Source organism: Rhinolophus ferrumequinum, chromosome 21, assembly GCF_004115265.2.
Source record: "Rhinolophus ferrumequinum isolate MPI-CBG mRhiFer1 chromosome 21, mRhiFer1_v1.p, whole genome shotgun sequence".
NCBI lineage: Eukaryota > Metazoa > Chordata > Mammalia > Chiroptera > Rhinolophidae > Rhinolophus > Rhinolophus ferrumequinum.
Genome location: NC_046304.1, coordinates 28367760 through 28495742, shown reverse-complemented (window position 1 = coordinate 28495742; position 127983 = coordinate 28367760). Strand labels below are relative to the sequence as shown.

At 43.2% G+C, this 127983-nt stretch overlaps 3 protein-coding genes and 2 non-coding genes across 6 annotated transcripts; 1 reads left to right on the top strand and 4 right to left on the bottom strand.

Moving 5' to 3' along the window:
* Positions 1–10777: 10777 nt before the first annotated feature.
* On the bottom strand, positions 10778–31956 carry TRIM25 (tripartite motif containing 25). Its single transcript, XM_033089687.1, has 9 exons — positions 31273–31956; positions 27274–27369; positions 23893–24126; positions 21727–21898; positions 20036–20101; positions 17677–17703; positions 17253–17336; positions 17072–17170; positions 10778–16327 (listed from the first exon to the last, which is right to left on the bottom strand). Exons 1-9 carry the CDS (start codon positions 31864–31866, stop codon positions 15795–15797), a joined length of 1905 nt encoding a protein of 634 aa, XP_032945578.1. The 5' UTR covers positions 31867–31956; the 3' UTR covers positions 10778–15794.
* Positions 31957–34781: 2825 nt separating this feature from the next.
* Positions 34782–34888, bottom strand: LOC117014165 (U6 spliceosomal RNA). The gene has a single exon (XR_004421462.1). It is a non-coding gene; the product is annotated as a U6 spliceosomal RNA (small nuclear RNA).
* A 13657-nt stretch (positions 34889–48545) lies between these two features.
* On the bottom strand, positions 48546–65619 carry COIL (coilin). 2 transcript variants are annotated; one of them, XM_033091645.1, is made up of 7 exons: positions 65330–65619; positions 57627–58731; positions 57416–57502; positions 56963–57010; positions 54701–54770; positions 51707–51795; positions 48546–49968 (listed from the first exon to the last, which is right to left on the bottom strand). In XM_033091645.1, exons 1-7 carry the CDS (start codon positions 65605–65607, stop codon positions 49885–49887), a joined length of 1761 nt encoding a protein of 586 aa, XP_032947536.1. In that variant the 5' UTR covers positions 65608–65619; the 3' UTR covers positions 48546–49884. The 2 variants fall into 2 exon arrangements, with proteins under 2 accessions (XP_032947536.1, XP_032947537.1); XM_033091646.1 differs by having other exon boundaries at positions 65363–65619.
* Positions 65620–66794: 1175 nt separating this feature from the next.
* LOC117014142 (small nucleolar RNA U13) lies at positions 66795–66898 on the bottom strand. Its single transcript, XR_004421446.1, has one exon. It is a non-coding gene; the product is annotated as a small nucleolar RNA U13 (small nucleolar RNA).
* A 4838-nt stretch (positions 66899–71736) lies between these two features.
* SCPEP1 (serine carboxypeptidase 1) lies at positions 71737–100008 on the top strand. The gene is made up of 13 exons (XM_033091522.1): positions 71737–71873; positions 74225–74373; positions 77218–77307; positions 81707–81862; positions 82204–82278; positions 86494–86566; positions 90003–90040; positions 90555–90683; positions 91283–91376; positions 92327–92440; positions 94467–94604; positions 95629–95792; positions 99243–100008. The coding sequence occupies exons 1-13, from the start codon at positions 71801–71803 to the stop codon at positions 99303–99305; spliced, it is 1356 nt and encodes a 451-aa protein (XP_032947413.1). The 5' UTR covers positions 71737–71800; the 3' UTR covers positions 99306–100008.
* The last annotated feature ends 27975 nt before the right edge of the window (positions 100009–127983 follow it).

Sequence of the window (127983 nt, the reverse complement as noted above, 5' to 3'; positions counted from 1 at the left end):
GGGAGGAAGAATTTTTCCTCTAACCTTCTAGCTTCTTTCAGATGATCTAATAATCAAATTGACATGAGACAGCTTAACAAGAGAAAATAACCAAATTTAAATACATACGTTTTGGAAACCCACATACGTGAGAATCAGAAACCCCAATATACATGCCACGTTCAAAGACAGAAAGTTAAAATGAGGTATATACAGCATTCTAAGCTAAGGATGAATTAAGCCACCTTGGGGCTCCCGAAAAGAGGAAGGTCATCGCAGGTGATAAGAAGAATAGATGTTCAGTAATCAGATGTTTGCCCTGCCCTGTCATAAAAAGTTATCTCTAGTAATAATACTCATTATGGCAAGGCCCCCAATTTAAATTATTTTATTTTTTATTTTTCCAATTCAAATTCTTTAAGGGAGAGGTAAGAGTTTCTCATGAGCCTGTAGGGTCTAGATTGCCTTCAGCTCAAAATAATCCACATGCCAAAGTAGCACATCCTGGGGAGACCTGTACTGACCCCTTTCAATTCAAGTAAATGTAAATGGTGTAAACACAATAATTTAAAAAAGAGATCATCAGATTGCATAAAAAAGCAAGACCCAAATATACGTTGCTATAAGAAATGCATTTTAAATGTAATGGCAGGTTAAAGCCAAAGGATGGAACAAGAGATATGTCATGATAACATTAATCAAAAGAAAGCTAGTATGTCTATATTAATATCAGACAAAATAGTTTTCAGAGCAAACCAGAGATAAAAAGGGTCATTTCATGATAAAGAAGTCAGTTCACCAAGAGGACATAAATATCCTAAACATTTACACACTTAAAAAGAGGGCTGCACACCCCAATAAATTTAAATAAATAAAAAAAAAAGAGGGCTGCAAATTACATAAAACAAAGACTGACAAAACTTCAAAGAAAAATACGAGCAGATATATCTCAACAGTTTTTGTCAGTGATTTAAACACCCTTCTCACAAGAATTGATCCAAGTGGGTATAAATCAGTAACCATATAAAAGTCTTGAACAACACTATTAACCAACCAACTTGGCCAATTGATATTTATAGGACACTCCACCCCATAACAGCAGTATACCCACTCTTTTCAAGTGTACATGTAACATTTTCCAAGCTAGATCACATTCTGAGTCATAAAACAAAACTTAATAAATTTAAAACAATTCAAACCATGCAAAGTATATTCTCAGACCACAATGGAATTCAATTAAAAACCAATAACAGAAAGATATCTGGAAAGCCTCCCAAATACGTGAAAACTAAACAACACTTCTAAATAACTGATGGGTCAAAGAAGAAATAAGGGAAACTAAAATTATTTTGAATTGAATGAAAATGAAATCATGGATATCCAGTTTCCAGTTCCAGATATAAGAAGCTTGGAATTTGCCACTCCATCCTAACAAGTACAAAGCTGAACAGACTGAAAAATCAACAACTTTTCTTGAATTTGTAAGAGAAAAAGAGGACAAAGGGCAAACCACTGCTCCCAAGATTGGAGAAACAGTCAGGCAAATACAGGGAGTCATGGCTTCCCAGAGCAGAGACTCACCAGACTAGAGCTAAAACCACCCCTGGAACCAGGAACACCTGAAGTAATGGACGAATTGCTGAGGCTCAATGCAGACAACTCTGAGAGTTAATAATTCCAGGGCGACCCAGTGAAGGAGGGTCCCCACCATATTGTGAGGTTTACCTCTAAGAGGTCAACCAGGTTACTACAGTACATATCAGAGGGGAAAAACATCCTCTCAAGCTTCCGGCAGGAGGAGGGGAACAGGAACCAGAGCACTCTGCTTTTCCTAACAAGCTCTGCCCTCAAGAGAAACTAATTAGCCAGAGCCTAGCCTGCTGGGGTTTTATCAGAGCCTAACTAATTTGTCCCACTTGGGGGAGGGGAGGAAAAACTGAGAAACAGCTGTGAAGGTCACAATCCAGAAGGGTAGTTTCACTAAAAGGCAGAGACCTAATCACAGGACACTCCCTCTTCCCCCACACCTCATTACCAAAGGCCTATTTACAGCAGTTCCTCTTACCCAATACAGCATATCTGACCAGGAAGGAAAATTACAAGGTATGCCAAAAGGCAAAAAAAGCAATTCAAAGAGAAAGAGCAAGCATCAGAACCAGACATGTAGAAATGTTGGCATTATCAGACTGGGAATTCAAAACAACTATGATTAATATGCTAAGGGCTCTCATGGATAAAGTAGACAGCACGCAGGAGCACATGGGCAGTGTAGCCTAGAGATGGAAATCCTAAGAAAGAACCAAAAAGAAATGCTAGAGCCCAAACACACTGTAACAGAAATGAAGACTGCTTTTGATGGGCTTATTAGTAGACTGGACATGACTGAGGAAAAAAATCTCTAAGGTAATATATATATATATCAACAGAAACCTCAAAAACTGAAAAGCAAAGCAAAGAGAACAAAGACTGAAAAAAACAGAGCAGAATATCCAACTACAAAAGGTGTAACATACGCAGTATAATGGAAATAGCAGGAGAATAAAGAGAGAAAGGAACAGAAGAACTATCTGAAAGACTAATGATTGAGAATTTTCCCTATATTAGTATCAGACACCAAACTACAGATCCAGGAATCTCAGGGAACATCCAGTAGGATAAATTTCAAAAAAACTGCATCTAAGCCTATCATCTTCAAACTACTGAAAACAAAAGATAAATTAAAACTCCAGAAAGAAGCCAGAGTAAAATAACACCTTCCCTACAGAGGAACAAAGATAAGAATTACATCCAATTTCTCCTTGGAAACCATACAAGGAAGAAGAGGGAGAGTAAAATATTTAAAGTGTTGTGAGAAAGACACCCACCACCCTAGAGTTCTGTACCCTGTGAAATTATCCTTCAAAAGTGAAGGAAATTGTTCTCAAGTGAGTTACTGGTATTTTGTATCAGGAAAAACAAACAAACAAACAAACAAAAAAACCCTCAATTGTACAGATTGCAAACAAAAATAAAAGCTGTTTCTCTTTCTAAAAAAAAAAAAAAAAAAAGTGAAGGAAAAATAGGGACTTTCTCGGACCAAAAAATAATTGAGGGAATTCGTTGCCAATAGACCTGCCTTGCAAGAAATTTTTTTAAAGTTCTTTAGAGAAGGAAAATAACACAGGTCAGAAACTCAAATCTACATAAAGTAAGAAAGAACACCGAATAAAGAATAAATGAAAGTAAAAAACAAAAACTTTAATGTTTCTTATTCTTGATTGATATAACAGATAAGTTTGTTTGAAATAATACCAACAATGTATTTGATAATGCATGAATATATATATATATATATATATATATATATACACACACACACACACACACACACACATATATACATATATATATATGTGTATGCTTATATATAAATGAAATAAATGACAGAAATGTTACAAGTGACAGGAGGGGAAAATTAGGATTATTTTGTTATTATGAGGTACACTATCTGTGAAGTGGTACAGTGTTATTTGAAAAGTGGACTTGGATTAGCTGTAAACATATATTGCAAACTCTAGGGCAACAACTAATAAAGATTTTTTTGCTTTTACGTATACCCAATACTAAGAAATGACAGAAAATGGAATCATATAAAAGCTCAATTAAAGCCACAAAAAGCAGAAAAAGAGTGGAAGACAAAATTAGAAACAAAGAACAAGGGCAACAAATGCCATAGATATTAATCAAAATATATCTATAATCACTTTGAACATCAATAGTCTAAATGAACCCAATTAAAACACAGAGATTGTCAAAGTAAATCTAGAAACAAGACCCAACTATATATTCTTTACAAGGAACCCACTTTGTTTATTTTTTATTTTTTTGAAACCCACTTTAAATATAAAGATACAAATAGATTAAAAGTAAATGGATGGAGAAAAATATACCATGCTGCCATTAATCACAGAAAACAGGAGCAGCTATATTAATTTCTGACAAAACAGCCTTCAAAGAAAGGAATGGCATTACATAATGATCAAGGGGTTAATTCTCCAAGAAGACATAACAGTTCTTGATGTGTATGCTCCTAATAACAGAGTGTCAAATCTGTGATGAAAAAAATTATTAGAACTGTGAAAACAAATAGATGAGCCCACTCTCATTGTTGGAGACTTCAATACCTCTCTATTAGTTAGGACATATTTGAACTCTACAACACCGTCAATGGACTGGATATAATTGACACCTACAGACTATTTCATCGAGCAACAGCATAATATACATTCTTCCTAAACTCACACGAAACATTCAAGATAGCCCACATTCTGGGCCATAAAGCACACCTTAACAAATTTAAAGGAATAAAAATCATACAATGTCTGCTGTCAGACCACAGTGGAATTAAACTAGAAATCAGTAACAGAAAGATAACTGGAAAATCCCCCTCAAAATGTGGAGATTAGGTAGAAGGATCCAAGATAATCGAGTAGATAAACACTGTGTGTGCTTCCTTCCGTGAACACATAAAAATTACTACTAAATTATGGAACAATCAACCTGGAGAACCATCTGAAGTCTAGCCAAACATAAGTCCTATAACTAAAAATATGAAGAAGCAGCCACGCCAAGACTGGTAGGAGGGGCAGAGACACAGGACAGGCCCCAAACCTCCCTGTGGCGGTTGAGAAACAGGAGGGATATCTCAGCTTCGGAGGTTCCCCCTGTAGTAGTGAGGGGGAATCCACACACCAGGGTCCTCAGCCCAGAGTACTGGTGCCAGGAAGAGGAGCCCCCACAATATCTGACTGAAAAACAGTAGGTATTCCAACAGTTCAGATGGAATGGAAGGCTGTGGGAACCCAGAAGTCCTCTTAAAAGGCCTAGGCACAGACCCACTCAGTCACAGGCACTCACCTTGGACTCCAACAAAGGGACAGTGATTCAGGGGGGCCTCGGAGACATACGGGGGGCAGACTGAGGAGTGTGGCTTCAGGGGAAGGACTGGAGGACAGTCGGCATACTCCCAGTGAGGGGTCCGGCAGACGGGCACCATCTTTTCTATGTTGAGCCCACCCCACAGGCCAAATCTCAATCTGATTTGCCTGGTGAGCTCTCCTGCTCTGCACTGCTGACTCAGCTGGGACCCCACCCAACTCCTGCACCCCTGGGGGCACTTTCTCAGTGAGCAGCCAGCCCTTTCCTCATTGCACTCTTTCCTGGAAAACTATCAAGCTCCAAGGGCCCCAGGCAGGCAGCAACTGGCCTCAGTGTGCTCGGAGATTTTTGCTGAGTCACTCCAGGCTCAGCACTGGCACCAAAGCGGAGTCTACATTAACCTGATGACCACAACTCTTCCCACTCTAGTGACTCCCTGAGACCCTACCTCACCCAGCTCGAGTACTGCACAAGGCTTTATCAATGCTGAACTTTAAGGGAATCGGCAGGTGGCAGCAGGCCTCGGCGTGTACTGGCTTTTTGCAGAGTTCCCCTGAGCCCAATACTGGTGGCAGACATCCTCAGTTCACAGTGTGGGCTCTCCCACACACCTCCAGGTGTAGCACAGGTAGTGAACAACTGTGGATTACTTTGTACCTCTTACTAGGTAGCCCCCAGCCAGTCACAGGCAGTGGCTGACCTGGGCCTGCACCAAATCCACTCCCAAGAGGCTCCAGAACCAACATATTTGGAGGTTGGCTTCAGGCCACAGAAGAGCAACACCCAATTAGCCCCACAAGTGGCACACACAAAGGGTGTTCTCAACAGGCACCAAAGCCCACTGGGGTGCATCCTACTCAGTGGGGTAAGTCCCCTATACAGCAGCCCATAAGCTGTGGATGTAACCAAATCCCACAGCCAATCAGCCTAAGGGCCAACGACACCCACTGATGTGCCAAAAGCAATCCAGGCTCAACTATAACAGGAGGGCACACATAACCCACACAAGGGACACTCCTGGAGCACTCAGAGCAGGTGACCAGGGAGACTGTGCCAGGGCCCCACAGCACACCTACTACATAAGACAACTGGGCCAAGACTGGGAGATATAGAAAATCTACCTAATATATAGAAACAAAAACAGAGAAGCAGCCAAAATGAGGAAACAAAGAAATATGTGCCAAATGAAAGAACAGGAGAAAACTCCAGGAAAAGAACTAGACAAAATAGAGGCAAGCAACCTACCAAAGACAGAGTTCAAAACAATAATTATAAGGATGCTTAAGGAACTTAGTGAGAACTTCAACAAAGAGATAGCACACATAAAAAAAGACATAGAAACCATAAAAATGAACCAGTCAGAAGTGAAAAATAAAATAATTGAAATGAAGAATGCCCTATAAGGAATCATCAGCAGACTAGATGAAGGAGAGGATTGAATCACCGATTTGGAAGACAAGGTAGCACCAAATACCAAATTGGAACAGAAAAAAGAAAAAAGAATCCAAAAAAATGAGGACAGTTTAAGAGACCTCTGGGACAACATCAAGCATACCAACATCTACATCACAGGCGTACCAGGAGAAGAGAGAAGGCAAAGGATTGAGAACTTATTTGAAAAAATAATGACTGAAAACTTTCCTAACCTGGCAAAGGAAATAGACATACAAGTCCAGGAAGCACAGAGAGACCCAAACAAGATGAACCTAAACAGGCCCACACCAAGACACATTATAATTAAAATGGCAAAGTTTAAAGACAAAGAGAAATCCTAAAAGCAGCTAGAGAAAGTTAACTAGTAATTTAAAAGAGAGCCCCCATAAGATTGTCAGCTGATTTCTCAACAGAAACTTTGCAGGCCAGAAGGGATCGGCACAAAATATTCCACGTGACAAAAAGCAAGGATCTACAACCAATGGTACTCTATCCAGCAAGGCTATCATCTAAAATTGAAGAACAGATAAAAGAGCTTCCCAGACAAGAAAAAGCTAAAGGAGTTCATCACCACCAAACCAGTATTACAAGAAATGCTAGGGGGACTTCTTTAAGGTGGAAAATATGATTAAAAATATGAATTAAAAATGGCAATAACTACATATCTATCAACAATTACTTTCAATGTAAATGGTTAAATGCTCTAATCAAAAGACATAAAAAGGCTGAATGGATAAGAAAACAAAACCCTTACCTATGCTGCCTACAAGAGACTCACTTCAGATTGAAAGACACACACAGACAGGAAGTAAAGGGATAGGAAACATTATTTCATGAAAATGAAAACAAAAACAGGTGGAGTAGTAATACTTATACCAGACAAAATGGACTTTAAAACAAAGGCTATAACAAGAGACAAAGAACCCAGTAATCCCACTTCAGGGTATTTATCTGAAGAAACACAAAATGCTACTTCGAGGAGACATGTGCATCTATGTTTATTGCAGCATTGTTTACAATGGCCAAGATGTGGAGGCAGCCTGGCATCTGTTGATGGAAGAATGCATAGAGCAGGTGGTACATATATATAATGGAATATTGCTCAGCCATAGAAGGAAATGGGATCTTGCCATCTGTGGCTGCATGGATGGACCTGGAGGGTATTGTGCTGAGTGGAGTGTCAAAGACAGATGCAATGTGATTTTGCTTTTATGTGTAATCTAAACAACCAAAAAAAATTAAACAAACAAAACAGAAACAGAAACAAACTCATAGATACAGGAAATATTTTGATGGTTGCCAAATGGGAGGGGGTTGAGGATGAGGGTGAGAAAAGGGGAAGGGATTAAGAAGTACAAATTGGTTGTTAGAAATTAGTTATGGAGATGCAGTGTATTGTATAAGGAATATAGTCAATAATATTGTAATAACTATGTATGGTTTCCGATGGGTACTTGTTGGGGTGATAGATGGTAGAGGGTTGGAGACAGGGTGAAAAAGGTGAAGGGATTAAGAAGTACAAATAAACTGGTAGTTACAATAGTCATGGGGATATAAAGCATAGGGAATACAGTCAATGATACGGTAATAACTATGTACAGTGACAGGTGAGTACTAGACTAGTCAGGGGATCACATCTTAAATTATGTAAATGTCTAACCACTATGCTGTACACCTGAAATTAACATAAAATAATATTGAATGTCAACTGTAATTGAAAAATTTTAAAGTGGGGGAAAAGGTGAAGGGGAATAAGAGGTCCAAATTTCCAGGTATAAAACAAATAAGTCACGGAGATGTAATGCACAGCATAGGGAATATAGTCAATAATATTGTGATAGCATAATACAGTGTCAGATGGTTGCTGGACTTATCATGGTGATCACTTCTTTAGGTCTATAAATGTTGAATAATTATGGTGTACCCCTAAAACTAATATTGTATGTTAGCTATATTTTTAATAAAAATCTTTTTTTAATGTAGAGATTAAACAACACACTTCTAAATAATACATGGGTCAACGAAATCTGAAGATAAATTTTTAAATATTTTGAGCTAAATAAAAATAAAAACCCAACATTGAAATTTGTGGCATGCACTGAAAACAGCATTTAGAGGGAAATTTATAGCATTCAATGCATATATTGGAAAAAAAGAAAGATCTAAAATCAATCATCTAAGTTCCCACTTTACGAAATTAGTAAAAGGAGACAAATTAAATCCAAAGTAAGCAGAAGAAAAGAAACAAGAAGAATTAGAGCAGAACTCAGTGAAATTTTAAAAAGGAAACCAATAAAGAAAATCAATAACCAAAAGCTGATACTTTGAAAAAAATAAAAAGATCAATAAGCCTCTAGCTGAGCTAACAAAAAAGAGGACACAAATGACTAATATCAGAAATGCAAGAAGGGACATCACTGATCCTATAGACATTAAAACATAAATAAAAGAATCCTATGAAAAACTCCCTGCCCACACATTTGATAAACACTTAGCATTCCTAGTCTGAAGTGTTTACATTTGGATGATTCCATCAATGATCAGAGTTCATCCAGGTTCTCTGGCCCAAGACAAGGACAGTATCTGCCCAAAGAAAAATTCTGTGATTGTAATCTTAGCTGTCTTACACGTATTTCAGGTGATTTTAGAATAAGCCTTTGTCCCTGTTTCCAGCCATCAAGCATTCTGGAACACTGAGGTCCAGTCCCCAAGTGGGCCAATCCAGCCAGCAAGGACTGGATCCTGGCCATGAGCACTCAGCCATCAGACAGAAGAGCATTCTGAATCCTGGTCATCTGTTCACGGGGCTCCTAACCCCACAAGAGGGACTGGCCTCCGTTAAGACCTACCTGGAAGAACTGGTTGTTGAGGCTGAGTGAGAAGTTACCGCTTCTAATATAGATTAGCTTTTGTTTAGTGGGGTCGGCATCACTGGTGTAAGGGAGCTGCAAACCTTGTATGTGCTTTTCTGAAATAAACTATTTTCATAAGGCAAAGACCTGCTTTTTTAAACCCTGGAGACTTGACACTAGAGAGAAGAAATTTGGGAAGCTCCTTTTAAGAACAACAGTGTGTTGTATTCTGACAGGTTGGTCAAGAAGGGCTTATTTAAAGTTGGCAATTCCCACCACCTCTATTCTGACACCTCTGGTATATTGTAATGATGAGGGAGGGGAAAGCAGGGGGAACGCACGCTAGAGAGGGGCTAATTGATTTATTTAGTAATATCTAATCACTTTATTCAGCAATATGCAATAGCAAAAGGCAAAGGCAATTAATCAAATATGCTAATGACAGAAAGTAAAGGTGGTTAACATTAAACTATATACATTGATCACAATGTCATGTCAAAGGAGTACACGTACATGTAAGTTTAAGAGATACCAACATGTTTGCTATTGATCAAAAATCACTTGGCTAAATACACAAATAACATCAGTAAGGAGTATCCAAAAGCAGTAATAAGCTTTATAGAATAGTAACTATTACAGTAGATGCCAAAAGCTCACCAAACCGGGTGAGAACAGCACTGGAAAAGTCATAAATCAAAACCTTGCCAGGTCTGTAGGTGAGAGAAACTCAGGCGTCTCCCACACCGCTGCTTGCTAGTTCCCAAGAATGCTGCTGCTGTTGGCATTGTTGCTGAAAATCAAGGTGTCTTCTGATGCTGGAAGCTGCAAGCTGCACCTAAGTTTTTAAGATGCTAACAAGTTCTCAAGAATGTTGCTACTGTCGCAGTTGCTGTTGTGGTTGTTGTTGCTGGAAGTTAGGGTGTCTTCTAATGCTGCAAGCTGCAAGCTGCATACAAGCTTCTAAAATGCTAACAAGTTCTCAAGAAGGCTAACCGTGGGGAACAACACTGGAGAGGTCGAGAACCAGCCAGACCTCACCAGGTTCGCGGCTGGAAGCCAGGACATCTGGTGTTGTAAGCTGCATGTTGCTGGAAGTCTTCAAACGTTAGAATGATGAAAAATTACCAATGACAAATGACGAAATGACGAAAACTACACTGCCAACAGAGGTCTGTCTTATATATTTTCTCAGATGTACCTTAGAGCCAAGCTCCTTGTTCCTGCCTCCCCCTTCAGGAATGGCCAGTTCCAGGAGGGTCCGGCAGTTACTGATATGAATGCTGTCCATCTGGCCGAAGGGCCAATTCATCCGGATAAGCAACAAGGCCTGGCACGTCACCCTGATATAACTTGGCTACTTCTTCATCTGCTGATGCGGGCGCAACAGACAGAAAGCAAGATCACCCTATCTCTCTCCTGCTGGGAACAAGATGAGGGAGAAATTCTCTCAACCCCTAATCACAGCACAGACATAAAAGACAGAAAAGCAACCTCACCTCATATCTCCCCTGCTCAGTAAGAATGAGACCAAAGGGGGAGAGAAAAGGGACAGGGTGGAGGGGGGAACAAGTGGAGAGGGGAGAGGGAGAGGGGAGGGGAAAAAGAATTCTTTTAACCCTAAGCTAACCACCACCTCACATGCAGTAACAGATAAAAGCCAACAGACAAAAGTTAGTATCAGCCAATAAAGGCAAATTTTCCCCAGCATCTTCCCTACATATACTGGGATGCAATTCTGGAGCTAACCACCTGGAGTCAGTCAGGCTCCACAGACTGAAGGGCACAATCCCAAGACTGCCCTCACCAGACACCAGCCACACTTCAGCGGTCCCCAGGCCACCCACACTTCTGACTGAATGGCTACAAATCCAGAAGTTTCCCATGATGTCTTAGTCTGGGCTGCTATAACAAACACACCATAAACTGGGTAGCTTAAACAACAAACATTTATTTTTTCACAATTTGGGAGGCTGGAAGTCCAAGATCCAGGTGCTGAGAGATTCAGTGTCTGGTAAGAACTGCTTGCTGGTTCACAGACAGCTGTCTTCCTGCTGTCATGGCAGAAAGGGTGAGAGAATTCTGTGGGGTCTTTCATGAGAACACTAACCTCACTCATGAGGCTCCATCCTCATGATCTAATCACCTCCAATACCACCACATTGAGGGTTAGGTTTCAACATATGAATTTTGGGGCTACACACACATCCAGTCTATAGCACATGACCTTCTTCAAGGTCAATAATTCACTAGAACTCAGAGCTCAGAAAAGCACTATACTTTGAATACAGTTTTCTTGTAAAGGATACAAATCAAGACCAGCCAAATGAAGAGACGCATAGAGTGAAGTCTATGAAGGACCCAAGTGCAGAGCTTCTGTACCCCCTCCCTGTGGAATCAGGGTGCATCCCGCTCCGGCACATTACTGCGTTCAGCAGAGCTTCAGTGTCCAGAGTTTTTAGTGGGATTTCATTACAAAGGCATAACTGACTGAATCATTGGCCACCTGTTTTCAACTCCATCTGCAGCCCCTCTCCCCGTGGGGGTCAGGCTGGCTCCAAGTCCCAACCCTCTAATCTTATGGTTGGTCTTGCTGGCGACCAGCCCCCATCCTGGGTCATCTCAACTTCTAGCATAAACTCAGGTGTGATCCAAAGGGCTCAGGAATAACAAAGACACTCCTCTTGAGGGGAAATTCCAAGGATTTAGAATCTCCCCACCAGGGACCAGGGACAAGGGCCAAATTCCTTATGACAGTAGTCTCCCCTTATCCATGGTTTCACTTTCTGCAGTTTCAGTTACCCCTGGTCAACCATGGTCCGAAAATATTGTGAAAAATTCCAGAAATAAACAAGTCGTAAGTTTTAAATTGCACGTGGTTCGCAATAATGAGGAAATCTCGCATTGTCCCCCTCGATCCCACCTGGGAAGGTGAATCAGCCCTTTGTCCAGCGTATCCATGCTGTACGAGCACATGCTACCCACCTGTTAGTCACTTAGTAGCCCTCTCAGTCATCAGACCAGTTATTAGACATTTTGAGAGAAACCACATGCACGTAACTCTTACTGTAGTAAATTGTATAGCTTCTATTTTATTACTAGTTATTGTTAACCTCTTACTGTGCCTAATTTTATAAATTAAACTTTATCATTAGTATGCATGTATAGGAAAACACATAGTACCTATAGGGTTTGGTACTATCCTTGGTTTCAGGCATCCTCTAGGGGTCTTGGAACATATCCCCCCACAGATAAGGGGGGACAACCTTATACAACGACCTCAAACCCACACCTCCAGCAACTCCTGCCCCTCTGCAAACAAAGATAAAATCCGCCGAACAGAACCCATCACTGGCCTGGGCTGTGTATTGTTTTATTTTTTTAAACTTTTATTATGGAAAATTTCAAAATATACAACAGTATTAAAGAATATTACAATGAACCCTCATATTGCATTACTGTTTCGCTCATTTTCTGCTTGTGGCTCATCCTTTCACTTATACCCCCACCGCTTCTTCCTATATCCATCCTCGGATTATCCTGAAGCAAAGCCCAGAAGAACACCCTATCAGCTTGAGAATTCTTGATAAAGAATTCTTACCCTCGGCCAGCCTCCAATATGCTATAGGCCTGCTGAAATCTCAAGCCCTGGGGGCAGCTGGGTGGGGCCTGGGTAACCAGAGGCGCGTGGGCAGTTCATTTGATGACCCCAGCATGACAGGTAACATTGTCTACACACCCTGTGATGCAAGAAAGAATACCAAAAACTGCTTTACTACATTCTAAGCTTCTAAGGCATGTTGGCCAACTCTGGTCCTTGTATTTCTCCTAGGTTTCAAAAGATCCATGTCTACAGCTGATTATCTCCTGAAGAATCAACTCTAAAGAAGCAGCTAAGAAATAACAGCTCAAATACTCCTAAGTAATTAAAAATCAGTGGGCGGGGGCAGGATACGAGATAACATACCAGTACTAGTTATAAATCGCAAATCCACTCTGAGTTATTAACACAGGGGAAACCAGCCAACCAGGCTTGAATACAAAAACTTGACCCTGACCTTTGGCTTCTCATGCCAGAGTGACTAAGACAGTCCCTGATCCCTGGGTCTGAGACAGTATTTTTGTTTGTGTTGCTGGGAATGTCTGACACTTGCCCAAGGCACCAGGGGGCATGTAGGAGGAATCCCAGAGACATCTCCTCCACGATCGGTTGCCAAGAGCGGTGAGCAGAGTCATCCGTACCTCCCCATTTGACTTACTCGGCAAATTGAGAAGTCAGATGAATGCAAAGGTTCCTCCAACTCTAGTACTCTAGGGCTAGGGAGCGGCCCTACAAGGTGAGAGAATGTAAGGCTGGAGAGAGCAAGGGCATGCTCCTCGATTTACATCTCCAAAACACCTTGCACAGAGCTTGGGTTACCTACTTGCCTCTCTTATAAAACAGAGGGACTCAGGCTTCCCTATGCTGAGCTGTTGGATCGCCAGGGAAGAGCCCTCTCTGTTGCCCTCATTTCTGCAGAAGAGAGCCCCCGTAGGACCCCTGGGTTCATCTTTGGCATTCTCCTCTAAGCCCAGCTGTTTCCCAAGTATGACTGGGCTTCAGACGAGGCTTGTTTCAGAAGGTCAATGCTTTTGGCATTGATGCTTTTGGACATCTCCAAAGGCAGAGAAGAATCACCAAAGAACTATTCTTCCCCGTAGCAAAGGAAGAAAACATTTAAAAACCACATTTCAACTCTTGCAGGGACGGCTTCCCTTTAAAGATGATCTCTCTTCCAAGGAAGTGAAAGTCCCTGTCGGGAGATGACACAGATCAACACTTCTGCCAGGAGTACCGAGTGCTGTGGGCCTGACTAAGAGTGTCCTGGAATTTTAGCACAAGGCCAGAGCTGCGTTAAATTCTCAAATACCCATATGAACAGGTCTGGGGTCCTCACTTCCCCAATGGTGACCTTTTCCATACCACAAGGAGCCTGGCCTGAGTTTCTGTGCTGAGCAATCCCAGAGCAGGACTCATTTTACCATAAGAGGTGAAATTTCTTCCCCTTTTAGAAATTTCTTCTACTCTTCCACTTACGTCCTGACAACATCAGGATATAAGGAGCTCAGGAAATTCTAACAGTCCACTCACTCCTGCCCGAGTGGGCTGAGGTTATTTTCACTGCACAGCAACACTGCAGTAAAAATAGCCCCTTGTGCCAGAACCCTGTAGCTTGTTCCCTCGCTGGTCCTGAAAGTCTGCCTGACCCCTAGCCTGGTCAATTCCCTCATCTGGAATTGGCTCAAACAAGGAAGATAGCAGAAGAGGCCAGAGCCAGTGACAGGCCTCTGACGCAGTGGAGGGCCAGCACTGAGTCTGCAGCCTATGGCTGGGATGAACAGGAAGGCTGCTGTTTCCCATGGGATCTGCGAAGGTCCCCTTTGGCAGTACGTAGTCACCCCAGAGGGTGACCTAGTATGGGCCCTAAGGCAGCCATACATGGCCTGTCCCATGATACCGTAGCAGGCTTTGGAGCTTAGCTATCTGCTAGACTGTGCTGGCCACAATGGTATCTACACCAGCCAGGCCGCTATCCCACAATCCTGGGGAGGGGCAGCTATCACTGAGGAGAGTTACCAAGAAGGCAAGACACTCTGACAAGAGCAAACCCACCACACCTCTGTCAGTTCAGGTCAGGGTCCCTCTTGCCCAGTGGAGTTCCTTGCCCCAAAGCCTAGGATATGGAAAGAAGGCCTCCAGCAAGGCGCCATGACTACAGCCAAAGCATCTCTGCTGACGTGCCTTTCATAATGGGAGTCAGAGAGGTTTCCATCCACATGGCACCTGGGGCACCTTGACCTTGAATTACAAACTTACCATACGCTGATGCGTATTATGGTTTGACACCTTAGACGGAAAATGTTCCTGTTGGATTAAACATTTTAAAATTCTCGATTGGGTAATGAGGTGTGTAGGACAGGAAGGGAGGCAGGGCTAGTTTCCAGTGGGGGAAGAGGACACACTACTTCGGGAAATTTTGGTCTTGGTGGCGACCCGCTGTGGGGGGTTTCCCTCAAGCACAGAAAATAACCAGGAACTGAGCACTCACCCCAACCCCCACATGTGGGGACTGTGGGGGAGGGAGAGTAATTCGACAACTTAGACTTTTTTTTTAATTTGTAGAGTTGACTAACTCTATAGAGAGTAATCAAAACACCAACATCTGAAGATTATTCCGGAGCGCAAGGGGGCATACACCAAGTGGCCTAAGAAAAAACCTACATTGGTTAGAGATTTTCTCCAGGAGGAAAGGGGCATTAATGACTTCACTCCCAAAGCCCTGTCCAGCCACCCAGCTGCCTAGGAATCTACCAGAACACGGGGAGGGGATTATTCTGCCCTGATGGGCAACAGGAGGCAAAAACACTTCATTGTCCACAACGCAACCACCCCCTAACCCCTTTCCCTGGGCAAATCCCCCCCTTGTCCCATTTCCCTACCCTCTCACCTTCCGCCAACTCTCCTCCCATCCTGTCACCCCTGAGGATTCTCAGGGAAGTTCTCTGAGAGAGGTCCCCCGGCAGCATGTTCACTACAGCCTTGGGCACTCCACAGGCAGCCAGCCTGGGGCCTGCCTACTTGGAGGAGCAGATAGAGAGCGTGGCACCTGCGGAGAACATCCAGAAGGCTGGGTACAGAGCTTCGGTAAAGTCCTCCTTGAACTTATACATCAGGTGGACCTTGTCACCGGTGACAGCTAAGAAGATGACAAAGCCGTGGTCGCAATTGAGAAGCACCCCAACCCGCGTGGCCTTGGTGGAGGGCAGGGTTTTCTCCACATTGTTGTGCCAGGCGGAGATCTTGTTGTTGAACCATTCCACACACCAGGAGGCGCTGTTGCGGCCCAGCCGGCTCTCGGGACCCTGGCGATCCATGCTGCCATAGCAGACGCCCATCCCACAGAAGTTGTTCTTCTGCAGCTCCACCTCCCAGTAGTGGATCCCTTTCTTGTAGCAGTGCAGGCCTAGCACCTGAGAACAGTATGTGAACCTCTGGGGATGTGGCCGGTAATTCTGGTGTGTCTCAGCCACAGAAGCTACGGTGTAGTTCTCCGACAGCGCCACCTTGTTGTGGGCAGTATTGTAGTCTAGGATGACTTTAACGGCATCTGAAAGAACATCCCCCACGCAACCAATTACAAGGAGCCCACGGTGCTCTCACGTTTAAACCTTTCCTCAACTGGGAGTATTAAGTTTTATCCCGCTCTCCCTCCCTCCATCCATCCATCCATCCACCCACCCATATACCCACCCACCCATCTACACATCCGTCCATCCATCCATCCATTTACCCATGTATCCATCCATCCACCCATATAGCCACCCACCCATCTACACATCCATCCATCCATCCATCCACCCACCCACCCATCTACACATCTACCCGTCCATCCGTCCATCCATCCGTCCATCCATCCATTTACCCATGTATCCATCCATCCACCCATATAGCCACCCAGCCATCTACACATCCATCCAGCCATCCATCCATCCATATATCCACCCATCGATTCATCCATCCATAATTAAAGCCTAACCGAGAATGCAAAATCCCAGAGAGTCGGAGGTGTGGGATCCAGAGTCTGGCCGAGGAAGTGGCCTTGGGGAAGAAGACAGAGAAGGAAGAGTGAGGGTGTAGATTAAAGTGAGAGGACTGAGAGGATGAGAGAGTCCCCTTCTGGAGCACCTCTCTTCTCTGTAAAGCAGCAGAGGTTGGGTGGGACAGGGAAAAGACTGAAGTTATGGCAAGTGGGAGGGTTGTGGAACGGCAGGGGAGTTGACAGAAAACCGAGAGCGGGAGTGCTGGCAGTGGGATGTCTTGGGCACAGCCACCAGCTGCAGGTGCTACTCACAATCCAGGAGCTCGGGCCTGGACTTGGCTAAGAAGATCTCCAGCACCTTGGCCTTGAGAGACGCCGAGTTCGGCTGCAAGGTGGTGGCTTTGGCTGACGCTGGGAGAGGAAACAGAGAGCCATTTTCACAACAAACTCAGACTGGACACCCCACTGCCCCGTGCCCACCACCATAACTCACTCTCCGAGCCAGGTTGTTTTAAATCCGCCATCTGTTCCGGGGCTCCAAAGGTGGGAGTCTTGCTGGGTGAGGCAGCAGCAGCGGCTGGGAATGAGGGAGGAGAAGCATGAGTTGGGGACATGACACAGAGCGACCTGATGCCTCTACTCCCTTCCAAGCTGATTTTCAAGAGCCACTTCTACAAACACGCACCTGGACAGCCAGGGCAACACAGGTGAGTCCAGACAGGGCTACGCTCATCTTATTCACGTACACCTGTCCTCACCTCCCACCTCACGCCTGCCTGCTGTTACAGAACATAATCCTAGCTAGAACTGAGGCTCCATCACAGAACCTGACAAGACAGGTCCGCTTTCATGGCCAGCATTTAGTTCAGCACTCAGGCAGTCTCAAGAAACAAACAGAGCAGAAATGTATAACTTACGAGATTTCTTGGGTTTCTTTTCTTCTTCTGAAAAAGAAAATTTTCAGTATTAAGATATTTTAAAGCACAAGAGAATGACTTTCAAAGACCATTAATAACATTTATTTGCATGAATGTGACCCCGACAACGCTAGGATGTTTTAACTTATAAAAGGGTCAACAGGCAAATAATTCTATGGTGACAGAAATCTGCATCAGGGAAGATCTGACTAAAACGGAGCATGATAGAATTTTCTGGGGTAATGAAAATTCTTTTTAATCTGATTTGGGTAATGGTAACACAAATGTATGCATTTGTCAAATTTGATCTAACTACATTTAAGATCTGTGCATTTTACTGGAGATAAACTGCATCTCCATTAAAAAAAAAAAAGGCAAAAAAATAGAGCCAGCAAAAAAAAAAAAAAAAAGATGTGCTGGCCAAGTATCGCAATAGTCTAAGAACTATTTGGAGTGTATGCCTATGGGAACAGAATTAGCTAAAACAGTGGTTCTCAAAGCAGCAGCATTACCTGGGACTAGGGAGGAAATGCAAATTCTTGGGCCCCACGCCAGGCCTCCTTCAGGTCCACATGGCCCCGTAGTCCCCTCTTCCTCCCACTTCAGAGTTATGTTCGAGACTTGTTTTCACTCTCCGCCCCGTTCCCTCACTTTCCACTCTTTTACCGCCTCGTCCAATTGGATGAGCATCTTGGGAGGAACACAGGCTGTGATGCCGGCTTAGGTCAGAATTCTTAGGAGCTGCAACTACACTGTGACTAACCCACCCCTCCTTTCCTATTTCCCCATCCCAGTCTCATGGCCGGCATCCACATCTTGCTAAGAGAGGAGCTTGTGATCTGGGGCAGCGATAAGGAAACCTACAGGAGAACGACTTGAGAGGGATACGGGTTTATACTACTTTTTCACCTACTCCTTCACTTGCCTTTTCACACAAAGTGCCCTTCCACATTTTCCGGCGTAGTGGAGGGCTCCCTCCTCCACCTAGACCGAGCATCCCAACCCCTGACTACTCCATTCAGGAACTGATACCAAACATTTGTCTGCCAAAAACAATCTAAACACAAAAATGGACAAACAACCAACCAAGAAACCCAAAGTTCACTTACCCCCAACAACCCAGTGGTGTGGCTAGCACTCTACAGTTAATATTGACTTCAGAGAGGCAATATAGCCAACAGTTCAGGGGCATATTTATAGCCTTTAAAAAGCTTTGCTGGGCTGACCCAGTGGCTCAGGAGGTTGGAGTGCCATGCTCCTAACGCCAAGGTCGCTGGTTCGATTTCCACATGGGCCAGTGAGCTGTAGGTGCTGCTGCAGGCTGCTGAGTGCTGCTGTGGGCTACCGTGTGCTGCCATGAGTGGCCAGCAGCCAGCATGAGTGGCCGGCAGCTGGCGAGAGCTGCCGTGAGCTGCTGTGAGTCGCCCACCGACGACTGGTAACCGACTGCCTCAGCCAGGGAGAGCGCAAGGCTCATAATACCAGCATGGGCCAGGGAGCTGTGTCCTACACAACTAGACTGAGAAACAACGGCTTGAACCGGAGTGGGGGAGGGGGGCGGCAGAAGAAGGGGGAGGAAGCTTTGCCAATCCGTGTCCCATGTGAACCTCACTCATAATAATCCTGTGAGCTTGATATCATTATGGTCCAAATTTGACAGATGAGGAAACCGAGGACCATTTTTCTCCCCAGCCCTCAATGGAATGTGCCATCTCAATGAGAGTAGCCCCAAGGGACCAAAAACTGATTCTTGGGGGAAGGGGGAACAGTGAAAAAAATCTTACTCTTTTTATGTCTGAAAGCACAGCATATAAACATATATACCAGATACGTGTAATATTAAAATTTCATAGGCAGAGACGATCAGAAAAACAAAATTTCTTAAATGGCTGAGGCAAAGGGAGAGGAGGGCAATAATGAAAAAAAAAAGGTTGAGAATCGCTATGATAGTCGAGGCACACGACAACTCAGACTGAACAGCTCTGAACTACCAGCGAAGTTTAGCCTCTGCTCCTCTGAGACTCCCGCGAGTCTCCTCCAGGGTGTTCTGCCCAAGTGCCAGAATGTGGCAGTCGTAAATATTGCTCAAGACAAACCAGCTTTGGTAAGCTTGCTGTTCTAGGCAGCTTGAATATCTACTGCTGATGGGCCAGTCCTCGCAGGCGCCCCAGCGGAGCTCCTGCCACAGCTCCCTCAACTTCCACTCAGAGGGGTCGGAGCCACACTTGACTCCAGATGCGCTCGGGGTCCCGAGGTAACTTGGGATGGGCTGTGCCCATCTGGAAGGAGCAGTGACACCTGTAAGAGCCCTGGCCAGCCACAGCCATGCTGCCGCCACAGTAACATTGGGGATACTTACTCGTGACCTTCTTCACAGGGCGTGGGGGTTTGTATGTGGGTGCCGTGTCATGCTCTGTAGGGCCCCCTGTGCCAAAGAAGAAGGGGTTAGTTTACGTGGCTCCTCCAAACAAACCCCAGGAGCTAGCTTTGCCACAGACAGGCGGGTAGTGGGTTTCTAAAAACAGTCATTTCATGGACCTTCCCCCTCCCATCATTTGCAAGAGCTAGAAACCAGGTAACAGAAGGACCAGTTTGGGGTGTCCTCCCGTTTCTCTGGCTTCAAATGTGGCTGGGGTTGAGTCTTTTCTCCACTGGCACTCAGCAGCACCAGGACCTCTAAACCCTCTCTGAGCTTCAGTTTCTTCATGCACAAACACATGAGGCCCTTTCTCATACTGATGAGATAAAGATGTCTTACGTGTAGTGGTCGTTCCTTCCCTGTGGGTTTTCTCTCACGCCTCCTCCCCCAGACCAGAGATCACTGAGGTAGCAGGAAAACAAGTCTGCATGTCTAATTCATCAACGGCTCTACCCTCCACCATGACGCCAAGCCACACCTATTGCAGAGGGCCTTCTGCAAGGACTCGTGGCTTGCCAAGCTGAAACTCAAGACCAGTCCCCTGAATTACAAACTTCGCTGTAAGCCAGGCTCTGTGCTGGGCACTGGGGAGAGTAGTGGGTGGAAACCTGACCTAGCCCTGCCCTCCTCTGAGGGCAAATCACAATCTGGTGGGGAGACAGATGGGAATAGCAAGGCAGACAGATGTGCAAAGGGCCCCAAGGGATGATAAGGACCCCGGGATCTAGTCCGAGGACAGGGAGTGGTGGCTGGGAGGGGTGCTGAGAAATGTCATGTCTCGACTGATCTGCAAATAGTGAGAGGAGTTAACTGGGGAAGATGGTGGCATGTGATCCTTCCAGGCAGTGGGAAGAGCATATACAAAGGCCCAGGGGCAAGAAGCTTAGTGTATCTGAAGAACTGAACACAGTGACAGGAACACGCGAGGGGCGCTTTGGGGCTGGAGAGACAGGGCCTGACCAGGCAGGGGCTTGGAGGCCAGAGTCAAGAGTCTAGTCTATCATCTGAAAGCAATGGAAATCCCCTGAAGGGGATGAGGAGGAAAAGGGTCCAGCAGATGGATGTGCATCCTGAAAAGCTCTGACTGCAGCAGGAGTGGACGCAGAGGGACTATTGAGGAAGCTACCACGGCTGATGGCAACAGCGATGAGGCAGGTGGTGGCTGGTAGTGGAACAAGTGGACTGAGTCAGGAGACATTCGAGACGCAAAGTCTGGTGATGGATTGGATATGGGGGGAAGGCAAAGGGAGTAGGAAGAAGGAATTCCAGGTTTCTCTGACCCCAAAACTTGCCATTCCTCCACCAAATACACTGACAACCCAGAGTCTACTGAAAACCCACCTGAGCCAGCCTCAACGTCTCAGACAAAAAAGGCCCGTCCAGAAACTCCCATCATAACATCAAGCCCCCAAAAATGTTTTAGGAAGGACAGCTACCATCTCAGGAGGAAGTAAAGACACACCCCACCCCACCCCCTGTACCTCCTCAAAGGGCGACAGTTGTTTCAAGACCCCTGAAATTCAAGCCCCAACGCTCCAGATCAAGGCCCTGTCTGACACCCTAAACTGCTGAGGGGACCATCCTGATTCAGGGATCGCGGTGGGGGAGCGTCAGGAGTTGCTAATGGTTACCTGAGACAGTGGAATCTTCCAGCTTCTTATCCTGGAGCTGCCTGAGGCACCGCTTCAGCTCATTTTTGACATCTGTGGTGCTCTGGTAGACACTCTTTATCAGCTCCTGATTCAGCTCCACCTTGGGGACATAGACTGGCTTTGTTGAGATTCCTTGCAGTTTTGCCGCTTTCTGGAACAAGCCAGGAGGTTAGTGCAGGCAGCTCCAGGAAGCCAAGGTCCGAGCTCAGGCCTCAAGAACCCTGGGAGGAGCTTCCCTGTGAAATTCAACCAGTCTTCTCAAATTACGAGCCACAGGTCCCCAGGTGTTAAACTGCCACTTTAAGACCGTGATCTGGCGCTGAAAGGGCCCGCAGAGGTTGCTTACCTGACAGATGGAGAAACTGGAGTCTAGAAATGACAAGTGCCCTGCCTGGAACTCTGCCAATTAGTGGCAGGGACAAAGTTGGGACGCAGGTCTCGCGACCCCCATGGATGGAGAAGTATAGGAAACTCAGGACCATCTCCAACCCTCGAGAACCAGCTCTGAACACATGTTCTGAATATGGACAGGGAGGTCTCCAGGGTGCAGGATTCAGCCAGAGTACAGCCGACAAAAAGGAAAGGTCTTAGAGAAGGTCCCAAACTTTGAGACAAAAAAAGGTCACACAGTATCAAGAGGCTCAGACGTGGACTCAGAATCCTTCTCAGAGAGCTCGAGGCAATTACTCCCACACACAGGAATGAGCACGTGAGATGAAACTTAATGCCAGCCAGCCTAGGATGGACAGAAGTCCATGCAGGGACAGAAGGTTCCCAGCCACTCCTGTACCCTCCCCAGGACCTGACCAAGGAATCGGGGCCTTTGAGGGGTCGTAGCACGTCACCCGATCAGTGGGGCTCACCGGCACACACACTGCATGCCAGGCACTCTGCTAGGCGCTGGACGTGCCCGGAGGAAGAGGGTAATAAAGGATGAGACACACCCGGAAGGAGCTAACAGCCTAAAAAGACATGAAAACAAGCACACCGAAAACTACGTCATTGAGTGTTGTAGCAGGGGTGGTATAACATACTCTGGACCATCAGTGAAAGCAGAATAATGCGACCCAGGGAAGACAGGGGGAAACTGGAGTGACCCTGGGAAAAGGACAGGATTCACTAGGGAGAGAAGGTCAGCCACGGCATTCCCATCCAATGCCTGCTATGTCTGGGGAAACGGTGAGTGCTCTGCTGTGGTCAGAGCACGGAGCAGGGGCTGGGCGTGGGTGGCAAGAGATGAGGCTGCTGGCAAAGGCAGGGCCGGGTCATCAAGGGCCTTGTAGGTCATGCTAAGGAACGTGAAATCAGAAAGGGTAAGGGGGTCTGTACTTTGGAAAGACACTCCCAGGGGTTGTGTGGAGGAGGGATGGGGGAAGAGGGTGGAGGCATATGCAGTCGGCAACATTCTAAGATGACCCCCAAGTTCCCCCACCCGGGGTACACATCCTATATAATCCCCTCCCCTTGAGAATAAGCAGGATGGTGAATGTAATAAGATGTCACTCCGGTGATTAGGTTATGTTACACAGCAAAGCTGAAGAAATTTTGCAGATTAACATCCCAAATCTGTTGATTTTTGAGTTCATCAAAAAAATGAGTCTTCTGCATGGGCCAGACTCAATTAGGTAAAAGCCCTTAAAAGAGGGGCTGGGCCTTCCTGGAGGGGGAAGTTCCCCTGCTGCTTTGAAGAAGTAAGCTGCCAAGTCGGGAGAAGGCCACATAGCAAGACCTGCGGCAGCCTCTAGGAACTGAGAGTGCACAGCCAGCAAGAAAGCGGAGACCTTAGTCCTGCACTATAAGGGACTGGATTTTGCCAACAACCATGTGACCTTGGAAAACAACCCTAAGCTCCAAAAGGAATGCAGCCCCACCAACACTCAAGACTGCAGCCTGTGAGACCCTCAGAAGACAAGCCCCCAAGCCATGCCCAGACTCCTGAGCTACAGAAAGTGTGAGACAGGAAATGTATGTGCTAAGCCACTGCATTTGTGGTAAGTTGTCACGCAGCAGAGAAAACACAGTGTGTCTCAGGGGTGCTTCCAACGACCTCTCACAGCCCCCACTCCTTGCGGCCCAATTGACCCTAAACCAACACCACAATGCTCGACAGGAAGAGTGTTCAACAATGTCCTCATCACGACTCACCTCCAGAAACTCAAACTCATCCCCTTTAGTCAGGGCAAGTTCAATATCCTCCTTCACCGTCTGGATCTCACTCTTCTTCTTCAGGAGGATCTGGTAAATGCTGTCAAACTTGCTGCTGACCCTCTTCTCCTCTTCCTTTATCTTTCGTGTGCAGCTGGCCTCAGAAGCTTCAATGAGAGACTTCATTTCCAAGTATTCTTGTCTGAGCTGCTCCATCTTACTTTGTGCAGCCTCCTAGGAAGGTCAAGACAAGAGGGCATCAGACTGGCCAAAGGCTAAGCCTGCGGTACCAAGCGCTGGTGGGAGGTGGAACACCAGGAATGCTTACCTGCACTTTGTGGGAGTACAAAGGTGCACCATCGCTTTGGAGAGCAATTTGGCAATATCTAGTGAATTTAAAGGTGCTCATACCCTATGACCCGACAACGCAATCCAAGGGATATACTCGAGAAAAATTCTCAGACACCTGCCCCAGAGACGCACACAAGAACATTTATAAGTGGCATTGTTTGAATTAGCAAAACCCTGGAAACAGGAGACTGACTACATAGACTACGTATCATTCATAGGGTGGAATATTAAACAGTAATGAAAAATAATGAAATGGGGCAATGGATGGATAAATTTCCATGAGGGAAAAACAACGTATAGAAGACACACGGTACTGATACTCTTTATATAAAGCTGAGAAAGAAACAGAACGGTAGTATTTATTGCTAAAGGGATGCATGCATACATAACAGAAGTATAAAGAAATCCAAAGAAGTGAATGAATAAATTCAGGATAGCAGTTACTTCTGGAAGAGAGGAAGGGGGATATAAAAAGGGAGAAGCAGAGTCGGGGCTTCAGGGCATTGGTGATATTTTCTTTAAGCTGGGAAGCAGTTCATGGGTAATTTTCTTTTAAAAGAAAGGATATAAAGCTGCTCTAGAAAATTTCTAGAGAATATCATACTGCACTGTTCAATACCATAGCCACTTGCTGTAGCCATGTGGCTACAGAGCACTTGAAATGTGGCTAGTCCAAATTAAGATGTGCTCTAAGTGTGAGGTGGCCAGATGGCTCAGTTGGTTAGAGCGTGAGCTCTGAACAACAGGGTTGCTGGTTCGATTCCCATATGGGCCAGTGAGCTGCGCCCTCCACAACTAGACAGAAGACAACGAGCAGCCGCTGAGCGGCCGGAGAGGTGGCCGGATGGCTAAGTTGGTTAGAGCACAAGATCTCAACAAGGTTGCCGGTTCAATTTCCGCAGGGGATGGTGGGCTGTGCCCCCTGCAACTAAAGATTGAAAAAATGGTGACTGGACTTGGAGCTGAGCTGTGCCCTCCACAACTAGATTGAAGGACAACGACTTGGAGCTGATGGGCCCTGGAGAAACACACTGTTCCCCAATATCCCCCAATAAATTAAAAAAAAAAAAAAATTTTTAAAGGCTCTAAAAAAAAAAAAAAGATGTGTTCTAAGTATAAAATACACATTGGCTTTCAAAAACTTAGTACAAAAAAAGCACTATAAAATATCTCATTAATACTTTTTTTTATTATGTTGAAATGATAATTTTTGGATGTACTAACGTAAAATGTGTTACTGAAATTAATTTCACGTGTTATTCAGATTTATTTAAAGTTACAGATAAGGCTCATGTTATAGTACTATTGGACAGCACTACTCTAGATCAGAATCAAACATGACAAACAAAAACAAACATGAGAGGGGCAGTATACAGGGAGACTGAAATTCAGCTATTTCTTTACCCAACCCTTTACTCTGCGGCCTCCAATGTGCCTACCAAAGTCCCCCAGTGTTCATTCTCCTCCTTTTCCTCTAAGTAAGAGAATACCCCTAAAGTCTCAGATGGGCAACATGGCTGCCCAGCCACAGACTACGTTTCCCAGCCTCCCCTGCAGTTAGGCTTGATCAAGTGACTAAGCTGTTCCTCATGCAGCATGAGCAAGACTAATACATGCAATACTCTTCTTCCTTGTCTCATTTCTTGCAGGCTGCAACCAAGATGTAATGGTGCCGTAGCTTCGACCAAAGAGATGAGGAAACACCCTATGGAATAGGGAGGCAGTAAGAAGAAAAGGTTGCCGATTCCCTGAATGATCGCGTGGAGCAGAGCCATCCCACTAGTCTGGGTTGTTCATGTCCGGCCTTGAACTATCACAGCGAACAAAATAAACTTCTACCTTATTTTAGCCTCTGAATTTTGGGCATTTCTTTGTTTCAGCAGTTTAGCCTGGCCCCCAACCGATATAGGTATTTTCGTGTGCATCCTGTCATTTAAGCTTCAGTCACCTTCAAAAATAAGTTGTGATTCCATTGGGCGGACGGGAAGAGATCTACCAACATGACCAAAGCTAGTATGTAACACAGCTGGTATTCTAACCCAGATTTCTTCTTATTAAGCCACAGCTGCCACAACAAAACTGGATGCTGCGGCTCCAGGACAGGGTATTAAAAATCAAATCCTCTTTCAACATAAAAGCAATGCAGCCTTATAAAAATTATAAAAACTAGAGGAAAAAACCATCCCTAATTCTACCACTCCAACATGCACTACTATCTTTTTAATATACTTCCTTCCAGTCTTTGTTTTCCTAGAATTCCTGTAATGGGTTGAATAGGAGCCTCCACAAAGATATGTCCACATAGCTCTGTAAATGTGACCTTACTTAGAAAAAGTTTTTACAGATGTACTTAATGTTAAGATTCTTGAGATGAGATCATCCTGGATTACTCAGGTGGGCCTGAAATCCAATGACATGTCCCTGTCAGAGACAGAAGAGAAGACACAGAGGGAGGAGGAGGCTATGTAAAGACAGAGGCAAAGATTGGACAGATGCAGCCACAAGCCTGGAATGCCCGAGCCACCAGAAACTGGAAGAAGAAAGGAAGGATTCTTCCCTAGAGCTTTTGGAAGGAGTATGGCCCTGTTAACACATTGATTTGGGACTTCCAGCCTCCAGAACTATGAGAGAACACATTTATACTGTTGTAAGCCAAGTCTGTAGCAATTTGTTCGTGTAGCCCTCGAAAACAAATACACTTCCTTTTTATGAACAGACGCAACTCAGTAGGCATACACTTTTGCTTCCTGTTTTTCCCCTACTTCAATCATAACCACTGTCTATATTACTTCTTTTCAATCCTAGTTTTTAATGATTCCCCCGAGGTTGGCCTTGTAGGTGGTCTTTGGTTTGGGTTTGTGAAGGATCTCTCCTAGACACATAGCTTCCTGCATGTTTGACAAGGTTGATGTTGAATTCTGACACTGGGAATGCACACGAGCCTTGTGGAGGTCAGAGCCGAGCCCGTCCCGCCTGGAGGCCGAGGCAGGCCCCTGGGCCAGGGCTGGTGGTGGAGAGTCTGTCACTCACCCGTACATCCTGCTGCCTGGCTCTCACATCCTCTAGTGCTCTCGATGCACCATTGATCTGACTGTACATGATGGTCAGTTTATGCTTTAGCTTGGCCTGTGGAGAAAACAAACCAGGGTTAGAGAACACTTCACTCAGCCCATCCTCCCACCGGCACCCAACACCAAGGACCGCCCCCTGAATCTATCACACAGGTGTTTCCACCACCCCAGGTCTTGACTGCTTGGAGCTTTTTAAAGCATTCTCATATTTACTGCCTCCCCCATCCTCTTAGGGGGATGAGACTGCAAAGAAGTTATGAGTATAGGATTTGGAGCCAGACAGACCACGGTTTCAGTCCCAATTCCCAGCTCTCCAAGTGTCTCTCCTCTGTCTCCTTGGCCACCAAATAGATACAACTGTTCCCACCTCACAGGGCTAGTGGGAGGATTAACTGAAACAATGGAAGTCTTCTGCACAGTGCCTGGATCTTAGTGAGGACAAACTAAAGTCAGCTTGTATTATTATGAGCTTCTGCACCAGGACCTATTTTACAGGTGATGAAACTGAGGCAAGGAGGACAGCTAGGTGGCCAAGCTCACACACAGACAGAACAAGCTGGGACAGTTGCTTCAGTAATGGCAGATGAGGTCACTCAAACCAACCCTCCCGCTGCAAACAACCAAAAAAGCAGACAAAATATGAGGAGGTGGGGTGAGGGTAGAATCTGCTAAAAGGTAATAGAGAGCTAACAAAACAGGGAAGGATTACAGAGGCAAGATCCAGAAGAAAACCAAGAGATGAGCCTGACATCTGGGCTTGTTCTCCCAGAGCCATCTGCCAATTCCGGAAGACAGCTGTCAGAGAGCCTCTGTCAACCTCAGCGAGGCAGGGGGACAAAAATCAGAGTCCAAGGCTCACTTGGTAAGCCCTTGGTAGGGACCTGCAAGGGCCACACCCTAGGAATTAAGGATGAAGAAACAGCAGACCAGCCCGCTGTCAGCTCAATACCTTAAACTGAATTAAGGTGATTCAGAATTGCTAGGCCCCTAGCCACCATCAGAAACAAAGGTCAATTACTCATGAAGGAAGATCGTATCATCTGAGGCCTCTTAGTATTTGTATACATTTTCATAATATCTGATTCCCCTACCTCCCTGCTCAGGCGAAATGTTGGGACATAGAAACAAGAAGGAAAATAAACACCACCACCACTAGTAATAAAAGCAGCTGGTATTTATTATGTGCTTGCTACAAGCCAGGTGTTGTTCTAGTGCATTAAGTGTATTAACTTATTTAAAGCTAAAAACCAAACTATGAGGTAGGAGTTACCTGCCCTCTATAGACGAGGACATTGAAGCACAGAGTAATGAACTAGTTTGACCCAGGTTATGCAGCTATTAACTGGTGTTACAAAATCCTGGTGTTTAAAATTATAGACATGCATCGAAACTGACCACACTGGACATTTCTAGGAAAAGCATTGACTTCCCCTAACTAGCTGGCTCAACATACTCTGGCCCTCCCTTCCCCTTTCCTGCCTCTCCCACTTCAGTGGAGATATTCAGGGCTGAAATTGACCTTGAACCTAGATTTGAACAATCCAGTTGACAATCACATGTAAAGGGCAGAAACAGAGTCCAAGGCCACACTAAATCGACCCTGAAAGCCTAAGTCACTAATGATGTTTCAGATTCGACCTCTGTGACAATGCCCTTTGACGTGGCCTCTAATAGAGGCCAATATAAACTGGACCAAAGGCTGAAGGCCAGACCCAGGCAGGTCTGGCCTCGCAGATCTCAAGAGCTGGAAGAAACCTCAGAACACCAGGGGGCTGCCAAATGTTTCACCTCCGAGAGCCACTCTTAACCGTGAACTCCTAAATTCTGTATTTTAAAAGATTTTATTTACCATTAATCAAACATGTATGACAGTCCCCTGATGGAAGAAGGGGGTCCACGCAACTCCAGACAAAAGGAAAGTGGCCCAAGGACTTCGATAGCCACAACAATCCCCTAATCAAGGTTAGAGACCTTTTTGAAGTTCTGAGGATCCCTTCACAGACTGGGGACTTGGGTCCTCCACACGGGAGGCACTATTGATGGAGACCAGCCAGCCACCCAAGGCTGGGGCAATGCCCAGCTGGGGCTGGCTCTGCCACCAGGAGTAAGCAGCAGCAGGGCTGGAAAAGGAACATGGTGAAAGGACGCAGCCAGGACAATGGCGAAAGAGGGGAGGTGGAGGGGAAAGGCCTGTTACAAGGATTAAAAAGCCAAGTGTGTTCAGCACACAATCTGGGCGTAGAATCCAGCTCCAGGCCCTGGAGGCTGAGAGAACTGTGGCTCTGAGACAGGCTGACAAGGGGCCTCCTGCCTCTACTTGCCTTCTGCCTCCACCGGTAAGAACTTCTTAGAAAGGCCTTTCAGCAGGAGCCAGGCTGCCCTAGTCTTCATGGGCAGGCCCAGGCACCCTGAGGCAAAAAAGATCTGGGCAGCCTGACACTGCCCAGCGAGTTAAGGTCTCCCTCTCCCCTGGGAGGAGTAACAGCAATGAGCCTTCACCATAAAACGCAGTTTATAGGTTGCTCATTTAATCCTCCCAATCACCTTCGGAGATAGGTACTATTATTGTCCCCCTTTTCTGGATTTCCCAGCTAGGAAGCAGAGCCAGAATTCAAACCCAGGTCTCAACATCCAGCTCTGCCTGGAGCCTGTGTCAGCCAGCCACTCTGCCTGACACTGGGGCCAGCCTACAAAGCACGTCCCACATAGCTCCTCTCTCCGGAGCGTCCCTAAAATGGGAGCTGTACTAATCCCATTTTACAGATGAGGAAGCTGAGGCTCAGAACTGCAGTGACTGACCCTAAACCACAGCTGGTATGGGGCCAAGAAGGCCTCCTGGCTCCAAAGGCTAGGCAGGTTCTTTCCTATGACAGTCGGAGACCCAGATGGCCGGGCCTCAGATGGGCAATTCTCAGGCAGTGCCTGGAGGTCGGGCTTCTGAGACTCAGGGAAGAAGTCCAGAGGATCCCAGCTCAGACTGGGAGAAGCAGGCCCAGCCAGAGAGGGGCTGTGGCAGGATGGAAGCAAGGCCTGCACCCCAGTCCTGGATGCCACGGCAAACTTCCCCCAGGTCTCAGGTCTGCTTTGACAATATGAGGACAGCTGACAGTGCTGTGAGAATCAAAAGAAATCGGGGCGCGCTTTGGAGCTTAGACTGATAAAACAAAAGGTGATACCTTTTCAAGCCTCTGCCTTAACTCCACCGGGAGAAGTTATGATTCTCCAAAATGACCACAGACCTGTAAGGCCCTTTAGGAATCCACCAGGTCCCACCTCCTCACATTACTGACAAGGACTCAGGCCCAGGGGCCAAATCCTGTGCTCAAAGTCACACAGCCAGGATGGAGGGCACTATGGTGCAAGAGCACTGGCTCTTCCTGTGGGTCATATCCAAGAATTCCTGAGACACAACCCACCCGTAGGGATCCTCCCTACTCACTAGAACTCTCTGGCTCACCAACTGCTCTTGCTCACATGACCTCAATCCTCCAGGAATGTCTTATGCTCTGGACTCTGTAGACTTGGGTATGAAGCTGGTTCCTGGGGAGAAACGGCAAACTGTGTAGTCAAACCAGCTGGGTCCCAATGCCTACTTGGCCATCTACTGGGTTCCTCAGGCTAAGTAACCTCTCCCGAACTGCTTTCCCTAACTGAAAAATGGAACTAATGACACCCACCTCCTGGTGCTGCCAGGATTTAATGAGGGAACAGAGGTAACCTCCAGGGCTCATATTTGGCATTCTAAACCCTTTATTAACACCATCAGGCCAAGCCCTAGACTTAAAGTAAGCACCATCACCTGTGTCTTCTGTCCCGGATCTCAGGCCCAGCAAGGCCCAGCCCCATCCCCACCCCCATCCAAGTGATCCAGGGGAGACAGAGATGCGCACGGCGGCGTCCTCTGCACAACCCAGCAGGCCCAAGCTGCCCCTCTGCGCCCTCCGCCGCCACCCCCTACCTCCAGGTCAGCGCTGGCCTGACTCAGGGGTACAGGCGAGCAGGTCTTGTGCTCCACCAGGCAGATATGGCAAATGCACTCGCTGTGCTCAGGGCAGAAGAATTCCCGGAGCCGGTTGTGCTGAGGGCACTTGCGGTGTAACAGGTCGTGAACCGGCGGCTGCAGCAGGTGGTCCCGGAAGGCCGGGCTGTCGAGGTGTGGCCGCAGGTGCTCCTGGCAGAAAGAGGCCATGCACACAAGGCATGTCTTGACCGCGGCCTCCTTCAGGCAGTGGTCACAGGCCACCTGGTCGGTGGGGCTGGGGGCGGTGGCGCGAGCGGGTGGCGTCCAGCCGTCGGCGATCGCTTCGCGGGCCAGTTCGGCCTGCAGGAACTGATCCACCACGGTGCACAGCACAGTGTTCTTGCGGAGCTGCGGCCGCACCTGGTACGCGGCACGGCACTGAGGACACCTATACGGCGCGCCATGGTCGGCCCACGTCTGGTCCAGGCACGACCCGCAGAAGTTGTGGCCGCAAGGAGTGGTGACCGGCTCCCTGAAGGGCTCCAAGCAGATGGAGCACGTCAGCTCGTCGGCCAGGGACAGCTCCGCCATAGCGCTCCTTGGAGGACCGGACGGGACGCGCGGAAACGACGGCCGCGACTGTAGCACAAGAGCCCAAAGCCACCAAGAAAACGAAACTGAGCGGCGGGAGGGCGGTCTCTCGGCCTTTCAGGAAATCACGTGGGGGCCCGGGGAGACGGGCAGGGGGCGGAGCCGGCGCGCGGGGTTCCTTCTCTGGCGACCGGGTGGTGGCTGTAGTCCCAAGTCTCGGACTAGCAGTCTTCGGAGGTTCAAGTTATTCTCACAGCCACCGCGGGGTTCTTAGGGCCACCTGCGGAGGAGAAAACCGACGTGTCGGGTGGAGAACCCCAGATCCGGGGAGTCAGAGCCGAAATGCAGTCCGGCTTCTGCACAAACGCGCCTGCCCCGCATTCCTTCCTTAGGAGAACTCATCCAGACCCGAGGAGTCCCCTCCGCCCCGGCGGCAAGACTGTCTTATCAGGACTTTACTAGTAGGATTTGGAGACATCCCAGTTTCACAAAGGTTTTTCTCTCACACACGTACGCAGCCAAAAAAGTAATGTTGGAACCTAAACATTTTTCTCAAAATTGTTTATTTAGATTTATTTCCTTCCATTCTTTTACCTCTGTTTCTCCCGCTCTGGTCAGAGTGCAGGAAAAGTCAGTGTACAGGAGGTGAGAAGTGTTCAAGAGACGTGGTGGGGGGCAAAGAGAAAGATTGCGTTTGCGGAGGAGTTAGCTGGAGTTTGCACTGGGGAGAGGATGAGCCGCAAAAATGAGAAAAAGGTAAATAAATGACTTAGACTACTGCTAAAAGTAATAACTACCACTTATGGGACACCTACTGTGTGCTAGACAAGTCAGATATGTTCCCTCTTATAATCTTTATAATCGCTTCTAGTCCTTATAACTCCCACAAGACAGAAATCATACCCATTTTATAGATGAGGGTCATGTATTTTACACAATTTAGGACTGGGATTACAATTCCTGGTTCCCCTATTTCTATTCCTCCAGGCCCCTTGACCCCATTTGTTCTCTTTCATATTGCATTGTTGTTTGCATGAGGAGGAAGACAGAAGATGAGGTGGGTAGGAAATTAAGATTTAGGTATAGTATCTCATTTAATTCTCACAAATCTTTAAGGTAGGTATAATTACCTCATGTCACAGATGAGAAAACTGAAGCTTAGAGAAACTAAATAACTTGCCTAATACAATGGATATTGGCATCCAGGCTATCTGATTCCAGAAGGCAAACATTTTCTACTATAAAATGCTGCCTCTCAAGAGGAGCCATAGAGCAGCTTTCAGTAAATAAATACCGTAAAATCCCCTATGACCTACCTCTTGTGGGTGAGGTGGCCTGGTGACTCATGCCAGAATGTTTGTGGAATTCTCTTTCCTGGAGGAGAAGTTTAGAAAAAATGACCAGGAGGGGCATACTTTATGTTTTTCAAATTCTATGCAGTAGATATGTCGTAAGACATACTATGCTAAATTCATTCCATTATGATTAAAGCATATACTTTGTGTTATTTAAATCTTTTAAAATTTATGGAAACTTTTTTTATTACCTGAATATGGTCTATCTTGTTATTGGTTACTATTTGCCTGGCATCTCTTTTTTCCATCCTTTTACTTTCAACCTTTTTGTGTCTTTGAATCTAAAGTGTGGCTCTTACAGAGAGGATATAGTTGGATCATGTTTTCTATGCATTCTACCAATCTCTGCCTTTTAATTGGAACATTTAAGCCATTTACATTACATTACCAATAAGGTAGGACTTACATCTGCCATTTCCTTATATTTTTATGTCTTACATCTTTTCTGTTCTTCTATCTCTCCGTTCCTGCCTTCTTACTTTTGTATTCCTTTGTTCTTTCTTCAAATATTCTTTCTGCCTTCCCTCTCTCTCCTCTTCTTTAGGAACTCCCATTATTGGTATGCTTGTTGGTGTCCCACAGGTCTCTGAGGCTCTGTTCATTTTTCTTTCTTCCCTTTCTTTCTTCTTTTCCCTTTCTGTTTTATAGGCTACATCATCTCAGTAGATCATAAGCAGGTCCACCAGTTCTTTCTTCGCACTGCTCAAATCTGCTGCTGAGCCCCTCCAGTGAACTTTTTATTTTAGTCATTATACATTTCAACTCCAGAATTTTCATTTGGTTCTTTTTAAAAATAATACTACATTACCTCCTTACTGATATTCTCTATTTAGAGAGACATCATTCTCATACTCACCTTTATTTCTTCAGACATGGTTTCCTAAGGTTCTTTGAACATATTTAAATAGCTGATTTAAAGTTTTTGTCTGTAAGTCCAACATCTGTACTTCCTCAAGGATAAATTCTGTGTTTTTTTTTTCTCATATGGGCCATTCTTTCTTCTTTCTTTGTATATTTCATATTTTTTTTGTTCAAAACTGGATATTTAAAATTATACAATGTGGCACTGTGGATACCAGATTCCCCCCTCCCCACTGTTTGTTGTTGGGCTGTTCATTGTTGTTATTTGTTTAGTGACTTTTCTGACTTAATTCCCTGAAGTCTGTGTTTATTGTCATATGTTGCTACTAAAGTCTCTGCTCCATTAGCCTAGCGATCAGCTAACAACTGAATAGAGATTTCCTTGAATGCATAGAACCAATAAGTTTCCCGGTATTTTCTAAGGTCTCAGAGTTGTTTGCAGACTATTGGTTTTCAAGACTACCGGGAGCTGGAAGTGGAGTAATGGGAATGGGACAAGTTAAAACACCACAGTTTGCTGTTCCTACCAAGATTCAGCCACTCTTTCTTTCTTCCTTCCTTCCTTCCTTCCTTTTTTCCTTCCTTCCTTCTTTCCTCTTTCCCTCCCTCCCTCCCTCCCTCACTCTCTTGCTTCCTTCCTTCTTTTCTTCCTTTCTTTTTTATGCTTTATGCTTTATTGGTTTGGCGGGGAGGGGTCAGAAAAATATGGAATGCTTCACGAATTTGTGTGTCATCCTTGCACAGGGGCCATGCTAATCTTCTCTGTATCATTCCAATTTTAGTATCTGTACTGCGGAAGCGAGCACACAGCCACTTTTCTTGAATAAGCATTCCCTGAATTGTTGTAAGGTCTTCGCTAATTCCCACAGGTCTGAAAAAGTTGATCCTGACAATTTTTGTTAGTTTTCTTTTACGGAGGCAAAATTTTCAGAGGTCCTTACTCTACCATAATATTACTCTTTCCCCTGCTCCCCCCAGGATAGCCTTTTATCATATCATATTATTATATCTGTAAAAATAACAACTAAAAAAGACATTATCAATAAATTTCCTGGTGAAAATTGAAAATTCATCAACATGAGAGGTCTTTTTTTTCTTCCTGTAATCATTTTTGAATAATTTTTAATTACAATTTACATACAAAATTATATTAGTTTCAGGTGTACAACATAGTGATTAGATATTTATATACCTTACGGAGTGATAACCACGATAACTCTAGTAACCATCTGTCACCATACATATTTATTACAATATTGTTAACTATAGTCCCTTCTGTACGTTATTACATCCCTGTGACTAGTTTTATAACTGGCAGCTTGTACTTCTTAACCTCTGTCTTTTTCACGTATCTCCCATACCCCTCCCATCTGGCAACCATAAGTTTGTTTGCTCTATCTATGAGTCTGTTTCTGTTTTGTTTTGTTAGCTCATTTTATTGTTTTTTAGATTCCACATGTACGTGAAATCATATACCATGTTGTTCTTTTAATGTTAGTAGAATCTATAGTAACGCCTTTTTCATTCCTGATGTAAGTAACGTGTTTTCTTTCTTTTTTTCTTGATTAATCCATCTAATAGATTATTAATTTTATTAATTTTTTTCAAAGAACCAACTTTTGGCTTTAATTTTCTGTCATTTGTCTGCTCTTTTTCTTCATTAATTTCTTCTCTTAACTATTATTTCCTTCCATTTACTTTTGGTTTAATTTGCTCACGTTTTCAAGATTATTAAGTTGGATTATTAGATCATTATTGTTAAACTTCCTCCTTTTCTAATATAGGGGCTTAAAACTATAAATTTCCTTTTAAACACTGCTTTAGTTATATTCTACAAGTTTTAATTTGTGTGTTTTCATTACCATTTCATTCAAAATATTTTCTAATTTCTTCTTTGATACATTAGCTACTTGTAAGGATATGGCTTCATTTCCAAATATCTGGAGCTTTCCTGGGTATCTTATTGTTATTGATTTCTAATTCAACTCCATTTTAGTCAGCACTATTACGTAAGCTGTTTCTCTTTTGAAATATGTTGAGACTTATTTTATGACTTGTTTTATGATGGACATTTGGTCCATCTTAGAGAGCATTCCAAGTATACTTGAAAAAAAAAGTGTGTGTTAAATTGTTGAATGTATAAATGTCAATTATATCAAGGTTCAGAACTTCTGTATCCCTCCCAATTGTTTTGTCTAGTTGTTCTACCAATTTTTGCCGGAAGCTGTTAATAACTTCAATATACTAATTGTCTATTTCTCACTTTGTATTTGTCCGTTCTTTTCTTCATGTATTGTGAAGCTTTGTTCTTAGTTAGTATATGGGTTGAATTGTATTCCCCCCCAAAATATATGTTGATGTCCTAACCCCTGGTATCTGTGAATGTGATCTTACTTGGAAATAGAGCCTTTGCAGATGTAATCAATTAAGATGGGCTCATTAAGGTGGTACCTAATTCACTATGAATTAGGAAAATACCATGTGAAGACAAACACACATGAGGTGATAACACCATGGGATGATGGAGGCAGAGATTGAAGTGCTGGCGCTGTAAGCCAGCACCAAAGGTGGCTGGGAAAGCATCATAAGCTAGGAGGCAAGAAAGGAGTCCCTCCTACGGGTTCCAGAGGGAGCAGGGTACTACTGACACTTGACTTCAGACTTCTACCCTCTGGAACTCCGAGAGAATAAATTGTACTTGTTTTATGTCACCCGGTTTGTGGTACTTTGTTATGGCCGCCCTAGGAAACTAATACAGGTACATACAACACATTAAGGATTTTATATGTATTTTTTTATTATTCAACCCCTTTATGAAAAAAATCCCCCTTTATCTCTCATAATAATTTTTCTCTTGAAATCTACTTAGTCTGATAGCAATACAGTCACACTTATCTTACTGTTTGTGTGATATATCTTGCTATCCTGTTACTTTCAACTTCTTGTATCTTTATGAAAAAGTGTGTCTCTTGTAGGCTAAATATAGTTGGCTCTTGCTTTTTTTATTCAGTCTGACAATGGCAGCCTTTCAATTAGAGTGTTTAGTCCATTTGTATTAATCTACTCAGGGATTTGAACTCTACCAAATTGCTACTTGTTTTTTAGTTGTTTCATTGCTTTTTGTTCCTATGTCCCTCTTTTCCAGTCTTCTTTTGGATTAATCAAATACATTATACATTTCATTTTTATTTCCTTTTATTGGCCTTTTATCTATACTTCTTTTATTATAGTTCTAGTAGTTGTTCTAGGGATTATAATATGCATCCTTCATTTATCACAGTCTAGAGTTAATGTTACATTAATAATTCATATAAAATAGAATCTTATTACATAAAATAAATAAAATTTTGTTTACCACCTTTTTTGCTATTGATGTCATATATATTATATATATGTATATATATATATATACACACACACACATAATAAACCCCACACTATTGTGAGAGTCATTAAATAGGGAAGTCGGTAGACTGAGGTTGCTCTAATGCTTTGGGAGCCAACATAAGGAAGCCAAAATCTAAACCAGAGTCAATTCCTGTAAATGCTTTGGGGTTAGGAAAGCAAAACTTAAGAACAACCAATCATAAATGGCAAACTAGGCTTTCCCAAATAAGGCAACTGCTTAAGCTATAGCCAATTAAATAATAAAAGAGTTTCCCCTAGCTCCTGGGCCATTAGAGCACCCCTAACCACTTATAGTTTGGCACTGGCTGATTCAAATCAATGTCTGCTTAGATAAACTCTTCAAAAATGTAATGTGCCTCCATTTATCTTTTAACAGGATGACTGTATATTAATACATTTACTTTGAACAGTTACCTCTCAAGGAAAATAAAAGAAAAAGAACAGGTGGCTGTATGGCTCAGTTGGTTAGAGCGCGAGCTCTTAACAAGATTGCCGGTTCAATTCCCACATGGGATGGTGGGCTGCGCCCCCTTCAACTAAAGATTGAAAACAGCAACTGGACTTGGAGCTGAGCTGCGCCCTCCACAACTAGGTTGAAGGACGACTTGACTTGGAGCCAATGGGTCCTGGAAAAAACGCAGTTACCCAATAAAATTTTTAAAAAGAAAAACAAACATATTGAAAAAGAACAATTGAAAAAAAACATATAGTTATGTATAAAAAGATAGATATATTCTCCATATATATTACCATTCCCAGTACTCTTCCTTCCTTCCTATCGATACAAGTTTACTTCAGCATATCCTGTAGTGCAGGCCTTCTGGCAATGAATTCTTTCAACTTTTGTTTATCCAAAAATGTCTTCACTTCATCTTCATTTTTAATGGTTAATTTCACAGGCTATATGATTCTAGGTTGACTTCCTTTCAACCCTTTACAGATGGCATTCTATTGTCATCTGGCCTCCCTTATTTCTGATTGTCATTTGTATTGGTTTTCCCCGGTAGGTAATGTACAGTAGTTCCCTTTAACCACAGCTTTGCTTTCTGATGTTTCAGTTACCTGCAGTCAACTGAGGTCTGAAAATATTAAATGAAAAATTCCAGAAATAAACAATTCATAGGTTTTAAATTATGCACCATTCTGAGTAGCGTGATGAAATCATGCTCCATCCTGCCTGGGATATGAATCACACTTTTGTCTACCGTATCCACACTGTATATGCTCCCTGCCTATTAGTCATCTCAGTTATCAGATATTTTGAGAGAGGCGGGGAAAGAGAGAGAGAGAGAGAGAGAGAGAGAGAGAGAGAGAGAGAGAAAGAGAAAGAGAGATCGTATTCACATAACTTTTATTAGGGTATATTGTTATAATTGTTCTATTTTATTGTTAGCTATTGTTGTTAATCTCTCACTGTGCCTACTTTATAAACCAAACTTTATCATAGGTATGTATGTATGTATGTATAGGAAAAAACATTGTCTGTATAGAGTTTGGCACTATTTAAAGTTTCAGGCATATACTGGTGGGTCTTGGAATGAATTTCCCAGTGATAAGGGGGGCTACTGTACTTTACTCCTCTGGTGGGTTGTGAGATTATCTCTCTATGTTTTTCAGCATTTACCTGTGATGTTCCTAGGTGTCTTTTGTTGGTTTTGTTATCCTACTTGGGGTTGGCTAGGTTTTTCTTGGAAAAACTTGATGTTTTTCTCCAAATTTGGGCAAGTTTTTGATCTTTATTTCTTTAATGTTTTTGCCCCATTCTCTCTCCAATTATATATACGTTAGCTTGTTTGATATTGTCCCATAGGTCACTGAGGGGGTGGGGGAAAAATCTTTTTTCTTTCACTTTAGATAGGATCATTTCTGTTGATCTGATTTCAAGTTTATTCATCCTTTCCTTTATAGTCTCCAGTTTGCTGTGAATATCCTCGGTACATTTTAATTTCAGACATTTTTCTTTTCCATTCTAGGATTTCCACCTGATTCTTTTTAATGGCTTCCATTGCTTTGTTGAGATTTCCCATCCACCCACTCAATATGACTATATTTTCTTTTAAGTCCTTAAAATATTGATGATAGCTACTTTAACATCCTGGTCTGTTAGTTCCAACATTTGGGTCTGCTCTATTGATTATTTTTTTGTTTTTTGTTTTTCTTGATTAAGGGTCAAATCGTCCTGCTTTTTCACATTAATAATTTCTTTACTTATGCATGACATTGTGGATGATATGTTTTAAGAAGTCTAGATTATATTGTCTTTCTTTAAAGGGTATTGATTTCTGTTCTGGTAGGCAGTTAAATTACAGGCATATTATTTTGGCCCTGTCAGCCTTTGTTTTATTCTTTATTATAGTGCGTATATTTTAGTTTTTACTTTATTCTTAGGTCTTGCCCCTTAAGCTAAGACATATTCCTGACTCCTAAATCATGTCTATCCTAGAGCCTCACCTGAAAGTCCGAGGTGCTCACGGAAGTCTCTTCAGTCAGGCTAGGCCAGAAGAACAACATCTTCCAGAAATGCACAACCTCATTTATCACCATTCAGCTCTCAGCTCCACGACAGATCATCTCTGCTGGGCCTCAGAGCGCCTAACCCTGCACCTGCGCAGTCTAGCCCTCAGTCCGGGACCCGTAATGAATCCCCGTACAGACTCCTGGACTCCTCCTCCCTCCCCACTACAGCGTCTGCTTCTTCAGTTATCTGTCCCCCAATGTATAGCTGCTTCAGGAGCCCACTAATCCGATCTCTGCCCCTTCAGCTCAACAAGACACCTTTCCACTTGGGCTCTACATGCCTGTACCGCACCAGGAATCTAGGGTGATTGTGAGGCTTACCTCATGTGTTTGTCTTCACTCCAGAATCGTTGTCCTAGCTCCCCTTTTGCCCAATGCCTGAAAACAGTTGCATTATATATTTTGTTCCATTTTGTAGTTGTTCAGTGGGAGGGCGAGTCTTGTACCAATTACTCTGTTATAGCCAAAGGTAGATGTATTGTGTCTTTTTTCACATCAGATTCTTTCAAAACTTTCTGTCTCATGTTTTTGATGCTCCTTTCTATAGGTGCTCTGAGCTTAGGCCTAGACCACCGTTTGGATAATCCAGCACCACCCTGTCTTCTAGTCCACTTTTTTTTTCTTTTTTTTTTTCACTGTCTCTTAATTTTAAAAATGGATTAGGATCAAGGGAATAAGAAGACAAGCTAGAAAATGGGAGTAAATATTTGCCAAAGGCGTATCTAACAAAAGACTGCTATTCAAAATACATAAAGAACTCTTAAAATTCAAAATAAGAACATGAACAACCTGCGTAAGAGAATGGGCAGAAGATCTGAACAGACACCTCACCAAAGAAGATCTATAGATGGCAAATAAGCATATGAAAAAATGCTCCACATCAGATGTCATCAGGGAAATGCAAATTAAAACAAAGATGAGATGCACTACGTACCAGTTAGAGTGGCCGAAACCTGGCACACTGACAACAGCCGTGCTGAGAGGCTGTGCTGCAACAGGAACTCTCATGCACTGCTGGTGGGAATGCAAGATGGTCCGTTGGAAGACAGTGGGGTGTTTTTTTACAAAACTAAACATGCTCTTACCATGTGATTCAGCAACCATGCCCCCTGGTATTTCACCCAAATAAGTTGAAAAAACAAAAACTTGGCAGCTTTACTCGTAATTACCAAAACTTGGAGGCCACCAAGATGCCCTTTAGTAGGTAAATGGATAAATAAACTGTGGTACATTAAGACAACGCAATATTATTCAGTGCTGAAAGGAAATGTGCTGCCATGAAAAGATACGGAGGAAACTTAAGTTCATATGATTAATGAAAGAAGCCAATCTGAAAAGGCTACATATGGTATGATTCCAACTACATGACAGTCTGGCTAAGACAAAACATATGAAAACAGATTCAGTGGTTTCCAGGAGCTAGAAGATAGGGAGAGATTAAGAGGCAGAGCACAGAGGATTTTTAGGGCAGTGAAACTTCTGTATAATATTACAATGATGGACGCATCATTTTACATTTAGCAAAACCAATAGAATGTACAACATCAAGAGTGAACCCTAAGGTAAACTATGGACTTTGGGTGATGACGTGTCAGTGTAGGTGCATCAATTGTTACCATGGCACCACTCTAGTGTGGATTGTTGCTACAACAGTGGAGAATGGGGGAGGGGTATCACGGATACATGGGAAGTCGCTGTACTTTCTGCTCTATTGTGCTGTGAAAACTGCTCTAGAAATAAAGTCTATTTTTTTAATGGACTAGAAGTCACCAAACTTGGCTATCTCCAGAAATTAAATCTATGCTTAAAAGGTGAGAATTCAAAATAGTCGGTTAGCTCTATGTGGATTACTGTTATTACTATGATTATTTGACAAGGGTTCTCAACATTGTCCCCCAAAAGGAGGCCCAAAGAAGGGTGTCACGGTAGTAAAATTAACAGAATAAGTGTTTGGCATTCCAAGATTTTGTAAAACTGCATTTGTTTTTCAAAAATGGGAGGATGATGTGTACATGTAATTGTTAAAAACCTTAATGTGACCAGGCATGAAACAATGTACATTTGAATTGATAATGAAGGGGGGAGGAACTTTTAAAATATTACACTGGTCATTATCAAAAAGTAGTTTTTAAAAAATCCACCAAAACATGTTCATGCTGCACAGCCAGCCAGAGCAGCTGGTTCTAATCATCTGTCAATGAACCACAGCATATTCTTATACTCAGTTGTGTTTGGCTTGTTTCACTTAATGACTTTACAAGAATACATTCTTAAGGAATTCAGCTCCATACCTTTTACCCAGTTCCTAATGATGCAATTTTGTGTTTGTTTCCTCTCGCTCCGTTACTAACCAGGTGAAGAGACGGCAGGAACCTACCTGCATGCGTGGCCACACCCCGTCAGCCATGGAAGCAGATGAAATCTCAGTTGACAGGCAGGTTGGATGTCTGTGGAGGCCCCACGAATGAGGCAACTGCTGGCCCTAGGCTGCAACTCCCTGCGGCTCTTTACCCTTTTCATCTCCACAGAAGACATATGCTTTGGGAACCCTAGTGGATCTCTTATTCTTTCCCCCGTCCTCTTGAATAACTGGTGCCTCAGGAAGAGAGAAACATCAATGATGGCCAAGATCTGCTGTGTATTTCTTATTTCTTGCTGGAATTCCATCAGGCCCTGTATCACTAGCTATTTCTGCCTCCTCTTCTCACCCCACACCCCATGATCCTACTTCCTGTTGGATCTCCACTTCCTGTTGCCCAATGGTCCTATTTCCTGATATCTTCCTAAGTAACATTCCTACTGACACCATACCCCTTCTAAAACATACTACAAATTATAAAAGTATACTATGCGTGTGGTAAAACATTTACAGAGAATGACGTGAAAAAGTGAAAAGATCCCTCTCCATCAGTCCTTCTGCATAGAGGTGGCCACTGTTAAGTCTCACAGATGTCCTTCCACAACATTTTTATACATAACCCATTCAAGAGCCTTTTTTTAGATGCAAATGGGAAATATACTGTATAAATATGTAGTGTCCTACCATTTGCTTTTTCTTGTCTTCCTTAGAATCTTCTACTGTATGTTGGTTAAGAATATTGAATGTTATATATATATATATATATAGTCACGGGATGTGAAGTACAGCACAGGGAATATAGTCAACGGTATTGTAACAGCTATATACGATTTCAGAGGGGTAGTAGACTTGGGGGTGTTATCACTTTGTGAGGGGTGTAAATGTCTAATCATTATGTTGTTTTGTACACCCAAAACCAATATAATAAAAAAATATAAAATTAAAAAAAAAAAGAATACAGACTCTGAAGCAGACAACCTGGATTTGGACCCAGGCTGCCTTCATCCACTAGCTGTGTCATCACAGGCAAGGAACTTCACCTCTGTACCTCAGTTCCCCCTTCTGTAAAAGGGAGAGAGTGACAGTACATTATCTCATAAGGTTATTATGTAAATGAACTAATAAATGCAAAGTGCTTAGAAAAACAGCACATGACTATTGCTATCATTTCTATTCTCCAAAGCTTCCTTGTGATGAACTGGTCTCCAGCTGTGGGTCTCAGTCTGGTACCAGGATGGCAGTGATGGCTTCTCCTAGGCTATGAAGGTGACCTGACCAGCAGGGTGGTAGGGCTGCTCAGGGCGTGCTGAGCCCACTTCTGCTCCTAAACTAACTCCTGTGTCATGAAACTCTGGTGTGTTCAAATGGCTCACGTGACCTGTGTCCTAAGACTTTGATCCCCACAGCTGTGAGGCAGCCAGAACCCACGGTGGATGTTTTTTTTTTTTTATCACACATTACCTTATAGCTGCATTTCATATAGTAAAACCCTGCCAAAACCCTGTAAATGGTATCCCCAAATCGAGTCACTTAACACGTAGAGATGCATTACTGCAAAATCAACATGTCTGGGAAAGAGTCCTGCAGAGGACAAGAGCCAATCACCAATCTCATTATATCCCAAATGTGTTTTTTCTGGGGCTTCTTTGTATTTATTTTCCTATAATCCCTTACTCGTTCATTTCTGAATGACTTTTCTCTCCTGTTAACTGGAGAATAAAATAAAAAAAAGAACCTGAGTGATTGTCTTAATATAATTTTTGTGAAAGTGGGGATCATGGCTAGAGCCCTGGGGTAACAGCTATACTACTCATTAGGATATGAGTTTGCAGATTACGGTTGGATCCAGTCATTAGCAGAAAGCGCCAAGCCTTCTAGAATAAAAGCATCACTGATGAGAATTAGGTGACTGATATCCTCCCACCTAAAGATGTAATTAAAAAAAGTCTAAACATGACAGCTCTAATATGAAATATGGTTCAAGTCAGTTCTAGCAGACGAAAATAAATTAAGAGAATTCAAGTTCTGCCAAAAATTTGGAGCGGGACGTTAGGCAAGCATTATTTTGACTTTCCATTTTAAGTCTGGGGATGGGATAGGCGCATTCTACAAAAACACACTCACCCTGTATCTCCCAGCTCAGATAGGGACCCACCTCTGATTTCAAAATCTGTTTTCTTTCCACTATGTCAGCAGTTCTCTAAGTGTAGTCTGTGGACTCCTGCAGGTCGCCAAGACACTTTCAGGGGGTCTGTGAGGTCAAAACTACTGAGATGTTGTCTTTTCACTGTGTTGATGTTTGCAACAACGGTGCAAAAGCAATTAACTGCTGCACTCCAGCATGAATCTAGCCAGTGGTACTGCTGGCCTTTGCAATCACAGTAGGGAAAAAAAACAGATGCACTTAATATCCTTGATGGAACAGTGACAAGTACTATTAAATCGTGATGTGAACTATTAAAGGCACATGTGCATAGCAGCGTACAACGCTTGTCTCAAGGAAGACCACTTGTGCAGTTGGTTGCATTGTGAGCAGAACTGCCTGCGTTTTTCATGGAACCCCATTGTTCCTTGAAATCATTACTGACAGAAAACCTGTGATCAGTCAGACATGGGCATTTGCAGACATTTTTTTGACAATGAACAAAGTGAGCCTCTCGCTGCAAGAACAACTGACAGTGTTGGTTGGTCGGTGAAAAAGTTGGAGCTTTCAAGCAATCATTAGAATTTTGCAACGTTCATATCTGTTGACAGCTTCCCAATACTTTTCTGATAAAATCAGGTACTTGGCAATAGTAAACATTACTTTAAAATATCACATAATTAAATGGACAGCATTTGAAAGATGGCGGTTTCCAGCAAGTCCCGCCAGTGCGTCATCACACTGACTTCTCTGCCCTTCAGTGAGGTATGGCCATGACCTCCCAACAAGGTCTGATCACAGGGGAGTGCTCTGTCAGCCCCAGGGGTAGTGGCTGCTCCTCCTACCCGCTACTCCTATATTTTTGAAGACTTCTCTTGATTTCTTCCTAGCTAGTCCCTCAGTACTCCAATCCCTGTTAGACTTAGTAATTCTTCATATTAAACTTTTCCTGTTTGAATTACTGTGTGGTTTCCAATTGGATCCAGATTGATACATTAGGCCTTGCAAGCACCAGCTGAGAACTGAAAAACCAACCAGCCCGGTCATTACTGTGCAGGGAAGGGTGTTCCTACCAGGACTCCTCCTCTTTGTGAACAATAAGCGCTGTCTACTTGACGTGGAGGAGGAGGGTACGGGTTGAAGGAGAAAGTCTGGAACAGTTCCTTTTGGGTATAAATAAAGAAGAGGAAAATTAGAACCAAATAGTACCCATATTTTGAGGGGGCTAGTTCTTTCGCCGTGACAAGTTTTCATGACGTCCCCTCAGAGCAGTTAAAGGAGTAGGGAGTGAATGATCCAACCAACCCGGCTTTGGAAGGAGCTAAACAGAAGTTACCGTCACAGTGTCCAAGATAAAGACAGCAAAAGGAACGCCAGTCCTATCAGTGATGCGAAGGGAGGTGGAGAGCTTCAGGGTTTCACAAGAAGGGAAAAAAGATCCAGTGGGATACGGATTAAGTCAGGGTCAGTCTTTTTATCGAATTGAATGTCTTGAGAGCTAAAGCAGTTTAGAACTTAATGTTAGCCATAGGCATTGCAGTATTACTTACAATACCCAAGACGTGGAGACAGCTTAAATGTCCATCCACGGATGAATGAAATGGATACCAAAAAAAAAAAGTAGTATAATATTATTCAGCCATAAAAGAGAAAAAATCCTGCCACATTCAACATGGATGAACTAAAGGGCATTATGCTAAGGGAAATAAGCCAGTCAGAGGAACAAATACTGCATGATTCCACTTATAGAAGGTATCTAGAATAATCCAACTCATAGCAATAGAGAATGGTGGTTTCCAGAGACGAAGAGGGGAAAATGGGGAGTTGCTGTTCAACGGGTATAAAGTTTCAGTTATGCAAGATGAGTAAGTTCTAGAGATCTGCTGTACAACAGTGACAACACTGTCCTGTGCACATGAAAACATGTGTTCAGACAGGAGGTCTCCTGCTAAGTGTTCTTACCACAGAAACAAAACAGGGCACGAGGAAACTTCTGGGGGTGATGGATGTTTATTACCTTGATTGTGCTGACGGTTTCACGAGTATATGCACATGTCCAAACTCATCAAACTGAATACATTAAATATGTGCAGTTTTTGGCATATTGATTACACCTCAATAAAGCTGTTTAAAAAATGTTTTAATCCAAACAAAAAAATAATAACTTTTGATTAAGAAAAAACTTAGTGGTGAGTAGACAACCTGAAGATGGACAACACCAAGTCATGGGGGCAGAAAGGTAATCAGAAGGTTCATGTTTCCGAGGATAAAGGCAGCAGTGGGGAGGTGAGAAGCAAGGGCCCCACGGCTACTCCCACGCAGACCAGGACAAAGCCACTTTAGGGGTAGTCACCAAAACATCTCAGGGGAAGAATACTGCTCAGAAAGTACACTAGATTCTCCCTCTTCTAGTTGGGTGGTCTTTGGCAAGTTATTCCATACTGAGTTGAGAGAAGTTAGATGAGTTACTACTTTACGCCATAGCACAATCCTATAATAATCATAGCTGGCATCTGAGTACTTGCTGTTTCCCTCGACTATAACTGCTTCTGGACCAGCCCAGGGGCAGTGAGGCAAAGATTTAGGCCCTGGCATGTACCTTTTGCCTAGCACCTTTGTTTTCATCTCCCCTCTTCTCTCACTCCTGGAATAAATGGTATAGTTTAGAATTTCCACATCTGACAATTGTAGCTCTGATTTTAAGCAGTAAGAAATACATTTACATTTTACATACCATGTTTCCCCGAAAATAAGACCTATCTGGACAATCAGCTCTAATGTGTCTTTTGGAGCAAAAAGTAATATAAGACCCGGTATATTACATATTATATCATATTATATTATTAGACCCGGTCTTATAGTAAAATAAGACCGGGTCTTATATTAATTTTTGCTCCAAAAGACGCATTAGAGCTGAGTATCCGGCTAGGTCTTATTTTTGGAGAAACACGGTAGTGACCCAACACACTCATAGCTCTATGTAAATTGTTTCGTAAAGCAAACTTAAAATTTCCTGGATATGATGCACTATTTATTTTTCTCTTCTTTTGTATTTCATCTTTCAAAAAGCAGGCCATGACCCCCTAAATTGATATCATGACCATTCTAGTAGACTGCTATTTATAGTTTGAAAAACACCACTATTGAGGAAAAAGGTGTCATAAACTGGTTATAATCTGAGGAAAACACACCCTGAGTTCAACACTTCCCTTTGGCCGAATCAATGTTTATTTACTAGTTTTTTGGGTTTTTTTTTTTTTTTTAGGTATAATCAACATACAACATTGTATTAGCTTCAGCTGTACAACATAATGATTTGATATTTGTATACATTGTGAAGTGATCGCAATAGATGTTCCAGTTAACATCTGTCACCATGCATCGTTCCAAATTTTTTTTTCTTGTCATGAGAACTTTCAAGAGCTACTCCATGAGCAATGCTCAAATATGAAGTACTATTAACTATAGTCACCATGCTGTATGTTACATCCCCAGGACCTACTTAGTTTATAACTGGAAGTTGGTACCTTTGACCCCTTTCGCCCGTTTTGACCACCCATCACCAATTAGTCTCTGTATCTGAGTTCATTTTTTTGTTTTTGTTCTTTTAGAGTCCACATGTGAGACCTTATAGTATTTATCTTTCTCTAACTTATTTCACTTAGCAAATGCCCTCAAAGCCCACCCATAGTGTTGCAAATGGCAAGATTTCATTTTTTTTATGACTGAATAACTATACATATATATAACAAATTTCTATCCATTCATCTATCGATGGACACCCAGGTTGCTTCCATATCTTGGTTATTGTAAATAATGCTGAAATGAACATAGGGGTGCATATATCTTTTTGAATTTATGTTTCTGCTTTCTTCAAATAAATACCCAGAAGTGGAATTGCTGGATTACATAGTTCTATTTTTTAATATTTTGAGAAACCTCCACCGTTTTCCACAATGGCTACACCAACTTACATTCCCACCAACCGTGTACAAGGCTTCCCTTTTCTCTACATCCTCACCAATATTTGTTGCTTCTTGTGTTATTGATGATAGCCATTCTGACAGGTATTAGGTGATATCTCATTGTGGTTTAGATTTGCATTTCCCTGATGATTAGAGATGTTGAGCACCTTTCACGCACCTGTTGGCATTGACTAGTTATCTTGTTTTCCAAACCCTAAATAGAAAGTGTGCTATACAAGAACCCCAGTGCCAAGATCCCAACATTCATGTTAATCTTGCTCTTTCTGGAGTCATACTTCTCTTTACAAACATCCACATTTCAGTACATCCACGTTTTGATTCATATCAATGTCATGTCAGTTAAAACTGGACAGCATCTTCATTGGTCCAATAGCTCCTAGATCTAACAAACTCCATTTGACTAAACTGTGCAACACCAGACTCTTGTTCTGGCAAGGCTTCTTGTTCCAGAAAACTTTCATCTCTCACATTATTGCAAAATAAGACAGTGACTTGCAACACTCAACTAAATGTGATGACTCAACATGGAAGTTTAGTTCAATACAATTTTATTTAAAAATCTGCAAAGCTGAAGGAGGGATCTGATCTTTTGTTAGAAGAAAGTAATTTTCACAGTATATATTTAGCCATTTTAGCTTTGTGTTGAATAATAACAGAAGAAGTTTCTGTTCAAGATCCTCACTCCAGCACACTCAGCCAGGTGCTTGGGAGCTGATAGCAAGATAACACATTCCCTGGTCTGAATTCCTAGCAAATCCTCTCACCCAAGTGCAACACCTGTTCTCTCCCAGGCACACACACCACAGCTCTTATTTTCACTGCCCAATACAGAGCACAGAGAATCTTTTAGTTTAAAGTTGAGAAAAATGTTAAGGGATTTCTTAATACTCGTTATTCTTGACAATTAGAAGTATAAAATACTTGAAATTTGTAAGATGTTCCACATTCAATAGAACAACTCAAATGTAAAAAATTAGTTCAAGTAACATGCTTTTGTATTTTAAAATGGTACTTAATAAAACTTACAGAGACAAGATATGCAGCACTTTTTTTACTTGGTATTATAAACTCCTACTGACGATGGCTACCTGATGGTCAAAAAAAAAAGGAGAAGAGAGAGAGAGAAGAAACCATACATACTGGTATATAACAATGCCTGCAGGGAATGTCATGTTTTAAATTTTGTTACTAAAATTAAACCTGAAAAAAAAGGTCTAGAAAGGCAACACACCCATATTATTTTAAATGATGAGGTAGACTTTTTCCTACGCAGTAAAGTGAAGATAAAAAAATGCATACAACTTTCAAATCTTTTTTTTTTTTAAAGTTCAGGTTATAGTCACTTTCATAAACAAGACATTTATAAACTATGAGGTGGAGAGATCATACTCAGGCAAGCTCTGTACTTGATTTGTTACTCGGAGATTCAACAATCAGTCTTGGATCAATCAAATCTCTCCAAAACACAGTGATCTAAGGAAAAATACAACATTTTCAGTTTAGAGACTTCATTTTGAGGTCACATAGGTTTTAAACAGTTAAAAACCTCAGTCAAGTAAATTTCCATTTCTGCGGAATGATTGAAGACCTGGAATAATTTGAGTCCCAATAAACTGAGTTCAATTAAGCTATAAAAACTTGTTGACCTCGAATGCAGCTAAACTTTACAGTAAGCATAGTTCACCTTTTTCTCATTTAGAGCGGGGGTTGTGGAGTGTGGGGTAGCTGATTATAACCAGCCTCTGTGGACAGGCAGTTTGCAGACCGCTTAGGAGGCAGACGTGGCCCAGAAGGTTTAGCACTAGACTGTTGCTACCCTCTTGGGCAGCTCTGTAGTTCTTATCCTATGTGGCCTAAAAATAGGGGGTATTTTACACTTTACCAAGAGAAAGCAAACTCTTAACACTTGGTCGTATGGATGAATGATGAGGGCCAACTAGTGTCCAAAAGGTCCCTTACAGGCTCTGCTTCAGGCCTGTTTAAAAAGGCACAGCCTGGGAAGTCTGGTTAGCTCAGCTGGTTAGAGCAGCTGGTTAAAGCGTGGTGCTCTTAACAAGGTTGTTGGTTCGATCCCCACATGGGCCACTGTGAGCTGCGCCCTCCACAACTAGACTGAAACAACTACTTGACTTGGAGCTGATGGGTCCTGGTAAAGCACACTTAAAATAAATAAAAAAGTTAAAAAAATAAAAATGAAACTGAATTAAAAAAAAAGGCACAGCCTGCAAGGTTGGATTTTTGAACAATTTCCAAGAATACATTTCAACAAAAAAGTGGGGCTGAATATATTGCAAATAAAGGACAGGAGACTGCACCAAATCTGCTGATCCTCCACAAACCCTAAAAATGTGTTTTTAGAATAAATCCCTAAGAGTCTCATCTATCTTAGAGACAAAGAAAAACACAGCCTCGTTAAGGTTTCTACATTTTGGATACAAAATGTGAATTTGCGACACTGAAACTTAGAGGATAATCATATCCATAACATTTCAAATATAAACACCTTAAGAGAAAGCAGTTTTTAAAATACAAATTCTATTTACTTGAACGCTAGCAACAGCCCCATAGGCCAGCCATTGGCAGCAACTGTGGACGTCTGGCTGCCTAAAAAGCTCTGAGCACACAGTTCCTAAAATGTCAATTTAAGGGCTTATACAAAGTCAAAAGACAGAATCAACATTTTATGTCATTCTTCCACACTATCTATGCGGTTATAAGTCAGAATCGTGGTTAACGTCTGAGGGGTAGTAATGACTGCAAGAAGACATGATGGAAATTTCCGGAGGGGGCTGTTCATGGCCTTGATCTGGGTGCTGGTTACACGAGTATGTTCATTTCTGAAAAAATCATTCAAACTCCATACACTTATATGTACTTTCCTGAAATGCATACATCAATGAAAAGCTTTTAAAATAGGCTAGTCTTTGCTAATGAAACCTTTATATCACTATTTTATGCCCACTTTAGATTCTTAAAAAAGAGTGTGTTGTCTGTGTATCTTGTCATGTAGGCTCTTTGAGGTCCAAGGTGGCGCCCTAACTTGGTCCTCAGCACCGATACTGCACCCTGTAGGTAGATCCCCCCAGGCCCAGATCCTTTATGATTTTCACATAGGCAGTTCAGGAAGCTGCAGTGTCACCTTCCAGACCACCAGTAACCAATCAAGAGAGAATGGATGACCAAGCAACCCCAAGAAGAGAAGCATGCCTACCCTTTTCTCCTGTGTCACAGCATACTCCACTACCTCAGTTCCATTTTCGTTGTGATAAACCAAATCAAATTTCCCAGGTTCTTTCAAGGCTGAAATCAGACAGCAGGGAGGAGAGACAATAAGTCATTTCCCAGTAGTGAAAACGTCCCTCTACAGGGAATTTATATCATTAGAAAACCAACTACAAATTGTCCATTGATGTGAAGGTCGGGTACGCACATGAAAGCATAGAGTGCTCAGTGACAGAAGACCCTGAGGAAACCCTGCACCAGCAGACAGGAGCTTCTTGGCCATTTATCAGAGATGATCTTTCCTTCATCAAAAACAAATGAGCTTGATACACTACCACTAGCACATCCAGAAATGAATGTACAACCACAAGCTAATCCCAAAAGATAATTGATAGGTTTCAACAAGGGAAGGAAATCTGAATTCTGCAAAATTCTTATATCGTGCTCTGCCCTCAGAAATTATGCACTTACTACCTGCTAATGCAGCAGTCCTCACTTTATACAGTAGTGTGGGACCACAAAAATGACCATGCAGGCTGAAATCATATAAAAAACAATCTTAATAATCAATGGGAAAAACTATGATTGTTTCACAATATTTTAAAAAATGTGTCAAAACATTAAAACCTTTACTCTATAGGGAAATGGAAATGAAAAAAGTAAAATATTTATGTAGCATACTATAAAAAATTAGAAACACAGAATTAAAGTCTTCTACTTCTTTGTAAGAAATTTACCAAGGGTATTTTGAAAAAAATATGCCTTGTCAGGCAACAATGATACAGAGACTCTTTCCTATGCCCTGCAGAACTGTCATACTCAGTTCTAAGCTTGAAATAGCTTTGAGAGTTTGTTTCTTTTTCACAATTCTGGGAAATTTTTTGCTGATGTCATCTTCATTTTCCAAGACATCTTCGTTCTTTTCGTCACAGCCACTTTCCTCATTTATGTCAAGAAGTTCTCGTAAAGCTCAGTGTCAACATTCCCATAGTTAGCTACTAGTATTTCTTCTATAATTTCACTTAAACTTCATTTGGATGTCACTTTTTGCTTCTTTGTTGTGCTTTCATCTTTGTTGGCCGATTTCCTATTTCAATGATCCATTTTTGTAAAATGTCATGTAGGTTTATCACTGAAAGACCAGGAAGCAGGACAACTACACACTCTACTGTGTGTATGGGAACTGGGTTATAGAAGTACAGTGACCACGGGGCGGCCGGATGGCTGTTGGTTAGAGGGTGAGCTCTTAACAACAGAGTCGCCGGTTCGATTCCCACATGGGCCAGTGAGCTGTGCCCTCCACAAGTAGATTGAAGACAATGAGCTGTCGCTGAGCTGCAGGTGGGGCAGCCGGATGGCTCAGTAGGTTAGAGCGCAAGCTCTCAACAAGGTTGCCGGTTCAATTCCCACATGGGAATGCTGGGCTGCACCCCCTGCAACTAAGATTGAAAACAGCGACTGGACTTGGAGCTGAGCTGCACCCTTCACAACTAGATTGAAGGACAATGACTTGACTTGGAGCTGATCGGCCCTGGAAAAACACACTGTTCCCCAACATTCCCCAATAAAAAAATTAAAAAAAAAAAAAAAAAAGTACGGTGACCAATTACCAAGAGACTTGGAAAGAAGTGGCATGATTGGTCACTGTTCATGATGGGCATCTGTTAATATGTAATGATTTGTGGACTAAAGAGCTGGCAGTACTTACTGCCATTACTCATAGTTAACAGTTAACATACCCAATATCATTGGAGGACTGGTGTTACTTAACCAAACTGTGGTAACTGAAGTTCATGTATATCAGAACCATGCAAAGCAAGGACTACCTGCATTTCTATCAGAAAACAGATAAAGCCATTTCTTGATGCCCCAAAGAAAAGTTCTAATTACACGTCATCACTGTCAATCACCTGACCAGCAGTGCTGAGGCTATGGCCCCGGAATTTGACCACGGACAAGCTTCTCTGTCCACCATTCCTTCAAATGAAACCTAATCAGAATAAAGCTGGAAAACCAGTGTAGGTTACATGTCATCATTTACTTAGTAACATAAAGAGACTTTATTGAAAAACCCTTTTGGCTAACTTCTGTGTACTGAAGTTTTGATTCTTTTACTCACTACTTTATTTAAAGACAAACAGAAACTAATTAATTGCCTCAGGGTCTGCTAAAGAAAAAGGGATCTCCCCTGCTTTCTGCCCAGGGACCCCTACGACACAACCCAAGTTAAGCCACATACAGTAAAAGTCCTCTCTTCAGGATTTCAGGACCAGTAATGGGTGGAGTAAATCACGAATAAAGCAGAACGTGTGAGTATGCATACACACAAATACTTCCGACATTTTATTTTGATGGAACACACACATATGTTCATTTGTCAATCTTTTGAAATAGAGCAGAGTAGATCTTATGAGTCCACTGATTAGAGGTGTCTTTCTTTTATAAATCATATCCTTAATGTATGCCTACAATTTGCACAATTTCCAGTTTTGAGGTTTTTTTGTATTTGTTTTTTTTAAAGTTTTGCTAGAATGCACAAACTAGCCTGGCAATCTAAGTGCAAAATCCTCCCAGATTTTTTACCAAATTCCTCCCAATCTCTTACAGCTGACCCACTGACCCATAACTCAACAGCAACTTTTTTAGTAACACTCCTGAGTCAGCATTCAACTTGGGTTTCATAAAAATAATTCTTTTTGCAATCAGTTTTCATTGGTTTGTGTAATTTTTATGAAATTACGTAATTACAGTAATAAGAACAACTGGTCTAATAGCTTTGGAAACAAATTCAACAACTCTTAGCAGACACGCAACTGTGCTAATGGGAACACAGGCCCCTGCTGTGTGCTAGCACAGGTAGTGGAGAAGGCCGGCTAAGCATGGAGGCCAACGAACACAGCAGCTCCTGTGTATGCAAGCTATTTAGAAACCAATGCAGATATAAGAGTCTAAAAATTTTCAAATTCTTTTCTAGAACACTCACCAGGTAAAGATGAAAGAATTTCTATATCTACTTGCTGGGTCTCTGGATTGTGGCTTAATATTTTTCCTTCCTTTCAAAAATAAAAGTCCAAGTCAAAAATCAACATGTGAAACATTATGAATACACTAAAACCACTGAATTGCACACTTTAAAATGGTGAAAATGGTGAATTTTATGTTATGTGAATTTTATCTCAATAAAACATATTTTTAAACAAATCAGCATATAGGGGAAATGAAACTCCCACACACCAAGCCAGTATTTCCCAGGGTCTAACTTATCCAATGGTCAGGTACCACAAAACTAGGAACAGCCCCTATAGCCCAAAGCCTGCTCATTATTCAAACTAGCCTACCCTAAACTGTATGTATCCCCACCCTGCCATGCCTATCCTCAGGAGACCGCAATAAAGGCCCTGGCCTAGGCTTTCTCCTCATTCCTGCTTCTGTCTCCTGGCCACACCCACGTGCTTTCCCCGGCACCCCTCCTCTACGGAAATGTAAGTAATAAACTCCTCTTTCAATAGCATTGGCTTCTCTATGTCAGCACTCAGTCACCTCCATTAATTAATCACATGGGAACAAATACCACAGGGTCAGGAGATGAAGAGACTACATTCTTTGAAGAGAGCTCTGACAAGCTTAATGAACAAAGCCGGTGATCAAGCAGGGTAAACAGCACTTGCAGTCAAAGCAAAAAGGTGGGGCCTGTTTTCTCTCTCAAAATGGTTTTGAAAGCAATTTCAAAAAAGTTCTAAAACTGGGCCAGCCCGGTGGCTCAGGCGGTTAGAGCTCCATGCTCCTAACTCCGAAGGCTGCCGGTTCGATTCCCACATGGGCCAGTGGGCTCTCAACCACAAGGTTGCCAGTTCAATACCTCAAGTCCTGCAACTAGCAACAGCAACTGGACCTGGAGCTGAGCTGCGCCCTCCACAACTAAGACTGAAAGGACAACAACTTGACTTGGAAAAAAGGCCTGGAAGTACACACTGTTCCTCAATAATGTCCTGTACCCCTTCTCCAATAAAAAAAAAAAAAAAGTTCTAAAACTACCAGAATATAAAGTAAGCAAACAGCTTTCCAAGGTAATAACTATGATGACCAACATCCATTTAATGTGAATTTTTAAAAATTTATATCATTTAGAATCACCATTTGTAGAGGCTGTGGGACGTATCAATTCTATATTTATTTCCATTTCCTCATATATCACAAAATTTAATTCACGATTTACGGTAGAGTGACAAAACATCCTGGTTTGCCCAAGACAGGTCCATTTATATTTCCTTCCAGTATAATTATCAATATAATATTAATTCTTTTCACTCACAAGTATCTTGATTTAGTGATAAATTATATGGTCACCTATATTAAGGGGCTAAGAAGATGAAAAATAGGATAAAATACAAATTATCCAGAACTGACCCACCTCACCCATTCGTGAACTGATACTTCTTTGAGTCTGCTTTTAAGGAAAGATTCTTACCAAGATTATAAAAGTCTTCCAAGGTATCAGCTCAGATTAAATCAACTTTCCTTGTACTTTATATTTAACACTATATTAACATTACCAATTATTACCTTTAAAATGGACTTACAGTCTATATCTTATTACATCAAAATATGAAAGTATGCATTTTAGCAAGATTTTCAACAAAATTTTGAATGAGTGAAAAGGGAAGGAAACATGTGATTTTGTACTCCCATTGATTGAGGCAAGCTTTTACTAAACTGTGGTAAAGCTCAAATGCCAATGATGACCCATATAAATATTAAGTGAGTAAATACCAGAATGTTAGTGAATTATCTGTGGTTAACTGATAATGCAAAGGAAACCATATTAGACCATAATAACCAGCAGTAATTCAAAAATATATAAAATAGATTCTTATGATGAAAATTACCAAATTTTCAGGCTGAGAGCTATTCATTATTTTCTTTGAAAGTTTAGGATCATGGGGGAGGTGTACTCAAATAAGTTTGTGTCAAATATGTTTGTGTGTCAAATAAGTTTGTGTGTCTGATTACAAAAAAAAAATTTAATTCATCATTCTCATTCTCTAATCTTCCCAAGTGTAAGGAAAATCACACTGGGAAACTTCACAATAACGCTATTAACAGGTTTATATTTTGGTCATGTTTTCATTTTCTACTTTCTGGCATTATTTACTCAAAAAAATCTACATTATCCACAATAACAGTATTAAACATGACTTTAGCTTCTTTAATATACTGACAATTATTTTTAAATAAAAAACCTTACCTTGTAGTCAGAGACATCAGGAGAATAATCAGATGTTAGTTCCAGAAGCTAAAAAAGAAGAAAAAGTCCACAAATACACAAACCCTGTGACTCCTTTCCCCTACCTCTAAGAAAACATGAAGAGCCCGACCAAGAACCTGTGGCAATACAGGGGTTCCAGTGGAAAAGGTTTCTTTGTTTTTGTTTGTTTTTTTTAGAGGGGATGGGTGATACGTATAGTCTTCTTTTACTGTGCATTTACTATGTTCCAGACACCAGGCTAAGCCATTTTTATTCATTCAGAAAACAATGACTGGGCACCTACTACATGCTAGGCACAAAAACACAAAAGATTTAATCCAGAAAGTAAGTGTGTGTGTGTGTGTGTGTGTGTGTGTGTGTGTGTGTACTGTTAACGAGTAAGTTTATTTGGAAGGGGAATAATCTTTTTGTTGTAGTTGTTTTAAAATATACCTTAAATGCAATCCTTTCTCCAATTTGGGGGGCAGCTGCTAACAGCGGTAACAGGCTGTAGTCCTTCTTGTGTGCCTCTACTGGATTCTGAAAAACAGTTGTAAGTCATGTGACTTTGTTACTGGTGAGAAAATGTGAACTGATGACACCATGTCCAGACACGCTATGTGGGGAAAGGAGAAACGGTACACTCACAATAGAGACTACTTGCCTGGATGATAGTAGAGGAGTTTGTTACCATTTCATTTAAATGCTGCTGCTTCAGATATTCAGCGTTTCTGTTTAAAACATAGGGAACAGCAAGCCCTCCTCGACCTCGACCCCGCATGCCCCGACCCCTAGCTCCCTTCCAAGAAAGAAGGTCCTCTCCTCTACCGCAACCTCTTCCCAGACTGGTGGGGAGAGTCACGCTGGGAGGAGGACCAGGGGCCTGTCTGCCACCGTTGGAGTCAGAGTGCTTCCATCCAATAGCATTTAGAGTCTTTGGTGACGGTCCTGGACCTACACAACCTTTTCCTGCAAAGAGACCCACTGCCTTTAAGAAACCTGCAGGCCGCTCTGGTGTGCTCTTTGACATCATGCATTGGTCATCTAACTCCGAACTAGAGTCTGAACTAGAAGATGATGTTCTGGTTGTCTTGTCCTTGATGGGGGTGGCGTTAAAGCCAGTTTTTGTAGCCACTTTGTTTGCAATTGTGTTTTTTATAGCGGGTCCTTCCTTTGATAACGCAGCTGATATTTTCTCTGAGGAATTTCTGACCTCCAGGATGACATTGCTGAGACCATCGCTGGTTGACCCACGATAAGATTCAGACTCTGAGGAGGAACTGGGACTATCTTTTGCATGCATGTCCACACCACCTTTCCTTTTGGCTTTCACAAGGCTGTTTCTAGCCGGAGAACCTTTTGGAGGACCACACTTTTGGACGATCCATTCTTTCACTGGCTGTGCTTTAGAAGACTTGGAATTCTTTGTCTGTTTTTTATATTGACATTTCTTTTTCTTTGGTGATTTTCTTTTGGTCTGTTCGTCGTCATCATCTACACCACCACAGGCGGCTTTGTTTTTCCTCTTGTTTTTTTTCCTCACACTCTGATCTGTGACAGCTTTTGGTTCTCGAGCCAAGATAGTCTCACTGTGGTCGTTCTCTTGCCTCTTCAAATGCTTCTTTGAATTTCTGTAATCTAGTTCAGTTTCTTCATCCTCTTCTAACTTAAATGACCGCTTCTTTGCTTTTCTAGGTAAGAAATGAGCACCGTCACCATTACTCACTATTACAGGATTCTCAGCGCCTTCTCTCTCTTCTAATTTAACTCTATATCAAAAGAACGAGAGAAAAAACTAGAGTGAGTAACTATGTCTCCTGGTCACAGTAATATATACTGAGGTGACTGCAAGCAGCTGTCACTGCCATCAGTCAATGAAAAAAATGTCAAATCATTTAAGGACAAAAGATTCTTTTTTGACAAAATGGCTTACATGGCATCACTTACACTCAACTTTCAAATGACTGGTTTTATTTATTGAATATCTACTGCATCCCAAACATTTTCTATACATTTATCTAATCTAAACACCATCATGAAATAGGTATCTCTCATTTTAAAACAAATCACAAAATTACCATTCAGAAAAAAACTTGCCCGACATTCATAGCTAATAAGCAGCAGAAATGGGATTCAAACCTCAGTTTGTCTAACTTCACAGACTTTCCACTCCGTTATGTTGCCAACCCCAACGAGCAAAAATGCCAAGTGTCCATTTTTGTTTTTAAATGTGGGCTGTTTTTTTTAAAACCAGATTTTATTTTTATTTTGTTTAAATTTAGGAAAATAATGAACAATGTATGTTCTCTGGGGTAGTGACAGACATTGTAAACTTCCATATTTTGTGATTAATTTTATGTGTCAACTGGATTGGGCCACGGGGTGCCCAGATTTTTGGTTAAACATTGTTCTGGGTGTATCCATGATAGTATTTCTGGATGAGATTAACATCTGAATCAGCAGGCTGAGCAAAGCAGATCGCCTTTCCCAAAGTGAGAGGGCCTCACACAATCCATTGACGGCCTGAACAGAATAAAAGGCTGAGCAACGGAGAATTCGCTCTCTCTGCCTGACTAATCTTGGAGCTGGAACACGGGTCCTCTCCTGGCTGAGGTCTCAGACTAGGACTGGAACTTACGTTATCAACGCTCCTGGTTCTCAGGCCTTAGCACGTGGACCGGAACTATGTCATGAGATCTCTTAAGTCTCCAGCTTGGATCTTGGGACCTCTCAGCCTCCATCATCTCAGGAGCCAATTCCTTATGATAAATCTCGTATCTATATCTATATCTCCTATTGCCTTTGTTTCTCTGGACAACCCTAATACACACTTCATCCAAAATCATTTCACCGTAGAAAAGGAATTCTGGTCCTCCATAAACTGGCAACAGTGAATTCTAATACGTGCAGCCTGATGATGGAAAGCTGAGTGTTGCCAATGTCAAGCACATAGTGGATGCTCAAAAATGCCTGCTAAAAACACGATACTTCCAGCTGCATATTTCATCAAGTTTTTGTTGTTGTTGTTGTTGTTGTTTTGTGTGTGTGACAGGGAACGATGCAGACAATCGTATTTGAAAATAAAGTACAACTGGTGAATAAGAAGATATATTATAAGCGTTCTTTAAACTTTTTTAAGGTATAGTAATCCTGTGGATTTATCTTGATGTGGTAATTGAAAAAAATCCTCAATTATCCTTCAGGATACATGAATACACAGACACATACAAATCAAGGTGAAAGAAAAGCCACTGATACCGGGAATGGGACAAAGACACAAAACTCTGCAAGATCAGGGATTTAAATTATGAAAACACATTACCCTCTCTTCTGAGCTGTGGACATCAGCATCAGGCAGCAAGGAAGTATTCCTTAGATTGGCAAAAGTTAGCTCGGCATCCTGTGAATCGAACAACTGCTGGGGAACTTCTAACATGTCAGACCGTCCCTTGTTATTCTTGATCAATTTGTTTTCACTTATAGCAATGCTATGATTCAAGTTTCCATTCTGAGATGACTAACTAGGACCAAACTTTCCATCAACTTTGAAAATGGCTGCAAGACTTTCTGTTCAGTCACTGTGGTTTATTAAAATCACTGGAACACAGCGTGTGCTGCATCCACTATATGCAAGATCCCTGCCTTTCAGAGGAGCTTGCAATTCTGTCGTGCTTTCCAAAGCAGCCCTTGGCATCATTTCACCTGTTTTGAAGACAATGGATCTGCGCATGAAGGTATGGCCTGTGATTGCTGCAGTGTGTTCACTATCTGCTATTCCTAAAGAGAATAATTTCAGTTTGGAACATATTAAGATTGAGAGACAAAATGCCATCCAGAGAACAAGAAATGGTTCACCAGGATCTGCTCAGTTACCATTCCCTTCAGGGTGTACACTTTCCCTAGCAATAGTCTTCATTTCTCTACTTGGATCACAGACAACAAAGGTAGTTGTCCTTTTACAAAGAGAAGTGAATTACCTGCATAACTGGCAATGAAAGAGATGTGATTCCAAGAAATATTTAAAACAGACTCTCCACTGTTCATTCAAACTCTTTGCAGGGCAAACTGGGAGGTAGTAACAAAATGCAATGTATTCCCTTCAAATCTGCAATTTCACTTCTAGGATTCTGTCATACAGAAATACAGATATAGGGCTGGCCAGGTGGCTCAGGTGGTTGGAGCACTGTGCTCCTAACGCAGAGGTCGCCAGTTCGATTCCCACATGGGCCAGTGAGCTGCGCCCTCTACAGCTAACATTGTGAACAACAGCCAACGTGAGTGGCCATGAGATAGATAACTGGTGACGGACTGTCTCAGCCCAGGGGGAGTGCAAGACTCGTAATACCAGCATGGGTCAGAGAGCTGTGTCCTACACAACTAGACTGAGAAACAACAGCTTGAACCGGATTGGGGGGCAGACGGAAGGGGGAAAAAAAATTGTCCCTAAAGACACAGAGAAAGTTCAGGGAAAAAGGAAAAAAAAAGAAATACAGATATGCCCATCTGCCATGCCTGATACCGCCACCAACTGCCTGCTAAGGCCAAATTGGCTGTCTGGGTTCAAATTTGCCACTTTAATTAAATTTTTTAAATAACATGACCTCAACCTTTCTCATTGGTGATGTGGTAATAACTATAGTACATATGTTATGTACTATATGTATCTAGAATTACACATGTATCTAGAGCAGTGTGGGGCTCAGAGCAAGTGTCAGCTCTAATTTTTATTAATACAATGAATGTTGTTAGTCCTCAGGGCAGGAGTTGGTGGGTTTTTAATGTCATGTCCCATCAACTGAAGGTGAAATTTAGTAAGGAGGGTGAAAAGGATGGACGTACAACCTCTTTGAGTCCCATCTGTTCCCTGCAGCCTCCCTCCTGTCCGGCTGCGGCTGGCAGTGGCCTGCATTACCACTTTCAGAGAGGTAAAGTTACTTGACCAACGGCACACAATTAGAGTCGTAGAGCTAAGATTCGAACGCAGGGTTCTGACTCCAGACCCTGAGCTCTTAATCACTCTGCTCTATTACCTTTCATACAGTAGTGAACAGAAGTAACGCATATATTCTTGGCATAAATACAGACCCGTACAACTTTTCTGAAGACCAATTTGACCAAAGAGCACCTCCTCTAGGAATGTATCCTACTGAACCACGGCTTAAGTACACAAAAATATACGACAGGGGCCAGCCCGGTGGCTCAGGCGGTTGGAGCTCCGTGCTCCTAACTCCGAAGGCTACCAGTTCGATTCCCACATGGGCCAGTGGGCTCTCAAGCACAAGGTTGCCGGTTCAACTCCTCGAGTCCCACAAGGGATGGTGGGCTGCGCCCCCTGCAACTAAGACTGAACACGGCACCTTGAGCTGAGCTGCCACTGAGCTCCCGGATGGCTCAGTTGGTTGGAGCGCGGGCTCTCAACCACAAGGTTGCCGGCTGGATTCCAGCAGGGATGGTGGGCTGCGCTCCCTGCAACTAACAACGGCAACTGGACCTGGAGCTGAGCTGCGCCCTCCACAACTAAGACTGAAAGGACAACAACTTGAAGCTGAACGGCACCCTCCACAACAAAGGACAACAGCTTGACTTGGAAAAAAAAGTCCTGGAAGTACACACTGTTCCCCAATAAAGTCCTATTCCCCTTCCCCAATAAAATCTTAAAATACACACACACACACACACACACACACACACACACAAGAATATTCACCACAGCATGTTAACAGTGAAAACCAGAAAATAACTGCCATGGAATGTTTGTATCCGCCCAAAATCCGTCTGCTGAAATGCTAAGCCCCAATGTGATGGTATGAGGAGGTGGGGCCTCTGGGAGGTGCTCAGGGCACGAAGGTGAAGACCTCCTGAACGGGATTAGGACTCAGAAGAGACCCCACAGAGCTCCCTAATCCCCTTCGACCACCTGGGGACAGTGAGAAGGTGCCATCTATGAGCCAGAAAGCGAACCCTCACCACACCCCAAATCTGCTGGCCTCAACTGTAAGAAATAAATTTCTGTTGTTTAAGACACCCCATCTGTGGTATTATATCGGCTCCAAGCAAATGGGAGCACTTCCTCCTCCCAGGAGTTGGAGACCCTTCAGCGCTCACTGTCAGCACCGTGGCTGGGAGCGCAGAGTGGCCTGTGAGGAACGGGCCATGGCATACGAGCGTGGAAACGCCTCTCTGGCCTCTACGGTTATTTCCCACACTGGCTCCTGGCTCCACTTTTCCTCATGAGACTTCTCTCAGCACTCCCAGCAATCCCGACAGAATCTTTGCTACAGAATCTTTGCTGCTCAGACTCATCTCTTTATCAAGTCAGGCTAGTTTTTTTGTGTGTGCATGTGTTTTTTAATTTTTCATTGGGGAATATTGGGGAACAGTGTGTTTTTCCAGGACCCATGAGTCATTGTCCTTCACTCTAGTTGTGGAGGGCGCCACCGTTTTCAATCTTAGCACTCTAAACAACTGAGCCATCCAGCCACCCCACCGGCAGCTCAGAGGCAGCTCGTTGTCTTCAATCTAGTTGTGAAGGGTGCAGTTTACTGGCCCATATGGGAATCGAACAGGCAACCCTGCCATTAAAAGCTCGCGCTCTAACCAACTGAGCCATCCGGCCGTCCCAGTCAGGCCAGTTTTTGGCTCCACAACTGTCCTGAGCCATCTAACATTTCCAACCCCTCCTTTAAGGTACTGCTAAATTCCTAACCATTTGTATTCCATGACGAACTCTCCTTTCTCAACCACCTTCAGCACTTAACAGCATACCCTACTATAATTATCCAGTCTGACTGCCTGCATCACACAATATACAGGAGCACAAAACTAGTTATTTTGATCTACTTCAACAATACTAGGTAACTTTGAGAAAAGAGACTGTTTTCTTCTGTAGCTCTGAGGAAAAGTGAGTCTGTCAGGGGAAGCCAGAGAATGACTGGGGACATGAAACCACAAAAACATACAAAACTTTTACAAATTCAATTTTTCCCTAAGTTCAGCCCCATTTACCACTGAAGCCAGCTGCAGAGGTATTTCCTACCGTATGAAATTGTGCGTTTGAAGCATTTAGGAGGAATTCTACCCGCTGTTGTGCTGTATTTATTTCTTATAACAGCTTTCATCGTTTTTTATATTGTTACTGTCATTATAAAGAGTATAATTCCCAGATGACTCATTAATTGAAGTATAACTGCAGTTAGCTAGCAACAAGTTATTAATTCATTAGGCAGGAGATAGAAAGGAAACTTAACAAGAGAAGATGCAGTCCTTACAAGCGTAATACTATTTAAATAGTGCCTGAATTGGAGAGAATGGAGGCCTATTTCACAGTGAATAAAAAGGAAAAAAACCAACAACTCTTTGAAATCTGGACTAGTTCAAATTGTCATCAGAAACAGCTAAACATTAACAATGTTTATTAACAATCATAGTGTTTCTGATTTTAAGAGAAACACACACACACACACACACAAACACACACACACTCCAAGCTGGAGAAATTGTTCCAAATTAAATTCCCTGATATTCTGAAGAAATCTTATGAATCTGACACGCTCTGGGGAAAGGACAGCCAACCAAACGGCAAGCAAGAGCGAAGTAGCCTGGTTCACAACTAGAATTTTTCACTGCAACCGAAGCTTGAAAAAGAAACTCGGAATAAATCACTCCGAGGTATGAATCCAAATTGAAATGATCATGTCAACATTTTATTGAGACAAATCAACCACATGTAAGCGATTCATACCACAATTGCTCCTCGATACTCAGTATCATTTTTTTTTTAATTTCCAAAGACACACTTAAAACTATTTTGTTCCCCAATGGACAACCCCCAGCGGTCCCAAACACCTATTTAAGTGAACCACAAACCGCCCAGGTGAGACACAGAATGACCCCCATAAATCTCAGGGGATATCGCAGGAGCACTGAGGTTGGACAACCCGCACATCATGAAGGAAACGTGACTGTTCCTGTTTGGGGTCTCCCGCACCTGACCCTGCGAGCCGCCAGGGGAGGCCGGGTTTCAGGCACAGCTGCATCCAGCAGACGTAACACAGTGCCAAGCGAGGTGAGCGTTTGCTACATCAAGGCTGAAAGAAAACACTGGCCCTGCCCATCCACGTGATCCCGTATAGGGTTTTTCCAAGTTTGCTCCACTATCCACTCGCATCAGAAGCATCCGAGGAAGGATGCTCGTTACAATGCAGATTCCTGAGCCTCACACCTGACTACACTCCCTGGGAGGTGATGCATGAGCAGTTTGAGAGTCCCACCCATCCACACCCCCACTCGCCCCACACCCACTTGCGGTGCCCGGGAGACTGAGGCGCCCCCGGGCGTGCGCAGGCGCGTCCCCGGCCCGCCGCCTACCTCATCACCCCCGCACGCCCGCCCCGCGCGCACCTGAGGCAATCGTTGTCTCGTACTAGGCGCGCGCTCTCGCTGGGGGGCAAGAGCCCCTCCTCCAAGTAGAGGCCGAGGGGAGCCCCAGAACTGAAGCCGAAACGCTGGCGGATTAGACTAATGAGATCCGTGACTACTCGGCATCTGTTCAAGTCGACCAGAAGCCAGAAGGCCGTGCAGTGTGGGGTAGCTGGCGGCGGGTAATCAAATTGAAGCCGTAGCCTAACCGTCTCGGAGGCTGCCATCTTGCTCGGTGCTCAACGGAAGCCGAGAGAGCCCACAGTGCTACCCAGAGGCGTGCTCTGGCGGCCCGCCCCCTGGAGCCTTTTAGCGTGTGCCACCTATTGGTGGCAAGTGGCTACTACAGGATTCGTGATGGAAAGAACGCGGAGCGAGGTTGATTCGCTTCTGTTCACCACTGGGCTGGGGAAGAGGACATATAAATGAAATGCCTTTATTCCTTTCCTACTGAGCGCTGTGTAGGGTCCGAATTTAGGCAACTCGCTAGATAAACAAGCAGTTCGCAACAGTGGTATATAAGACATTAGCTTATATACGTAAAAGAATAAAAAAAAACTCCCAATACATTTAGTTGACAAAATTATTCCTCATAAGGAGTTGCAAAAGATGTCATTTCTAGTGTATTGTAAATATTGACATTTAAAAAATTAATCACTCTTAAATGTATTCAGTGTAATTTAAATACCTTAGCGGTCTAATACCTACCACCATCCACATTAAAATATGAAAATAAGCCATTTTATTAACCCCTAGGTAAGTAAATCAGAAATTCCAATTTCCATTCCATTCTCCCACATAATATATTAACTCCTTTAGTTTTCATGCCAAAGGTATGAATTACGAACCCTTATTATTCCCATTTTGAAGATTAAAAAACCCAAAGTTCAGAGAAGTTAAGTAACTTCCCCAAGGTCACTGAGCCAGTAAGTGGTTGATACCCTGAATACACATTGAAACTTTTTAAGTTTTATTTTCCTGTGACCCTAATACTCTAGGTCTTCCAACTGAGTTATCATTACTATTATTAGTGGTACACAATTGATCAAAATAGCATAAAACATTACATATTTTGGTGCATAATTATTACACAGGGAAATAAAGTGGACATGGAAACATTTATTAAGGAAATAAATGTAGCTGTGTGTTTGTGTTTTTTTAATTAATACAAGTCTCTGTGGATAAACATTGCTAAATAAGAGGGCTCCCCATCAATTCTGGACCCATTCTTTTTGTTGTTTCTATAGATGTAAGGTCCTGAGAAAACTTGTTCATTCATATAAGGAGAGAAAAACAGAGGATTTATATTATTGACAATGTCAGTCAATTTCCTTAAACTCCTTCCAAGCTAAGTGCTAAAATCATATAGAGATCTTTCTTTAAAAATTATTATTAGTTTTTCTTTTTTTTTTTACGTCAGACGGGTAATGTGCCGATGTCGTAACAAGGTTTGTGGGAGGTACATCTCACGCAAAAGCGTGAACACCCAATCATCACATTTATGAACTACAAAAGGATCTTAAAAATTATTTTCAATACTACATCAGCCAAAAATTCAGTTAGGTTTAATAATGTTAAAAACAAAGAATTGGGAATCACCTGACTTTCAAAAGGAGTATTTACCCACTCACTCGAGTTTTTCACTTTCTCAGTATCTGGGAGGGCTCTACTAAGACTTAAGCGATTATTATACCACTTACTCTTACATTTAGAGATGCCTGGTTGATGGAGCTAAAATTAGATGAAACTGGGGTAAGAAATGACAATTCCATAAAAGTGGGGATTGTGATCAAAGTCCTGAATATAAGTGAAAGATGGCTAGCGAGATGAACATTTGTGAACTGTTATATACAGATTTATTAGCAATTTAATCTGATAGTTGAAATCAATTACGTTTATTATTACACAATAGAATTGGAAGAGTAAGTATATCAACATCTAAGAAAGAAGAGTTAATTCCCTAAAATGCGGCTGTTTTCTCAATTTCAGAGTATTGCTAGATTTTGTATGTCAATGATTGCTGCTATGTGCCTTATTTACAGTAGAATCCACTATATTTTCCCTTAGAGTTAATTTAAATTTAATAATATCTGGTAGAAACAAATAAACCAGTGAGGTTGGTGCCAGGGAAGCTATGTAGATGAGGAGCAGGGGAGAAGAAGAGATGCATTTCTTTTTTGGAAAACAAAAACACACATTCTCAGGCAATCAGTTGTAGGAAAGACAAGTAAAAGAAAGAAATGTGGAACTCAATTCTCTTAAAACCATTCATTCCTGTCTACCCTTAGAAAGTGTTGGAGTACTCCTCAGGCTATATTTACTCCTAGTCTGAAGACTGCTACTCCAAAATATGGCAAGTTACCTAAGCAGTGGATGGCTTCTAAGTGTTTACCTATCTATTCTTGTTTCCTTCCTTAGAGAAGGGCCCTAGCGTAAGGACAAAAGATTACATCTAAACCACAAATCTAAGCGTCAGATCTCATGTAAAGTCTGATCTTAGATCTAATCTGATTAGGTCAAGTCTAATCTAAGAGTCAGAACCAAAGTGTTAATAGTATTTTAATTAGGCTGGGTGGTAGGTACACAATTCTGTGTGCTTATCTACTTTACAATATTCATGATTGCCAAAATTTCTAGAAAAGATCTATTCTTTGTCAAATGACCCGTTAGAAACCTCTAACGGGTCATTTGGCAACATTTGTCTAAATTATAAAAGCATGTACCCTTTGACCTAGCAATTCCACGCATAGGCCACGATGCTTTACCATCTCTTGATTACTGCCAGTATATTAATGTGCACGTATTTGTGTATTGTTTTGGGTAGATAAAGATTAATTGCTAATGGGAATCTCAGAAGAAAAAGCCACAAATACTGGTGGGGACCGGTAGAGCACCTCCCAAGCTCCGAGAAACCCAAAGACTTAGCTAACAGAAGTGGGATACTTTATATCCAAAGAATTGAGCTGGCCACCTTCCAGCGCACCTGCTTATTTTATGTATAACAACTATAGTCCCAGAAGTTGCAGATATCTATAGCAAAACAGCAAAGTTTTACTAAAAACAACCTAGAATTACAATGGCCATTACGGGGAATGTTCCAATTAGATAAGATCATTTAAGAAGTGCAGTTAAAAGCAAGAGATTGCAAATAAAATAAAATAAAACAGAATGGGATATCAATTTTTTGACCCCACACTAACTTTGAAATTTCCCCCAAGGATTTGTCTCTTGCTGTATGAAAAAAAGGAGATATTGAGCTAATTTGGGTTTATTTGATATGCTAAATTACATGGGAAACATTGTCAAATGAGAAGTAACATTGAGCCTTCTTTATGTAGTGTCTGCATAGGTATATGTTATAAGTGTTCCAGAAACTGAAATTCCTGGAACCTAACCTTCTTGGTGGTTATCATCCTTGGGACTCCGAATGATTCGATGGCTGGTGCACACCTGGGTATTGCCTCATGGGTTATCTAACTGTGCCCCTAATTGTTCTGGAAAGGAGGCATTCATAATTCCCTTTGACAGATCCCTACTTCCTCGGTTAGGAATGAGTACAAATGAGACAATAATCAGAAATCTCTTCTTACCTTTTAAAGATATTCCAAGAATCTGTTATTAAGGCAATAGCTGCCGCACAAAAATCCTTAGACTCTCTGGCCAAAGTTGTTCTTGATAAAAGAATAGCCTTTGACCATCTTTGGCTGAGCAAGGTGTCTGTACTGTGGCCAACACCACTTGCTGTTCCTGGATTAGCACTTCTGGGAAAGTCGAAACTTAAAATCAGTTACATAAAATCACTGATCAGGCTACTTGGCCTAAGAGGTGTTTCTGATCAGTTTGGGTCTTTGGGACTATGACTCTGAAATGTACTCCAAATAGTGGGAAGTATCCTGCTTAGAGTTATAACATATGTCTCCTTGGAGAGTGTTGCATTCTCTCAAAACTTTAACCCGTGTTTGCAGCAGCTAACTACTGTGTTTCCCCCGAATTAATACCTAGCCATACAATCAGCTCTAATGCATCTTTTGAGCAAAAATTAATATAAGACCCGGTCTTATTTTACTATAATATAAGACTGGGTCTTATATAATATAATATAATATAATATAAATATCGGGCCTTATATTAATTTTTGCTCCAAAAGACACATTAGATAGAGCTCATTGTCCGGTTAAGTCTTATTTTCAGGGACACATGGTGCCAAGTAAATGATCTCCGTAACACTGGACTGTTACTTAGAAAAGGAACAATGAAAAGGACCAATTTAAGGATTATGAAACTGAAGCTGTGGCCTGTGAATTGAAGCAAAACATCATCACCCGTGAAATCACACAGAGGATCAGAAAAAGCCACAAGAACTACAGAGCAGTAGCTGAGAGTGGCACTAATGCCTTACATTTTTTATCACATCCATCAGGCTGAGCGTTTGATCAAAAGGGGGAAATTGTTTAAAAAACAGAAGTAATGGGCTCAAAATGGAATCCTTTGCCCCCAGACAGCAAACCAAGACTGAAGTGCAATTTTCCGCCTATTCCATGCATGTGACCTTTAACCAGTCATTCTGAAATTTCCTGATTAGAAATGGTGAGGCAATCGGCATGATAAAACCCGTGTCCCTCTGTCTGAGCTACCCTTGCTCCTAAGAATGATTTCTAGTCCATTCTTTCTCCCACATTTTCCTGTCCTGCCTCAGTTTTGTCAAGCACATTTGCATCTTGCCTCCTCCTTGCCCCGGGCCTGACTGCTATCATCCTATTAGTTTGGGTCCAGTAATTAGTCGCCAAGGCAATTAGCTTTGAAAAAGAGGCAGGACACTTTCATTGTACCAAAGTAACAAAACTGAGGCACAGATCCGGTCATGTGACTGTCTGCCCAACCCTCTTCCCTGGATTCACATCACTTGCAATGAATCCTAAATTGCTAGCATGCCCGCAGTCGAGCTCAGGATCCTGCATTCTGGTCCAGATTGACCCAAGTCTCCTTATACTTTATCCTTCATCACTTCCCCCATTTCTTCTAGCTTCCCGAATTATGCTGGGGCCTCTCACGTCCTGCACTGCACGTAAAAGAACAACTTATCCCAAACTTGGAAAAAGGCAAAATGATTTGCTTGGCTTTCTGATACCATGGTGGAGCATTGTCCAACAAGCCTCCGTGGCTCTCATACGTTCTCAAACACGACTTTGTGGTCAGGGCAACCATTCCAGGACAGCCTGATCCTCAACTTCACAGAGTTCACAGTTAAGCAAGGAAGATAAAATTAGAATAACCACAGAGGTCATTATTTGAAAACAATTACGCTGAGCATCAGGAAGGAGAGGTACAGGACGCAATTAAGACCATTAAGAGGTCCCTGTCTTCACTGAGGCTGTACTGTTGGGAAAGACTTCCCTGGGACGGGACATGTAAACAGACAGGTTCAACAGTAACTAGCCAGGTGCAGAGGGCAGAAAAGGTGAGAGAGAACATTCCATGCAGGTGGAACAGCACGTGTGAGTGCACAGAGAAAGACACAGGGAAACTGGTGTGAAGACACAGGGAGAAGACCGCCCTGGAACATCAAGGATTGCTCCCAAGCTTCTACACTGGGAATTCTCTGGAAGCGCCTATAACGAGCCGCCAACCAATCTCCATCAGCTTCTCAAACCCTTCCTAAAATAAACAATTGAAAAAAATAATAAAGAATTTTTGCAAATACAGTTTGGAAACGAGTTCCCCAAATCTGTCTTCCAATCCTACTGCCTTCCCTAAAGCCCTATTATATTTTTTATCTACCCCCAAAAGGACAAGTTTGTATTACAGAAACGCAAACAAGTTCAAATTGAACCACAAGCATCACCTTTTAAGAAACGTTCTGTAGCCACTCTCTCATCAAATTCCCACTGGCTCTTCATCCTTGACTCTTTGGCTGGTCTTTCTCTCTACACAATCCTCATTCTTTTTCTCTATATTCGTTCCTCTCCTAGGAGCAAAACAAATTCTTCTCATAGTCCTGTGCAGCACAGTTTAGTAATTCTTTGTTACCTTAGCTGACGCCCTATGCTCAGCTCTCGTCTCCTGATCAAGGAACCAATAAGGTATTTTTCTTAAAGACCATTCCAATCCTTAAGAGGAACTTCGCCGTTAGGATAATAAGCTTTTCACCTTTGCTCCGTCCCCAAAATGACAAAGAACAACGTGGTGGGGCAGACGGAACACCTTGAGCACTGTTTCAGGGGTCCTGCTTGGCCCGCCCGGCAGAGGGCGCCCGGGACACTGCCAGTCACTTCGCCCGCCCAGCCCCCGCCCCCGCGCTGTCCCCAGACCTCTCAGGCCACGCCCCGGCCGCCCCTGGTCCCGCCCAGGCCCCGCCCACCACCGTCACGTGGTGGGGCTCTGGATCCAGCCTGTTGCTGATGCTGCAGCGCGGTATTCGTCATGGAGCTGGCGGCGCGAATCTCTCCGTTGCTGGCGCCGCTGCTGCTGCTGCTTTTTTTGGACCTGAGCACGGGTAGGTTCGGGCAAAAGGTGTATGTATCAGCGACCGGTACCTCCTTGTCTATCCGGGGATGTGAGTCTGTTAGTGTGTTTGTGCTTTTTAAAGCCAATCTCTTTTCCCCTGTGTCTACCTTGCGTAATTATATTGCTTTTGAACCTCACGGGGGTTTTGTTGTTTTTTAAATTAAAAGTGGTTTTAAAGTAAAAGTGCTTGCACTGGGAGGTCTGGTGCTCCTTTTTTCCCTAGGTAGCAGCAGTTGTGCAAAATGTATGATTTGGAGAAACTGCTGATCAACGAGGTTTCCACGATCTTAAGGCCACCTCCCTTTTCCTGCCGTCATTGGCTGCTAAGTGAGATTATGAGGTCTTTATATTTTGAGCTGAAACAGACGGCCCCAAAGAGCCTGAAAATCGTACCATAAATGGGATGTTCCATTGGGAGAAGGCCTTTTACCCTCTACTTGATGGGAAGATAATGTCTCCTCTTACCCAGGTCCTTTTTGTCGAGAACAAATTCGTGTTTAATAGGATGACTTGCAAATTGATTTTCAGTCTTTTATTTCTTTCATTTCCTGGTCTGAATCAAGAACTCAGAATTCCAAACTTGCTTTGTGATCTTAGGCAAGGTGCTTAACCGTTGTTTCCCCTTTCGTAAAATGAGGATCATCTGACACTTCAGTTTGTGTCTGGGAGGTGTTGTCAACTATGTTGCGCCCCAGATTTTAACAGTGATCACTACCAGGGAAGGGAAGAGTGACGGGTTAGGTCAAAGCCTTATGTGTCATTTTCAAGGAGACCACATTCTCGTGTTACTTGTATATGTATAGAGAATCTCATAACCACATCTATAACATTCTAGCTGTTCTGTTTTTCTCCTCAAACCACTTTTTGGTTTTCTTAATCTCCATCCTTATCAGTTACAAACAGCATTGTCTCCTCTCCTCATCCACTCCATTTTCTTCTTGAAACCAGTTTTATTTTACTAGAGGCAGTGGGTTGAAATTTATGAAAGTAGGAAGTAAAAGGCAAAAAGAAAACTCCAGTCACCAAGGGACATCCCTAAATAACCTTTTACCATCAGCCTTCTTTTCCCACAAAGTGGTATTAAAAAAAAAAAAAAGATACTGTAACTTGAATGTTGTTACTTTAGCAAAGGTGACAGAAAATGTATTTAACCTACTCTTTTCCGATACATATGTCACAGGTGCTAGAAAAGTTAACTAAGGAAATTGGAGTTGTGGGATTAAAGGAGACACACACACACACACACACACACACACACACACACACGGCTCTTAATATATTTTTTGCCAAATTGCCTCCCTAATAAGTCATGCCAGTACATGCTCTTACTGTCTTACCAACAGTGGTGAGGGCCAGTCTCCTGATTCCTGTGGATATTGAGCAAATGTCATCATTTTTTTGTCTATCAAACAAGCAAAAATTTTTTTAGTGACCTTATTATTGCTTTCATTTTCATGTCTTTGACTATTAGGGATGTCAACCATTCTTTCACATATTTTTCATAGACATTCATATCTCCCTTTTCATAAATTATTTCTTCATGGCCTTGATCCATTTAACTATTAGGATCTTCTATTTTTTAATTGCTCCACATGAGTAAAGAAAATTAACCATTTTCTTATTCGTAGCAGATCTTGCTTTGTTGTTTGCCTTATCTTTTTATTTTTGATGGACAGAGATTTTGTTTCTGTCCTCAACTCTGTTGATATTTTTCTTTATAGTCTCTCTTTTCCTTATAAATGATTTCTTTATAATTATTTCCCCATCCAGAGGTCAGAAAAACCTTCCACTGTATTTTCATGTTATTTTTAATATTTAAATTTTAAAATTGAAATTCTTGATCAACTTTAAATTTATTTTGGTTTATAGCATTGAGAGGACCTACATATCTATTTTTTTTCCCCTTCAAAAAAGTTAACAGGTGGCCCAGCATAATATAGTGAATAATCTTGGTCCCACTGTTTGTGATGCCTCTTTAATCATATGTTAAATAAGACATAAAAACTAGCATGCTGCATTTTGAGGTTTTTCTCTTTCCCAAAAATGTAAATCTCTTTTTAAAACAGAATTATAAAAGTGTTTCATGCTTATTGTTAAAAATCCAACATACAGAGCATGTAGAGGAAAAAGTGGAAGTCTCCAGCCTCCTATTAAGTTTGGTTTTTTCATAACAGGTTCCCGCCCCGCCCCTGCCTTATTTTCACAATATATTGGAGTCAGTAAATTGCCTAAAATATAAACTACATCATCTCCAGTCTAGCATGGCCATCTCTACTGGGTTTGGAATTTACCTAGAAGTTACATATTTTTCAGGTAAATCAAATTGTGCTTCTGTTTCAGGAGCCATCATCGACCGGCCCACAGAAGAGGGCAAGGAAGTATGGGATTATGTGACTGTCCGGAAGGATGCCCACATGTTCTGGTGGCTCTATTATGCTACCAACCCCTGCAAGAACTTCTCAGCACTGCCCCTGGTGATGTGGCTTCAGGTAAAAGTGGCTTCGCTGCCTGGCCACGTTTGAGGCCAAGTTTCCCCCACTTAACATTTTGCTTGCTTCTAAGGGCTCATAGCTCAGCAGTGGTGAAGGACTGATTGGTCCAGTAGTCAGCCGGGGGTCTCTAGGCCTGGGGTTCGGCATTCTTCTAGGCAGGCAAAGGCAGTGATATACCAAGGAGGCCAAATCAGAAAGGGAGGGGTTCCAGCCTTTTGCCCATTTTTTAATTATTATTGAGTGCAGGCAGTGCCAGGAACTTTTACCAGATGCTCCTGAAGACATATTTGACTATATGCTGACAGAAAATGTTCTGGAAGCTTCCAAAGCAAAGACTGAAGTGCGCTGACCATACCTTCCTCTTTTCCTTGCTCAGTTCTTTCCTAGACCCTAACTTCTTGCCCCGAGGAAGAACTAATCTTTCAAAAGGAGTCAGCCTCTTGTTTCTTAGTATTAAATGTTGGACCCTGTCCTTTTCCCTAGATGTGTTTGCATTTTGACCTTGAGCTCTGCTTGTAGAATGGAAGGCATGGAACTGGTTAAGAGGTATTTGGGGGCAGGCAGAGGATCCTTTCTTGCATTCCTAAAATATCTGCACAGAGATGGCCCACTCTCTAGGGAGGGTTTGAGTTAGGATGGTCTTCCTTCAGCCTCTGGAAACTATGCCTGGCCCAGCTGGGGCTCCAGGTTGCTCACCAGTAAATAGAACCCCCTGGTACTCACTTGCATGGGATGCAGATGTCACTTCCTGCAAAAATGTCAGTATTCATAAGCAGCCTCCCAGAACCCTGGGCTTTGCCTCCCCTGCCAGTCCATGCGGACTTTCTGGTGAGGGAGAGAGAAGGAGGCCTTTTTCTCTCTTAGGATTATCAGAGCAGCTTCTTTGATAAGTTGGAGGTGAAACTCAGCCGGGGGTGCAGATAGGAAAATGCTGCAGAAGAAGAACCCATAAATACTGCCCAGGGAACTTCTGTCCCCCCCGGGCCTGTCAGGGAGAGCCCTGCAGAAGATAAGCCCAGACCGGCCAGTTGGGGACCTGGGTCCTCGAGGCCTTCCTGCCACCTAGAGCCATGGCAGATACTTTTCTTTGCTGGACTTTGGCTTTCTAGGCTAGGGGATTTTGTCATAATGTTCCGTTAAGTAGCAGCACTCTGCCACCCCCAAGTGAAAGCTTACAGACAGAGCCAAGGCTGAAGAGAGCAGAAGTGCTGAGAGGGGAGTGCAGAGTCCCACCCATTCAGCCTCCTCTCCTTGGTCACAGGCTGCCCTCAGGCGCTTTCTGAGCTTTCGGGAATACAATCTGAAAACCACTGGATTTTAGAAGTTGCAAACCTTCCTTTGGGTTGATTGCAGAGCTGGATGGTGGTTTTATTTGAGTAAGTTGCCAACATTTGAAAATCAAGACATTGCTTTCCTCTTTGTCAAAAATCAGGAGATGTAGCAACTTAGTGCCTGAATTCACTACCCCAAAGCTGAGAGGTGGCGGTCCCCTTTCAGACTGGGCAGGAGCTCCTGGGGGAGGGGCGTCCTCGGCCAGCACCTAAGCTCTCTGGATGGTTCACAGTCTAGTTTGTGACCTTCGGTTAGGTTAACCCTTTGATCTGAAATGCTGTTTGAAGGTTTTCAGCTGGCTAACTAACCTGCTGTTCATTTCTTCAGAGGCCCAAGGTAGAAGAAAAAGGATTATGATTAAGGAAGAAATAATTACGAATTTAGATGAAAAGGAGATCTATTTGAGCAGCCTACTGAGGAAATGTGTACTGACTTCTCTGGGTGGTGAGAATCCAGGTCACGTTGTCTGAGTGGAATAGTGAGCTATTTTAGGCACACTTTCAAGCCATTTCAGCATGTCATTTGGCTCACTGACACATTTACCGTATTTCAGCGTCACCGGCTTGCCCCCAGCCATGACAGCACCCCATCCCAAAGTTCAAGACAAAAAAAGATTTTGTAGGAGGATGCTCTCAAATAGAACAGAAGTATCCTCCAGCCAGCTGCTCGTTGCCCTAGGCTGGGGTGGGGTGGCCATCTGCTGCTGCCAAAAGGGCTTGTCAAAAAGCAGAGCGGGCGAAATGGGCAGAATGGGCAGTACCCTTTTATTTGAGGCCCTTGGCCTGTCCCCTCACCTCAGCTGATAATTCTCTCCTCATAGCCTGCTGGGCTCCGCTGGCCCACTAGGTTTTGTCCAGAAAAACCTCTGACACCCTTTCCCCCGACCATCTCCTAAAGGGCCTCCTCCCCTCTCTTAACCCTCAAAACCCATAGAATCTGCCTCTCACAGTCTGGGACCCCCGCCGCTGAGCTTCGATTCAGAATCCTGCCTGTCCCTTGTCCCTGGATGTCACATTACCGAGTGCTCCCTGCCCTGGGGCTTCTGCATTTGCTACATAGTATCCAGGGATCCACTTGATCAAACTATCCCTCAGTCTGGGTCAGTCCTTGTCAGTCTTCAAGGACACTGAGGAGAGGGTGATGTGGTGGAGTGTCACAAGTCCCCAGGTCCAGTCCTGGTAGAACCCGATTGCCACGTCCCCTCCCTGGGCCTTATTGCTTATCTTTGAGGGAGGAGTTGGATAAGGTGACTTAAGGTCAGTGAGCCCCATGTCAGGCCAGTGTTCAAGTTAGAGGAATTAGAGGCAGGAAAGTTTCCTTTCCCTTTAGAAAGACTTCAGCAGTTACCAAGGGCCTCAGTTAGTGCAGAAGTCCCTGGTTCACCGGATGAATTGTGACACAGCCATCACGGAATCATAAATCATTTATCGTGAATGTGGCCATCGAGGTAATGATTAGATTTAACTAACATTTTCTTTGCTTCATTTTTGTTTCTTTTCTCTTCCACAGGGTGGTCCAGGTGGTTCCAGCACTGGATTTGGAAACTTTGAGGAAATCGGGCCCCTTGACAGTGATCTCAGACCACGAAGAACTACCTGGGTATGGTGAGAATGGCCCCAACTGAAACTACCAAGTGGCCTCTCCAAGGCTGAGCCCCACCTGGCCTACCCCATTCTGGGCGCGGTCACAAGTTTAGCAGTGCTGCCCCCCCAACCCCGTCCTTTCCCCCACGGTCTCTCTTGCCTTTAGTGACCTTTCTCTCCACTTGTCTGCAGAAACCTACTCTAGCGGGCATCGTGGACCTTGTTGTTGCCCACGTTTTGGCTGTCTCTGCAATCTGATCCAGGGTCCCACCCTCCGGCCACAATTGTCTGTCCTTTCCCCTCTCTCCCTGCTTCTTGAGTTCTTCAAGATTTCCAGCCCTTTGTCCTCCATCTTTGTCAGGTCTCTGGTCTCTGTCTCCACCCCCGTTCGTCAGTCCTGGCTGCACTCCCTCCCCGAGCCCCTCTCTGGTCAGCCTCCTTACCCCTCAACCCCTGGCTCCCTTACCCTTCTCCTTCTGCAACCTCGCCACACCCAACCTTGAGTCAGTGTCACTGTCCCCCTGCCTGGCCCCTACCCCCAGGCAGCCAAGGACTGGAGGGCAAAACCACACTGTCAGGAAGGTGAGGCTGTTGCCCCTGTGTGGGCTTTGCTCCGGGCCCGTGGCCACACTCTGCTCTGTGCTTCTGCTCTGCTCCTGCCGACAGCACCTTCCTCCCTCACTGGGAGTTAACCCGTCTCACTTCCTCACCGAGAGAACAGAAGCCCTCACACGTAACCAGCTATTTCCTGGCCTCACCAATCAATGTATTTATCTTTCTGCTCCTCTTAACATCCTCCTGCCCATCTCAAAACAAGTGAGGCCCCTCCCTGCTGAGGTCACTTCCCTCAAGACGCCACTTCCCAGGTTATTATCTTTCTATATTTTTATATTCTCTCAAGTCTGCCTCTTCCGCGGGGGTGGGGGAAGGCCGTGCAAACATACACAGGTCTTTCCCAACTGAAAAACAAATTATCCCTTGACTATACAAGTCCCTCCAGCTACTACCCTTTCATATAAAAATTGTTTGTGTTTGCTGTTGCCAGTCTTTACCCAGAGCTTATCCTGAGTGCTGCAATATTGATTCTGAGAGCTGGGGGTCGCAGACGGGAGGTAGTGGGTGCATTAACTCTAGAATGCATTGAATGTGTTATTTCCTCTGTGGTCATGACAAAGTTGGGAAGCATGGCCCAAATCCACGGTAGTCTGTCCCCATCACTCACTAGAGCTGTTGTCCCCACGGGTATACAGGCTTCCCAATTCCAAGTCTCCATTAGGTCCTTCTTGGCATCCATCTTTGTTGGACTTCTTTGTAGCACTGTTGGCCATGTCTTACATGTTGCTATTTCCGAGCACTCTGTCCTTGGTAACTCTCTCTTCTATGTGTTCTTCGGGCAGCCCCATCCTGCCAAACTGCTCTCATGACACGTAGAAGGTGATGACTCCCAAGTCAGTATCTCTAGCTGAGAACTTTCTCTATTGCCCCAGAACTATTTTGCCACTTACCTCTTGGATATTTCCACGTGGATGTCCTTCATACATATTTGACCTATCCCAAATTATGGTCATTACTCTGTCTCCTATACCAGACCCTCTGTCCACCCACAAAACCAGCCAACTTCCTACGTCCCTTATGGTAAATAGTACCTCCATCCACTCAGGTGCCTGAGCCAGAAACCAGAGAGCCATCCTCACCTTCCCCTGCCTCCCTTCCCCCTCATCCAATCACTTTGACCTAAAAAGGAATTCTTAAAAACAACTTTATTGAAATATAATTTGTATACTATCCAATAGAGCTATTTAATGTATACAATTCAATGGCTTTTAGTACATTTAGAGTTTTACAACCATTATTACAATCCATTTCAGAACATTTTCATTACCCTCCCACCCCGAAAAAACCTTATATCCCTTAGTTGTCATCCTTCAATCCCTCCTCAGGCAACCACCTTTGCCTATTTTGGACATCTTATAACAATGGAATCATACAAATATGTGGCTTTTGGTGTGCGGTTTCTATCACTTAGCATAATGTTTACAAGGTTCATTCAGGTAGCATTTCATTCTTTTTTTTTTTTTTTTTTAAATTTATTGGGGTGACAATTGTTAGTAAAATTACATAGATTTCAGGTGTGCAATTCTGTATCACATCATCCATAAATCACACTGTGTGTTCACCACCCAGAGTCAGCTCCCCTTCCATCACCATACATTTGATCCCCCTCACCCTCATCCCCCACCCCCCAACCCCTTTACCTTCTGGTAACCACCAAATTATGTTCCCCAGATTAATTTTCGAACCCGTGGCCATCCTATGGTCACCGACTGCCCTCCAATCCCCTCACCCTCCCCCCACCCCCCACCCCTCCCGCCCATCTAGCAACCCTCAGTTTTTCCTCATTGTCTCCAAAACTGTTTCTGATTAGTTCATTCACTTATTCTTTTCTTTAGAATCCGCAAATAAGTGAGATCATATGGTACTTATCTTTCTCTGTCTGACTTATTTCACTTAACATAATGTTCTCTAGATCCATCCATGTTGTTGCAAATGGTAAGATTTCTTTCTTCTTTATGGCTGCGTAATACTCCATTGTATAAATGTACCACAGTTTCTTAATCCAGTCATCTACCGATGGGCATTTTGGTTGTTTCCATGTCTTAGCTATTGTGTATAGTGCTGCAATAAACATAGGAGTGCATAAAGATTTTTGAATTGGAGTTTGGGATTTCTCCGGATAGATACCTAGGAGTGGAATTACTGGATCATAGGGTAGTTTCATTTTCAGAGTTTTGAGATAACCTCCATACTGTTTTCCATAGTGGCTGCACCAATCTGCAATCCCACCAACAGTGCACAAGCGTTCCCTTTTCTCCACATCCGCGCCAGCACTTGTTGTTTGTTGATTTATTGATGATAGCCATTTTGACTGGGGTGAGGTGGTATCTCTCATTCTTTTTGAAGGCTGGATAATCCTCCATTGTATGCATACACCATTTTGTGCATCCATTAGTCTGTTGATGGACACGTGTGTTGTTTCCCCTTTAGGCTATTGAGAATAGTGCAGGGAACATTGGTGTACAAATGTTGGTGCTCCTGTATTCAGTTTTTGGGTGTATATGCCTCAGAGTGGGATTGCTGGCTCATATGGTAGTGCTATGTTTAATAACCAAATTTTGTTAATATTCATCCATCCCTTTTCATGCCCACTGGTGGCTGCTTTCAAAGTACCAGCCCCCTCAAGGCACTTTGGACATGCTGCTTGAGTGAAACGCTCCAATGCAAATCATTCCATTCCTTCGTTTAACATCTTTCAGTTCCCTCAAAAGATCAGATCCAGGTTCCTGGGTGTAAGCTGGCTTCTGCTTACCTCCAGCCACGTTTCCCGTCATCTGTCCCCGCGCACTCTACCTTCAGGCCTTTGCCTTCAGGGCAATTCTCTCGGACTTCATTCCTTTGGCCACCCATTCATACTTAGCTCACCACATTCACATCTACTATTCTTTAAGACTTAATGCCGGGTCATCTGTTCCTTAAGGTCCCCTCGGAGTCCTTTGGTTCTCTTGTCTGTCTCCACACTGCTCTTCCTTAAGTGCATTTTAGTTACTCTTGCCTTAGGGTCTTTGCACAGACTGTTCAGCCTGGAACATTCCTGTACTCACTGCCAACTGAAATATCACTTCCACTTGCAGTAGCAGAGTACTCCCACTGGCTTGTCCCCCAAGTCTCCCAGAACTAAGAGGAAGAGGGTAATATGACCGGGGCAGGGAGCCTGACTGAGGAGTGAGGAGACCTATCTTAGTCCTGATGCTGCCATTATCTGTCTAACTTTGTGACTTTGGACAAATCCTGGACTTTTTCTGAGCTTTCATTTTCTGATCAGTAAAGCACATGGCTGGACTGTGTCATCACTCAGGATCCTTCTATGTAGATGTAAAATTGTATAACTCAAGCTGCTTTGGAGAAGGTATTAGAATAAGTTCTGTGCTTGTAGGGTACGGGGAAGCCAGGCCCTTGTGGAAATTGGATTCATCTTGAAGACAACTGACATGTGGTATTCAGACCTTTGACGTACTGTCACTGCTTCCAGCTATTGACACTGCGTGGTTCTACCTGCTCTCGTGTGTTACATTTAGGACATTTGTATCGGGGGGGAAAAGTGACAGCTTCCGTGCCCTTGATCCCTATATATATGTTAATCTTTCCTTCTTGCCTTTCTGTTTGTTTTTTTTCTTTTACTGAAGTAAGTAGTCTATGTTCCTGTCCTTTGTTTTTTTGAAATCCCTTTTAGCAACAGGATCATAAGCGCACTGATACCCTCACATGTGTAGTTTTGTTGCGCTCATTCAAGATGATCAGAAGATAATGGGTGACTGACGGACTGACTGTGACATTGCATTTCCCTCCGTGGCACGCAGCTCCAGTCTGCCAGTCTCCTGTTTGTCGATAACCCTGTGGGCACTGGGTTCAGTTATGTGGAGAAGGATAACGCTTATGCCAAAGACCTTGCCATGGTGGCCTCAGACATGATGGTTCTCCTGACGACCTTCTTCAGTTGCCACAAAGAATTCCAGGTAAGCAAAGACTCAGGAACAGCTAAGCAAGGGGCTAGCAGCAGTAACACCGTATCCACCAGGATAAATTTTCCCCAAGCGTTCGATGCCCAGCTGATTTCAGAGAAACCTTTTGATGCCTAAGATTTTTATATCACCTCTTATATCAAGGTGGTTTTTAGCTTGAAAGAATGACCCTGGAGTCAGGGTCATTCTAATCTGACATAATAAACAGATAAGGGGAGGGACAAAGAAAAGGAGATTTGTCCGGCCATCCCATGCAGTAGAAATTTGAAATTAATCCGTGTGAATTAAAAGGCATTCAGGATGTTTAGTTTTTTATATATTCCTTTTCTTGCTAGACGATTCCATTCTACATTTTCTCAGAGTCCTACGGAGGAAAAATGGCTGCTGGCATCGCTCTAGAACTTCATAAGGTAACAAGGAAGATGACTGTTGTTTGGGTTTCAGACAGAAACTGATTGTGTTACTTTTTACATTCATCTGTTATTGAATATACTTTGAACAGGACTTTGTACATACAGAGTAAGGGCAAGTTTGTAATAATAAGCATGAAAAGCTTCAAAAGGCCACCACCCTACCAGGTATCAAACATACTATAAAGCTACGATGAGTAAAACAATGTGGTACTGGCATAGCAGGAAACAAATAGGTTAAATGCAACAGGATAAAGAATCTAGAACAGATTTAATATATACTTGTATGCATGCATATATGTATGTATATGTAGCTATGTGTATGTATATAATACATACACATATATATGTATCACACTTTCGTATGGTCATATGTAAATAAGATAGCATTTCAAATCATAGGGGAACAGATAGAATATTCAATTAATGGTATAGAGACAAATGGCTATCACTTTGGAAAATAATAAAATTGAATTCTTGCTTTGCATAAAATATCAATTCTAGAGAGATTAAAAATCTAAACATAAAAATCAAAATTATAAAAGAACCTGAAAATATAGGAGAAAAGTTTTATAATCTTGGGTAGGAAAGCTTTCCTTCGTAAGATGAAACACCCAAAATCTAAAAAGAGTAAGTTTGACATATTTAAACCACATACAAATTTAAAACTTCTTTCATAAACGATTTAAAAAGATATATATGTACACACATATATATGTATCTTTTGAAATTATATGTATACACACAAATATATAACACATAGTATTCACATCAATAAATCCATAAAAATAGGACAATATCCTAGTAGAAAATTGGCAATATATATGTACAAGCAATTTAAAAAGATATATATGTAGATATCAATAGTCTGTGGACATTTTTCATATGTCCACAGACTATTTGTACTTTTTCTACATGTACATATATTCCACAGACTACTTGTACTTTTTCGTACATTGTACGAAAGTACATATGAAAAATGCTCAATTTTTATTAGTAACTCAAATCTGAGATTTGAAAATATTTAAAAGATTGGTAACATGCAGTTTTGGTAAGAAGTAGGAAGGCAAGTGCTCTCATACACTTTTGGTAGAAATGGAAATTGGTAAATCATTTTAAAATGGCAATTTGGCAGTATTTATCAACTTTTAAAATGTATATGACCTTTGACCCAATAATTTCACTTCCAGGAATCTGTCCTATGGGATACTTATACACATGGGAGTATCAGCTGATGTTTAGTACACCATTACTTCATAAATTGTTCATAAATTGAAAACAAGCTCAATGGCTATCTATAGGATTACTTACATAAAATAGGTGTATCTTTCCATGTTGGAACACTTCGCAGCTATCATAAAGAACGGATAGGTCTATACATATACATGTGTATGCATGTGGTTGCGAAAACAAAGAAAGGTGTTAGAAGGATGCTCGTAACATGTTAACTGTGGTTAACTAGTGAGTGTGAGCGTGCGAGTGGGGCACAGGTGAGAGAGTTTTCCACATTTTCTCCTGTCTCTGTGTGTAAATTTTTTACACTGAGCTTGTATGAGTTTCATTTTTTTAATATTTATTTATTCTTTTTTAAAAGATGAACCTTTAATAAGAAGCTGTATATGTGCATAACAGAAAATTAGAAAATACAGCAAGCACAAATTAAAATTTCCCCTTCTCACCAGATAGAGATCACCACTGTTAACACGTTTGTGTATAACCTTTAAATCTTTTTCTGTACCTTTATAATAATTGTTAGCTAATAAGAGACCGTATTATACATGATTCCTACAGACTGTTTTCTTCAATTGCTAGTCCTCATCTTCCCATTTCAGTAAACTTTCAAATATTCAGTCTTTTTTGATGATCCCTGGATGTCCTTTGTAACTGATTTGTTTAATGCCTAATCCAGATCCATGAATACTGTCTGGCTGTGGTATCCCTAAAGTCTGTTTTCATCTAGCACAGTCCCTTTTTTTTTTTTAAGGAGGGCGCAGCTCACAGTGGCCTATGCGGGGATCGAACCAGCAACCTTGGTGCTACCAGCACCGTGCTCTAACCAACTGAGCTAACCGGCCACCCCACAGTCCCTTTTTTATGACCATAATTGTGTAAAGAAACCAGACTACATACCTTGCAGAATGTCCCATTTTCTGGATTTGTCTGGTAACATCGTCAGGGTATTATTTAGTCCATTCCTCTCTTTACTGTGTTTCCTACAAAACTGGAAGTTATATCTAAAGGCCTTATGCATTTAAGGTGAAAGTTTTGGATGGAATATATACATATATTTCATAATCAGGTTTCAAGAAACTATGGCTCATAAGTCGAATTCAGCCCACCACCTGTTTGTACACGACCCATGAGCTAAGAATGGTTTTTACATTTTCAAGTAGTGGTATGGGGCAGGGGATGCAGATTAAAAGAAGAATAATGTTTCATGACACATAAAAACTACAGAAAACTGACATCTTAATGTCTACAAATAAAGTTTTATTAGAACTCTCATTTATTTATATATTGCCTGTGGCTGCTTTAGCAATAATACGAAGTCAGAGTTGAGTAATTACAACATAGACTTATTTGGTCTAAAACTTAAAATATTTATTATCTGGCCCTTTATAGAAAAAATTGTCCATCTCTGATATAGTGGTGTTGTGCAGATGATTTTGCTTCAAATCAGAAGGCACATAATGTCCAGATCTAGCCTGATCCTTCCATTGAACTCTTACACTCTCCCCCTGGACAGAAAGTTATTTGAGTGGTGTTATTTTCAGACTATATGGAGGTCCAGTTCTTAATCCATCTTTCACCTAATGGCTTGAACATCAATTTTTTGTTCTCACATTAAGTCAGTAATTTCATTAAGAGTTTCAAAACAATGTTTTTCTCCTGTCATTTTGTTCACATCTCTTAGCTGGTATAACGTGAAACTTTCCCTCATCATCTGGGACTGTTTAGGTAACTTGAAATAAGTTCCTTCTGGAAAAGCCAGATAAATGCATAATTCTTTCTCTTTAATTACCAATGTTCAGTCAGGATATTCATTGTTTTCTTATTTAAGATCTCTGAATAGCTTCTCTGAATAGCTTGTGCATCCACATAATTCAAAATTCAAAAAATATAAAAGGTATACTCTAACAATTCTCCCTCTTGCCTCTGTCCATCTCTCCTAAGGCAACCTGTGTTATTAGTGTCTTCTGTATCTTTCCACAGGTATTTCATGCCAATAAAAGCTAATTCACAAATATGATCTTTTCCCATTTTTATATAAATGAAAGTACACACTACACACTATTCTATAGGTCTCATTTTAAAATTAACAGTATATCTTGGAGATCTTTTCATATAAATCCGTAAAGAACCTTCTCATTGGTTTTTTTTTGTTGTTTTTACATTTTTTTACTGGGAAATATTGGGGAACAGTGTGTTTTCCCAGGACCCATCAGTCGTTGTCCTTCAATCTAGTTGTGGAGGGTGCAGCTCAGCTCCAAGTCCAGTCGCCATTTTCAATCTTTAGTTGCAGGGGGCGCAGCCCACCATCCCATGTGGGAATTGAACCGGCAACCTTGTTGTTAAGAGCTCGTGCTCTAACCAACTGAGCCATCTGGCCGCCCCTCTCATTGTTTTTTTAAGTTTCATTATGTGCTGGTGTGGAAATAACCATAACTCATTTAGCCCCTCATATAATATTCAGATTGTTTCCAATTTTCTGCTACTATGTTACTGTTAAATGAAAAAAAGAGTAGAGGGGCATGAGCGCCTAGTCCTAAGGCCTTACCCCACCCCTGAGGACCTCCTGCGGAGTCCTCCCAGCCCTTTCGTGACTGCAGCATGGGCAGTGAGGGTTGTATCCAAGGAGCCCACTGAGCACCTTGTGAGAAATCCGACCTCGGGGGGAGGGTTGGCAGTGTTTCTCCTGAAGAAGATAGGGTCTGCATCAGACCCCACGCATGTCCTGCCAATACCCTGGTGAAAAGAGTAGAGAGAAACTTAGTAGTTCCTACTCATTTTGCAAATGGCGGCAGAAAAAGGTACTTTTGCTCTCTCGTGGATATCTGAGGTCTTTGGAGACCTGGGGAATCTTGGAAAGGGTGGGCAGAAGTATTCCTTGGTCAGCAAAGGCTATGTATGAAGGGTAGGCTCCTTTCTGTTGAGGAAGGGATGGAGGCCCCTGGATCCCCTTGACAGGATGTGTCTTGGTTCCTCGTCTTTCAGGCCATTCAGCAAGGGACCATCAAGTGCAACTTTGCCGGGGTTGCTTTGGGTGACTCCTGGATCTCCCCTGTCGGTAAGTACAGAATTTTCAGATATTTTTTTTACTTCCTTTCTCATCCGTCTCTGGGACTCTGGGTTGTGTCATCCACTTCAAAGAACAAAGCAATGGAATTTTTTGGGTCCTTGGAAAAGTTCACACTGAAAGTGTTTGCCCTGGGTCCATCTCAGAATGGGGATGAGAGCCCACTATCACAGCACCTACCACGGACTGCCACGGGCTGAACCGAATTCTTTTATTCGAGTCTCATAAGAAGAGAATCAAATTTTCCAGTCGAAGACATTCTAAAGACGCAGAGAGGTGATGGAATTTGCCCTCTGACGTACAGAGTGAGTGGGTTGGTCAGGATTCAATCCCAGGTCAGTCGTCTTGTGCCCTCCGTCACCCTGCTGCTAGCATGAGCATCTGGGGTAAAATTCCCATTTGCTGCTCATGTTGATGATGAGACAAGGTTACCATCAGGTCCTGCGACTCAGAATTTCATAACTTGAGCATCCTCGTTGGGAGTACAGATAGAAATTGTTTATGTTGCAGACATCTGGGGCGTGGCTTCAGGCATTGGAAATAGTCACGTTGGTGGGGTTGACTTGAAGGCAGTATTCTAAACCTCAGCACTTTGGACAGTTTGAGTCCTCTAAGTCTTTGTTGTGGGGACTGTCCTGCGCGTCACAGAATGTCAGCAGCCTCTCTGCCCTTTAGATGCCAGCATTTACCCCAGTGTGACAACCAACAGTATCTCCAGACATTCCCAAATGCCCTCAAGGGGACACAATCACCCCCAGTTGAGAACTACTGCTCTGACCTAACAAAAGGTGACTTTTCAGGCAAAACCTAACTAGACAGAAATCAGAAGTGAAGGTGTCGATGGAGGATGGAGGGGGATACGCGGGAATGGGCCAGGAGGGAACTTTTTAGGCTCTCTGTCTTCATTGCGGTGGTCAGTACATGCGTGTATATGCATTTATTGAAACTCTCCGAAATGCACCTTTGTGACTCATGATGTGTGATTATGCCTCAGTTTTTACAAATAATAATTTATAAAAGGTAGCATTTTCCCCCTAAAAGATAGGGATTCGGCTTGTGACAGAGCCAGGTCCCTAATGGACTTGGGATATGCTGCTGCTACTTGGAACGGTTATTTCTTGCCCTCCTTCTCGGCATCTCCAACATAGGATGGAAATGGCATAACTGAGAGCTCTGAGCCATTGAGAGAAGGGCCGCTGCTTGTTTGTCCTTCCTGGGTGAACCTCCTAGGACGTCACGAAGCTGCAGGTGCCTTGTTCAGAGAGGCATGAGAGTCCAGCAGGCCTCTTGCCAGATGCCTCACTCAGAATTACAGTACTGGCCCTCCAACTTCCTGCTGGGGTCTCCTCACAGTTTCATAACAACACTTAAGCACTTGGCATGTGTTAATTTACTCCTTACAACAGCTCCATGAGATGGATGCTGTTATTATCCTGATTTTGGAGATGATGAAACAGACCCAGGGAGGTTAAGTAATTTTTTGTTTAGAGTCGCACAGCTAAAGCCAGGCTTCAAATCCAGGTACCAGGTACTGGAATCCATGATCCTACCCATTACACTACACTCTCCAGAAGACCAGTAAGTTTCACCTCATCATGGCTTTGCAAGTGTTATTCATCCTGTCCAAAATCTTTTTCACCTTGCCATGACCCACTTCCCCTCATGAATCTTTTTTTACCCAGGTCTGACTCCCTCCTTCCAGATCCACTTTAAGTATCACCCGTCCATCCCAGAAGGACTCTCTTTTTGAGAAGGAGAAGTACTGTTACTTTTCATGAACAGGTTTTAATGGCTTGCTAGGTAGTAGGCATCGTGTTAGGTGTGAGGAAATACATACAGACATGTCTTATAGGAGATCTGCACATTTCAATGTGGTAGCCATAGCCACATGTGACTATTTAAATTAATTAAAATACAATAAAATTTTCAATCTTTTAATTGTACTATGCAGATTTCAAGTGCCCAGTAGTCACATGTGGCTACTGACTCTTGTTTTGGACTACCCAGATATAGAGCATTTCCATCAGTGCAGAACGTTTTACTGGACATCTCAGGTTTACATCATCGGTCAGCAGACCATGGCCTACAAGTCAAGTGTGTCTTGTTATCTGCTTAGGTAAATAAGTTTTTTATTGGGACAGAGTCACGCCCATTTATTTACATGTTATTTGGAGGCTGCAACAACAAAGTGGAGTAGTAGAGCAGCTGGCCTGAAAAGCCAAGAATATTTACTATTTATCCCTTTACAGAAAAAGTTTGCAGTCCCTGGTCTAAATCAAGCAGGGAATGGGGTGCACTGGAGAATTACAGACAATTCTGTATTTCAAGAAACTAAGGCACTGGCTTAAAGGTTAACTGGACAGGGAAATGGGTAGCTAGGTCTAGGAGGACCTGGTATACCTGCACCTTTCAGGGTGTCCTCCAGAATACCAGTCCCCACAAAGGGCTCCGTGGTCAGATAAGGTTTGGAGGTGCTAAACACCGGCTCCGCCTCCTCAAGATTTCGCAGGCACGTCAGAGGCTCTGAGAAGTCCCGCAGTAAAGAAATGTGTTATATTTTGCTTAACCCCAACGATATTTCATCAAAGAATTATTTTTTCTTTTAATGCCCACATTAAAATCCCGCAAAACTGAGGTTATTTGAAACATACTTTGAGATGCGTGGCCCAAGGGTACCACGGAAGGCTTTTAAGCAAAGGAGCAGGTATATTCAAATGTACTTTGTAACTTGTGATCCTCGACACTCTGTTGGCTGGCACAGGTCGCAATGGCACTGGCCTAACCTGGTGTCATGGTAGTTGTGAACTTGTCTAAACCAAGCCCAGCTATTCTCTTTGAGGGCAGACATATTTATATCTTATAAACCTCCTTACTGGCTTCAGGCCCTTAGGAAATTCTCAATATATTTGTGGAATGGAAATGACTTGATTGGCAGTATAGCCACAGACACGTGAATTATGAAATCATTAGTCTTCTTCCTTAATTAGCTCCTTGGCAGAAGCTAGTGTCCCCAAATTGGAGGAGTAAGCAGGAAGCAGAGCAGAAATGTGAAGGCGGAGAAATATTCTAAGCTGTCAAAAAGCCTCGAAGTCTGCCGATAAGAGACTCCACTGCACAAACACAGCCTGCCTGTGGAGATGCCATCACTGGCTGTGACTCACTCACTGGACCAGTATCAGGCCAAATTAACGTGCCATTAGCCCTGAGTCAACAGATACGCCCACACACCTTTGCCCCACCTCCCAGCCACCAAAGACATTCGCTTGTTATCCACCTGGGCACTGGTGAATGAAGGAGCCTGCTGATCCAAAGCCACCAGGTTTCTTGCTTCTGTCTCTTTCTGCTTTGGGAGGGAGGCTAGTTAGGTTTTTCTTTGGGAGGACAGAGTCATGACAGACTTATTTTGTATATATGTGGTTTCCTTTAGATTCGGTGCTCTCCTGGGGACCTTACCTGTACAGTATGGTAAGTAGGCGGGGCCTCACCTCTGCACTCTCCGTGGTCAGCAGCCCAGCTGACCTCTTCTGGCTCTGACCTCAGGAAGGACAAAGCTAGCCGAGTGTGCCCATGTGGTTGGCCGTGCTCCTCAGGAACGCTTAGTCCACTGCCAAATTGGAGACCATAAGCAACAGTTGGCCTTGGGGCCAATTTAAAGAAACATCAGCCCAGTTATCCCATTTCTCTAGGTCCAAGGAACAATTTTTTAAATCCCCCAACATTCTGTTATAGAAGTTTTCAAATATGTAGCAAAGTTGAAAGATCACCGTGAACACCTGTACACCCACCATCTAGACTCAGTTAACATTTTGCGGTCTTGCTTTCATAATAAATACGTGACATGTACATAAGATGTTTTCGTATGCAAATTCCCCTTTCTACTTTTCATTCTTTCTGTTACCCATCCCTGACTGTAGCCATCAATGCGAGATAATGTGTTTCTAAACCAAAGAGGCCTTTTTGTTCTCGGTTTGCATTCCAGTCTCTTCTGGATGACCAAGGTCTGACCGAGGTGTCTCAGGTTGCAGAGCAAGTCCTGGATGCCGTTAATAAGGGACTCTACACGACGGCCACCCAGCTGTGGGGGAAAGCGGAAATGATCATTGAGCAGGTAACAGGACAGGCTTGGAGGCCAGCCCAGTTGGCTTTCTCTCTTGGATGAAGGGCCCCTGGGTGGTGGTGTCAGGATTGGGGTCTATCCCGAGACTCTCCCAAAACCATGCTAAATGATAAATCTGACGGGTCTAAGCACTGACGGGGTCAGAAGGCTACCCAGCCCTGCAAGACTTGCTGGTCCCGTGACTGACTGTATGGATTCCATAAGCAACAATATGCCTTGCCAAGGTGAGTGTTTGGATTCTTGGCAAGCAGTATTCTGATGCCAGTGAGCCAGGGGAAAGAATGCATGGGCTGAGGATGCCGTGTGTGGGACCCTCTGTAGCTCTGTTCTCCCTGTCAATTAACACACAAACCCGTGGTTTTCTCCTGCGGCATCTGAGCTCCACTCATACGGTCTGCTTGCTAACCCCAGGAGCCTGGGCTGACACAGCTGGTCTCTGAACCTGCAGAGAGGCATTTCTTTCTGGTCCAAGCGGATTTACAAAGATAAAGCTGCCCTTGGATAAGATGCAGGGCCAAGTGCCTTTCCATTTTGCAACTTTGATAATGGACAAATGAAACAAACAGCCAAAATATACTTCTGTATTTCAGAACACAGATGGGGTGAACTTCTACAACATCTTAACTAAAATTTCTCCCAAGTCTGCAATGAAGTCGAGCCTGGAATTCACCCAGAGCCACCTAGGTGAGTGAGCCTTGAAGATGCCAGACTGTATTGTGGCCTCCGTGCAACACGAAACCAATTTTTTTAAAAATCTTACGTTATTTATTTTTTCAAAACTATAGTTGACATACAGTGTCAGCTTCAGGTGTACAACCCAGTGATTCAACATTTGTATACCTTACAAAGTGATCCTTACAATAAGTCTAGGAACCGTCTGTCACTGGACTAAAAAAGCTTTATTGATGTGTAATTTATGTACCATAAAGTTCATCCATTTTAAGTGTATAATTCAATGGTAGGTAGTACATTCACAGAGTTATGCAATCCTCACCACAACCCAGTTCTAGAACATTTCCACCCCCCCAGAAAGATGCCCGCATGTCTGTTTGCTGTTGATTCCCATCCCCACTCCCAGCCCCAGGCAGCCACTAATCTGCTTTCTGCGTCTCCAGACTTGCCTTTTTCAGAGCCTTTCATAGAAATGGCATCGTGCAATAGGTAGCCTTTTGAACATCTGGCTTCTTTTACTTAGGCTCGTGTGTTTGAAGTTCAGGAACCAGCTTCTGCAAGCTGGAGTACAAAGCCAGCCCTCCTGCAGGCTGGACTGGGTTATCTTTCAGCTGACCCAGCTTCACTGCAGGGGCAAAATGCTGACATGCTCCCTCCAGAAGAGGCATAGAAAGGGTGCAGGAGTCCTCTAGATCCCACATCTCAGCTGATTTCCTTTGGCCGTGCTCAATAATCTCAGTGGCCCCACAGTACCTAAATTGCAGCAATCAAAGCTAATAAATCCTTTCCACCTTCAACCTGTTTCTGACTTGCTTCCTCCCTCTGGGATCAATCCAGGTGACATTTTCCATTTTCCCGCTGAAAGCCCCCTTCTTAGGCACAGCTTCGCCAGCAGTGTGGAAAAGATGTCCTCTTGGTCTTATTTCCACTCCTTGGACTCACCCTGTACCAGTTTCTTTTAGTTCATCTTTCCCAACGCCACTTGAGACACCTACATCAGGACTCCTTAAATCAGCTCATGAATGGTCCCATCAGAAAGAAGCTCGGAATTATTCCTGAGGATTGCTCCTGGGGAGGTAATTTACGGGACCTAATTCAGTGCCATGTGTAGAGTTGGGGGGGGGGGGTGGCGAAGAAAGGTGCAAATTCAAAGGCTTTAATTTGTAGAATGGGTTTTGGCGGTGGTGATAGTACATTGCTGGTACAACAGTGTTACCCACATTTTATAGATGAGCAAACAAATCCAGTTATTGAATAACATGCCAAATTTGGTTCAGAATAAGGGGTTGATTGGGAGAGAACTGAAACGGTTGGTTACGAGTGGGTAACTGTGGAAGCCAGTTGTGGGTACGTGAGGGGCGTCATAATCTTCTCTTTACTTTTGTATGCGGTTGAAGTTTTCCATAATAACAAATTGAGATTTCAAAAAGCCATGCCCAAGGCCAATTGGTTGCAGGTGTGACTTCTAGACAAAGGTCCTCGGGGACAGGTTTGACCAGTTCTCTCTGGCCAGCCTCCCCAGGCCTTCTGATTCTGGATGTGGCGCAGGTGTCTACTATATTCTGGCCTGAGGGCCATAGTGAGGACGTACTGGATTCCTCAAAGACCAAGGTCAGGTACAAATCTTACGTAAGTCCCTGTTTAGTCCTATGGAGAGGCCTTGAGCAAGTGGAATGCCCACTCTCCTGGAGGGGGAACACTCCAAGCTGAGGAGGGTTTCGTTTGTGTCCAAAATACCCGAAAGTTGTGATCTGGAGGCTTTTGTAGGGTGGCCCCTTGACGGATGCTGAGAAGCTAAGACTCGGTGGCTTTGGCTTCCTCAGGGAACACGGGCTGTGCTCCCAACCTGTATTCCCCAGAGGACCCATCCTAGACCTCGTGTGTTCATTTCCCCGTCATCCCTTAGAGTTTTCTAGAAATGAAAGGAAAAAGTTAATTAGATCAAATAAAAAGAATGTGGTGTCAGAGCTATAAGGGATGGGACCAACTGTGGGGATCTGTCGTGACACTGAGAACAGGGGGTGATCATCGCGGGAGGAAAGTCCAGCTCAAACTCCTGAGAGCACATGTTTTCAGCCCAACTCCCTCATGTTGTCTTTATGATAGTGTTTTCCCACGCCAGCTTCTCTGGTGATAGCGACCCTTCCTCCCTGCCCAGTGTGGCTGGATGGGCCGGGTGACGACATGTTTGCAGATGGTGACTAACAGAGAAAATTGTCTTTGGCTCCACGTGTGTCTGTATGATCTGGGTGTCCTTGGCCGGTACCCCCAGTGTCATGAGTTCCAATTTGTGGTTAAGCCTACATACTTCGGAGTCAGCCAGGCATGCGTTCAAACCCTAGGCGTGTTTCTCATCTTCTCTGAGCCTCATTTTCTTTAACCCGTTGCGCAAGTTAAGACTCCTTACCTCCCCCAGGGTACTGCTGAGGACAAAATAGGTTGTTGCTTATAAAGTGCTTACTTAGCACGGCGACTAGCAAATAAAAATAAATGGTAGCCACGATTGACCTTGTCACGGCTCAGTATTGATGGTGGTCAGGAATCCCGCGGGAAGGCGTAGTAACCGGCTCATCTCTTGCCGGGGGCTAGTCCTCCCCACAGGGCTTCACTGAGGGCTGGCTCTGACTGAGTCTGCGGCTGACGTGGTGCATCGCTAGGGTAGCCCCACTTGTTCAGCACTTCAAACTTGACCCTGGTATAACTCAGGAAAGGAGGAAGACTAACACTGGCCAGGAAGTACAGGTTGTTCCCTGAGAGGACCAGCCTAATGAGTATTTTCCAAGCCTCCCCGTTTCCTCGGGCCCTGGCTTTCTCCAGGTTTTAGTTCCTCATCACAGACAGATGCCATTGCTGTCATCGATAGCCCTTGAGTGAATCGGGCACGTGTGCTGTTTATGCTTCCTTTCTGCATGACCAGCGCTGGCACAGACAGACACCCAGGCGGCTGGTGCTTGTTGGCGAAGCATCTGTGCGTTCGGTCTTCGTTAGGTGATACACAGGGGTTTTGTCAGGGTCGCAGAGCCCAGGATGCTTTGGGCTGAAAGGGGCCTCTTGTTCTGGCAGATGCCAAGCTGCTGCTGCTTTCTCCTTCCTCCTGTGTAGGCCAGGCTAACAACGTCTTCCTGAACATGGAGGAGGACTTCATGAAGCCGGTCGTCAGCATTGTGGACGAGTTGCTGGACGCCGGGGTCAACGTGACCGTGTACAATGGACAGCTTGATCTCATTGTGGACACCATGGGTAGGAAGCCACTCCGAGGGGCGCATGGAGGCCGTGTTGTGAGTTGAGCCAGAAGGGAACTGGCCTCGGACACGTCAGTCTTGGGTCTGTGACATTGAAATGCCGCGAGGAAAGCCGTATCCGGTTAACATCCATCCACCCCTGACCTTGACTTTTTGAAGAGGGTGGAGCTGCCTGAAGCTGTGACCACACCCCCCACCCCCACCCCCAGAGAAGCCTGGGCCCATCCAGCTTTTGAGGCCCTTACGTGTATAATTAAAGAAAAGAACAGTACCCACCCCCACTGCAAAATATAAAAGGAGACATTTTCTTGACCATTGGGCAAATGGATTATTTGATTGAGGGAAAACCTTGTTTTTGAGCAGTGTCGCAGTAGATGGTAAGCACTGCAAAGTGAATTAAGACTAAACCCTAATGGCTCTGCAAACCTGAAGACCCAGGGGAAATGGTCTTTTTGGAGTTCCTGTCATACTGCCTGTCACCATGTGCCCACTTCTGGTTTCAGTAGAGCCAGGTAGAGGCGCAGAGGCAGGTTCTTGGAACACACAGGCAATGAAGGCACATGGTCTGCTGGGTGTGATGTGTTTCTCAAAGTCAACAGGATTGAATATTTTTTTGTGACACGTCAGCCAATGGTACTAAAGACAACATGAAAAGTTTGTGTTTCTTCCAGAAACTGCTGCTGGGTGATTCCCGTTTCCTAACCCTGAGACTTCTCAGTCCTCCTGACAAGAGCTCCCCGATTTCTTTCCTACAGAGCATATGGCCATGGGAGAGTCAGAGGCAGAGTAGTCAGGCTTCACAGCTGTTAGGTTTCTCCTGGGTATCACTGGGGGCTTGCTAGAAACGCAGAATCTCAGCCCCCACCCCACTCCCACAGACCGACTGAATCAGAATTTGCATTTTTATAAGGGAGAGTTTTATGCACGTTACACTTTGAGAAACACCAAGTTATAGGACCTAGATTTTTGTTTCTACTCTACTTAGGAGTTAATGCTAGGCCCTTCTTTGTCCCTCTTACCAGGTCAGGAGGCCTGGGTGCGGAAACTGAAGTGGACAGAACTGCCCAAATTCAATCAGCTGAAGTGGAAGCCCCTGTACGGTGACCCTGAATCTTCTGAAACGTCTGCTTTTGTCAAGTCCCATAAGAACCTAGCTTTCTACTGGATTCTCAGAGCCGGACACATGGTGAGAGTCAACTTTGGTCCCAGACTTTCAGTTCTGAGCGGGAAGCCACAGGGAGTTGATGTGTGGGTGCACTGCCTGGTTTGGTCTTTGCTTTGGGCCTTGGAGTGTTTCGAGGTCTCTAACAAAATTCTGCCATTACTTGCAAAGCGAGCTCACTATTTTCCCTCAGGTTGTATGTTGGTTGAGTGGCTTTCTGTGGGTCGATGGAGATGGTGGAGGGCTGAATCTATTACGTACACCCATGCCCCTGCCAAGTTGCCAAAGGGAGGAATACCAGGAGGCAGAAGGGCCCAGGTGCTTCCCTCATGGTTACACTTTGGTCTGGCCACTTAAACACACGGTCTCTCTTCTTCACGGGATTATGGTTTCTTGTCAGGTATTAGTTCGGAGGGACACTAAGGCGTCCTCTGGCCTGCCCGCCCCCCGTGGCTCCCATGTGCCCAGGACAAAATCTCCATAGAGAAGGGACTGAGGGACAACCATCTGGCAGGACAGTGGGCCTAAGGCGACTGGTCTTAAAGCTCTGTTGACACAGGAAGCACGAAGTGTGTTTACTTGGATGACTGAGGAGGTGTTGAAAGATTTGGGGGAGGGGCCAAGTCTCCCACCCACAAGCCATTCCTTAGGGTCATTAGTGGTTCTCCGCGGGGGTCAATTTTGTCCTCAGGAGACTCTGGCAATCTCTGGAGACATTTTTGGTTGGCATAGCTTGGGGAAGGGTACTACTGGTATCTAGTGGGTAGAGGCCAGGGATCCTGATAAATATTCCACCATACACAGGACAGCACCCCCAACAAGGAACTGTCCAGCCCCAAATGTCAGTAGTATCAAGGTTGAGATACCCTGATAACAAGGAAGGGGAGTTGAGCTATCTGGTAGACCCGGTTTCATAATATTTATTAGTTGTCTAACCACAGGCAATGCAGTCTTAACCTCTCTGACCTTTAGTTTCCCCTTACGAACATCCCTGAGGTGAAGATACTGAACACTTTAAGAGAAACCAGAGTTTTCCTTTGGCATCCTTTATTTGTTGAACAAACATTTGAGTGTCTTGGGACTGCTAGTCACCGTGCCAGGTACTAGGAGGACACAGATGGATGGTGCACCTTCTCTGTCCTCAAGCTCACAGGCCAGAGGGGCAGACAGGCAAAGAGACTCTAATGACATGGGGTGAGAAATGCTAAGATGGGGATTGACCCAGGGAAGGGGGCCCAACTCAGGCTTGGGGGTCTGGAAGACTAGGCACTGGAAGATGGGCTGGAGTTACCTAGGTGAAGACGAGAAGGTATGCAAACAAGGACAGTGTGCAGGTGCAGAGGAGCCTTCAGACAACTGAGGCCTCGGGGGGCCCTGGGGAGATGAGACTGGGAAGGGAGACTTGGCACATCCCCTTAAGGACCTCCGATGGGGTTACCGTTGAAGGGTTTTAAGCAACGGAGTACAATTTCTAGATTGTCTAAGAAATAACATTCTAGCAGGGACAAGACTGGGGCAGAGCCAATTTAAGAGGCTTTTTATGATAATCCAGAAAGGGGAGAGGTAGAGGGATTTGATAAGTTTTAGAAGGGAGAATGGGCAGGACCTAGTGACTGTTTGCCTGGAGAAGAGCAAGTGGGTTGTCCATAGGCAACTGGACACCTGAACTCTGTATATGTGAGTCCGGAGTCAAATGTTTGTCCTTGGAGACAGAGATTTGGGAGTCAAATATGGAAAAGGCCGGGGGGACAGGGCACCGGGTACACTAGTACTTAAGAGATAGGAGGCAAAAGAAGGACCCCCCCAGATGAGACCTGAGAAAGAAGCCGCCAGAAAAGCAGGAAGGAACCCAGGGACATATGGCATTCTCAAGCAGAGAGGGGTCAGTGACGTTAAATGCTGCTGACAACCCAGATAAAGGACTGAAATGTAAGTGATGATTTGGGTACACTTGATACCGTCGGTGACTGTGGCAAGCATTTTCAGTGAATGGCAGGCTCCAAAGCCAGCATGGAAAGGTGGGGGCAAATGAATGAGCAATGAGGGAGAGAAGACAACAACTTCCTTTAAGAAACTGGAAGGAAGAAGTAGCCCACTTCCTTTTAAGAAACAAAAACTAATGGACACAAACAACAGTTTAGTGGTTACCAAAGGGTAAGAAGGGAGGGTCGATGGTAGAAGATAAAAGGGAGTCAAATATATGCCGATGGAAGGAGAACTGACTCTGGGTGGTGAGCACACAATGTGATACATCGATGATGTATTATAGAATTGTGCACTTGAAACCCGTGTAATTTTACTAACCATTGTCACCCCAATAAATTTAATTTAAACACACACACACACACAAAACACGTGATCTGAAGGGAGAATGAGCAAGGCAGCAGGACACAGGGTTACAAGGGCATTTTGTTCCATCTGAGTGTCTGAGACCCGTCAATGTTGGGCACACATTGTCTGGTAGAGCACAAGACTGTGTATTACTAGAGAGGGGTCGTTGCGGAGGCAGGTAGGAGGCAAAGGAGGAAGCTGTTCATCCCATGCTTGCTTGCTCGCTGGTGAGCTGGAGTTCAGGCCCATTTCCCCCTGGTTTGTGGCCGAAAGAAAGAGAGAGCAGTTGGGGGCAGCCTTAAAATAGCTCTTGGAGACGGTATTTAAATCATCCCCCAACCACTTCCCCTCCAGTTCATTAAATGTCCTTTTGGTAAACCCCTGCTTCTCAGGACAGTCAGGGACAGGGGTGTGCCACAGAGAACCTGGAGCCATTTACTCTCTACCCCAGTCTGTGCAGAGGAGAAACCCAGGCCTCTGTCCCTGCCTTTTCATGGTGTGTGGGAAGGAGATTTTTTTTTTTTTTTATAGGAATTATTCAAAAACTCTTAAGGGAGAAACAAAACAAAGTAGAATAACAGTACAAAAACAATGCCACCCAAACAAAGGGTCTTGTTGCCTTGTTTGTATTTGTTTACAGCTTTGCTGTTAGCTTCCCTCTCCAGCCATTTTTCTACTCCATTCCCAGTCTGGAATGTTGCCTACACAGAGAATTCCATAAAATGTTTAGAATTGTCCCTCTTCCTTGAATAGGCTGGGTCCTAGTACCATAATGAGTACAGAGAGCCCGTATAAAGAAATCAATGTATCAAATGTATGGTGATGGAAGGAGAACTGACTCTGGGTGGTGAACACACAATGGGATTTATAGATGATGTATTACAGAATTGTACACCTGAAATCTATGTAATTTTACTAACAGTTGTCACCCCAATAAATTAAAAAAAAAAATCAATGTATCATCCCTAAATTTAGGAGAAGGTTCTTTTCCTAACCCCCAACTTCTCCCAGAAGAGCTTTTGTCCTCCCAGGCTCCTGTCACAGAGCGGGCACTCTTCCTGGGAGTGAGGTTTCAGGATATCCCCCCGGAACTCAGCGCCAGGAACAGCCAGGAGCACTAACGCAGCTACTGCTTGGTTCTAGGTTCCTTCTGACCAAGGGGACATGGCTCTGAAGATGATGAAACTGGTGACTGCGCAAGAGTAGGACGGACTGGGCTGGAGGTGAGCTGCGCGGCCTCGGGGCACGGACCTGAAGGGAGCACCTGGAGCTGTAGGAAAAACCATTCTCCCCTGGACTCTCACGTGGGCTGTGATCGGGAAGGTTTCTGCCAGCTTCCACAGAGAACAAACTCTGCCTCTGTGGCAACTTGGAAATCACTTCTGCTTTTGAAAACAAAATGAGATTTTTTTTTTTAATGGATTTGTTTTAGTCAGAATGAAGGTGTTCACTACATTAACTTTTTCTTATTACAAAAGCAAATTATGTGATTTTTGGGGTGGGGAGGGAAACAGAAAAAAATAAACACCCATATATTCCCTCCCTGGGGATATACACGGCTACCCCTCGTGTGTATATCCTTGGCAGTCTTTTTTTGCTATATATACATATATTTTTTTTTACACAAATGGAATCATTACTATGTAATTTTACTGTCTACTTTGTTCACATATCAGTATGTCCACAACACCTTTTCATGTCAATAAATGTTCTTCTGTAACATTTTTAATGGCTGCGGGGATTCCATTTCATGGATGTACTATAATTTATGTACCAAATGCCCAATTGTGTCCTGCATGCAATTTCTAGTTTATCGCCATTATGAACAGTGCTCTGGTGATTCACCCCGAGTGTTATATTTTTATGTACATCCTTACTATTTTCTTAAAATAAATTCCTAAAAGCATAATTGTTTAGTCAAAAGATTACAACATTTCTTTAAAATTGAAATGATGAGTTTGAGACTTTGAAATTTTAATTCGTGGCTCAGAGTCTGCATAAGGAATCTGACAACTTCTATGATGGCTCTGAAAGAAACACTACCGCTTCGAGTGTGGGGCTGAGATTCTGAAAACCAATCAAAGTCTGTTCCTGCAGAATGTGGGGAGTTAATAGCAGGTTATACGTTCATGACCAGCCCCTTCTGGCCTAAGACTAAAATAGGCTTCCTCGGGCAGAGGCACTGCACACTGTCCCTGTGGTTCAGCGTGGGAGACAGCATCCTGTGTGCCCTTGGACAATAACATGAAAGGCCTGGATTGGATTCCCCTGGACTCCCTCAGTGCTGCTTCTGCTTGGGTATCCTTTGCTGGAAATAGTTTAGCTGTGAGTATAACTAGTCACTGAGTCTTGTGAGTCCTTTGGGCATTGGTTTACAACACAAACTGAGTTCCCAACCTCACAGGGTCTCTTTTGTTAGAAGTCAGGGCATCGGTTGGAACAGAATGCAAGTGTGAAGATTAGGATGGGTCGTATGGGCAGATTCCAAAGAAGTGAGGGATCTCAAACCATTTTTGCCCCTAGAGGCAGCCCTCCCACCCCTGCCTGAGGAGGTGAATCGCTTGCCCTAAGATCCTGGAACCAATTTCCAGACTTGCCCAGGGCCCCTCTTCCTTTTACGTTACATTCTCTCAACCCACACCCTTGCCTTCGTGGGGAATTCCCTGTGATCGTTGACGGAGGAAGAACAGTCTCAGGCTTGATTTACAGATAGTTCTGTATGATGTGCATGCATCGCCTGAAAGTGGAGAGCGACAGCACTACAGCCCCTCTCTGAGAGCCCTGAAAGGTGGTGGTGAAGAGAAATCCTCCCAGTGGACAAACCTTGGAGCAGCGCACACGTTTGTTCATTCTGCCTGGAAGGAGAGACGGCCAGAAGGAAAGGGGAGGGTGGCATGCCCTGAGAGGGCATGGAAGCTCCAAGCTTCTCCCGAAGCTTGCCTTATACATCTCTTCCTTCCATTTAACTGGTCCTGAGTTGTGTGCTTTATAATTGTTAAAAAAAAAAAAAAAAAAAAAAAAAATTCTGAGTAAATTTGAAGATCTAATTGGCTTTATTAAGTGATTCATGAATCAGGCTGCTTCCCATCTAGCAAAAGAAAAGAAGGGATTGTTTCAGTCTGGGACATCTTTTTGGGTTAAGGGAACTGCAGGGGTTTATTATGCAGATTACTAGCTAATCAGGAGGTTTCAGATGTACTGTTTAAAGGACATATTCTTGGGAGAGGTTGAATACTGCAATTAAGTGTTGGTTTGCTGTTGTTGGGACAAAATGACTCCATTCAGGTCTGTTATTTATTTTTTTTTAACATAGTAAAGCAGTAATAGTAAGTAAAGCACTTTTCCTGAGTGAGTTGCTGTACTTAATTATCGATTCTTGGAGGGGTTGGAGTAGCAACCCCAGAATTTGTAGCCAAGTTGGACAGAAGTGTGGGTACCCCAGCCACCCCATTTGGGATTAGTGTCTGAAGGGAGGGCAGTCTTGTGGATTGAGCCCTTAAACCTGTGGAGTCTGATGCTAACTCTGAGTAGTTACAATCAGAATGTAATTGAATTGTAAGACACCTAGTTGGTCTTAGAGTCACAGAATTGGTTGTTGGTGTGGAAAATCCACACATATTTGGTATTAGAAGTACTATGAGTATTAACAGCTCTTTTGGTGTCAGAAAATGTGGGGTTTGCTCATGGCCCTTGTCCACTGAAACGTGGTTTGGGAAGATTAAGAATGAAAGGGTGGGACATAAGGAACCTTTGATTCCCGGGTGGCCACGTGGTCACCCAGGGTCTGGAGGAGAAGCTGTGCAAGCTAAGTTGTTAACGGTAAAAATTAGCAACTCCCAGGGAGTTGGTTTACTGAATGCATATGAAATGCAAATGGTAAGAAAGACACAAAATACACAATGCCTCGGTTATTGTTATCTGTAATAGCTAAAATGAAACTAAAAGAGTTCTGGGTCAGATTTTGATGCTGAACCAAGCTCAGATTTCCATCAGTCTGAGCTTCACCCATTGGCCTCAAAGCTGTCCCCAAGAGGAAGGATTATGCGGGGACAGCAGCGAGTAACTCTTATACCTCTGGTCACCAAGAAGGTGGTCCACGTTTGGGAAGGGCAAAACCAAGAAACTTGAAACCAGGGGGTACAGTGTGAAGGGTCTGTCTCATTTTGTGGATTGGTATCATCAGTTTCCTGAAGAACCTTGACTAAAACGGACTGTGAACGGGACTAATGTAGGGGCAGTGTCTTTGGTTTTGAATGCTGCAGAGCAGAAAAGCGTGTTTGGGTTGATGTAGGACCCACAACTCACTATGGAACAATCACAGGTGACTACTGTTCAAGAGAGAACCACAGGCCCCAAATGGAGTCACTTGTGCTAAAGCCCCTGACACTGAACGTAGACTTAACACCTGACCTAATTGCAGTTTCAACCTTCTTCAGGAATGTCATCTTTGTCATTCTGTAATTTTCTCGTCAATACCAATGAGGTCATCTGTCAAGGAGGCCGTCTCCTCCACGCAAAGGAAGCTAAGGTAATCTGCCTGATAAGACACACCCCCTTCCCTAAGGGAAGGTAGCCTTGGCTGAAACAATCTTTTCTTTTTTTCTTTTTTTTCTTTTTTTTAATTTATTGGGGTGACAATTGTTAATAAAATTACATAGATTTCAGGTGTACAATTCTGCATTACATCATCTATAAATCCCATTGTGTGTTCACCACCCGGAGTCAGTTCTCCTTCCATCACCATATATTTGATGAAACAATCTTTTCTTTTGCTAATAATTTTCTTGTCCTGCCCAGTTTCTGCCTATAAAAGCCTTCCATATTGTACAGCTTTTCTGGAGCACCTCTCTACTTGCTAAATGGGATGCTGCTTGATTCATGAATCACTCAAGAAAGACAATGAGATCTTCAAAATTACTTGGTTGAATTATTTCTTTAATAGCTGTACAAGGTCCAGACACCTAGCCGGTTATTCCCAAGCAAACAGCCAGCCTGATGGATTAAATGGAAGCCACTGTAAGGTCTGTTTATCTGAGAAGGGGGACTGTCTGACTCCCTATAAGTACCAAGTGAACACCCCGCATGAAGCAGCCGATAGGCCCCATATGCAAGTCGTGTAGGACTGGCTTTGTGGTAACCGGGATAGTCATCCACTGAATATGCCTGTTACCCAGGTCATGACAAATGCTGTGATTGGGGGTGTGTGGGGCTCTTCCATGGGTACCCTATGTAAACGAGTACTGCTGCAAAACCAGCAGGAATCCCAGAAGCCTTAATTGACTTTGCTGTCTCAGCTTCCCCTCGTGGGTTTTATAGATGCTGATAAAAAACATGAGATTAATTATAACAGGAGAATGAGGAAAGGCAGGATGGAGTAGGTCAAGGCACTCATCTTAGCAGGATGGAAACCTTTAGAAATGAGATCAATCAGAAATCTGCCCTACAATAACTTGGGGCAATAGCTGGGCAGTGCACCAAGATAAAGAGAGTTCAAGTAACCAGACCAGCCCCAAGTTGGAGTCACTCGTGCTAAACCCCATGTCAGCAAACCAAAACTTACACTAAGTTTCTAGGCTGGGTTCTCCCAGAAAAGAAAGGCCTGGGTCAATCAGTGCTTCTCTGCTCAGTCTAAGTGATCTTACCGAGCTCGAAGACTTACCTTTGCTCAATATAAGGAAAGGAACGCTACCTTAACCAATCAGCAGATGCCCAGAATAACTTCCTTGTTCCTGCTCCCTTCTGCCTATAAAATCTCTGTGGAGCTCCTATATATCTGCTAGATTGGATGCTCCCCAATCCATGGATCTCTGAATAAAGCCAATAAAATCTTTAAAATTTGCTCAGTTGAATTTTGTTCTTCAACAGGACTGACAAAACAGCCAGGGTGTCTAGGTTCATCCCCTTGCTGAGGACCCAACATCTTATGTACTTGAATGGGTAAAATGATCAGGGAGTGAAAAAGAGTTTCTGGGACTCCTTGACATGGAGTCCCATGCGCTGTGGTTCCGTGTTTCCCTGAAAATAACACCTAGCCGGACCATCAGCTCTAACGCATCTTTTGGAGCAAAAATTAATATAAGACCCATTTTATTTTACTATAAGACCCAGTCTTATAGTATAATATAATATAATATAATATAATATAATATAATATAATATAATATAATATATAATACTGGGTATAATTTAATAAACATAATATAAGACCGGGTCTTACATTAATTTTTGCTCCAAAAGACGCATTAGAGCTAATTGTCCAGCTAGGTCTTTTTGCGGGGAAACATAGTATTACAGTATGATTACTACAGCAGTATTGCTAACAATAAAAATTACACTTCTATCGCCTCACCTAATTATCTTTTTTTTTTGTGATGAGAACAACTAAGATCTAGTCTCTTAGCAACTTTGAAGTTTGTAACGCAGTACTGTTGACTATATTTACGGTGCTGTGCACTGGATTTCCAGAACTTATTTATCTACTGGTTGCAAGTTCGTATCCTAAAACAACATCTCTCCAACCCCAGCTCCTGGTAACCACCATTCTACTGTTTTTATTTGAGTTCAGCTTTTTCAGGTTCCACATATAAGTGATATCATACAGTACTTGTCTTTCTCTGTCTGACTTATCTCATGTAGCTTGATGCCTTCAAGGTCAATCCATGTTGTTGCAAATGGCTAGATTTCCTTTTTTCTCACAGCTGAATAATATTCCACTGTGTGTGTGTGTGTGTGTGTGTGTGTGTGTCTGTGTGTGTGTGTAAATTTTCTTTCTATTGGGTTCTTAAATTTGTCCAGGGTGCAATGTACCCAGTTAAAGATTCTTCCCTGACTGCTTGCTAGGAACAGCCATCTCTGACCAATGAGAGGTAAGGAAAAATAGCTGAACAGGAGTTTGAAGAAACTTTATACAAAGGGATAGATTAGACATGTGTGCATTTTTATCGTTCCCCCATCTTCCTGCTTTGACCATGAACTTGAGACTAGAGGCAGAGCATCTATCTTGTTACATAAGGCAAGAAGAGTATGAGAATGAAAGCTGTATGTGAGGATGGTGGAGGGTCCCTAGGACCTTGATGACATCATAGAGCTGTTGTGCCAGCCCCAGATCATGTATTTTTAGTCTTACTAGAAAAATAAGCCCCCATTTGGTCACGCTAGTACAGTTACTATTTCCATTATATGTAGTCAAATGCAATCATGATAGCGGTGGCTGAACCCAAGGGCTTTAATGAAATTACCGAGAGAGAGTCCAGACTGTGAGAAGACAGAAGGACCTAGGAAGAATCCTATAGGAACTTGTAACAAGTAATGGCCAGGTAGAGGAGGCCGACTGCAAGGGACTTGGAGAAGAAGGAAGAAATCTGAAACCAGTGTTTAGCAAGGATTACTTGGAAGTATCTCCAAGACCAGGAAGCAGAAGGGTTCCTGGATTCTATCCTGGCTCAGGTAGCCTTTGGCAAGTGGCTTCACTTACCTGTGCCTCAACTTCCTTGTCTGTAAAATGGGGGTAATAATAGGGTTGTGATGATTAAATGTGAAGCAATACAGTAAGCCTTCAGCCGGCATTATCTGCTATTATTGTTAATCGTTCTGCAGAAAAAGGAAGTTTTGTTTTGTTTGTAAAGGCTACTCCCTTGGGAAACCTGAAAATAGTGTTGTCCTCCAGGGGATTAGCAGACATTAGTCCTCAGACAGGCCTAATGAAAGACAATTCTCTCGGGTGTCTCAGGTCTCAGGGTTCCTCCTCCAAGCCGACCTGGCTGGTCCTGTAGTTGTGCACTGGCAAAAAGTTTTCCATTCTAAGAAGCATTTAGACGTGTTTGTTGAATCCTCTCCATGTGTAAGAACTATGTTGGGTGATGGTGATATACAAAGATGCATGCAATGTAGGGTGTGCACATTTGTGTGTGTGTGAGAGAGAGAGAAAAGGAGAGAGAGAGAGACAGACAGAGAGAGAGAGACAGAGAGACAGAGACAGAGACAGAGAGACAGAGAGAGAGAGAGAGACAGAGAGAGAGTTAGTTAGTTCTCTGGGCACCAACAGCAACTGCTACCCTCTTGTTTCTGCTGGGCTTGAACCAGGGCAGATGTAGACCTGAGGAGGCCTGCGAATGAAGCTAACTTGGCAAAAGGCAGAGCCAAATGATGGAGAGAAACGGAGCCCCAGTGCAATGACATGTTTGAGCTCTGGGTCAAATAATATCTGAAGGAAGAAGTATTCTCCAACTTTACATTTCCAGCATCCAATAAATTGCTTAAACCAGTTTGAGTTAGATTTTCCTTCACATGTTGCTGAGACAGCCCCAAATGATGTACGTGATAACTAAGAAACCAGCGTCCTTGAGCATTTTGAAGAGTGGAGCCACCATTCCACTTTTCCACCATTTGAAGATAAAGTTTGATCTTAAGCCACCTGTGCTGTGGATTTTCTACCATGTATAGCCACACCTAATTCTAACTACAGTGTGGCTTTAGAAACTAAGAATGGCATTGTTACACAAACCTGGAGAAACTGAGAATTACTGCCATGGGGAAGCGTTTCAAATGTACTTTGAGACCGTGTCATTAGGTTTGGCTTCTTAATTATTCCTGATCCTAACACAAAATACAACTTTAGTGTCAGGAGCAGGAAATTCCAAGTAAAACTCTAGGATTCATGACATCCAACTTCCGGTTTAGTTGCCTCCAGTGTAAAGGAAAGGAAGGGAGTTGGGGCAGGGTCAAGTTCTCCCAGTTTATCTTGTTTCCACAGTTTACCATCCCTACTGCAAGGACTATTAAAAGGCTCTCTTGAGACAACTGCAAAGAAAATAAAGTGGCATTTGGCATCTCTCTGGGAACACATTTAACTCTGCTCTTAGAAGAATAACCTGTTTTAAATTGCTGAAGCTCCAGTCAAGCCCTGAGAAAGAAACCACTGAGAAAATATTGTAAAATAAAAATGCCAATCTAAAAAGGAGAAACAAAATGCCAAGTCAAAAGAAAGTAGTGTTAGAATATACTTTGGTTACAATAAATCAAATCTGGGGAAAACACAGATGTTTTGGGGCTCAGATCTACAATACGTTAGCATTGGGGACTCATTTTGTTGTTGTTGTTCCTCAGAAACAGTGGTCATTTCAGAGGGGCAGTGAAGGGAATGCAATATTTTGCTGTGATGTTTACAAGCAATGCTGGCACTTGATCTTTCCTGCCATTAGAATTTATCAGGAGTCAAAATCTGGGTCAAACTTAAAAGCAGACTTTCTCCAGAATTAAATAGCATCATCAATGATGTAGCTTAATTTGAAGACCTTTGATGTACAGAACTCCCCCTGGACCAGATCTCTCCTCTCACCACCTTCTCTGCCAAACTGTGTGTGACGGCTCTGATCAGTTTCTCCAGCATTCCCCATTGCCCCTTAACTCACCTGGTTTAAAGCTTCAGGTGCTTGCATAGTCATCTTCAAGGGAGCTGAAGAGTGGCCATCCAATTGGTGATGACACGTGGCAAGATGTTAATCCAGGCCAGCTTCGTCTTGCCAGTCTGCACACCTCTGGACTACTCTAATTGATGTTCACCTGGGCAGAGCAAACAAAGGTGAGTGTTGTTTTAGGCAAAGCCTAACAGAGGTAGCAAATCAGTTTCAAAAATAATAACATTATCATAGGGCCGGCCTGCTGGCTCAGGTGGTTGGGGCGCCGTGCCCCTAATGCCGAGGTTGCTGGTTCGATTCCCACATGAGCCAGGGAGCTGCGCCCTCTACAGCTAAAATTGTGAACAACAGCTCTTCCTGGAGCTGGGCTGCCGTGATCAGCCAGAGGTCGGCGCGGGCTGCTGTGTGCTGCTGTGCGCTACCGTGTGCTGCCTTGAGTGGCCGGCAGCCAGCATGAGTGGCCGGCAGCCGGCGAGAGCTGCCGTGAGCTGCTGTGAGAGGCCGACTGACGACCGGCTCCCGACTACCTCAGCCTGGGGACGGCAAGACTCATAATAGCAGCCTGAGTCAGGGAGCTGGGTCCTACACAGCTAGACTGAGAAACAATGGCTTGAACCGGAGTTGGGGGAGGGGGAGGGGGGAGGCGAAAGAAGGGGGGGAAATCAGAGTGCATCCCACAGCCAATGTAATTAAAAAGAAACTTGCAATCATCCCTCAGCCATTCTATTATATAAAAAACAATGAACCGTCAGCAGATCACATTATCCATTTTCATATGGATTTTTAGGAGGTTTCTGATGTTTTTCAGAATAACTATTTCACCTTTAGGGTAAAGGAGATGATCGTAGAACTCAGCAATGAAATCTATATTATACACTCATGGGGGAGAAAAAGTCCTGTGTCTAACTTTAATCGGTGACAGGTTTTAACATTATATTCTAGTAACAGCTCATTATTACCTTGTGCTTTTCCTTTTAAAAGCCTGCTGCCACAGCACCCAGAAGGTTGCCTTTGTTCTTGGCTCACTTTCCCTTTAAGGGTTGTTAGGGTTTCAGCTGGTAAAGTTCCAAGTGCCCTCTGGACTAATTGGCACGAAGTCAGAATTTTCCAATTTGGAAGAGAAAGAGGCTGTTCTCCAGGGAAGGCTCTTCAAGGTAATTGCTTTCTCAGAGATTCCAGCCACCACCTTTGGCAGCTTTTACCAGAGATAAATCCCTCTTGCTGTTAGGAGGAGCTAGAAACCCACATATGGAAAAATAGGAGCTCAGGATAGACTTGCTGAGACCTTTGAAACCAGTGACCTTTCGAAAGGGAGGCAGTGGGGGAAAGACCAGTACAGGCAAAGGCAGCTAAACCTTACTCCCTACCCCCCCTCCTGCCCCCCACAGGCACAGCAGCTCTGGCGACACATTTCCATGATCTTCCTTTTTCTAAAGAGCTTCAGCAAAGGGAGGCATTGGTAGAGGAAGCTAATATATTAACCAGGATTCCAAGCAGGAGGAGAATAACACTTGAGTATTTGGAACAAATACTTAAACCACCTGAGCTGGAGGGAGGCACCCAAGGACGTGCTGGAGAAGAAAACATATCTAACCTGGGCAAGGCTCCAAGAGGAGTTTGTGTGTCCAGGGAGTGAGTGGGGGACAGTGAGAGGAAAGACTCAGAGAAGAAGGAAGTTCCCTTTGGGTCACCACCTGCCAAAGGTGGCGGTGGTGGTGACAGACAGATGGGTGGCTGACTAGAAAGAAGCATTGAAGAATCAAACGGAAATGTGTTCTGTGAGCACAGCTCTGCTTTGAGATCTTCTCTACGGTGGTGAGTGTGGGCGAGTGCATTCTCTCTGGGGAAACTGAGGAGGTGCTGAGTTCTGTGGTCTGTTGTCACTGATGGAAGAAAAAGAGGGAGCAGTGCTTGGACACAAGACATAGGAAAGCCCCAGCGGGGTTGTGGCACTTTCCTTCCTCTGTGTGCTCACATCACAATCCTGGAAAATGGCAGAAAGGAGATGACAGCCAAAGTTGTTTTGGGGATGAAGAGGTGGAGGCTGGAAGCACTCAAGGTGAGGTCACCAGGTTAGGTGTGAATTTAGTACCGCCTGACTCCAGAGCTCATGCCTGAATTATCAGGATAGTCGTGTCCCTCTGCCTGCCCCTGGACAAGGCTTTAGAACTGTTGTAATTAGTGACTAAGAGCGGCTGGCCCCCGTTCTAGGTAGGAGGGGCATAGCATGGGACATAAATGCATGGGTTTTGGAGTCAGACTCTCTGAGTTTGAATCCTGGCTTGGCCACGTACTGGTTGTGTGACCTTGGACAAGACATTCAGAGTCTCTTACCTCAGTCTCCTCATCTGCAAAAGCAAGACAATGATAGCACCTTCTTTATAAGGTTATTAGGGGGAGTAAATGAGGTTATGCATACCAGAATTTTAGCACAATGCAATAAATGTTAGTTGTTAGTTTCATTATTTTCTAACAACAATACAGGACCATGCCATGAATGGCCCTGAAGTTCAGCAGTGCTGATGCTATCCTTCTATCTGTCTATCCTTCTACATGTCTCTCTCATCCACAGGAAGACTTCAGGCTCTGGAGCCAAACATCCTCGTTCCAATCCCAGCTCTGCCCCTTCTGGCTGTGTCCCTCTGGGTAACTTACTTAACCTCCCTGTTGAAAGAGGTGAAAAACACCTCACCTGTGGTGCGGGGTTGTTGGGAGGTGAACTAAAATGAAAATTACCTAACCTAGTCCCGTCCATCTGGTTTGATCAGGAAATAGTCCAGTGGCTCCCCTGCCGTACTCTGCTTTACTACACACATATTAAACAGCTCTGGGGTCTTCTAGGACATCAAACTTTACCCATATTCAGTTAAGTTTAGCTGGACTTAAACTCACCTGGTGGGAATGGTTCCCTCTGTGTCGTCTGGAAACACAGGTGGCCTTACTGTTACCGGAGAGTGAGTCCTTCTTGGTGCAATGTCCAGGTTCTTGGCGTCTCGAGCAAAGAATTGAACGAGACACAGAGTAAAGTGGTGAAAGAGTAGTTTATTAGAAGAGATAGTACACTTCAAGGAAATACGGACCTGAGCAGAAGAGAATGGATCAGGGCCCCGACTAATGAGGCCTTGGTGGTTTTTATCTTTTTCTCTCAAATGGGCTGTTCCTTTTCCAGCGTTGGACCAACTGATTGACACCTGTGATTGACAAGAGGCTATACCTCATCTTTTTAAAACTGCGCAGGTGTGAGTGGCTGGTTTGATCTAGTTGGATATCTTGTGTCCATTTGTTTACAATGGAAAGGGGAAGGTTTGGACAGAGAGGGGAGGTCTTCTGGGCGGTAATGTAGAGACCCGATGTCTGTCTCTAACTGCCTGCCTTGTTTTTCCCTGGAGAGGCAGGATCCTCATAAAATCTCTATGGGACATTGAGGGACAGGAGGTCTGTTCTTCTGTGTCTGCTTCCCGCTGGGCAGGGGCATAGAGCTGTCCCTATCTATTGGGGGATTCACGGAACTCTCGCCCTATCTGATCTCAGATGAGAGGACAGGGTCTCGGGACTCACCTGGAAGACGGTATTGGCTTCTTTGGTTGGGACTGGCAATCTTTCTGAGGTATGCTCTGCATCCCCAAGGCCCCTGAATGAGGAAAAATAGATTTTAATAAATCTGTTGGCTCTAGAGCCTGTGGACATTCAACCAGTCATTTAAGTGGCTTCAATTGCCCCAGAGCTGGGCCCAGAATGGGTTGGAAAGAACAGTAGGCTTCAGAGATTACAATCAACAAGTATACTGGCCTGGGGAATGTTAAATCCTATTTGATTTCTGGGATGGCCAAGAGCTAGGCCCGGAATGGCTTGGGGGATGTTGGGAAGTCCCAGGCTTTTAGGTAGTCATTTGAGGCAGGGGTGAGAAACATCCTGTGAGTCAGGCTAGGAGCAATCTTTAGTCTAGTACTCAGAACTGATTAGAAGAGTAACCAAAGCCCGGGGCTAAGGAGCTAAGAAACTAGGGAAAAGGTGACTTAAAATTTCTATAGTGAGGGAGGCTTAAAACTTTTGCAGTGAGGGAGCTCTCCCATGTCATTACCTTAGCATCTTGCTGGGCAGGTTGGCTGAAATATGACTGGGTCGTTTATTTCAGCGATACAGGTTGTTTTGAGAATTACTGGGAAAGCTAAATTGACTAAGATGGAATAAACTAAGTCAAACACATTTATTATGAGCCAAACATTCCCCCTTTCCTTCCAGCTTTGGGCAGGTCTCCATGTTCGCTGCCCTTCCCCTGCTCCTGGGGACCTCCCTGAAGACCTTGTCATTGAATGCCACTGTTTGCCACTGTTTACTCCTCCTAGGATGCCAGGGCCCATTATAGCTCCTTCAGGAAACTTGATTTCCCTTGGTGTGTTGCTGGGGGACCAAGATGTTTTGTTTGGCTGATGAAAGAAAGAGTGACCACAGAAAGTTAAAGGACTTAGGAGCATATGTGGCGAGAGATGCATTGAAAATACCCTAGAAGAATATATCTAAAGGCTAATGGTGGCTTTCAAACTGTGGGGTAGCATAGTTGTTGTTTTTTTAATCTGTGCTTTCTCATCTTTTCTACAACAACAAGGTATAGATGGCTTTTGTAATAGGGGGAAAATAATCGTTGGAGATAAAAGTGACACTCTTAGCTAGAAAATTCACCTAGCACATAATAGTTACCAAGCCTGTACTGTAGCCAACACTGGGCTTGGCACTGGATGTACAAAAGGGATAAGACCCCTGCACTCAAACAGCAATGAAGTGAGGGAAACTTTCACGAAACAAATAACTATGTCATGACAAACGGGGATGCGTGCAACAAAAGAAATGACCTGGGTGCTGTGGTTGAGAGTAATAAGAAGAGGCTGTGAGTGATGAAACATAATTTAGAAGGCAGTTAGCTGGTGCTGTTTCTGCCCAACCCTGAAGGAAGAGAAGGAACCTGTCTGGGAACCCAGCTGGCCTTGCAAAGAGTGGACAAGGAGAGTTCTAGACATAGGAAGTGCCTGAGGGATGGTCCTAAAATAAGAGCATGCTTGACACATGGCAGAGAGTATTGGGGAGTGGAGGGGAGATTATAGAAGAGGCAGGGGCCAGCTCATATAGAGCCACTAAGCCTTGATAAAGAGTTCGGTCTTTATGCTAAATGCAAGAGGAAGCCACTTAGGAGGCTCTTGAAAGAGAAGAGGCTGGGTGCTAGTGGAGATGGAAAGACGTGGGTGGATTTAGGGCACTTTCTGAAGGGAGAACAAATAGAAAAAAAACGTAATGGATTGGAGGTGGGGAATGAGAGAGAAGTGCCATGGATGGCTTCCAGTTTTCTGGTGTGGAATTATCAAAGTGAGGTAGACTGTGGGAGGAACAGGTTTGGACATGTTAAATTTCAGATGTCTGGGTTTATTAAAAGGATGGCATTCAGAGATGATTGAGCCCTCTGATGTGATAAAGTCCAAAGCAAACAAGAAGCAACTCACCAAGTTGCTTTGGCATAATTTAACAGCTTTATAAAGTTTTTGTTCTTTATTTATAGAACTGTTAAGGATCTACAAGAGTCATGTAGAATTTTGAGTTGTATTTTATTTTATTTTTTGGATGATAGTATGTGCTATGGTGGCATTTGGTTGTTTGGGGTTTCATAAATATAATCAGTATAGTGCTCATGAATGTCAGAAGTCTACTATAGATATAATAGACAATGTATTGAACTAATTTCCAATAAAACTTTATGAAAATGTAAAGTGGCTAGTTGGTATGTAGTCAGTGGAAACATAATAGTTATCCTTTACCTAGGACTTACAATGTACTTTGCAGTCTGTTATACATTCTTTAAATATCTCATTTTGAGCCCTTTTTTATTATCCATTTTACATATAAGGGGGGGGCAAGGCTCAAAAGGGTTAAGTAACTTGCACAGAGCTAACAAGGGGCAGAATCTGTATATGTCTGAGCTGACTAGAAGACTTGGGCTTCCAAGACTTGGACATCCAAGCAGATGTCCTTGGTTACAGAGTGGGTTATCTGGGAAGCATAGGTTAAGATGAGGTTGAGAATGGAAAGGTTTATTGGGGAGTGACACTCATGGACAGACAAGACCCCAATGCATACCTGTCAAAGTCTCTGCCAGCCCAACATGGAGTCCTGAAGGAAAGACCCCCTGTTAGAGGGGTCCTGCGATGGTCCTGGCTAGGTCCTTGTAACGCTACCTCAGCTCACCCATTGGCTGGGGAGAGCACTCCAAGAAAAGCAAGATCTCAGCTTGCAAGCTAGGCTGATCCCCAAAGGCTGTTAGTTAACTGTACTCCTTGTATCTGGGCAGGAGTCCATCTTTAAATGGGGATCTGAACAGTGTATCTCCTTGCCTGCCACATGCTCTAAAAGTTGCCAACTTTCATTTCATCGAAGAGACAGTGCTTCAGTTATCCACTGCTGTATAGCAAATTGTCCCAAAATGTAGTAGCTTAAAACAACACTTATTATCTCACAGTTTCTGTGGGTCAAGAATCTAGGCATGGCTTAGCTGGCAGCCTCTGGCTGAAGGTCTTTTGTGAGGTTGCCGGCAAGCTGTAGCTGGGGCTGCAGTCTCATCTGAAGGCTCAGCTGGAGGGGGAATACACTTCCAAGCTCCCTTACGTGGTGTTTGGCAGTCCTTGGTCCTTCGTCACATGGGTCTCTCCACAGGACCACCTCATGACATGGCAGCTGACTTCCCCCAGGGTGAGCAACACAAGAAATAGAGAGAAAGAGGAGCCAAGGTGGAAGTCATGGCCTTTTATAATCTAATCTTGGAAGTGACATCCCATGCCTCTGTCTCATTCTATTAGAAGTGAGTCAATGAATCTAGTCCATTCTGAGGGGACATACAAGTACAGGAATACCAGGAGGTGGGGATCCTTGGCAGCCATTGTAGCGGCTGCCTACCATAGGCAGGTGCATATTCAAATAAACAACACTGATGACCAGAATGACTTTAGCTACACTTGCTATGAATCAGGTATTGCATTAGGTCCTTACATGCATCATCTCACCACAACCCCTTTATTCACTCAAGGTTCATCAGGTATCAAGCCCTCTCAGCTGCTGAGAACAGAATGACTTCTTCCTCTGGAGGTGCTCATGTCCGGAGGTATAATTGGTTTGAATGTCACAAAGGAGGAAAAGACAAGTTACCCAGTTAAGAAGTAAGTGGCTGAGCTAGGAGGCCAATGCTGGTCAGTGTGATTTCAAGGCCAGAATATTTTGTGAAGACAGTATACTCCTGAATCCACAAGCCTGAAAACACTGCTAGTCTAAGAACAACTTAGGAGGAACACTGCTAGTCCTTCCTGCCCCTGTGAGGAAGGAAGAGTCACTAAGAAGAGATACAATCTAATTCCATTTACATGAAGTTCAAACATAGGGGCTTTTGTAGCAGCACATAAATAGCAGTAACACTAAAGAGAAAAGCAGGAAATGATTTCCACAAGTTAAGATAGTTAGCCATCTCTGGAGGAGGAGGGTTACGTGATGGGGGTTGGCACACAGGGGCTTTTGGGGTGCTGAGTGCTCTTCTAGACATGGTTGGTGGTTATATGGGTGTCCAATTTATCATGATGCATTAAATGTACATATCTGTCTTATTTACTCTTCTGTATGTATGACATATGTCACAGTAAATACAATTACAATGAAAACAACTGGGTCGCTATTTGCCAGGTGCAGGCACCTGTGATGGCAGGTAAAGAGCTTTTTCCAAAACACAAGGAGCATAGGTCTTTTTGCCTTCAGCAAACCTCCCACACAGTTGGATTCGCAGCCTGGCTCACCAATATGTTCTTCATGTGTGTTATCCCCAAAATAAATTCTGAGGAAGACAGTGCTTGGTGACATCATATTGCCTGACACCACGGGTCTGAACAAGTTGGCGTTTTTTCCTATTCCTGGAAGGGCTGCTGAAGAATGAAACCCAATTCACATTGTAACAACCGTCAAGAACAACGGCCAGTTAAATCCTTACAACGCAAAGAACAACTTTGTACAAAAGTGCCAGGGAAATCTCACTCCTGGGTCCCTCAAATTCATTTGGTTTCAACCTGTTCACTTTCAGAACCTGTCAAAAAGCAGAGGAGGAAAAAAGAAAAAAGCAAAAAGCAGAGGGGACTTTTAGGTTGGGTTCTGCAAAGCCAGACATGCTGGAAATACGGCAGAGGGATTCAGAAGTCAGCCTCTGTCCACTGAGAGGAATGGGCGTGGATGGGTGGGGTGGGGAATGGGACATGTCCTGTCTCTTTGGGGATTTTGAGCTCATTCTACTCTGTTCCACGTTGGTCAGATTGGAGCTTTGCTTTCTGAGTTACCAGCCCTCTAGATGCCCCTGGTTGGTGACAGTTCTGTGTCTAGACTTGGGGGGTGGGGGCTACCTGTGCCTGAGGCAGGGTCACATGGAGCTGAGGTATGTTTTAGGGCCCAGAGCATCCTTCCTGTATGAATGGGGGATGGGGAAGGTAGGGATGCCAAATAAAGTACTGGACGCTTGTTAAATTTGAATGTTATCTGAAATTCAAATCAAACTATTCAACTGAACACCCTATGTTGTTATTTCTTAAATTTGGTAATGCAGAGGGGAGGATACTCAGCATCTAGCAAAGGGAGAGACAACTGGGTACAGGGAAAGGACAGGCTTGGTTGACCGGCTCACTCCATTGTTCGCCCTTTCCATGGCCCTTCGGGATGTCCACCTTGTGTGCTGGCTGTGCACCTGCTCTGTACCAGATATTTGATAATATTAAGGAATTATTAGTTATGTTGTATGATAATAGCATTGTGGTTATTTTTTTAAAGGCAGTCTTATCTCAGAGATGCATACCAAAACCTTTATAGATAAAATATCTGACATTTGCTTCAGAATATTATGAAGAGGGAATACATACTATCGCAGGTCAAAAAAATAAGTGGTTGTCAGGGGCTAAAAAGGAGCAAGGAAATATGAATAAGTGAAGTACAGGGGGTTTTTAGGGCAGTAAAACTACTCATGTTCTGTCTGATATTGAACATGACATTCTGCATCTGTCAAAACCCGTGGAACTGTGTGAAAAGTGAGGCTTAATGTAAACAATGGACTTCAGTTAATAATAATGTACCAATACTGATTCATTAATTGTAACTACTGTATCATTGCACTAATGGAAGGTCTTAATGATAGAGAAAAGTGTGTACAGGCGGGAGAAGGCGCATATGGGAATTCTCTGTACTTTCTGCTCAATTTTTCTGTAAACCTAAAACTCCTCTAAAAAAAAAAAAAGTCTGCTAATTTTTAAAAAGATGAAAGAAAAAGAAGGAAAAAAGGAAGAAAAGAAAGATCCAAATTAGATGCTTTGGAATTTCTCAGTAAAATGGAGCTGCTATTAAAAAAAAAAAATCACTGAAATGAGATTTGGTTGAGGTAACTGTGACTGGAAGAAAATGATTACCATCTAAGATTGTACCTTCAGATTTCCTCTAAGTGACTCCAAGTTCTCACTGCGCATTAACGAGAAAAATTGAAATCCTAAAAAAATTAAAAAGACGAACAAAAATACAGGATCATGTGACTCAGCCAATGTGCCTTCCCATCTTTCTCCGTTTTTGTCCAGCAGCATTTTTGCATGCAACTTTCCGATACTTGCTGCCTTTGTTTTCTGGTTCCAAGGGAGGGTGACTCATATTCACAAAGTGGGGGTATGCAGGGAGGCCCTCCGGTAATTTGATGAGAGTGAGGGGGAACTTTGAAATATTAATTCAACCACAGTAACAACCGCTGCTGATCTCCTGGGCATTGCCTCCGTGGAGGTTGGGATACTGTGCTGTTAAAAACCATCCCCCCACCCCGGCAGGGGTGGCCTCGGTTTTATTCTTAACCGTTGGGAACCAGCTTCCCGCCAAGTGTCTGGGAGGACACACCCAGTTCCCAGCTCTGGCTAGATGTGAAAGTGAAAGGTTCTGACTGAACTCCGCTGGCTGTGAACTGAGCCACCTGTCAGGAGGAAAAACAGGTCTCAATTAACACGAGGGTGCTCCCAAGTGGCTGTGGACCAGCAACGGTCCCCTGCAGAGAGAGGCAAGCTGTGTCAACCAAACTGTATGTAAGTACTGATACATGGAGAACACAGAGAAGGCTGGGATACAGAATCCTTGACTGTAACTTCCACTAGTGGGCTCGATCTGCCAGAATCACAGGGGAAACCAGTAGTTTAGAACAAAAAGTATCATCATGCTTGATTCAAAATTGGACACTAATATTATTTTATAAGAACACCATACATTATATGAGCACATAATTTTTCTCTGTCAAATATTATTTTTGTTTTGTTATTTTATAAGAACACCATACATTATATGAGCACATAATTTTTCTCTGTCAAATATTATTTTTGTTTTGCTGTTTATTTAGTCTTTTCAAAACGAATTCTGGTAGTCCCATATGTATTTTTTGTGTATGAGTGATGTCTCACTTTAGTCAAGAACCTAAGTGTTTCCAGACACAAACAGCTTAATGGGCCCAAACTGTCCTCAGGATTGGTTGTAAAACTGTCACAGCAGTAACAAAATATTTGTCTTTGGAATTAGGATATAAAAACATATAAATCCATTTCACCGATGTCTTTCTCCATCTAAGATAATTTTGCTGTAAAATTAAATACTAAATTTTCTGCCATGCTCATGCAGTGGAAAAAATTGTAATCATTAATTTGAATTGGGTTGCATTTTCTGGGGACTTATTTACACTGTCAGAAGGAAGTGACAGCCATTTTTCAGGATCACTATCCAATAAGCATCGTAAATCGTAGAGGATTTTGGTTTTCACATTCAGCGGCAGCTTTTATAAATTCAGTTTTCTTCATGTGCTAATTGACAGGCCATACTGAACTGGGCTTGCATTTGGCTTTCTGAGTTATGACTTTGTAGTGAATAATTCTTTGTTGTTGTTCTCATTGTTTTAATCCACAATTAAGTCTTCATTTAGTGAAGACGATAAACTGGCAGGAATTTTATCTGAGGGTTTTAAAATATGGGTTGGGAGATTTTTATTTGTTCATTTTCATTTGATTAGTAATGTAATCTTTATTAAATAAGGAACTTGAAAGTCCTGTCTTCAAATTTTATGTGGGTCATGCGCAGGAGAAATCTGCTCACTTTCATTGTTTCCAGTTTTTAGAAATTTAAGCACACTGCTATTTCCTTTTTTTTCAGCCTTTTTCGTCTCTGAGCTCCACGTTTGTATTATCTCTCTCTGTGATGATCTTGACTTGTACACATTTTCACAATTATTTAAATAAAGCTGAACGTTATATCTAAATTTTTGGAAAATCCACATCTTATTAAAATGTTTATTAAAATTCATAACTCTAGCATTCAATATGCATCTAGTTGCCAGTTCATATGTTTTGTGACTGCTGCATCTCGCTCTGCATATATACCAGTTTAAGAGGAATACTAATTATTTAACGTTGAAAAATATTTTTGGGCTGTCACTTGCAACCATTGCAAACACCAGAATGATATATCACTGGAAAAGGATACCTTGTTATGCAAGAACCTATTGCATTCATGCTGAGAGGAAGGATTTGACAAGTTAATTGGTTTGTCTTTTTCTTAAGTGCTTCCTCCTCCTCGAACGCTGAAGCAGTGTCTAGCTCTATGTTAGCAGTAGCACAACTGACAAATCTTCAAGGCATTTGGACTCAGTCCCTTTGTTTCAAGGACATAGGGCTAGATATGTAACGGAGCAATTTCTTGGGACCTGAACAGTGTAAGTCATGAGAACTAATGCTTAGGGTTTATGAATCGTGCTATGCCAGCACTGAGTGTCAAATCCCAACTGATGGGCACCCTTACAGCCCTTAATATACCAATCTATTGTGTTCATGATATGTGGGGTCCTCCAAAGCTCAAAGCCCGGGTGGGTCCTTTTTGCCTGGGTTACGGGCTGTGGTGGTCACTTTGGATGTTGTCTTAGGAACTAGTGAGAGATCTATGGAGAGTGGGATTCCTGGCAGACTAAAGATTGGAAGAGAGGAGCCACCCCAGGGGAGATTTGGGAGAGAGGGCAGCAGCAGATTTCCTAGGCTAATGAGACTAATGAAGCTTCGGCTTCAAGGTCCCTCATTCACACAGATTGTTCCAAGATCCACGCCTAATTTTGTGTTCTTTTTCTTAAAGCTGGACCCAACCCACAAAACTTAAGTTTGACAAACTTAAGGTGGGATACCAGGGCCCAAGCCAGCAGGTTCATGCCCCCTTCCAGCGTCACCCTGGAGTACTCGACAGGAAGCAGAGGCATATGAGACGGAAGCAGAAGGCCTGGGCCAACCCAGTCAGGTTTTGCAGTAATGGCAGAATCTGTAGTAGTGAGAGCCGTCCAAATCTCTAGAGTAGTGCTGATCAATAGAAACATCATGCAAGTCATAGATGTAATTTTAAATTTTCTAGTGGCTACATTTAAACATGTGAAAATAAACAGGTAAACGCAATTCAAACAATGTATTTTATTTAACCCAATGTATCCAAAATATTAATGAAGTCTTTAAAATCTGGTGTGTGTTTTATGTTTGCAGCACATCTCAATTCAGACTAGCCACATTTCCATTGCTCCATAGCTACCCGTGTTTGTGGGGTCACTGTGGTAGTTTCCTATTGCTGCTGTCACAAGTCACCCCATATTTCGTGGCATAAGACAACACAAACTTATCCTCTTCCAGTTCTGAGAGTCAGAAGTCCAAAATGGGTCTTACTAGGCTAAGATATTGGTCTCCTATCTGGAGAAACTGTTGCCTTGTCTTTTCCAGATTCTAGAGGCTACCCACATTCCTTGGCTCATGGCCCCATATCACTCCACCCTCTGTTTCCATAGTCATGTCTCCTTCTCTGACTCTAACCCTCCTGCATCCCTCTCATAAGGACCCCTGTGATTATCTTGGGTCCATACAGATAATCCAGGGTCTCAATAATCTCCCCATCTCAAGATCCTTAATTTAATGACGTCTGCCAAGTCCCCTATACCATGTAGGATAGCATATTCGTATGTTCTGGGGATTAAGATGTAGACATCTTTGGGAGGGCATTATTTGGCCCGTCGTGGGTTCTTAAAGAGGCTGAGGCTTCGGGGGAAAGACGCCAGGGCCTATAGCCTCAGTAGGGCCAGAGAAAGAAGAAATGCCTCCATTTTGTCTAGAGTAGTGCAAGAATGAGCTCAAATTCCATAGGAAGAAAAGTAGGGGAAGCTAAAGGTGTTGAATCTTTGGCGGGACACCTGGCTCAAGGTCATGTCAACCAGCAGTCTCCCTATTTGTTTTGCCATTTAGGAAACTTGTCAGTTATCAGTCCTAGAACGGAGCTTCTCCTCCAAGGATCATATCCATTCCACGCCGTCCCCTCCCTCACTATGTGCTACATACACATACCCCCTCAGTGCACAAATCAGAGGCAGAATTCTCATGACATGCTCAGTGGTAGAGTGGATCATTTAATAATTAAAATATTTATTGACTGAAAAATAAATATATATTTCATTTTCTCAAAGGGATACTATTAAAGTGGGACAGTGGGCTCCTGACCAAAGACTCAGTACTAAATAAGTCGGAGATGTGGTCAAGATACATCCTAAGAGAAAAGATTATAAAATCTATAATCCCCTAGAACAATAAAAGTGTGCTGCTTCAACTTCTACGAAAGGGACTTAGATGTACTTTATACCATGATTACACAGGAGTCCAGTGACTTAGAGACTGCATGAAAGTACCATTGGATCACATATTTGAACTGTATATAGTCTACTTTGATGGCTATCATGTGGTCAAATGATAATCTTGCTCAACTTGTTAGAGGTTAGGATGACTCATATGAGATGATTTAATAATCCAAGATATCTCACAGGTGCCTTTATTTTTCTCCTGGTATATACGTCCCTGGAACAAGCAGAGGTGTTTTAAACTATTTCGATGAGTCAGTATAGCCAGTGCTCGATTTGTCATTGGTGATGGCGGTCATCCTAGCCAACCTGACCGAGAGCATTGAAGACACGAGGTGTCCTGGAAGGGGTGGGGACCTGGCACTGGACCCACCCACCCAGGGTATGCATGCCTTGGGATGGTAGCTCACAGGTGTGGGTGCTGGAGGCTGTCCAGTTTGGCAGGCAGAACACAGAATCTGGAGAGCAGGGTAACTGAGGATAAGCAATTGTTCAGTAAAATAAGAGGCGAGGGTCATCTGACATGACAAGAGGTAGATAGAGGATAGCAACAGAACAGGTAATAAACTATCACCCTTGGCATTGTCGGATGCCAGTCACCACTTAAAATACTTCTGAGTGATCCCAAAGATACATGACATGCAGTCACCTGTCACTGTGCCAGGACAAACATCTTGAACACCTGAGTGTGTGGGAACTAGTTGAGTGAATGACCGGTATTCCATCGCCCTGTGATTCTGTGGTTCTTTGCTCATGGTTGGGTGTGCGGAATCTTTTCATAGGTAATTAACAAATAACAATAACCACAATGCTTTTTTTCCTTTGGGGAAAAAAAAAAGTCTGCTGCTGATGCTGGCATTAAGCTAAAGAGAAATTCAGTCAGAAAATGTAGTATAACTAAATGTCAAACTCAGCTGAGCTGGGCTCAAAGGGATGAACAGGTCCACTTCAATTCTATACAGAAAATACTCCCCCAAACTGAAAACGCTGTTTGGGTATGGCGCAAAAAACTATGGTCATCAAGGGAGAGTTCTGTTTTCGTGAAAGTTGAAAAGGAAGTGAATATGTGACATGAGGCTATGCACAACAAGCAGGTGACCCTTTGATTCTGGAGAATACTCACCTGTACAAACAAGTAAGGGTTCAAAATGGCTTGGAAGGGTATTGCTCAAGCCTGTCATGGGTTGGCTGCAACTGGAAATGAAACTTGTAGGAGCTGGTATCAGGAAAGCATGTTTGCAGGTAGCAACCGTTGCATCCATCTCGAGTTCCCAGGACGAACCTGGGTGGGGCTTGGGTAGGGCCAAAGCAAAGCAGGGACTTAGTTCTGGGAAGTTTGCAGGGAATGCTCGGCAGATAATCAAAAGGGCATTTGGGGCTCCAGGAGCAAGGCAGAAGCCAGACAACAGAACTTAGGATAGAAGGCGCAAGAAGTCAAAGCTGATTTCAGAGCAAACTGAACTTTGTGCTGTGTCCCTGAGCAGCAAATTAAACATCCTTAATCTTCCTTTTCTAAAGTTAGAATTGGTCCTAAAAATTGTGACAGGGCTGAGCCTATGGATTTGGGAGGAGGATCAAGAGCTCTCAGGTACAATGAAGAGGGCTGCACAGCTAGGGACCTAGAAGGGTGTGAGAAAAATTGCCTGATGAGAAGAGTAACTGGAGGTTCAGGATCAGACTGTTCCCCGTCTTTACTGGAGAACCTCTACCTGAAGTTCTCAATGTGTGGCTGCCAGGGTAAAAGTTAGGACAATTTGTGCTATGTCAATTTGAATAAGTTGGGATCTACCTTTCCCAGAATCCTCTTCTCTATATGGCTCCAGGTAGGAGCTGGCTGAAAGGGGAACGTGCATGAGATTTGTAAAGTGGAGGTGAAATACCCTCTGAAGGTTGTAGAGGTCAGAAGCAGTTACAGATAGATGCAGAGGTGTCTGGTTTCCAGCTTGTCCTCATTCTCCTTTGCTTCCGATTGCTCCTTACCAAATGCTAACCCTGTTGACTGACAGTGGACCCCGACTCACTGGCAGGTGCCTGACAGTAAACCACAAAGACCATAGCTACCCAGAGGCACAGCTTCCCTCTGACCTCCCACAAGCCTTGCCTTCGCCATTCCATTTCGGCAACGGATGTGCCTAAATTCTCATATTGACCAAATGGTGACCTATTCTCTGATTCTCAACTTTCCTCCTGGTCCTTAACTTCCCCAGTTCCTCCCACCTTGGTGTAAGTTCTCCTTCCGGTAATAAATTCCCTATCCCATAACTTGTAGCATTCCTGCTTTCCTGAATAACCTCGGACTGTATGTATTACTAGCAGCCTGTGTAGACTCTAGGGAAATCGAAGCATTGAAGCTTCCACCTGCTTACTTATTGTGAAGATTCTTTGGTTGCAAGAGACAGAAAGCCACACCAAACTAAATTAAGGAAAAAAGGGAATTGGCGCCTATCTTCAACCCATGAAAGTGCAGGGGTAATTGGAGCCAGAGGTTTAAAAACTCAGTTTCTTATCTCTTCTGTTCTTTTCGTGTTAGCTTTATTCTTTCCTCCATCGGGAAAGATTAATCAACCCAGCCTGGGTCGTCTGTCCACCTCATGGTCCAATTACAGGCAAGAGGAATGAGGCATAATTGACCCAGCCTGGATGACTTGCCCACCTCTGTGACTTGGGGTTGAGTCTATTATCAGAGGAAATGTAGCACAAATGTGGCCACTGGGAGTATTGTTGTGAGCCAGGGAACTACCTTCATTTGCATCTACTGCACCCCATTTAATAAATTAAACTGGGCAATTTTGAGCACAAGTAAAACCCTTTCTAGTTAAGGTATCCAAAGATATATCTAGTGGCTGGAAGACAAATACATTGCATAGGCTGCTCATAGAATCTGCTATTATACTGATACGCCTTAAACCTGTTTTGCACTATACTGGAAACCTCACAAATAACTACCAGAATGTTATCGGGCATCTTTACATGGACTGCTAAAACACGCCTCCCTAGAGGCTTGCTAAAACAGGCAGAAGACATTCTGACAATGAAAGAGCTGATACTTTCTTTGTTTTTGGACATTATAAGAAACGAGAATAAAAGGGCGAGCACGAGAAATATGTCTTAATTAGGATGCAAAGAAATTGAAAGATGGTAACTACTATGTCTTTACCACATTGAGTTCCCCCCCCACAAACACGGCATATACTCTCTCCATTTGTGTAGGAATTCTTTTACATCTGTCAATAAAGACTCTAAGTTTTCTCCATAGAAGTTTTGACCATAGTGTATTAGATTTCTTCCTAGGTAGAATGTAGATTTTGGTCCTATTATAAATGCTATTTTTTAAATTAAATGTTGTAATTGTTTCCTATTGGTGTATAGGAAAGCAATTTTTTTAAAGGATCATATGTCCAGAAACTTTAGTGAACTTTCTCATTAATTCTAAGGGTTTGCCCGGAGAGGTTCTTGAATTTTCTATATCTTGTCTCCTAATTTTCACATGAAAATAAATTTTCCTTAGGTGAAAAATCCAAATTAAGTAATGGAAACCTAGGACCATAATACCCTGTATTAATTTTATATGTTTTACAAATAACATTTATTTAGCTCTCCCTAGAAATCGTATGGTATATGGCAATGTTTTGTAAAGTATGTTTCATCAACAAGAGAAGATTTTTACAACTCATTATATTCTTTTCTTGGAGACTCACAAAGGTCCTAAGAAGTTCTGCAAAGAAACCTCTCTAACTTGGTTAAATCCTGCATTCAAACTTATCTCATCATGGAAACTTTTTTAGGTTTATTTACTTATTTTTACTTAAGTATAGTTGGTATATGATATATAATAGTATATTAGTTATATTAATTTCAGGTGTATGATATAGTGATTCAACATCATGGAACCCTTTTTCAAGCAATACCATCTAGCCTTCTGAGGAACTACTTTTTACAAAGAGCATACTTTGGGAAATGACGGCTTTAGGAAACATAGTCATCATGAAAACTAGTTAACTCCAGGATCTTCTCAAAGAAACTACTGTCTCTTTATATTCTATGGAAGCTAAGCTGGGTAGAACAAGCCTCTATTTGGCTTTTTTGGTTTCTACTCTTCAGTCTTTAACAATAACTTCCTACAATTAATGCCAGCATTATAAAAGAAAGAAAAATATGCATATTAAATCTCATGAGACTACCCACTACTTCTGTCCTCAGGCAAGGGCCACAGCTGGTCACAGCAGGAGATCGTCCTTGAAATTCCGTCAATATCTTTTGACTGATATGGAGATGAGGTTTTATTTTTTGCTCCTATTATTCTTCTGTGAAACCCCAGGCCATCAGCTCTTATGCCTTGTTTCTTCCCTTAGATTTCACAAAACCACAGGTTCATCAAAAGATGTCTGTTCTGTATTCTGGATTATGTACACAAACTACAAATAATCAGAGTACAACTAAATATATGGAAATGGAAGAGGCCCATCAGTGGGAACATATTTTATTAGGAATAAAAAGTTCTAATTATGTAAGTTTTCTTTGTATTGCTATTTCTGATCAGACAGAATGTTTATGAGATCATTTGAAAAGATAATGATGAATGTCTGTCTCAGTGGGTCTCACCCTGCTGTACATCAAAATCATTTGTGGAACGCTGAAAAAATATAAAAAACTGGGCCCTATCTGGGACCCTCTGAATTAGAATCTCCAGGGAGAAGCTTAAGTACTTGTATTTTTAAAAGCTCTGCAATTTATTCTCTGGCATTTATTATGTGGCCTTTCTTTTTTAATAAACCATTTTTCCATATGGCCTTATCTAAATTTTTCTCCTGATTTTAAAATAACAAACAATATTTTTAAAAAATAAATTAATTCCAAACGCACTTTCCAAAGATGAACAAATGTTTTTTGTTTGTTTGTTTTTTACCCCATGTCTGGCTCTAATCCTTGTCCATGTAGAAAAATCTTTGAGTTCTGAATTTGTCACTGAGCATTTTATTTTTAAAAATTTCCATGCTACCACATGGAATTACAATAAATTTACATTACAATAAAATGATAATAATTGTCATTTTAGGAATTATATAATATTCCAGCAAGTATTTATTTGCATCATAATTTAGTTAACCATTCCAGTATTATTGGACATTTAAGCTGTTTCTCTATTTTTAGTTGCTCTAGAGAAAATGGCAATGCAAAACTTAATATATAGGGATTTTGCCTTTCTTTTGAATCAATTCCATTGGGATAATTTTCTGGAAATCTGGTTTTTTTATATCTGGAAATCTGGGTCAAAGGATATGAACGTTTTTTATGACTCTTGTTAATGATTACTCAATTGTCTTCCAAAAGGTTGAACAAATTTGCAAAGCTATGCCCCTACACCATGGCAATAATTGCTGAGGCTTTCCGGGAGGGGCAGGCAATGCTAGAGGTCTGCTGCGTGATCCCATGACAGGTGGAAACAATGCCTCCAAATGTGCCAGTCATATTACCTTACTTAAGAAGAAAAGCAGAAAACCTGATACCGACGACAGTGTTAGAGCACTTCTCAGCTCTCTCCTCTACCATGAGCCAGCACTGTCCTTGCGTTTTCTCTAATTCTCAGAATCACCTTGGCAAGTTAGATCTTACTGCCCCTCATGTTACAGAGGAGGAAAGGGTGGGGAGAAAGGTTTAATAACTTGCCGAGGGTCATACAGCGAGTTAGTACTGAAATGAGGATTTGAAGCCTGTGTTTTACGACTGCTGTCCCACACTGCATTTCGCGGCACTGATATCTGAAGCAGCCACAGTATCTCACCAGTTAGATACCTCCTAAGTCATAAATTGGCTGTAAAATGGAACATGATGTAATAGATGTGATAGGTTAAACATACCCACAATTCTCTACCTCTCCTCCCACCTAAAAGTGGAGACTAATGAATGCTTTCCTTGAATCTGGGTTGACTGGGTGACCTCTTTTGACCAAGGGAATGCAGCATGAGTGATGCTGCCTAGGTCTGGGTCTATGTAGAGAGGTCCAACTTCCTTGCCGGAGGCCACGAGGAGAGAGAAATAAATGCCTTGCCAGCCTCGCTGTTCTGGCCGTTGAAGCTGAGACACTAGACATGTGAGTGATGCCATCTTGGATCCTCCAACCTCAGTCAAGTCACCCAGCTAACAACATATGAGCGGAAACAAAACATCCTGATAAGCTAATCATCAGTGATTATTTTAAGCCATTTCAGTTTTGGGGTGGTTTGGTATGCAACAATAAAATAACCAAAGCAATACATTTTATTTTGGTGAATGTCAAATGCAGCAAGAGCACCAGTGCTACACACACGCTTCCCTAACTGGAACACAAGCAGAATGGAACGCCTGACATTTACCACTTCTCATCCCACCTCTGTACTTCTGTCATAGCCCTGAGCCCGCTGCATACAGCCTTTACCTATGCTCCTATCTGCCTTCCCTACCAGACTGGGGCTGTCACCTTGGTAACCACAGCGCCTTACACAACGCCTGGCACAAAATAGCTGTTAATACATATTTGTTGAATGAATCTGGACTTGCTCTTGATTGATTGATGAAAGCATTTGAAATGGAATGACAGTTTTTCATTCTCGGGCTCAGCACCGTGCCAAGTATCTTATATGGATTATCTCATTTAAACCTTCACAACAACCCCATGAATAGGTCCTCTTACTATGGTCATTTTACAAATGAGAAAACTCAGACGCTAGGTTAAGTTAACTTAAGGTTACAAGTGTATTTTTTAAATACC

What these genes read in the sequence shown, in the direction of transcription:
- TRIM25 (XM_033089687.1), bottom strand. Translation starts at nt 31,866, where the DNA reads ATGGCGGAGCTGTCCCTGGCCGACGAGCTGACGTGCTCCATCTGCTTG. An exon ending in GGAAGATTCCACTGTCTCAG is followed by an intron (nt 20,102 to 21,726) that starts GTAACCATTAGC and finishes TCTTTGGCACAG; the next exon opens with GGGGCCCTACAGAGCATGAC. An exon ending in AAAGAAACCCAAGAAATCTC is followed by an intron (nt 17,337 to 17,676) that starts GTAAGTTATACA and finishes CCTCATTCCCAG; the next exon opens with CCGCTGCTGCTGCCTCACCC.
- COIL (XM_033091645.1), bottom strand. Translation starts at nt 65,607, where the DNA reads ATGGCAGCCTCCGAGACGGTTAGGCTACGGCTTCAATTTGATTACCCG. An exon ending in GGGCGTGCGGGGGTGATGAG is followed by an intron (nt 58,732 to 65,329) that starts GTAGGCGGCGGG and finishes CTTTTGATATAG; the next exon opens with AGTTAAATTAGAAGAGAGAG. An exon ending in ACTCCTCTACTATCATCCAG is followed by an intron (nt 57,503 to 57,626) that starts GCAAGTAGTCTC and finishes ACTGTTTTTCAG; the next exon opens with AATCCAGTAGAGGCACACAA.
- SCPEP1 (XM_033091522.1), top strand. Translation starts at nt 71,801, where the DNA reads ATGGAGCTGGCGGCGCGAATCTCTCCGTTGCTGGCGCCGCTGCTGCTG. An exon ending in TCGCTCTAGAACTTCATAAG is followed by an intron (nt 82,279 to 86,493) that starts GTAACAAGGAAG and finishes CTCGTCTTTCAG; the next exon opens with GCCATTCAGCAAGGGACCAT. An exon ending in CGGAAATGATCATTGAGCAG is followed by an intron (nt 90,684 to 91,282) that starts GTAACAGGACAG and finishes TCTGTATTTCAG; the next exon opens with AACACAGATGGGGTGAACTT.